The sequence below is a fragment of the Populus trichocarpa genome, chromosome 3, assembly GCF_000002775.5.
Source record: "Populus trichocarpa isolate Nisqually-1 chromosome 3, P.trichocarpa_v4.1, whole genome shotgun sequence".
In the NCBI taxonomy this organism is placed as follows: domain Eukaryota; kingdom Viridiplantae; phylum Streptophyta; class Magnoliopsida; order Malpighiales; family Salicaceae; genus Populus; species Populus trichocarpa.
Window position 1 is genome coordinate 9,632,301 of NC_037287.2, and position 142,420 is coordinate 9,774,720.

The 142,420-nt window shown below is 34.0% G+C and overlaps 9 protein-coding genes across 37 annotated transcripts; 1 reads left to right on the top strand and 8 right to left on the bottom strand.

The window, feature by feature from the left end:
* Positions 1–8,132: 8,132 nt before the first annotated feature.
* On the bottom strand, positions 8,133–44,922 carry LOC7483556 (peroxisomal (S)-2-hydroxyacid oxidase GLO4). 6 transcript variants are annotated; one of them, XM_052451149.1, is made up of 12 exons: positions 44,786–44,922; positions 14,369–14,516; positions 14,171–14,295; positions 14,043–14,089; positions 13,884–13,961; positions 13,504–13,628; positions 13,195–13,252; positions 12,986–13,048; positions 12,631–12,700; positions 12,336–12,436; positions 12,139–12,243; positions 8,133–8,586 (listed from the first exon to the last, which is right to left on the bottom strand). In XM_052451149.1, exons 2-12 carry the CDS (start codon positions 14,509–14,511, stop codon positions 8,407–8,409), a joined length of 1,095 nt encoding a protein of 364 aa, XP_052307109.1. In that variant the 5' UTR covers positions 14,512–14,516; positions 44,786–44,922; the 3' UTR covers positions 8,133–8,406. The 6 variants fall into 6 exon arrangements, with proteins under 6 accessions (XP_052307109.1, XP_052307110.1, XP_024453020.2 ...); XM_052451150.1 differs by lacking the exon at positions 44,786–44,922 and adding an exon at positions 31,993–32,143; XM_024597252.2 differs by lacking the exon at positions 44,786–44,922 and adding an exon at positions 15,131–15,272 and having other exon boundaries at positions 13,504–13,589.
* LOC7483557 (peroxisomal (S)-2-hydroxyacid oxidase GLO4) lies at positions 28,599–44,924 on the bottom strand. 4 transcript variants are annotated; one of them, XM_052451151.1, is made up of 12 exons: positions 44,786–44,924; positions 31,467–31,614; positions 31,269–31,393; positions 31,141–31,187; positions 30,982–31,059; positions 30,595–30,719; positions 30,299–30,356; positions 30,114–30,176; positions 29,762–29,831; positions 29,480–29,580; positions 29,287–29,391; positions 28,599–28,912 (listed from the first exon to the last, which is right to left on the bottom strand). In XM_052451151.1, the coding sequence occupies exons 2-12, from the start codon at positions 31,607–31,609 to the stop codon at positions 28,733–28,735; spliced, it is 1,095 nt and encodes a 364-aa protein (XP_052307111.1). In that variant the 5' UTR covers positions 31,610–31,614; positions 44,786–44,924; the 3' UTR covers positions 28,599–28,732. The 4 variants fall into 4 exon arrangements, with proteins under 4 accessions (XP_052307111.1, XP_002304231.2, XP_024453022.1 ...); XM_002304195.4 differs by lacking the exon at positions 44,786–44,924 and adding an exon at positions 31,993–32,142; XM_024597254.2 differs by lacking the exon at positions 44,786–44,924 and adding an exon at positions 31,993–32,131 and having other exon boundaries at positions 31,467–31,659.
* LOC7483558 (peroxisomal (S)-2-hydroxyacid oxidase GLO4) lies at positions 41,326–44,924 on the bottom strand. Its single transcript, XM_002304196.4, has 12 exons — positions 44,786–44,924; positions 44,239–44,386; positions 44,041–44,165; positions 43,913–43,959; positions 43,754–43,831; positions 43,365–43,489; positions 43,069–43,126; positions 42,835–42,897; positions 42,485–42,554; positions 42,206–42,306; positions 42,013–42,117; positions 41,326–41,639 (listed from the first exon to the last, which is right to left on the bottom strand). Exons 2-12 carry the CDS (start codon positions 44,379–44,381, stop codon positions 41,460–41,462), a joined length of 1,095 nt encoding a protein of 364 aa, XP_002304232.3. The 5' UTR covers positions 44,382–44,386; positions 44,786–44,924; the 3' UTR covers positions 41,326–41,459.
* Positions 44,925–57,380: 12,456 nt separating this feature from the next.
* On the bottom strand, positions 57,381–60,720 carry LOC7461943 (zinc finger CCCH domain-containing protein 62). Of its 2 annotated transcripts, none has more exons than XM_024597146.2 (9): positions 60,405–60,720; positions 60,203–60,312; positions 59,942–60,056; positions 59,798–59,859; positions 59,484–59,535; positions 59,246–59,357; positions 58,649–58,747; positions 58,416–58,543; positions 57,381–58,288 (listed from the first exon to the last, which is right to left on the bottom strand). In XM_024597146.2, the coding sequence occupies exons 1-9, from the start codon at positions 60,578–60,580 to the stop codon at positions 57,685–57,687; spliced, it is 1,458 nt and encodes a 485-aa protein (XP_024452914.2). In that variant the 5' UTR covers positions 60,581–60,720; the 3' UTR covers positions 57,381–57,684. The 2 variants fall into 2 exon arrangements, with proteins under 2 accessions (XP_024452914.2, XP_024452913.2); XM_024597145.2 differs by having other exon boundaries at positions 59,942–60,104.
* Positions 60,721–64,462: 3,742 nt separating this feature from the next.
* On the bottom strand, positions 64,463–68,603 carry LOC7461944 (25.3 kDa vesicle transport protein). 2 transcript variants are annotated; one of them, XM_002304198.4, is made up of 6 exons: positions 68,383–68,603; positions 67,650–67,947; positions 66,782–66,942; positions 66,503–66,649; positions 65,665–65,741; positions 64,463–64,959 (listed from the first exon to the last, which is right to left on the bottom strand). In XM_002304198.4, exons 2-6 carry the CDS (start codon positions 67,835–67,837, stop codon positions 64,876–64,878), a joined length of 657 nt encoding a protein of 218 aa, XP_002304234.1. In that variant the 5' UTR covers positions 67,838–67,947; positions 68,383–68,603; the 3' UTR covers positions 64,463–64,875. The 2 variants fall into 2 exon arrangements, with proteins under 2 accessions (XP_002304234.1, XP_024452141.1); XM_024596373.2 differs by having other exon boundaries at positions 67,650–67,876; positions 68,383–68,601.
* Positions 68,604–73,005: 4,402 nt separating this feature from the next.
* On the top strand, positions 73,006–82,008 carry LOC7461945 (uncharacterized). 7 transcript variants are annotated; one of them, XM_052451582.1, is made up of 6 exons: positions 73,006–73,268; positions 73,299–73,387; positions 73,767–74,166; positions 80,186–80,598; positions 80,962–81,306; positions 81,483–82,008. In XM_052451582.1, exons 1-6 carry the CDS (start codon positions 73,199–73,201, stop codon positions 81,756–81,758), a joined length of 1,593 nt encoding a protein of 530 aa, XP_052307542.1. In that variant the 5' UTR covers positions 73,006–73,198; the 3' UTR covers positions 81,759–82,008. The 7 variants fall into 7 exon arrangements, with proteins under 7 accessions (XP_052307542.1, XP_052307543.1, XP_052307546.1 ...); XM_052451583.1 differs by having other exon boundaries at positions 73,007–73,220; positions 73,269–73,387; XM_052451586.1 differs by lacking the exon at positions 73,767–74,166 and having other exon boundaries at positions 73,010–73,268; positions 79,891–80,598.
* Positions 82,009–83,190: 1,182 nt separating this feature from the next.
* LOC7483562 (uncharacterized) lies at positions 83,191–86,795 on the bottom strand. Its single transcript, XM_002304200.4, has 5 exons — positions 86,553–86,795; positions 85,152–85,864; positions 84,515–84,751; positions 84,148–84,239; positions 83,191–84,051 (listed from the first exon to the last, which is right to left on the bottom strand). The coding sequence occupies exons 2-5, from the start codon at positions 85,794–85,796 to the stop codon at positions 83,424–83,426; spliced, it is 1,602 nt and encodes a 533-aa protein (XP_002304236.4). The 5' UTR covers positions 85,797–85,864; positions 86,553–86,795; the 3' UTR covers positions 83,191–83,423.
* A 7,555-nt stretch (positions 86,796–94,350) lies between these two features.
* LOC7483564 (COP1-interacting protein 7) lies at positions 94,351–107,837 on the bottom strand. 9 transcript variants are annotated; one of them, XR_008058762.1, is made up of 12 exons: positions 107,445–107,837; positions 106,717–106,914; positions 106,441–106,623; positions 106,255–106,354; positions 106,135–106,180; positions 103,163–103,205; positions 102,298–102,450; positions 98,027–100,208; positions 96,501–97,908; positions 96,221–96,292; positions 95,606–95,689; positions 94,667–94,719 (listed from the first exon to the last, which is right to left on the bottom strand). XR_008058762.1 is itself a non-coding variant. In XM_024597475.2 (11 exons), the coding sequence occupies exons 2-11, from the start codon at positions 106,773–106,775 to the stop codon at positions 94,655–94,657; spliced, it is 4,323 nt and encodes a 1,440-aa protein (XP_024453243.1). In that variant the 5' UTR covers positions 106,776–106,914; positions 107,445–107,837; the 3' UTR covers positions 94,351–94,654. The 9 variants fall into 9 exon arrangements, 7 of the variants coding, with proteins under 7 accessions (XP_024453243.1, XP_052307375.1, XP_024453240.1 ...); XR_002980935.2 differs by having other exon boundaries at positions 94,668–94,719; positions 96,480–97,908; XM_024597475.2 differs by lacking the exon at positions 96,221–96,292 and having other exon boundaries at positions 94,351–94,719.
* Positions 107,838–135,460: 27,623 nt separating this feature from the next.
* Positions 135,461–137,749, bottom strand: LOC7483567 (dormancy-associated protein homolog 4). 5 transcript variants are annotated; one of them, XM_024597137.2, is made up of 3 exons: positions 136,968–137,742; positions 136,020–136,097; positions 135,461–135,909 (listed from the first exon to the last, which is right to left on the bottom strand). In XM_024597137.2, exons 1-3 carry the CDS (start codon positions 137,239–137,241, stop codon positions 135,905–135,907), a joined length of 357 nt encoding a protein of 118 aa, XP_024452905.1. In that variant the 5' UTR covers positions 137,242–137,742; the 3' UTR covers positions 135,461–135,904. The 5 variants fall into 5 exon arrangements, with proteins under 5 accessions (XP_024452905.1, XP_024452903.1, XP_024452904.1 ...); XM_024597135.2 differs by having other exon boundaries at positions 136,001–136,097; XM_024597136.2 differs by having other exon boundaries at positions 136,020–136,109.
* Between the last annotated feature and the right edge of the window lie 4,671 nt (positions 137,750–142,420).

Here is a 142,420-nt window from a genome sequence, read left to right on the forward strand (position 1 = left end):
GTACAGAATCAAGAATATAGCGATGCTTTCGCTCGGCTCTACCATTCTGCTGTGAGGTATGAGGATAAGAACATTGAACCACAGTACCTTGCTTATTCAAGAACTGAAGTAAGGAAGAATCTCTATATTCCATGGCATTGTCTGTTCTAAGAATTTTTATGGAACAAGAAAACTAAGTTTTAACCATATTAGCAAAAGTAATGTATATTTGTGGTAGCTCAGAACGATGTTTCAGAAAATATATCCAGGTAAAACGAGAGTGATCATCAATAAATAACACAAAATACCGAAAACCATTAACAAAAGGAACAGGAGAAGGACCCCAAATGTCAGAATGTATTAAGCTAAAAGGACTATTTGAAATAGAGACATTATTGGAAAAAGACAAGGCAGGTTGTTTTGCAAGCTGACAATGTAAACAATTGAATGACTCAAACTTAGTAGATCCTAATAATCCACGAGAAATTAAAGGTTGAATTTTGCTAGCTGAGGCATGTCCAAGTTGAAGATGCCATTGGTGAATGGAAGAATTTGTGGTTGTAGCAGCAGACACAAATTTCTGAGGTAAGTGAAGTGATGCAAGCTCAAATAATCGACCCACTTTGCGACCCGTTCCAAGAATCTGTCCCGTTTGTGAATCCTGTACCTGAACACCAGAGGAAGAGAAGATAACTGTTAGTTCTTTCTCACACAACTGACCAACTGAGATAAGATTGAGTTCTCACACAACTGACCAACTGAGATAAGATTGAGTGTCAAATTAGGAATATGATACGTTTCAGGAAGACTAAGATTGGGGGTAGTTACATGATCAATATGAGTAATGGTCATTTGAGTACCATGGCAAGGAAGAAATAGGTGTTTTAGAGGACAAAAGATTAATATCAGTGGTCATATGGTTACAACACGCAGAGTCAAAAAACCAAGGAGAGTTACCCGGAGTAGCATACATGGCAGTAGAGGAATTGGAAGAGATAACCTGTTTAACCATTGCCTCAAGATCACTCATAGTGACGAAAGTAGAACCTTCAGTAGTAGCAGCAACAGTGACAGAGGAAGAGCTAGGCTTTGACATAATTTTAAATTTAGAAAACCCACCTTTTGGTCTTAGAGGACGTGTGGGATAATGTTCAAGAATATGGCCAAAAGCATGACAATATCTGCATTCTACAGTAGGGCAAGTAGCAAAAGCATGACCCATTTGATGACAATTCTTACATGTTTGATTGCCAAATTTCTGATGTGAGGACCAAGTAGTTGCAAGAGCTATGTAAAATTGAGGAGATTTATCCAGATTGAGACGAGTCTCTTCAAAAATAATCTCTTGAATAATAGTGTTTAATGAAGGGAGTAGATCCCGATGATGTTGGCCCACTATTATCAGAAGAGAGGCTCGAACAGATTCATATTCAGGTCATAGAGCCATGAGTACCTGAATGAGATGCAAGTGATCCTCACTAATGTTGGCCTGAGATATTTGATTCCAAATTGGTTGGACTTGAGCAAGAAAATCATTAACAGATTGACTTGATCCTTGTTTGAGACTATGAAGTGTAGTCCACAACTGATAATAGTGGGCAAGTCCAGTGGTTTGATACCGATTAGCCAAGAAATCCCAGATTTCTTTGGCAGAGTCATAATCTGCAAACTGTATGTGAATGGCTGGTACTGAGGTGTTACGAAACCATGTAATAATATGATGATTTTTACTATCCCAGTCCTCCAAGCAATCTGCAAACTTTGTATCAGATTCATCTTTCTCTTTGGTTGGTTTAAGTGATATCTCCAGTAACAATACACCACAAGCTTACGACCAATTAAGAAGCTTTTCATTCCTTGAATCCAAAGATTATAGTTTGAACCAGACAAAACAGTTGTAATGGGTTGTGAAATATCAGGTTTTTCCATGATGATGACAGGGAGCAAGGCACACGACAGTTGTAGACTCCAATAATACTGTCAGAGAGGTGTTTGTATGAATGCCAAAGAGAAGCAGGAACAGATTTATTACAAAGACATAGAGACCATGGAAGCATATGAGAAATTTTGGATCTAGAGTCTAGGCTCTGATACCATGATAACAGAGACCAAAGAACAATAACAAAGAAGGGTTGCTGAGAATTGTGTATGTATTATTGAATGTGTCTCTGTACTGAGATATAATAACTATATATATACACAAGAATATGAGTTAGTTTAGGAATGAAATATGACAGATACGTAATGAAATATGACACAGATACGTTTGATATGGTTGCTAATATTGTGCAAGACAAATCTCCTATAATCAAGGAAATCCTATGTAGATGTCCAGTAATCACGCTAACACACGATATCAAATAATCTATTAGAGTGTTTATTAGATCTATTTTAAGACCTAAAATAAAGTAAGTAAAAATAAATTTAATGGACTAAGTCAAGAGGCTTGGATTAAAAATATTCAAATCTATCAGTCTAGACCTTTGTCTACCCTTTGAGTTATATCTGAAGCTACAAAAGGATTTTGGATGCGGTTCAAATTGGGTTGGAAACTAGACATATGTACATTTCTAACAATATATGGTAGCCTTGCTAATTCATCCAGAAAAGAGAGAAAAACAAGTTTAAAATTGGACCTAGAATTCGCCAGTAAAGTATGAAAACATAAAATACCTTGTTTTCTTAAAAGTTATGGATTCCATTTGCTACAAAGAGTCCTTAATGCTATTGAAAACTTATGTGGCAGCCTTTGGCCTGCTTATTTTACAATGATTCCATGTCAAATAAGGAGACATTTATGGTAGCAACTATCATTTATAGTTTGTTGATTGAACTTGCAAACTCTTCGAATGATTGATCAACTTTGTTGTGATTTATACTTCTTGTTTGTGTCTTGATATAGATGTAGGATGAGGGTGATACACAGTTTATGGATTGAACTTGCAAACTCTTTAAAGGATTGATTAACTTTGTTGTGATTTATACTTCTTGTTCATGTCTCAATTTAGGTTTAGGGTGAGGGTGATCAATTGAATATAACTTTGGTTCTTTAAAGAAAGGTTCTTGTTGGGTCAAGTTTAAAAATTTTCTTCAAACTTCAAATTACAAAATCTAAGGTATAATTCCGTATTAGTTTGATATTAGAGTTAGGCTCCAAAATCAAGTCATATCCTTTTGAAAATTTCATTTTCTTTGTGTTCCATAAGTTTAGTTGTGTTTTTCTAGTCTTCTTATTCTCTTTGTGTTTTTGGCGTCTTAGTACAAAAAAAAATTGTTGTTTCATTTTGTTACTATCTCTAAACATATCAGTAACAAAAAAGTAAAAGAAGAAGGAAGAATAAATGTTATTCAAACTAGTTTCAATTCTGCCGCGAAAACACAAACAACAGAGAAACTGAATCAAACCATCTTGAAATAACTTTAAAATTTATATATTGGTTATTTGAGGTGAAATCACACTATATATAAAATTTTATATCTTTTTATATCGTTTGATTGGGGTTTTGATTATGAGTTAAATTATGCCGCAAATTGATCATACACGGGTTTTCGATACCTAGGCATAAGAGAATGATCTATAAAATGAGATATGTTGTTTATTGGGTACAAAGGGACTACATACCAAATTTGAGGTTGCTCTAATATTGTTTGGTATGAGATTCAATTTTGGTGCTTAAAATTGCATAACGTGTCAAATTCACGTCAAGTTATAAAAACATGTTTATTACAATTTGTTTCAACCTAAATAGTTTATTTATGTTATATTTAGGTTATTTAAGAGTCAAATAAGTGTTTTCATTAATTATTTCTTTTTTTTTTTTAATTTCAAGTCTTTATATTGTCCATATTTTGTGCGAATTTGCGTTGCTGCTCGCGAAATCATAATCGTAGTTTCACTTTGTTTTTTTTTTTTTCAGTATCTTATTAATTCTTGAGTCACTTTATATATATTTGGACTGCATCGTGATAACCATTGACTTTGGTTCATTGATTTTCAGTTCTGAAAGAATCACAAGAAGGTGATCCGAGAGGTAAAAGGCATAGTGAGAACAACTAAGTGAAAATACTTGAATTGTGTGAAACACAAGAGTTGTGATGATATATTTTTCTTTCTTGTAATAAATTTTTGTAGATTCAAAGATGTCTGAAAATCACGAGTTCACAACACCAAAAGTGGATAACACCTTTTAGATGCAAGCTTTCGTCCAACAACCTGAGCTTCCGACTAGGGTGACGAAGGATCTGAAAGATGAGATGGCTTTAGCAAGACTTAAAATAGTGGGACAGATGGATTGAGAATAAGGGCTGATCGGAGAGGAAACACTATTTGAAAGGCCGTACAAAATGTTAAAACTAACTTTGTTGATTTTTTTGGATGAAAACACAAATGTAGATTGTAACATCCCTAACTTTTTGGTACAAATCCTCTATAATAAATACATAAAAAATACATTTTTTTAATTGATCAACAATATGGTTGACCGGTTTATACCAGGACCTTACTCTTAAGACTTGATCAATTTCTATCTTTTGGTATCACAACAATTTAACATTATTTCTACCGAAATCTCACCAGAGTTTTCTTTGTATTTTAGATGGCCTAGGTGTATAATCAAGAAAAATCAATAACACTTCTAAACCAAGTGTTCATGCAAAACCCATCCTCTATTTCTGATCTAATTATCCTGGATCTCAATCTCATTATTTATCATTCCTTCCCTTATATCTCATCAATCCACAATATCATTAAGAACTATTAATATTCACATTATCAATAATTGTTAATATAACACATGATGATTATAATATAATAAAGTCTACATTAATGGTATATAAAATAAACTAGTTATATTGTCTCTACACAAAATGTAGTATCATGCATAATATACATTTACAACTTTCATTTTACAAATTTCAGAAAACTAATTACATAACAAAATAAAATATCTATAATTACAACCCAAAAAGATAGATTATACATTATTTGAATCCATGTTTCCTAAATCTAATCCAAAATAACAACTATCATCTCTTCATAAGCTTGTAAATCTCTAGAAATGTAACAAAAATTAATAACATTATTTAAGTCTCAAGTTCTAGATTATTAGAACATTAATAATTTTCATCTAAATGATACTTTAATCTACTCTTATAATCATATAATTTTCTCATTTTATTTACTCACTCATTTCCCAAACAATCTCTTGAGGTTCATTACAAAATTAGTCATTTTGGTATCCACATATAGAAACCAACATTTCAATATTCTTTCCTAATCACCAATTACTTCGGCAACCCATCTTAGATATCCATCAATTTGGTCAATCCATCTTGGTTACCAAATCTGACATTTCCATTCAGAAGCCAATAATCCGGTAAACCCATTTTGGTTGCTAATCAATCCGGTATTCCTTAACAAATACCAATCAATCCTAACATCATGTATATCTTTCTTTCTTTGTCTACAAATCATGTCATTATCCATGCTTTTATAAATCAACTAATTTGCACAATAAAAGTAATGAAGCTCTTAAAGAAGAGTTTCTACATGGTACTGAGTACCTACCTGCAGCTTGAGTATGAGCAGCTCCACTAACAAGTTGAATCACCCTAATAGTTTATCCTGCATCGACAAGTTTTTCCATTAATTATCATAACATAACAACATACTCTTTATTCATCGTAACATTCATTATAGTTCTATTCAGGTTTTTCATCCAAATTTTCAAATCGTTTACTACAAAAAAATCAACTTAATTACAAATAATTTCACGATACTTTTAACTTTTATCAACTTTACATAATTCCATGAAATTTACAATTCTTGAAAATTTTGCAATGTCACTTTTTTAGGCCCCAACTATTTAATTACTCAATATTTTATCATTTCAAATGAAAGAACTGGTGAAAGGGAGGAGTATAAAATTGAAAGAACCGAACAACATTGTAGCTGGAAGCAACCTCTTCTACCATGCAAGTAGACATACAAGATAAAATCTATAATGAAAAATAACTTAGCATTTTCACCCACAAAGCAAGCAAATGAACATCAATTTGTTATTCAAGTACCATAATCATGTTAGATACAACTGCAGCTCTGGTTGTGGTGACCTCACTTGAAAAAAACATAATCAAAACGTTTAGTAAAAATTGCTGAGTTATATAAATCACAACTGTTTTAGGATGTCTCAAACCTTCAGGGTGCGCTAACATATTTAAATTTAAAGTTTATAACTATGATAAATATATTTTCAACACAAATATAATAATAGAATTCTAACATATGCATGTATCAAAACTTACAATTGATATTAATTCAAAGTCCGAGCATGCATGTTAATAATAAAAAATATCTATACTTAAATTAAAACAAAGAAATGTACTTACTTGTTAAAGCACTCTAAAATAATAAATCTTTTATTGTTGTCAATGATGAATCTTGTATCCTTAAAACTTTATTGTTCCTCATTCATAAAGTTAGAATATTTGCAATACGCTTTTCAAAGTTCTAACATCACTGCCTTGGTTGAGATTCACTTTTAAACTAAGATCTTTGAAATAAAGTAAAAGAACTCAATTATCTTTTGATAAAAAGAACCTAAGCTCTAGATTTTTTTGGGGGAAATCAATGCATAAAAAAGAAGAAGAAAAACACTAAAAATTATGTGAGGAAGAGTGTGTAGAAATCTGAAGAAAAAAAATAATCTTAAACTCTTCATTCACTCTTTTTTTATAGTGAATTTTGGAAGCTAAAAGGTTAAAGAATTAATTCTCACCGTTCAACCTTTGATTAGCTACCATAAAACAAAAATTAAATCTAAACATAGTGGCTATAAATTTGAATTTTTTCAACAAAAAAAAACTTTTTAGATCTGCTGAAATGCTTTTGAAGAGACTATTAAAATTCATAGGCTGGACTGGACAAACCATAGGCTGGAAGAAATATTTTATCATGAATCAGGCCCAAGTCTAACTTTCAGATGGTAAAAAAAATAATTTCTTGCAATAAAAAATATTATTTTGCAACAGGTCCAAAATTGTGTGTGAGTTTAAGTTCAAAGTCTATTTTGCATAGGACCTCTCTCCTCTAAAAACTTAGATGCTTTTTAAGCCTAATTTTAACTTTTCAACTACCTTTTTTATAAACACTAGAAAAGTTTTTTGTTTTTTTTTTTACACGGAATAAAATTCTTTAATGTGTTTTGGGTTTTATCAAAACATACCAACTAAAAATTATTTAAAATTAATTTTTCATTCACCTACAATTTATTTAAATCACGTTAATTTTCTATCTTAAAGAGCATATATTAAAAATTAAATTCTAATAAAATCTTAATTCTAAAAATAAATACACATCAGTTTTAATTTAGTCTCAAATATTCTCATGTTATTTAAAAAAATCACCACCAGCATATGCATAGCAGTCGGAACAATCATTATTGGTGCTGAGATTCTGTACCCCAATATAGCAGTTGACTTGTCAATTGTTCTCCCATCTTCAAGAATTCATGGCCGGAACCTGGGAAGGGATGGAAAGAATTCATGACCGGAACTTGTCAATTGTTCTCCCATCTTCAAGAAGTCATAGACAGCTGTTTGTTGCCTCCAGCCATTTGTGGGCTCCATACATAACGTGATCCTGCGAAATGCTTCCACGTCATCCTTCAAACTATGCTAGTCCTCAGCTCCTCCAGCATAAAAGTCATAATACATTTTTGGAAGGACTCGCCTGGCCAATTCCTAAAACTCTTTCACAATCACGTTGGTAATTGGTTTGGTGTTGGAAGGTTTATTTAAATTTTTTTTTATTTAAAAATATTTAAAATTATTTTTAATACCAATATATCAAAATTATAAAAATATATTAAAAATTATATTAACATAATAGTTTTTCAAACCAAACATAATTTTAAAATATAATTAAATATTTTTAAATGAAAAAATAAATAGAATGCGAATCCTTTAAAATAGTCCAAGATAGATTAACATCAATTAATAATAACTAGCTAGGAGGAATTTCCTGCAATATTGCACACAATTTCTTAAACGCTCTATGGCAAATTAGTTTGAAAAATCCCTTGGATTTATCAATAAACAGCCTCAAATAATGCTGACACTAGAAATGGAGTTCCCAAGCAAGTAATTTGTCACAATTAGGAAGTAATAAGCATATACTGGAAAGATTTATTAGGACGGCCTAGTTTTCAGCACATCTGAGCCTAAAACTTGGTGTTTTTACGGTCAAATGGGCACCCATGTTTCTGATCTCAAGTTCCGACAAATCAACAGTACCCCTTGTTTAAGAGTACTAATTCATTTGATTTGATACATATTTAAGGATTAGAGTTATCCATCTCCAGTTCCTGAGAAAGATGGGAGTCACCCATACATCTAGGACATTAATTAGCTAGTGATTCTAAGACAATTTTAGAGCATTGATTGGAGCCTGTCGCGGTCAGTCCTTACATGGCTCCTGCTAATGTCTTCCACACTAGGGCAGCCTGCGAGGGCCATGGTGAGCTCAAGCTCGTCCTTCAGCATTTGCATCACCTTTCTCACCCCTGCTTCTCCCTTTGCTGCTAGCCCATAAATAACTGGCCTCCCAACCTGCATTAACACACACACACACACATTAGTTGCAGTACAAAGCAGTAGCAAAATTAAGTACATTTCGATTTCAATGCATTTATCATTATTTTGCAACCAGTAATAGAAGAACAGCAGCTGTTTAGTTCTGCAATGATAAATGTTCGTTCACTTCAAATATGAGCAGTTAATACTTTGCTTAAGGTTGCTGCAATGTTGGATGAGTAGGAAAATATTGAACTAGAAGTGGAAGAGCACCAGGTTACTTCTTTTGTTATATGTTCGTATAGTACTGTTGGAAAAAGATAATGAAGAGGGAGAAAACAAAGATAAACCATGTATCATATAACTTATACCACTAGTTTAAATATTGTATTTTATTGTATTTTAAAATCATACTTTTTATCATGTTTTATTTTCAAAAACTTGTATCATTAGTCCAAGCATAATCACATTAAATTAAATAATAAAGTATCATGTTTTTTTTTTTGAGTCTCTTCTCTATTATGTTCAATGTTCTTTTCTTTTTAATATTTTTTTTCTTACTTGTTTGTTTAATAGACATATTAATATCTTAATTACGAGATGTAACTCTTCATTCTTTTCCTTTATTTTACTTTATTAATATAAATAATATTAATATAGATTGGGCTGACCCATCATGGGTGACCCAAATCCCTTCTTCTTTTTTTGCCTCATCTCCCACTTACACATGATGGGATTAACTCTCTCATTAATTTTACAAAACTCATACTTAACAAATATATCATGCGATCAGATATACTTTGAGAGCTTAGTTGCTATATATATGTTAGGAATATATAGCTTCTCTAATAACAGGACATAAAGTAGATGTAATATGCAGTACCCGAGATCATTTATCATTTTTTTTTTATCTCTCATGATCTCATTTATTAAACTTTTTATTTTTATAATTATATCTTATCACATAGACATATATAATTGATCTACCAATAAATACAAGTCAATGTGATAATACCAAAATGATCTTTCTCTTTTATCAACTCTCTCAATTTCCACTTAACTCTTTTTTCTAGTAATGTCCATGTAGATCGAATCATTCATAATCTTTTGGCAATATACTAAGTTAGTGAATATCAAATCTAAGTCTTGAGAAACAGACGAGAGTCATAAGAGAACAAGTGGATATTATTAATAATCTTTAGGGTCTTATACAATATCAAATTAAGATCTTAGTTTGTATTACTCTTATTTGTCATATTACGCATATGTGTTATGAAACACATGCTATAATATCATCTCTTTTCTCTTGGAGTGTATGTTTTTATACATAAAACCATATAGATGACAGTTTAGACATACCTGATATCTAACTTTGACTTCATTTTTTTACTCATTCACTTTTGATTCATTAGAACCCACATCTGGCAATAAAACAGATATAGTGATAATTTTAAATAATTACTTAAGGTCAAAGCTATAACACATATTCCAATTACCTCTCTCTATATTTTCTATTGAAGAGAAACCTCATATATTAAGCTTGAGTGTTATCTTATTACTCAGATTAAAAGCTCAAAATCTTCTCATCTCTATTCATCACAAAAATAAAAGACGTAATTATCTATGTGATAGAGCCAATCTTTTATCTATCCGACATACTTCTCATAATTTATTTTTAAATAGTAAACACAAACATGTATATATGTCCTTCAACTTATGTAATTAGGCATCAATAGCATTATTAAACTGAATAGATCATTGTCTTGAAGACTGTTTTAGACCATAAATTGACTTTAAAAGTCTACACACTTTGTGTTCTTGGTCTATCTTGATGAAACCTATAGGTTTTTCCATATAGATTTCTTGTTCTAATTCTTCTTTAAGAAAAACAGTATTTACATCCATTTAATATAATTCAAGATCAAGGTTAACTATTATAGGTAGAATCAATCTTATTAAGGCAAACCTCATAACATGTAAAAGTTTATAGTTAATTCTTTCATGTTTCGTGTATCGTTTAGCCACTAACCAGGCCTTATATTTTTTGATACTACCATTAGCTTTTTAATTTGTTTTACAAACCCGCTTGTTCCCAATGGTTTTGTGTCCTTTTAGAAATATAGATGAGATTGATTCATTGATAAATCAATAGAAATGTTACTCCTACTCAGACCATCAATCAAAGATGGATTCATCATATGTAGTAATTGGGTTTCGGTTGAAACTAATTCATCTCCCTCCAAATTGCTCCAACTTAAAAGTGAGCCCGTATGTATTTGTATGCGGAAGCATTCTGTTCTTGAGTTTTATAAAGAGATAGGTCTTGACCTCCTTTTCTCTATCTAGATAAATTATTATCTAAAAATATGATATCTTGTAATTCAAATTCAGTTATATCTCCACTTTCTTGCTTACTTATGAACACATGTCTTTTTGAGTGTTCAAAATATCTTATAAAAATACATTTCTTCGATTTTGAACCTGGTTTTTCATATTTATAAGAAAAATCTTAAGCATAAATAACACAACCTTAAAGTTTTAAAATACTCAAGTTAGGTTTATGTTTTGTTCATAATTCATATATTGTGTGGTTGTAACATACTTGGAGGACATGATTAAGTACATACATGACTTAAAGTTTCTATAAAAGTGATGAAATAGATACCCGTATATTGTTCTCATATTCATCCGACCACAAATGTTAAGATGAATTAATTGCAATAGAAATTCGGCTATAATACCATTTGGAAATTGTTTTCTTCCTTTTTTTTTTCTTTTTCTAGCTATCAAATTTCACAAGTAGACAAATCTATTTTTCCAATAGTCCACGATTAATGCTTAAAACATACATGCATATCCTTAACATCAATTAATTATGTCAACAATGATTTCACATTAAGTTTAAAATGGAAAGATCACTATGTTTATAATCATTATCTAAGATCCTAATGTATAATTATTAATATCATAATTAATTATGTAAGGATCATATACTTAAAATAAAATATGTTATAAGAATTCCAAAAAATTATAATCCCACATTAAACATTGTTATAAAAAAATAGAATTACATTACTGGAATTACCGAGTAATCAATGCATTAGTGTTATTAACACTAATTTCAATGAGATAATAGATCAACTTTACAAATATCATTATTATAGAATTACACATTATTTATTTATGTATTAACAGACATCAACTGATACACGAAATTAATGCATAAATGGGAATCAATGCACATATCATTATTATAGAATTGCACATGAAAATAAATGCACAACAATTAATGCCATATTATTAATATAGATCATTATATTTTAGTAGTCATACAAAACCATCTTTAAAGATAATTGTATAAAATGTTATGTTTGGTATTGAGGTTGAACTGTTTTTTCATTATTTTTTGAATTTTTTTTTAAATTAATATTTTTTATGTTTTTTAATTATTTGAAGCAATGATGTTAAATAACTTTTTTAAAAATAAAATAAAAATTATTATTTTAATATATATATATTTTTTAAAAAAGCTTATCAATGGTAAAAGAGATAATTAGTGGAAGATCATATTTATTTGTTTTAACTTACAAGAACTGCTTGTGCACCAAGGGCCAGCGCCTTGAAAACATCTGTTCCTCGCCGTACTCCTCCATCAAGGAGAACAGGAACTCTCCTTCCTACGGCTTGAACCACCTGCAAAAAAATTACATTTCCATGTCAATTGAATTGTCTGAATTAATAAGGAGTATAATTTAGACTGTCTGCATTCTTTAAAATGAGTCTACCTCTTCCAGAACTGAGATTGTGGCTGGAGTATAATCAAGCTGACGAGCTCCATGATTGGAGACGATAATTCCAGCAGCACCTACTTCCATGGCCTTAATGGCTGCAAAATAATCTCCAGTGTGTAAAAGATCTATAGCTTACATATTCCAGATTCCGTTATGATTGGCTGAGCAATGACTGATAATTTCGAAGAGAGTAGAAGAGTGTTATGTATTCAAGTGTTTTGTTCAAGGCCAAGAAGAAAGATAGAAAACAGAGTGACGCAAACATCATCAGATGAGACTTTGATCTTACCATCCTCGCGAGTGAGTATTCCCTTGATCAGAATAGGCAAGCTTGTAATGGATTTTAGCCATGCTATATCCTGCGGTGTAACGAAGCAATGGTTAAATATAGGAATTTTTGTAATGGTTTATGTTATGTATGAATGCTGCTTGCTTAGCCAGGGTTATAATCAATAAGGCTGCAAAATAAAGTCCATGAATCAGCCAACTAAACCGCATTGCTTTCAGAATTGGTTATGACAACTGGTTCTATACTCAACTCTTCTATTGAGTGGGCATCTCATGCAGGTGAAAAGTACAGCCTGAAAATAAGGGTATGATAAATAAATTGAAAGGTAATTAAATGAGAGTTTTCTGGTTTTTACCCTCCAACACAAAGAAGGATCGAAGATTTCATTGGTGTTAGGTTTTATGTTCGAACCTTTATCCTGCAAGAGTTCATATATATCTGTAAGTCGAGGAAAAAAAATTGGACACAACCGCTTCACATCGATAGGCCAAAAATTAAAAGCTATGTGAATCAATGCTGGAGAAATGAACACAAGCTTAATGCCCATTTCAATAATTTACTCACAGAGAATACTTCAATTGACATTAGACCTTCCAAATTCTTCAGCTGGGGCAAAATCATCCTGCAGAAGTGTGGCAGATGATTTCATTTTGGGATGCAAATGCATATATCTTTAAATACATGCATTTTTGTTTTGAGTGGAAACGAAGACAGAATAGTGGTTACAATCAACATTAAAGTCACATTCCACCAACAAATGAAGTGGTTTAGAACAGGTTTTTTTTTTTTAAGAAGTGGTTCAAAACAAGCTTTAATAACTCTTAAATCCCCTATATGTGCATATATAATGAGAGAGGAAAAAATGATATCTACTTATTCTTTATGTCTGCCTCCTTTCGACCACGTCTTGGACGATCAGCTGTTAGGACGATAGCCTTATATCCACTCTTTTCAGCTCTCTGCACAAGGTTAACAGCTATATCTCGTCTTTTGCATACCTAATCACATGCAGAAGTGTAAATGCTTACAGTTTAGTTCCCAAATTCATATGCATGTTGGTACCACAGCAGAGTTGCCTCAATTGAATTCTAATGGCACTTATAAGTGTCATAGAAAATGTGAAAATGCTAAAAGTTGTTTCTGTTGCACTACAAAAGAGAGTTGAGCGAAGAATATTGTCACTTAAAAAATTAAAAGAGACTAAATTTCTTTTTAGAAAAAAAAAAAAAGAGAGCTCATGGAGTTCTAATTACGTATAATTGAAAGAATCGAACAGCATCGCAGCTGGCAGCAACCTCCTCCACGCTGCAGGAAGCTGTGAAGGATAACATCTGGAAAGAAATAAATCCCATTATCCAAGCATGTAAAGCAAAATGGAAAAAATATCAAGGCTGAATGTTCCTCATATGTACCATTATAGTATTACATGCAGCTGCTGCTCTGGCAGTGGCAAGCTCTCCTGGGATAGACGGAAAAGCTGGTAAAAGCAGGATGAAGAATGAATGTACAAACTAATAACTCTTCAGTCAGAGGATAAGACCTTCAGGATGTGCTAGCTTATGCATAGAAGTTGGGGCTATCATAATCGGCGCCGAGATAGTGTAGCCCAATATATTAGTAGACAAAGCTATGCTGCTCACATCCACAAGAACTCTAGGCAGCAATCTGAATAAAAGTGGTATGTTAAATTTCATGCCCTTTACTATACACGCATCAGGAAATAGTTTCAAGGCATTACATGATTCTCTGAAATTCTTGCACATTCTTCTTTAATGTGTGCTCATCCTCTGCTCCTCCAGCATAGAAGTCATAGTACATTTTTGGAAGGGCTTGCCTAGCCAATACTTGGAACTCGTTCACATTAACTATTTCATCTGCCATTGAACCTGGAAACTTGGATTACAGTCAAATGTCTTGCTTTACAGCACTTTTAGAAGCCTAAGCTCCAGTAAAAATCATAAAAAGACTAGGGAACACATTAATTATCAAAATTTGCAATGAAAGGTGATGCTCTAATTTTGCGCGTCGAAATTTTTTATGTCTTGTAATCGACAATCAATGAACATTATTTTGGCCACAGCAAACCCTAAACTAGCCTCCGAATTAGATAGGTTGTGCAAAGCAGAAGGTATATATATGTGCAAGTTCGAGTGAACTATCTGAATTCTTAACACAGGGTATAAACTGTAAATTTAGCACTTGTAGTTACAACTTTGTACTATCTGAAACGCTAAAACATGCGAGACCGACACGAAATAACAAATTGTTTCCATTCAAGATCACAGGGTAATCAAGAAGCTTAACTGCAAGAAAAACAGGTTGTGCTGATTCCCCAGCTAAAAAGACAAAGAAAACTGCAAGAAAAATATACCTACGGTAGTAGAAAGCTCCAGGGAAAAAGAGAAGGATTGAAACAGGTATTGCCAATCAAGGTATCAAGGTATCAAGAAGAGTGAAAAAGAAGAAGAGAAACAGAGTGTGAATTAGAGATGGAACGTACATAAATGAAATGTTAGGCAGCAAATAGAGACTGAAGTTGGCATCATGTCATTGGCTGCCTGCAAATGGTTTGTCATTTTTTGTCTTCTTTCATCGTGTCATTGTCTGCCGGCAACTGGTTTGTCATTTCTATTCATTATGGTATTAGACGAGTGATACTGGAACGGTGCCCATGCTTTGTAAACTTCCTTTTTTTCATGTAAAAAAATAATATTAGGAGCAGCAAGTATATTCTTTTTTAAAAAATATATATGTATTTCGAGTTATACACGAATGAATTGAATAAGTTGATTTTATTTTAATTAAATTAAAAAATAATAGATTAATCAATTAAAAAAAATAATAACAATCAGATTAACCTTGAAAGTTTTTTTTTAATAAATCAAATGATATATCTCAATTCATAGCTCATTAAACACAAAAAAATAAAATGAGATTAAAAAAATTAAAAAATATAGCTCTGGTTAACCCTAGTTATAATGACAAACATATAAGTTTAGTAATCAGGTAAGAGTCAACAGTGAAATTCCATCAAACTTGCTGTCTAAATCATAAGATCAAAATAACACTATAGGAAAAAAAAAGAATTATAAAACCTGTTTTTTTCTATAAAAAAGTTAAGTTGTGTTAACTTTTAAACTTGTGACTCATGTTATTAGAAATAGAAACAGAAACACATATAAAACTAAGTGAATAAAATAAAAGAAAAAAAATATTATGCAAAGCTGAACATATTATAAATATTTTTTTTATAAAATAAATCTTATATATAAATATATAAAAAGCATTCAAAAATTAAACACAAAACAAAGCATTGTTTTTTTTTATAAAAAAACTCTATTAAAAAAAAGTCTTGAAAGTCTTGTTGTCTAGGCCATGAGACTGTGATAAACTGATAGAAAAAAAAATTAAAGATAACCACAAAACCAATATTTGTTTAAAAATTAATGCAAATTAATGAAATCGTAAAAGAAAATGAGAAAAAAAAGGAATCCCTAACTGTATCAACTTTTAAAACTCATGACTTGTGTCATTAAATCAGATACACGATAATGAAAAAACCACAAAGCTGAATCCCCAACAAATCAAATGCCGAAGGATGAAAGTGGAGAAAAATCTATAACACAAAAAATTGTAATTAAAGGAATGAGGTTGAGAATCAATTTTTTTAAAAAAAAATCTAAAAATCATAATAAAAACTAACATTAGAGTGTTAAATTGAAAATTTAACAAAAGAGCCAGGGAAATAAATCAAAAATCAAAAGAATAAGAACCAAATTAAAAATAATAATACTTGACAAATTGTAATCCAAGGATGAAATTGAAAACATCAATTTTTTTTTCTAAAGGGCCAAGGACTAAAATAAACAATAAGAAACATAAGAACTAAAATCAAGAAACAAAACGAAAAGAGGTTTGATGTGCACTTTTGCTAGGAGAGAGAGAGAAGTAGGAAGAAAAACAAAGAAATAACCACCGACGATAAATCATCCACCAAGTATCACCACGCGCTACACCATGAGGAAGAAGGCAAGACGACGCTTTTGATCAGATAACGGAACAACATATTTGACCACGAGGATACACTGCACGTGTCATCCATAGGATGTTGACGTACCCCACGCGCCAATGTTTGAGCATCACGTGTCATCTGCTCTTTGATTTAAAAATCAATTAATAAGAGCAAAAATATCCAAAACACCCCTCGTTATCCCCACATTTAACAAAGAAACCCATATGAAAAGATGAAAACACCTTTGGACTCTTTCCTTTATTTTTTTTATTGTAAGGGCAGAAAGGTCTTTTCATAATCTTGAAAAAAATGCAAAGACATAAATACCCTTTACGAGCTGTTCAATGTTATGTTTTTAGCTTAGGGGAAAATAAGTAGTTATACTATTTTTTTTTAAATGAAAAGATGTTAGTAAACCCTAGCAATCCTTTAATGACAAATTTGTAAATTTGGAAAAGACAAAATTACACAGAACCGCATCAACGAAAATTCTCTTTGAAGGATAAAATCGATATTATACTGTTATAATCCACAGTGTAATATCTCTATATCTACATTGAAAAGCCCAGTAAAGCAACAACATGTTTTATATTTTTGTTAATGTGTGTTTGTATGTGTGCGCATATATATATATATATATATATATATATATATATATATATATATATATATATATATTTCCCAAGTCAACAATGTTAAATAATATTTATGTAGTCTTATTTATTAAGGGTAGAATAGTACTTTTAGTTTAACCTATATATACGTTATTTGTATTTAGGTTAAGACTAAGCATTCATAATATACAGATTATTCAGAATTCTAGCCTTCTTTTTGTATTTGATCTCAATTATTTTAACATGGTATCAGAGCTGGTTTTATGGAACGAGGCTTAATCCCGAACACAACTTCGCGGATCCAACTTCTGCAAAAACTTTTGGAGTGAGATTTTGTCTTCCGCTTCTACAAAATTTGGTATTTCGTCAGTTTTTGCAATTATTTTGGTATTTCGTCTTCCTTTCAGCTACTGCAATTTGGTATTTGCGTTCAGTTTTTGCAAATTTGTTTTGTGTTTTGGAGTAATCGCATAATTTTGAGAAGATTTTTGTTTAGTTTCTGCAATCTCTGTTCAGTTTCTGCAATTTGGTATTTTGTTTTCCGCTGCTTTTGCATTCTGGTTCTCTGTGATTGTTGATTATGGCTACTGAAAGAGATGATTCGCTTCAGTCTGTGAGTGTGAGGTTGGATGGGAAGAACTATTCGTATTGGAGCTATGTAATGTGAAATTTTCTTAAGGGTAAGAAGATGTGGGGGTATGTTAGTGGAACTTATATGATACCTAAGAATATTGAGGAGGGGGATGTTGTTTTGATAGATACATGGGAAGCAAATAATGCAAAGATCATTACTTGGATCAACAATTCTGTTGAGCATTCGATAGGTACGCAGTTGGCGAAGTATGAGACAGCAAAAGAGGTTTGGGATCATTTGCAAAGGTTATTCACGCAATCAAATTTTGCAAAACAGTATCTATTAGAGAATGACATACGAGCTCTTCATCAAAAGAATATGAGTATTCAAGAATTTTATTCTGCTATGACAAATATTTGGGATCAATTGGCTCTTACAGAATCGACAGAATTAAAGGCATGTGGTGCCTATATTGAACATAGGAAGCAACAACGATTGGTACAATTTTTAACAGCACTTTGCAGTGACTTCGAATGACTTAGAGGTTCAATTCTGCTTCGTTCTCCACTGCTTTCTATTGACTCTGTTGTCAGTGAGTTATTGGCTGAAGAAATACGTCTTCAGTCTTATTCTGAAAAAGGGAATTCTTTCTGCTTCAAATCCTTCTGTACCAGCAGTACCTTCTAAGCCATTCTCTAATCATCAGAACAAGCCTTACACAAGGGTTGGCTTTGTTGAGTGCAATTTCTGTAAGCAGAAAGGTCATTGGAAGGATCAGTGTCCTAAGTTGAGATAGCAGAATCAAGTTTGAAAGTTTGGTAGTCAGTCACAATCTAATGCTCATCGACCACCTCAGGGTTATAAACCACCACACCACAATACTGTAGCAGTAGCTTCCCTAGGCTCTATTACCGATGCTAATACTTTGGCTGAGCAATTTCAGAAGTTTCTCTCCTTACAGCCACAAACAATGTCCGCTTCTTCCATAGGTCAGTTGCCTCATAGTTCCTTAGGTATGTCACACTCTGAATGGGTCTTGGATTCTGGTGCTTCCCATCATATGTCTCCAGATTCCTCGTCTTTTACCTCCGTGTCCCCTTTGTCCTCCATTCCTGTTATGACTGCTGATGGCACTCCTATGCCCTTAGCAAATGTTGGTTCTGTTGTCACACCTCACTTGTCTCTCCCTAATGTTTATCTTATTCCAAAACTCAAATTAAATCTTGCGTCTGTTGGTCAAATATGTGATTCTAGTGATTATTTAATCATGTTTTCTGGTTCTTTTTGTTATGTACAGGATCTGCAGTCTCAGAAGCTAATTGGGACAGGCCGTAGGGAGAATGGACTATATATTTTGGATGAGTTAAAAGTGCCAGCTGCTGCTGCTGCTGCTACTACTACTACTGTTGATTTGTCTTCCTTTCGTTTGAGTCTTTCATCTTCTAGTTTTTATTTATGGCATTCCCGTCTAAGTCATGTTTCGTCTTCTCGTTTGAGATTTTTGGCATCCACATGAGCTTTAGGAAACTTGAAAATTTGTGACATTTCAGATTGTAGTGGATGTAAACTAGCAAAATTTTTTGTTTTACCTTTTAATCGAAGTATTTCCGTTTCATCTTCACCATTTGATTTGATTCATTCTGATGTATGGGGACCTTCTCCTGTTGCCACAAAAGGAGGGTCTCGATATTATGTCTCTTTTATTGATGATCATACTCGTTATTGTTGGGTTTATTTAATGAAATATCGTTCTGAATTCTTTGAGATATATGCATTTTTTCGAGCTCTTATCAAAACTCAATATTCTGCTATGATCAAATGCTTTAGGTGTGATTTGGGTGGGAAATACACCTCTAATAAATTTTGTCAAATGCTTGCCTTAGATGGAACCGTCCACTAAACTTCATGTACAGATACTCCTAAGCAAAATGGTCTTGCTGAAAGAAAACATAGGCACATTGTCAAAACTGCTCGTTCTCTCTTGTTGTCTGCTTTTGTTCCTAGTGAGTTTTGGGGAGAAGCTGTTCTTACTGCTGTAAGTTTGATTAATACAATTCCATCTTCTCATAGTTCGAGTCTATCTCCTTTTGAAAAGTTACATGGGTATGTCCCTGATTATTCCTCATTTAGAGTTTTTGGTTGTACTTGTTTCGTTCTTCGTCCTCATTTAGAACGCAGTAAGCTATCCTCTTGATCCGCTATTTGTGTCTTTCTGGGTTATGGTGAAGGTAAAAAGGGGTATCGTTGTTTTGATCCAATAACTCAAAAACTTTATGTGTCTCGTCATGTTGTCTTCCTTGAGCATATACCCTTTTTTTCTATTCCATCCACTACTCATAGCCTGACAAAATCTGATCTTATTCGTATAGATCCTTTTTCTGAGGATTCTGGTAATGATACATCTCCCTATGTTCGATCAATTTGTACTCATAACTCTACAAGTACTGGTACTTTACTCTCTGGCACACCTGAAGCTCCATTCTCATCTACAGCCCCTCAAGCTTCATCTGAGATTGTGGATCCACCTCCACGCCAGTCCATCCGCATTCGTAAGTCCACAAAACTACCAGATTTTGCTTATTCTTGTTATTCTTCATCATTTACTTCCTTTTTTGCTTCTATTCATTGTCTATTTGAGCCCTCTTCCTATAAATAGGCAATTCTTGATCCGCTTTGGCAGCAAGCTATGGATAAGGAACTTTCTGCTTTGTATAAGGCAGATACTTGGGATCTGGTTCCTCTACCTCCTGGTAAGAGTGTTGTTGGTTGTCGTTGGGTGTATAAGATCAAGACTAATTTTGATGGGTCTATTAAGCGATACAAATCTAGGCTGGTTGCAAAAGGATACTCTCAACAGTATGGTATGAACTATGAGGAGACATTTGCCCCAGTTGTAAAAATGACTATTATTCGTACTCTTATTGATGTAGCTTCGATTCGTCAGTGGCATATTTCTCAGCTTGATGTTAAAAATGCCTTCTTGAATGGAGATCTTTAAGAAGAAGTTTATATGGCACCCCCTCCTAGTATTTCACATGACTCTGGATATGTTTGTAAGCTTAAGAAAGCATTATATGGTCTCAAACAAGCACCCCGTGCTTGGTTTGAGAAATTCTCTATTGTGATCTTGTCTCTTGGCTTTGTTTCTAGCAGTCATGATTCTGCTCTTTTTATTAAGTGCACTGATGCATGTCGTATCATTCTGTCTTTATATGTTGATGACATGATTATTATTGGTGATGATATTGATGGTATTTCAGCTTTAAAGACATAGTTGGCTAGACGATTTGAAATGAAGGATTTGGGTTATCTTTTATATTTCCTGGGTATTGAGGTAGCATACTCACCTAGAGGTTACCTTATTTCTCAGTCAAAATATGTTGCAGATATTCTTGAGCGGGCTAGACTTACTGATAACAAGACTGTAGATACTCCTATTGAGGTTAACGCAAGGTACTCTTCTTCTGATGGTTTACCTTTGATAGATCCTACTTTATACCGCACTATTGTTGGGAGTTTGGTATATCTCACCATTACTCGTCCAGATATTGCATATGTTGTTCATGTTGTTAGTCAGTTTGTTGCTTCTCCTACTATTGTTCACTAGGCAGCTGTTCTTTGTATTTTGCGATATCTTCGGGGTACAGTTTTTTAGAGTCTTTTACTTTCATCCACCTCTTCCTTGGAGTTGCGTGCATACTCTGATGCTGATCATGGTAGTGATCCCACGGATCGCAAGTCTGTTACCGGGTTCTGTATCTTTTTAGGTGATTCTCTTATTTCTTGGAAGAGCAAGAAACAATCTATTGTTTCTCAATCATCCATCGAAGCAGAATATCATGCCATAACATCTACTACCAAAGAGATTGTTTGGTTACGTTGGTTACTTGCTGATATGAGAATTTCCTTTTCTCATCCTACTCCTATGTATTGTGACAACCAGAGTTCTATTCAGATTGCTCATAACTCGGTTTTTCATAAGCGCACTAAGCACATTGAGATCGATTGTCATCTTACTCGTCATCATCTTAAACATGGCACCATTGCTTTGCCTTTTGTTCTTTCTTCCTTACAGATTGCAGATTTCTTTACCAAGGCGCATTCCATCTCTCGTTTTTGTTTTCTGGTTGGTAAACTCTCGATGCTTGTAGCTACCGCATCGTGAGTTTAAGGGGAGATGTTAAATAATATTTATGTAGTCTTATTTATTAAGGGTAGAATAATACTTTCAGTTTAACCTATATATACGTTATTTGTATTTAGGTTAAGACTAAGCATTCATAATATATAGATTATTCAGAATTCTAGCTCCCTTTTTGTATTTGATCTGAATTATTTTAACAAACAAAAGATAAAAAAGAAAGCAAGTTTGTAACTCCTGGGTAAATTCATGTATTTTGATTTACAAAAAAAAAAAGAGGAGGGGGGGGGGAAATATATATAGAAGTTAAATGAGTGGAAATTATTATCTAATAATATAAATGTGGGACAAGGATTTAAATTGAATAGGTCAAACTTTTGGACCAAATGGTTTTAAAACAAAACAAGGAAGGACTTAAATGAAAAAGGGGGGAAAACTTGTAAATATATAAACAAGTGGGGAGTGGATTTTAAGAGGGGAGTGGCCGGCCATGTTAGGGCTTGAGAGGGAGAAGAATTGAGTGAAATTTATCAAAGTTCATCCAAAATAAATTCACAAAAATAAAAAATAAAAAAGGAAGGAGATATAACTAGTGATTAAAGTTTATTAGGAAGGGTTTGAACAAGAAAATCTCAAAAGGGGAACAAAATATTTTTTTAAAGAGGGGAGGCATTGAGAGGAAAATAAGGGGGGAAGGAGGAAAGAGATTTGTGTGGTGATTTCAAGCTTTCCATCTCTTATTTCTTTGAATTAAAAGGTGACAAATCTTTTCCTCTCAATTAAATTGATATATTTAGTATGTTAAGATTTTATGCAATTGTATTAGTGAATAATTATAGTATGAGTTGTGAGGTTTAATGGGTTAATTTATGAAATTATGATGAATTAATGTTTTAATAAATGAAATAATAGTGGGTAATGTTTCAATTTGTGAAATTGAAGAAAAAATAATTATGGGTTCTTTTAAGGAGAGGTTTCGGCCAAGAGAAAGAAAATGAATGAAAATATTGGATCAATAATTAATTGTTGAGTTATGTGGTAATACTAATGATGAAGGAGTTATATTAGTGATGAGTTAATATTATTGAGTGATAATTAAATGAGTTATATGGTAATATTGATAATGAAGAAATTAAATTAGTGATGAGTTAATATTGTTGAGTGACAATTAAATGAGTTATATGGTAATATTGATGATGAAGAAATTAAATTAGTGATGAGTTAATATTGTTGAGTGATAATTAAATGAGTCATGTGGTAATATTAATGATAAAGAAATTATGTTAGTGATGAGTAGATATTGTTGTTGAAAAATTAAATGAATTATATGGTGATGTGTTGAAGAAGTAATTAAATTAACAATGAGTTGTTTTGCTGGTTTGATAAGTAAAGTGGTTTTGTGGTGATGTTGTTGATGAAACAATTAAATTGATGACAAGTTGATTTTGTTGAAATAAAATTTAATTGGTAATGAAATGAACCTGCAGGAGTGGACGAGGCTCCAGGAACCACTCAGCAGACAGGTTCAGCTAGTAGGACGCAAACACCAGGTAGGTGTTTAATATCTTGAATATTTTTTCTTTCTCTGAACTTTAGATATTTAAATTTTCCCTTGATCAATAAAATTTTATGTGGAATGCTGGTAGATTTTCCCATGATAATTTATTTTGAAAATAGAGAACTTGTGAGCCAGTTATCCTGTATGGAACTGGTGCCCTGTGAATGGGCAGCTTGTGAACCAACTATCCTGGTATGGTACTGGTGCCCTGTGAATGGGCTGTTAGTGGACCAGTTATCCTGGTATGGAACTGGTGCCCTGTGAATGGGCAGCTTGTGAACCAGCTATCTTGGTATGGTACTGGTGCCCTGTGAATGGGCTGCTGGTGGACCAGTTATCCTGGTCTGGTGCCCTGTGAATGGGCTGCTGTGTGGTATAGAACTAGTGCTGGTAGTCCAGCTGTGCTGGTATGGAACTATTGCTGGTTTGGAACTCAAGTTCTATGATGTGGACATATTTAAATTTTAGATTATTGATTTGTGAATAGTACTTGGAAGATGATAGTAAATGTGGAAATTTTGTGAATAACTAATGTATATATTTATATGTTAATGCAAATGTAAATGCTTTAATTGACCATAATTATATTTTAAATCATTATGCAGGTTCATCTCAATACCGCGCCTCCTAGTAGTTTTAGAGTTTACTTCCATTACCAGTAAATCTTTTGGATATGTAAATTGTTGATAATAACATTACTATCTGTATATTTTGAAGATTATAATGTTGGGTATGTATGAATTTAAATGGATCAGCTTATTTAACTTGTACTCTGTTATGTAAATATTATTTGGTTATAATGGTGATATATATATATATATATATATATATATGGATTTTGGCAAATCCAGATTGATCCCAAAGATAGATACAAAACTGCTTTTACAGTTTCTTTTGGCCAATACGAATGGAATGTAATGCCCTTTGGCTTAAAAAATGCACCTTCCGAATTTCAACGCATCATGAATAACATATTCAATGCACATTCAAAATTCTGCATTGTTTACATCGATGACGTGCTTATTTTTTTCACATTCCATAGAACAACATTTCAAGCATCTACATACCTTCTTCCATACTGCCACACAAAATGGTTTAGTTGTTTCTAAAACAAAAATTTTTAAACAGCTACAAGATAACAAAGAACAAATACTCCAGTATACATCTGCCCACCGGAATGACGGCCAGAAAAATTACTCTACTATAAAAAAGGAGATCCTTTCAATTGTTCTTTGTATTACAAAATTTCAAAGTGATTTATTAAATCAAAAATTTCTCTTATGTGTGGATTGCAAATCTGCAAAAGAAGTTCTCCAAAAAGATGTCCAAAATCTTGCTTCCAAACAGATTTTTGCCCGATGGCAAGCCATTTTAAGTATTTTTGATTTCGATATTGTTTACATTAAAGGAGAATCAAATTCCATCCCTGATTTCCTAACCTAAGAATTCCTTCAAAACAGGTCCTGATGCCTCCTAAAGCAAAAGCCAAAGACAAGGGAAAAGCCCCTCAAACACAGCCTACAAAACCAGAAAGCCCCAAGCCTTCTACAAAACTCATGTCTTCAGTCATCCTAGCCGCCAAGCCTATCAAATCTTGGTATGAGGCAGTTATTGAAGACGAAGAAGCTACAAAACCACTACAGGTACAAACAGACGTAGTTTAACATTGGGTTGACACTATATCCAAATCGCCAGAATTACTCCTGGCATTGCAAAAAGTGTTCCAACAAGCCTCCAATGACTCCGTATCTCAAACAGATAGTATTTCCAACTCACTTTTAAAACCCCAAGAAGGCATTTCATCTTCAAAACCCCTCCTTTCCTTACAACAAACTAGTTTTCCAAAAACCAAATCCAAATATATTTTCAAAACTGCTTTCCAAAATATTTTAACTATGGAAGAAGGATTTTACCATGAAAACCCTTCCATTGCTGCTTCAAAAATTTTCCCTCCAAAATGGTACTACAAACCTTGGAATCTAGCTCAACCACAGTCCTATTATGCAACCATTCTTGAAATTACCGATTCTGTAAAATTCAAACACTTCAAACTACATTTTGATTACACTGAACCGGTATACTCTACATGCATTATTCACAAAGTCATCCACCCTAAAGATTGAGGGCAACCCTTGCATCAACCTCTCTCCTTCCACATGCACTACCGAACAAGCCCCCAAGACTTCAATACTACCTACACATATTGGGATTACCAACAGGCATGGTTTAATGCCTTCCTCATCCAAAATCAAAATCATAGCCATTATTGGCTTTTCTACTTCCACAATACCATGAATACTACAAATCTCCCCCTTTGGTTCCTTCAATGGAGGGACTTTTATGGTTGTCATGTTGACTACCTTAAAGAACATCTTTTAGTTGAAAATGGTTATCTACATTTCAAAAGTAATTTCCAACCAAGTCCTTATGAAAGAAAATTTTCTTCCCTCCTTATCTTCTGTACAAAATTTTTTGTTCCGTGGGTATGTTCATGGTTCTATGATTATAATATATATATATATATATATATATATATATATATATATAAGTATGTAGTTAATATCATTTGTGATAAACTGTACTTAAAAGATTATATATGATTGAAAGAAGTATATTAAATCTATAATCTATGGTTTGTGTATCATGGTTAAGATAATTCTTTCTTCATTTTAGCAAAATAATTATTCGTTGAGTTGATATGTTAGAGAAAGTGAAATATTGTTGATTAAGATATGTTGGAGTATAATAAGAATATTGAATTGTGGAAATGGTTGATTAGGGACTGATGTTGATTTTGTCGATAACTTGGGATAGGCTAAATTAGGGGAAACTCTGCTGAAATTTTTGAAAAAAAGAACAACATGAATTTTCAAAATATATTGCTAGAAAATTACGGGGTTGTTACAAAGTTGGTCATTGTCAAAAGTATAACTATAATGTGACAACAACAACTAATGGATAAATATATTTTATACACAACTCACTTGCTTGAAAAACCATTAATATAAGGGTCAAAGATAGGGTGATGACACAACACCCTTGGACTTAGCCACGTACTAAACTCAAACGTATGTGGGTCTGGAAAAATATCAGACCCAAATACCCTTGGGCTCAGCTACGTGCTGAGTTTAAATGCTTGTGGGTCTAGCAATATACTAGACTCAACTCTCTTAGACTTGTAATGCGCTGAACCCAAGCAGTTGTGGGTTTGGGAAGATGCTAGACCCAATACCTCTGAGCTCAACTACGTGCTAAACCTAAATGCTTATGGTTTTAGTAAGATGTCAGACTCAACTCTCTTGACCTCGGCTACATGTTAAGACCAAGCACTTGTGCGTTTGACAAGATGTCAGACCTAACCCCCTTGGGCTTGGCTTCATGCTGAGCCCAATCGTCTGTGAGACTGGAAAGATGTTAGACATAACTTTCTTGAACTTAACTATATGTTAAGCCTAAGCATATTTGGGTCTGGAAAGATGTCGAGCCTAACATCCTTGGGTTTCAAATCATTCCAGATCTAAACATATAGTTGGTGGTCTTTATGAGCCTCATGTTGGGTCGCACGACAATCCCTAAAACCCTTAACTCGGGATACTAAGAGCTTAGGGTAGTCATTTCCCTACATCTCTAGGTGTATAAAAGTTCTAAAAGTGCTAGTTATATTTGGATCAACATTTATGCTACGAAAAGATTATTCTCATTAACATTAATATCGTGTATGAAATAAAGTATAAAAGTCTTTTATAACTCTACTATTAGTCAATTAACACTAATAATGTGAAAAATATCATTCCCATCAACATCGATGATGTGTAAGAAGATATTTTCATCAATATTAATGTTGATGTAAGAGATTTTTTATTTACTAATATATTCAAAAGAAAAAGACTTTCGGCTCCTTAAACAAAAACAAAAAGTTTCATAATACAAATGCTATAAATGCCCTCCGAACCACGTAGATAATATGGATTCACAAACTTTATTCTCTTATTATATATTCTAAAAGCATTTATCACACATAAAACCAAGGGTATACATTCTTGTTTTTAGAGTTTAATACTTATTTCTTCATTTATTATATAAAGTTATTGACTTAATAATTGGAAAGTTTCAAAATCTCATAAAAGAATACTATTTTGTAGGAACTAAGACTTCAACCACCAATCCTCTGCTCTTCAGGTTCCTAAGAATAGAATATTGACGTAAATATGTGATCATCCACTATCCAAATATTCAAATACTATTCTTGAACATATTGAATTTTTGAACTTTATCAACAACCAAAAAAGAATAAAAAAAACCCAAAAATGTAAAAGTGTAAGTGTAATTGTAAAATAACCAATGTACAACATTGAATTTGTAAATAGGATCATAGTGCTCGGCGCTACAAGTGCTAGTTTATGACTTACGAAGTTTGAAGTGATGACAACCTTGAGAGGTGTAGCTTAATTAGTCAGGTCTTGATTTTGCTCTTTAGAAGTCACCAGTTCGAGTGCCACAAATCTTAGGACCATTAGAAGCTTACTTGGTCGTTAACTTTAGGGTCTCATAGGATTAGTCGAGGTGCACGTAAACTGACTCGAATACACACGCTTATAAAAAAAAAAAAAAAAACAAGAAGTTTGAAGTGATGACAAGAAGTTGTTCTCTTGTGTGTAAAATAGCATGTCCTGTTTGGTTTGTATGGCATGGAACGTAACATCATCAGTTATTGGCTTAAAAATTATAATAGTACAGCAACATAAAAAATAATGATAAAGATCTAAAAATAAGGAGATTTTAATACAAAAAAAAAAACCAAAATAAATAAATCAAGCATTATCTTTGTCATTTTACATAAAAGTAATGGTCTTAATATTATAGTGTCATGTATGGAAATTAGGTATTTATTATATTAACTTGGAAAATCTCAGAGATGCCCATGCAACAATATGAATATGGAACAGTATGGTATCGACATGACAGGTACAACTCGACCAGTATTTGGTTAGAAAAAACCTGAGATTGATCAAGGATTTAAATTGAGATGATGCTGACTCTACTTTATTTTGTTCTTAGAGATGTACAAGTTGAGTAATTAAGAGTACTAATTCATTTTATTTGATAAATATCTTAGTTAGAAATACGGATTACAAAAATCCATCAAGTTCCTGAGAAAGATGGGAATCACCCATACATATTTGCTTGTGATTTTAAGACAATTTTAGAGCATTGATTGGAGTCTGTCGCGGTCAGTCCTTACATGGCTCCTGCTAATGTCTTTCACACTAGGGCAGCCTGCGAGGGCCATGGTGAGCTCAAGCTCGTCCTTCAGCATGTGCATCACCTTTCTCACCCCTGCTTCTCCCTTTGCTGCTAGCCCATAAATAACAGGCCTCCCAACCTGCATTGATATATACATGTATCAACTGCGGTCTGAAGCAGTAGCAAAGACATTTATCATTTTGCAGCCAATAATAGAAGATCAGTAGCAGTTTAGTTCTGCAATGACCAATGCTCGTTCACTTCAAATATGTGCACTAAATACTTTGCTTAAGGTTGCAATGTTGGATGAGTAAATAAATTGAAGGAAAATATTGAACTAGAAGGGGCAGAGCACCAGGTTACTTCTTTTGTTATATGTTCGTATAGAACAGACTGCAGCTCGTTGAAAGGCATTTATTTGGAATAAACATGGCTATGAGATTTAGGCAGCACTGCTCATCAATGGTCAAAGAGATAATTAGTGGAAGATCATATTTATTTGTTTTAACTTACAAGAACTGCTTGTGCACCAAGGGCCAGCGCCTTGAAAACATCTGTTCCTCGCCGTACTCCTCCATCAAGGAGAACAGGAACTCTCCTTCCTACAGCTTGAACCACCTGCAAAAAAAGTACATTTCCGTGTCAATTGAATTGTCTAGATAAGGAGTATAATTTAGACTGTCTGCATTCGGTGAAATGATTCTACCTCTTCCAGAACTGAGATTGTGGCTGGAGTATAATCAAGCTGACGAGCTCCATGATTGGAGACGATAATCCCAGCAGCACCTACTTCCATGGCCTTAATGGCTGCAAAAAAACCTCCAGTGTGTAAAGGATCTAGCTTACATATTCCAGATACCATTATGTTGGCTGAGCAATGACTGATAATTTCAAAGAGAGTATAAGAGTGTTCAAATGTTTTGTTCAAGACCCAGAAGAAAGATAGAAAACGGAATGATACAAGCATCATATAAGACTTTGATCTTACCATCCTCTCGAGTGAGTATTCCCTTGATCAGAATAGGCAAGTTTGTAGTGGATTTCAGCCATGCTATATCCTGCCGGTGTAACGAAGCACTGGTTAAATATAGGAATTTTTGTAATGGTTTATGTTATGTATGAATGGTGCTTAGCCAGGGTTATAATCAATAAGGCTGCAAAATAAAGTCCATGAATCAGCCAACTAAACCGCATTGCTTTCAGAATTGGTTATGACAACTGGCTCTATACTCAACTCTTCTATTGAGTGGGCATCTCATGCAGGTGTAAAGAACAGCCTGAAAATAAGGGTATGATAAATGAATCGCAAGGTAATTAAATAGGAGTTTACTGGTTTTTACCCTCCAACACAAAGAAGAATCAATAGTTTCATTGGCGTAAGCTTCGAAGTTCGAACCCTTAACCTGCAAGAGTTCACATCTGTAAGTCCAAAAATTAAAAGCTATGTGCATCAATGCTTGGGTTTCATATGAAAGATTCCTTTAAATGAACACAAGCTTGATGCCCATTTCAATAATTTACTCACAGAGACAACTTCAGTTGACATTAGACCTTCCAAATTCTTCAGCTGGGGCACAATCATTCTGCAGAAGTACGAGAGATGAATTCATTTTGGGATGCAAATGCATATATCTTTGAATACATGCATTTTTGTTTTGTGTGGAAACTAAGACAGAATAGTGGTTACAATCAACATTAAACTAAATTAATGTCACATTCCACCAACAAATGAAGTTGTTTAGAACATTTAAAACAAGCTGTAATAGCTCTTAAATCCCTATAATGTTCATACAGATTGAGAGAGGAAGAAATGATATCTACTTATTCTTTATGTCTGCCTCCCTTCGACCAAGTCTTGGAACGTCAGCTGTTAGGACGATAGCCTTATATCCACTCTTTTCAGCTCTCTGCACAAGGTTAACAGCTATATCTCGTCTTTTGTATACCTAATCACATGCAGAAGAGTACATGCTTACAGTTTAGTTCCCATATTCCTATTCATGTTAGCACCACAGCAGAGTTGCCTCAGTTGAAGAAATTGAAATAAACCCTTTCTAATGGCACTTATAAGTGTCATAGAAAATGTGAAAGAATCCTGCTAAAATTTGTTTCTGTTGCAGTACAAAAGAGAGTTGAAAGAAGACTTTTGTCACTGTTAAAATTAAAAAGAGACTATTAAAAAAAAGGATCTTATGGAGGTCTAATTACATATAACTGAAAGAATCGAACGGCATCGCAGCTGGCAGCAACCTCCTCCACGCTGCAGGAAGCTCCGAAGGATAAAGTCTGGAAAGAAATAAATCTCATTATCCAAGCATGTAAAGCAAAATGGAAAAAATATCAAGGCTGAATGTTCCTCATATGTACCATTATAGTATTACATGCAGCTGCTGCTCTGGCAGTGGCAAGCTCTCCTGGGATAGACGGAAAAGCTGGTAAAAGCAGGATGAAGAATGAATGTACAAACTAATAACTCTTCAGTCAGAGGATAAGACCTTCAGGATGTGCTAGCTTATGCATAGAAGTTGGGGCTATCATAATCGGCGCCGAGATAGTGTAGCCCAATATATTAGTAGACAAAGCTATTTTGCTCACATCCACAAGAACTCTAGGCAGCAATCTGAATAAAAGTGGTATGTTAAATTTCATGCCCTTTACTATACACGCATCAGGAAATAGTTTCAAGGCATTACATGATTCTCTGAAATTCTTGCACATTCTTCTTTAATGTGTGCTCATCATCTGCTCCTCCAGCATAGAAGTCATAGTACATTTTTGGAAGGGCTTGCCTAGCCAATACTTGGAACTCATTCACATTAACTATTTCATCTGCCATTTAACCTGGAAACTTGGATAACAGTCAAATGTTCTAGCTTTTCCTTTCACCTTTGAATTCATTGTGTATATCATCAGTAACTAATCCCTATATGTGCACAACCCAAATGACTCCCCAACCATGTAAATGAGTTTAGATGTGAAAGATCGAGTCAACTATCTCAAAGCAATTCTATTTTTCCTAACACAGGGTATATATAAACTGTAAATTTAGCTCTTGTAGTTACAACGTTGTACTATACAAAATTACAAATACTATACACGAAAATAACAAATTGTTTCCATTCAAGATCACAGGATAATCAAGAAGCTTAACTGCAAGAAGAACAGGTTGTGCTGATGCCCCGCCTAAAAAAAACAAAGAAAACTATAGGAAAAACATACCTACGGTAGTAGAAAGCTCCGGGGAAAAAGAGAAGGATTGAAACAGGTATTGCCAATCAAGGTATCAAGAAGAGTGAAAAAAAGAAAGAGAAACAGAGTGTGAATTAGAGATGGGACGTACATAAATGAAATGTTAGGCAGCAAATAGAGACTGAAGTTGGCATCATGTCAAAATTGTCTGCCAGAAAATGGTTTGTCATTTTTTGTCTTCTTTCACCGTGTCATTGTCTGCCGGCAACTGGTTTGTCATTTCTATTCATTAAGGTATTACACGTGTGATACTGTAACGGTGCGCATGCTTTGTAAACTTTCTTCTTTTTTTTTTTTATGTAAAAAATAATATTAGGTGCAGCAAACATTTTTTTAAAATAATATATATATGTATTTTGAGTTATACATTTTTGGAACTCATAATACATTTTTGAAAGGACTTGCGTAGCCAATTTCTGAAACTCATCCACGTTCACCGGGTCACTTTCCATCTATCCTCTAAAATAGTCCTTATCAGTGGCAGACATTATGGAGTGGCAGACATTATGGACCCGAATCATAGAAATTATGGCTGTAATTATGAGATTTATTTACCATAATTAACGTATTAAATTTTATATATATTTTTACTTATATTAGAATATCAACAATTGATGTATTAGCTGTTTATATTTTCTTATCAAAAATAGATTGGACAACAACTCTTATTTAATAGAAAGGAGCCTCATGAAGAGGATATTAAGTAATTTACTCAAATTTGTTATGGTATCAGAGCAAGGTTCTCTAACTTTCTAATCTATCTTTTGTTTTGTGTTGATTTTTTATGAACAACTTCGTTTTACTTTTGGCTGACAATCTTGCTTTAAGATTTCTAGTTTTGATTTTTTGAGAATGTGTACAGAAACTTTGAGTATCAAATTTACAGGCAAGAACTATGCGGCATGAGAATTTCAGTTCAGGATGTTTTTGAAAGGAAAGGAGCTTTGAAGGCATATTGACAGCACTTCTCCTGCTCCTGCAAATGATGCAGAATTTAGTCAATGGGAGACAAAGGATGCTCAAATTATTTCTTGGATTTTAGCATCTATTGAAGGTTATATGGTGAACAATTTATGTTCCTTTGGTACAGCTAGAGAGATGTGGGATTACCTAAAGCGTATATATCATCAAGATAATACTGCAAGACGCTTTCACCTTGAATTCAACATCAGTAATTTCAGTCAAGGTAATCTCTCGATTGAGCAATATTATTCTGGTTTTGTTAATCTATGGAGCGAATATTCTGGTATTATCTATTCTAAGGTGTCTAAAGAGGCCTTACCCAGTTTTCAAGCAGTTTATGAAGTTAGTAAGCGAGATTAGTTTTTGATGAAACTAAGACCAGAATTTGAGATTGCCCGGGCTGGATTGTTGAATAGAGATCCAGTTCCTTCTTTGGATGTCTGTCTAGGTGAATTATTGCGTGAAGAACAAAGAATGGCTACACAATCTGTAATAAGTGAATCCAAGGAGACATCTGAGGTTGTTAATGTTGCTTATGTTGCTCAAGGAAAGAATCGAGACAAAGGAACTATACAGTGCTACAGCTATAAGGAGTATGGGCATATTGCCCATAATTGTGGCAAGAAATTTTGCAGTTACTGTAAGCGAAATGGACACATTATTAAGAATGCCCTAAACGTCTAGAAAATCAAAGATCACAAGCTTTTAAAGTTGCTTTTGTAAACCATCAAATTGCTGGCTCTACTTCCACGACCACTGTCACTCCAGAAATGGTACAACAAATGATGATCACTGCATTCTCTATGCTTGGACTTCAAGGTCAAGGTAATATTGTCTCTTCTTCTTGGATTGTTGATTCTGGAGCATCAATCATATGACTGGCTCATCTGATTTGTTATGTAATCTCCGGGAGTATAGTGGCACACAAAATATTCGGATTGCTAATAGTAGTAATCTCCTGATTATAGCTATTGGTGATATTGGACCTTCTTGTCCTTATATATTTGTTTCTCCTGGGCTATCTGCTAATTTAATTTATGTTGGACAAATGGTGGATAATAACTGGGATATGCATCCTGACTACCATAATTTACATACATTTGGTTGTGTTTGCTTTGTTCACTTGCCTTCTCATGAACGTCACAAGCTTACAGCTCAGTCAGCAAGGTGTGCTTTATGGGTTATAGCGCTGGTCAAAAAGGTTTTTTATGTTATGATGTTGTTACTAATCATCTGAGTATGTTCAGAAATGTGATTTTCTTTGAACATGAGTACTATTTTCAGCAACACATATATTGCTCCAATGGTGTTATGCTTCCTACCTTTGATGATATCTCACCACCACTTATGCGGTATCAACTCGGTTTTGTTTATTCACGAAGATAGCCCCCGACATCACAAATCCTTCTCGACACTGATCCAAATCCTACCTTAGTTGCTCTTCAGCGATCTTTCCGTATTTTTCATCCTCCTGATCGATATAGTTACTTTGCTATTTTAAATGATACTACAGTTCCTACCTCTTATTCTCAGGCAACTAAACATGCATGTTGGAAAAAAGCTATGCAAGAAGAACTTCAGGCTCATGAGGAGAATCATACTTGGGATATTGTTCCATGTCCTACTGGTGTCAAGTCTATTGGTTGTAAATGGGTATATTCCATTAAGTTACGGTCTGATGGCTCACTTGACAGATATAAAGCAAGGTTAGTGTCACTCGGTAACCGTCAAGAGTATGGTATAAACTATGAGAAAACCTTTGCACCTGTGGCAAAAATGACAACTGTGCGACTTATTATAGCCATTGCTGCTTCTAAGGGTTGGTCATTGCGACAGATGGATGTTAAGAATGCTTTTTTATATGGAGATCTTCAGGAAGAGATATATGACTCCACCACCAGGGTTCTTTTCTACAGCATCTGCTGATGTTTACATGCTAAAACGATCTCTCTATGGTTTGAAACAAGCCCCACGTGCTTGGTTTGATAAGTTCCGCTCCACGCTTCTTGGCTTCTCCTTTGTCCAGAGTCAGTATGATTCCTTTTTGTTCCTTTGCAAGACTACTAAAGGAATCGTCCTGCTCTTGGTGTATGTTGATGATCATTATTACAAGGACTGACACTGCATTGATTCTTCAGCTTCAAGAACGTCTTTAGTCTTATTTTTCATATGAAAGACTTAGGTCATCTACAATATTTTTTAGGCCTTGAGGTGCATTCTACTACTATTGGTATTTTTCTACATCAGCATAAATACATCCAAGAGTTAATTGCTTTGGCTGGTCTTCAAGAAGGTCGTTCAGTTGATACTCCCTTGGAAGTGAATGTTAAATATCATCGTGATGAGGGTGATTTTCTATCTAATCCCTCTTTATATAGGCAACTGGTAGGGATTCTAAACTATCTCACTGTCACTCGGCTTTATATTTCCTTTTTTGTTCAACAAGTTAGCCAATTTATGCAAGCACCTACACACCTTCATCTGGTTGTTGTTCGTCGCATTGTTCGCTACTTGCATGGCACTTCTTCTCGAGGACTTTTCTTCCCTGTGGATTCTCCTATTTGTTTGGTTGCATATAGTGATGCTGATTGGGCTGATTGTTTTGACACTTGACGTTCAATTACTAGGTGGTGCATGTTTCTAGGTAACTCTCTTGTTTCTTTGAAAAGTAAGAAGCAAGATCGGGTGTCTAAGTCCTCCACTGAGTCTGAATATCGTGCTATGTCCTTTGCTTGTTCTGAAATTATTTGGCTTCAAGGACTTTTAGGTGAGCTTGGATTTCCTCAAGTTGAGCCTACTCCACTTCATGCAGATAATACTAGTGCCATTCAGATTGTTGCTAACCCAGTATTTCATAAGCGTACTAAGCATATTGAAGTGGATTGTCATTCTATTTGTGAAGCATATGATGCCCGTGTTATCTCTCTCCCACATATCTCCACTACTCTCCAGACTGCTGATGTGTTCACTAAGGCTCTCTCCAAGCACCGGCATAACTTTCTTGTTGACAAATTGATGCTTCTTAATCATCCAGCATCAATTTGAGGGGGGATATCAATGGCAGACATTATGGACCAGAATCACAGAAATTATGGCTGCAATTATGAGATTTATTCTACCATAATTAGCGTATTAAGTTGTATATTTATTCTTGTTTATATTAGAACATCAGCAATTGGTGTGTTAGTTATTTTTATTTTCTTACCAAAATAGATTGTACAGCAACTCTTATTTAATAGAAAGGAGCCTCATGAAGAGGATATTCAGTCATTTACTCAAATTTGTTAGTCCTAAGGAGGAATTTCCTGCAATATTGAACACCATTGATTGAAGTCACAATAAACAATAAATAAGCATTTATCGGGAAAATTTTGAAGTAGACAAGAGACAATCTTTTGCTCAGGAGAATTGTTACATCTAGGGATTCTCCAGGGTAATTTTCGAAATGGTTGAGAAGCAAAGTATCTGACTAGTACCATCAAAGCACACCAACAAAAATAAACAAAAAAAATTAAGAACAAAACTAAACACCATATATATATAAGTATGACTCGTGCTTTACTGTTGGCCGTAACATTTTCTTAAGAACAAAACTTGGTTAGACGGGTTATTTCAATACACTTTTTTACATAAAAAATTAAGAGTATAAATCGAAAAGTTTATCAAAGCATCTAATGAAATAAATCAATAATCATCAATGGAAATAAACAAAAAAAATTTGTTAACAATAATTAAAAGAGTAACAAGAAAAAATAAGAGATAAATGTAAAGTAAGATATTTAATCTTGCAAAATGAGACATTTCTCGTTTGTTCCTACCAAATCTGTTTATTAAAATCATTAAAAGATAATAAAAATAAAAACACATATAAAACTCAGTGAATAAAATAAAAGAAAACAATATTATGCAAGACTGGACATATTATAAATATTTTTTCAAAATAAATATTTTTTTATAAAATAAATCTTATATGTATTAAAAAAAAGCATTCAAAAATTAAACACAAAACAAAACATTAATTTTTTTTTAAAAAAACTCTATTAAACAGAGGGCCTGTAAATCTTGTTGTTTAAACCATGAGACCAGGATAAAATGATGGAAAGAAAATTAAAGATAACCATAAAACCAATATTTGTTTAAAAAATATTGCAGAATAATGAAATCGTAAAAGAAAATGAGAAAAAAATGAATCCCTAAGTATATCAACTCTTAAAAATCATGACCCATGTCATTAGATCGGATACACGACAAATGAAAAAACCATAAAATTCAATCCCCAACAAATCAAACGTCGAAGGATAAAAGTGTGGAAAAATCTATAACACAAAAAATTGTAATCAAAAGAATAAGGTTGAGAATAAAAAAAAACAAAAAAAAAACTAGAGGGCATTAAAAAAACTAACATTAAAGTGTTAAATTGAAAATAAAAAACTTTAACAAAAGGAAAAATAATTCAATAGAATGAGGGTTAAATTGAAAAAAACAAAATAACATAAATTTTGATTTAAAGATGAAATTGAAAACGACAAAACTTTAACAAAGGAGCCAGAGAAATAAATTTAAAAAAATAAGGATCAAATTGAAAACAATAATACTTGACAAATTGTAATCCAAGGATGAAATTGAAAACATCAAAAACTTTTTTCAAAAGGGTTAAAGACTAAAATAAAAAATAAAAAACATGCGGACTAAAATCGAGAAACAAAATGAAAAGAGGTTGGATGAACACTTTTGCTAGGAGAGAGAGAGAAGGAGGAAGAAAAACAAAGAAGTGACCACCAACGACAAACCGTCCACCAAATACAACCATGCGTTGCACCATGAAGAAGAGGGCAAGACGATGTTTCAAATGACATAACGAAACAACATATTTGGCCACGGAGATACACCGCACGCGATGCCCAAAGGACGCTGACAGACCCCACGCTCCAACATTTGAGCATCACGTGCCATCTGCTCTTTGATTTAAAAATTAATTAATCAAAGCAAAATATCCAAAACACCCCTTGTTGTCCTCACATTTAACAAAGAAACCCACATGAAAAGATGAAAACACCCCTGGACTCTTTCCTTATTTTTTTTCTAATTATAAAAGCAAAAAGTTCATTCATAATCTTTAAAAAATACGAAGACATAAATATCCTTTGTGAGCAATTCAATTTTTTTTAGCTCGGGGGAAAATAAGTAATTACACTATTTAAAAAAAAAAGATGATAGTTACTCCCAACAATCCTTTAATGACAAATTGATGGGTTTGGAAAAGACAAAATTATGCTCGGAACTACAACAACTAAAATTCTCTTAAAAGAACAAAATCGATGTTATACTATTATAATTCACAGTGTAATGTCTTTATATCTACATTGAAAGGCACAGTAAAACGACAACGCATTTTATATTTTTGTTAATACATACATACATACATGTGTGTGTGTTTATTAAAATTTTCAAGTCAATAAAAGATAGAAAAGAAAGCAAGTTGGTCATTGCCATAAAGTATAATAATAATGTGACAACAACAACTAATGGATAAATATATTTTATACATAACTCACATACTTGAAAAGCCCATTAATAAAAGGGTCAAAGGTGGGGTAAGGACACAACACCCTTGGACCCAGTTACGTATTAAACTCACACGTCTGTGGGTCTAACAAAATGCCAGACCTAATACTCGTAGGCTCAGTTAAACGCTGAGCCTAAACGCTTATGGGTTTGACAATCTTTCTAGACCCAACACCCGTAGCTGAGCCCAAATGCTTGTAGGTCTTGCAATATACCAGATCTGACTCCCTTGGACTAGGCTATGCGCTGAACCCAAGTAGTTATGAGTCTAGCAAGATGCTAAACCCAACCCCTTAGGCTCAACTACGTGATAAGCCCAAATGCTTGTGGTTCTAGTAAGATCTCATGCTCAACTCTCTTGAGCCCGGTTACGTGCTGAGCCCAAGTTCTTATGGGTCTGGCAAAATATCAGACCCAACCTCCTTGGGCTTAGTTACACACTAAGCCCAAGCACTTATAGGTATGGAGAAATACCAGACCCAACTCTCTTGGGTTCAACTATGCGTTAAGCATAGGAGCTTGTGGGTCTGGCAAGATGACAAACCTAACACCCTTAGACTTAGATATATGCTAAGCACAAACACATGTAGGTCTAGCAAGATGTCAGACCTAACCCCTTTGGGTTTGGCTTCACGCTAAGCCCAAGCGCCTATGAGCTTAGCAAAATATCAAACTCAACTTCCTTAGACTCTACTGTATGCTGAGCTTAAGCATATTTGGGCCTGGAAAGATGTCGAACCCAACATCCTTGGGTTTAGAATCATTCTAGATCTAAACATATAGTTGATGGTCTTTATAAACCTTATGTTAGGTCGCAAGGCTATCCCTAAGACTCTTAACCTAGGATACTAAGAGCTTAGGGTAGTCATTTCTCTTCACCTCTAGGTGTATGAAAGTTTTTTAAGAGCCGGTTATATTTGAATCGACATTAATACTACAAAAAGGTTATTTCTATTAACATTAATGTTGTGTACAAAATAAGGTATTGTCCATCAACACTAATGATGTGAAAAAGGTCATTCCCATCAACATTAATGATGTGTAAGAAAATATTTTCATTAATATTAATATTGATGTAAGGGATTTCTTCCTTACTAAGATATTCAAAAGGAAAAGATTTTCGGCCCCTTGAGCAAAAACAATAAGTTTCATAGTACATTATAAATACCCTTCGAACCGCTTAGGTAATAGATTCACAAACTTTATTCTTTTATCATATATTCTAAAAACATTTATAATACAACGTTGAATTTGTAAATAGAATCATAGTGCTCGGTGCTCCAAGCGCTAGTTTATGACATACAAAGTTTGAAGTGATGACAAGTAATTGTCCTCTTGTGTGTTAAAGAGCGTGTCCTGTTTGGTTTGTATGGCATGGAACTCATCGGTCATTGGTTTAAAAATTACAATAGTACAACAACATAAAGAAAATGATCAAGATCTAAAAATAAGGAGATTTTAATTAAAAAAAACCAAAATAAATAAATCAAGCATTATCTTTGTCATTTTACATAAAAGTAATGGCCCTTGCGGGCTTGATTTATTTTACATAGTTCGGATCGATAGGATAGCTTACTGCGTTCTACATGAGGACGAAGAACAAAACAAGTACAACCAAAAACTCTAAATGAGGAATAATCAAGGACATACCCATATAACTTTTAAAAAGAAGATAGACCCGAACTATGAGAAGATGAAATTGTATTAATCAAACTTACAGCAGTAAGACAACTTCTCTCCAAAACTCACTAGGAACAAAAGCTGACAATAAGAGAGAACAAGCAGTTTCAACAATGTGACTATGTTTTCTTTCGGCATCATTTTGCTCAAGAGTATCTGTACATGAAGTTTGGTAGATGATTTCATCTAAGGCAAGCAATTGACAAAATTTATTAGAGGTGTATTCCCCACCCAAATCATACTTAAAAGCATTTGATCACAGCAGAATGTTGAGTTTTGACAAGAGCTCGAAAAGCTGCATATATCTCAAAGAATTCAGAACAATGTTTCATTAAATAAACCCAATTATAACGAGTATGATCATCAATAAAAGAGACATAATATCGATACCCTCCTTTTGTGGCAACAGGAGAAGGTACCCATACATTAGAATGAATCAAGTCAATGATGAAGAAGAAACAGAAATACTTCGATTAAAAGGTAAAGCGAAAAATTTTACCAGTTTACATCCACTACAATCAGAAATGTCACAAGTTTTCAAATTTTCTAAAGCTCCTGTGGATACCAAAAATCTCAAACAAGTAGTTGAATCTGTGAAAGCTGTGTTTAAGATTAAGCCTCGTTTCATAAAACCAGCTCTGATACAATGTTAAAATAACTAAGATCAAACACAAAAGGAGGCTAGAATTCTCAATAATCTGAATATTATAAATGCTTAGAGTTAACCTAAATACAAATTAATTATATATAGGTTAAACTGAAAATACTATTCTACCCTTAATAAATAAACTAAATAAATATTATTTAACAATTTTAATACAAAAAAAAAACCAAAATAAATAAATCAAGCATTATCTTTGTCATTTTACATAAAAGTAATGGTCTTAATATTAATGTATGGAAATTAGGTATTTATTATATTAACTTGGAAAATCTCAGAGATGCCCATGCAACAATATGAATATGGAACAGTATGGTATCGACATGACAGGTACAACTCGACCAGTATTTGGTTAGAAAAAACCTGAGATTGATCAAGGATTTAAATTGAGATGATGCTGACTCTACTTTATTTTGTTCTTAGAGATGTACAAGTTGAGTAATTAAGAGTACTAATTCATTTTATTTGATAAATATCTTAGTTAGAAATACGGATTACAAAAATCCATCAAGTTCCTGAGAAAGATGGGAATCACCCATACATATTTGCTTGTGATTTTAAGACAATTTTAGAGCATTGATTGGAGTCTGTCGCGGTCAGTCCTTACATGGCTCCTGCTAATGTCTTTCACACTAGGGCAGCCTGCGAGGGCCATGGTGAGCTCAAGCTCGTCCTTCAGCATGTGCATCACCTTTCTCACCCCTGCTTCTCCCTTTGCTGCTAGCCCATAAATAACTGGCCTCCCAACCTGCATTGATATATACATGTATCAATTGCGGTCCGAAGCAGTAGCAAAGACATTTATCATTTTGCAGCCAGTAATAGAAGATCAGTAGCTGTTTACTTCTGCAATGACCAATGCTCGTTCACTTCAAATATGAGCACTTAATACTTTGCTTAAGGTTGGAATGTTGGATGAGTAAATAAATTGAAGGAAAATATTGAACTAGAAGTGGTAGAGCACCAGGTTACTTCTTTTGTTATATGTTCGTATAGAACAGTTGCAGCTCGTTGAAAGGCATTTATTTGGAATAAAAATGGATATGAGATTTAGGCAGCACTGCTCATCAATGGTAAAAGAGATAATTAGTGGAAGATCATATTTATTTGTTTTAACTTACAAGAACTGCTTGTGCACCAAGGGCCAGCGCCTTGAAAACATCTGTTCCTCGCCGTACTCCTCCATCAAGGAGAACAGGAACTCTCCTTCCTACAGCTTGAACCACCTGCAAAAAAAGTACATTTCCGTGTCAATTGAATTGTCTAGATAAGGAGTATAATTTATACTGTCTGCATTCGGTGAAATGATTCTACCTCTTCCAGAACTGAGATTGTGGCTGGAGTATAATCAAGCTGACGAGCTCCATGATTGGAGACGATAATCCCAGCAGCACCTACTTCCATGGCCTCAATGGCTGCAAAAAAACCTCCAGTGTGTAAAGGATCTAGCTTTCCAGATACCATTATGTTGGCTGATCAATGACTGATAATCTCAAAGAGAGTACAAGAGTGTTCAAATGTTTTGTTCAAGACCAAGAAGAAAGATAGAAAACGGAGTGATGGAAACATCATCAGATAAGACTTTGATCTTACCATCCTCACGAGTGAGTATTCCCTTGATCAGAATAGGCAAGTTTGTAATGGATTTTAGCCATGCTATATCCTGCCGGTGTAACGAAGCACTTGTTAATATAGGAATTTTTGTAATGGTTTATGTTATGTATTAATGCTGCTTAGCCAGGGTTATAATCAATAAGGCTGCAAAATAAAGTCATGAATCAGCGAACTAAACTGCATTGCTTTCAGAATTGGTTATGACAACTGGCTCTATACTCAAATCTTGTATTGAGTGGGCATCTCATGCAGGTGTAAAGAACAGCCTGAAAATAAGGGTATGATAAATAAATCGCAAGGTAATTGAATAGGAGTTTACTGGTTTTTACCCTCCAACACAAAGATGGATCCATGGTTTCATTGGCGTAAGCTTCCAAGTTCGAACCCGTATCCTGCAAGAGTTCAGATCTGTGAGTCTTAAAAGGAAGAAGAAAAAAACGGAGACAACCACTCCACATCGAAAGGCCAAAAATTAAAAGCTATGTGAATCAATGCTTGGGTTTCATATGAAAGATTCCTTTAAATGAACACAAGCTTGATGCCCATTTCAATAATTTACTCACAGAAACAACTTCAATTGACATTAGACCTTCCAAATTCTTCAGCTGGGGCACAATCAATCTGCAGAAGTACGACAGATGAATTCATTTTGGGATGCAAATGCATATATCTTTAAATACATGCATTTTTGTTTTGTGTGGAAACTAAGACAGAATAGTGGTTACAATCAACATTAAACTAAATTAATGTCACATTCCACCAACAAATGAAGTTGTTTAGAACATTTAAAACAAGCTGTAATAGCTCTTAAATCCCTATAATGTTCATACAGATTGAGAGAGGAAGAAATGATATCTACTTATTCTTTATGTCTGCCTCCCTTCGACCAAGTCTTGGAGTGTCAGCTGTTAGGACGATAGCCTTATATCCACTCTTTTCAGCTCTCTGCACAAGGTTAACAGCTATATCTCGTCTTTTGTATACCTAATCACATGCAGAAGAGTACATGCTTACAGTTTAGTTACCATATTCCTATTCATGTTAGCACCACAGCAGAGTTGCCTCAATTGAAGAAATTGAAATAAACCCTTTCTAATGGCACTTATAAGTGTCATAGAAAATGTGAAAGAATCCTGCTAAAAGTTGTTTCTGTTGCACTACAAAAGAGAGTTGAGAGAAGACTTTTGTCACTTTTAAAATTAAAAAAGAGACTACTAAAAAAAAAGGAGCTTATGGAGGTCTAATTACATATAATTGAAAGAATCGAACAGCATCGCAGCTGGCAGCAACCTCCTCCACGCTGCACGAAGCTGAGAAGGATAAAGTCTGGAAAGAAATAAATCTCATTATCCAAGCATGTAAAGCAAAATGGAAAAAATATCAAGGCTGAATGTTCCTCATATGTACCATTATAGTATTACATGCAGCTGCTGCTCTGGCAGTGGCAAGCTCTCCTGGGATAGACGGAAAAGCTGGTAAAAGCAGGATGAAGAATGAATGTACTAACCAATAACTCTTCAGTCAGAGGATAAGACCTTCAGGATGTGCTAGCTTATGCAGAGCAGTCGGGGCTATCATAATCGGCGCCGAGATAGTGTAGCCCAATATATTACTAGACAAAGCTATGCTGCTCACATCCACAAGAACTCTAGGCAGCAATCTGAGTAAAAGTGGTATGTTAAATTTCATGCCCTTTACTATACACGTATCGGGAAATAGTTTCAAGGCATTACATGATTCTCTGAAATTCTTGTACATTCTTCTTTAATGTGTGCTCATCCTCTGCTCCTCCAGCATAGAAGTCATAGTACATTTTTGGAAGGGCTTGCCTAGCCAATACTTGGAACTCATTCACGTTAACTATTTCATCTGCCATTTAACCTGGAAACTTGGATCACAGTCAAATGTTCTAGCTTTTCCTTTCTCCTTTGAATTCATTGTGTATATCATCATTAACTAATCCCTATATGTGCACAACCCAAATGACTCCCCAACCATGTAAATGAGTTTAGATGTGAAAGATCGAGTGAACTATCTCAAAGCAATTATATTTTTCCTAGCACAGGGTAAAAACTGTAAATTTAGCTCTTGTAGTTACAAGGTTGTACTAAACAAAATTACAAATACTATTTGAAACACTGAGACGTGCGAGACTGACACGAAAATAACAAATTGTTTCCGTTCAAGATCACAGGATAATCAACAAGCTTAACTGCAAGAAAAACAGGTTGTGCTGATGCCCCAGCTAAAAGGACAAAGAAAACTGCAAGAAAAACATACCTACGGTAGTAGAAAGCTCCAGGGAAAAAGAGAAGGATTGAAACAGGTATTGCCAATCAAGGTATCAAGAAGAGTGAAAAAAGAGAGAGTGTGAATTAGAGATGGGACGTACATAAATGAAATGTTAGGCAGCAAATAGAGACTGAAGTTGGCATCATGCCATTGGCTGCCTGCAAATGGTTTGTCATTTTTTGTCTTCTTTCATCGTGTCATTGTCTGCCAGCAACTGGTTTGTCATTTCTATTCATTAAGGTATTACACGAGTGATACTGGAACGGTGCCCGTGCTTTGTAAACTTTCTTTCTTTTTATGTAAAAAGTAAAATTAGGTGCAGCAAGTATACATTTTTTTTAAAATATATATATATATATATGTGTGTGTGTGTGTGTGTGTGTGTGTGTGAGTTATACATGAATGAATTGAATAAGTTAATTTTATTTTATTAGATTAAAAAAATAATAGATTGATCAAATTAAAAAAAAAAATAACAACGATCACAATAACATTAAAATGGTTTATTTTTAAATAGATCAAATGATGTAACTTAATTCATAACCTATTAAACACAAAATGATAAAATAAGATAAAAATACCTTTAAAAAATAGCTCTTCTCAATTCTAATCATCATAACAAACATATAAGCTTAGTAATTAACGGAAAGTCAATCGGAAAATCCCATCAAACTTAAAATTCAAATCATAAGATTGAATAATATTATAGAAAAAACAAAATTATAAAACTTATTTTTTTTATAAAAAAATTAACTTGTATTAACTTTTAAACTTGTAACTCGGATCATTAGATTCAAAATATTTCATTTCTAAAAACTATAAAATTCAATTTTAATCAATTAAATATTAAAAAATAAATTTTAATTATACAAAAAATTAAAAAAAATAACAACTAAAAAAGTAAAATCAAAATTGAAATATAGAATAAATTTTATATATGATTTTTAGGGTAAAATTATAAAGAAAAATAATTTAGCAATAGACAAAAACAAAAATTATTGAAACTCATAATACATTTTTGGAAGGACTCGCGTAGCCAATTTCTGAAACTCATTCACGTTCACCGGGTCGCTTTCCATCTATTCTTTAAATAGTCATAGGAGGAATTTCCTGCAACATTGAACACCATTTACTGAAGTCACAATAAACAATAAATAAGCATATACCGGTGAAGAAGACAAGAGACAATCTTTTGCTCAGGAGAACTGTTACATCTAGGGATTCTCCATATTAATTTTCTAAATGGTTAAGAAGCAAAGTATCTCACTTGGTACCATTATATATATATATATATATAAAATTATTAACAATAAGTAAAAGAGTAACAAGAAATTAAAAAGTGAGAGATAAATATAGAGTAAGATATTTATTCTCGCAAAATGAGATATTTCTCATTTGTTTTAACCAAAAATATTTATTAAAATCATTAAAAGATAATATAAATAGAAATAGAAATAGAAACACATATAAAATTAAGTGAATAAAATAAAATAAAATAAATATTATGCAAAGCTGAACATATTATAAATATTTTTTTATAAAAATATTATGCAAGGATTGACATATTATAAATATTTTTTTATAAAATAAATCTTATATGTATAAAAAAAAAAGCATTCAAAAATTAAACACAAAACAAAACATTATTTTTTTATAAAAAAAACTCTATTAAAAAAAAGGCTTGGAAATCTTGTCGTCTAGACCATGAGACCAAGATAAACTGATAGAAAAGAAATTGAAAATAACCACAAAACCAATATTTGTTTACAAAAAATGTAGAATAATGAAACCGTAAAAGAAAATGAGAAAAAAAGGAATCCTTAACAGTATCAACTCTTAAAATTTATGATCCGTGTCATTAGGTCGGATGTACGACAAATAAAAAAACCACGAAACTTAATCCCCAACAAAACAAACATCGAAGGACGAAAGTTGAGAAATAAATATTGAGTTATGTTGTTTAGCGTGTTTCACTTCTGATTCTCTATTTCTCATTAGGTCTCCTCTCTGCAAACAAACTCTTCTGCAAGTAAAACTTTTGTAAAGATAAATCTCTTGTAATAAACTTTAGGTATATATATGGCTGAGAAAACACAGGTTCGCTTAAGCAATTCCAGACGTATTTCAATTCTTTCATGGTATTAGAGCTGACCAAAGTTAACGCTTCTAATGATCCTATGGCTGTTGTTGCAGATTCTTCATTGTCTTCCCCAGCATTCCATCTTCCAGCTCAAGTTATTTCCATCAAACTCGATGGAACTAACTTTCTTGCCTGGAGCGCTCAATTGCTTCCTCTGTTTCGGAGTTATGGACTTATAGGAATTGTTAATGGTTTTGATTTTTGTCCTCCTCATTTTTCCAGCGAAGAACACAAGGTCCAAGGTATTCTTAATTCTACTTATATGGCTTGGCAGTATAAGGACTAAACAATACTTGGCTGGATTATCTCTTCATTGTCTCTTATGGTTGTCTCCACTGTTTATGGCTTTGAGACTTCTCGTCTTGCTTGGCAAGTCTTTGGTGCACGTTTTGTTATGCCATCCATTTCTCATATTTCTCTTATCAAGCAAATGTTACAGTCTTTACAGCAAGGCGGAGTCTTGTCAGAAATTTTTGGATGATTCTGATTTAATCTTATCTGTTCTCAATGGTCTCAACTCTTCATTTCATTCCTTTGTAACTACATATATGCTCTTTTCTAAAGAGAAATCTATGCCATTTTTGAATTTTCATGTAGAATTGTTGAACTATGACTTTGTGCAGCAATTTCATAGTCAGTCCCTTCACTCTGAGGCAGGTTTCTATGCTCTCTACTCACATAAACCTGGCTCAAAAACAAGTTCTTGCCACAACAATAATAAATCTCGCTTCTCAAGGGTATCTAAAGGCTCAGGTAGTGCTTCCTCTCAGTTTAGGCAGCCACTACCTCACCTACCGTGCACATCTTCAATTGCTCCTTCTGACTCTCGCTCCCGATCCCCTTGTCAAATTTGTAAACAAAAGGGACATCAGGCCTTGGACTGCTTTAATCACATGAATTACTCCTTTTAAGGATGTCATCCTCCTACTGACGTGGTTGTCATGGTTGTAGAGGCTAATACGACTTACTTAAATCAATATCAATGGTTTGCGAATAATGGTGCTAATCTTCATGTTACCTCAAATATTGCGAATCTTGCAACCTCTCAACCTTATAAAGGTGATAATTTCATGAGCGTAGGTAACATGACAGGTTTGACCATATCTCATACTAGTAATGCTTCTATTAAAACTGTTTCTTCTACCATTGCCTTAAATAGTGTTGTTTATTGTCCTCAAACCTCTGTTCATCTCCTCTCTATCAATAAATTTTGTAAAGATAATAATGTCCTTTTTGAACTCACTAGTTCTGCTTTTTCTATGAAAGACATCCTAACAGGGGATACCCTCCTGACGGGACCAAGTGACAATGAATTGTATCCGATCAACCTTTGTCAATTATCTTCATCATCATATCATGCTCTCACAATGACTGTTAGCGTCAAAGCTCCTACTTTCACCTGGCATTGTTGTCTGGGACACACTTCCTCAGATATTCTTCATCATGTCATTTCTAATTTTTCTCTTCCAGTTAGTGATTCAATAAATAAAGGCAATTTATGTACCTTGTCAACTAGGCAAGTCTAAACAATTGTCATTCTCTTATTCTTCAAGAGAATCCACTGCTCCTTTTGAAATAATTCACTCTGATGTCTGGTCCACTTCCACTCTTTCTTTGAGTGGTTGTTGTTATTATGTTATTTTTATTGATGAATTTACTTATTTTTGTTGGTTGTTTCCTATTTCAAATAAATTCAATGTTTATTCTATATTTGTTAAATTCAAGCTTTTAGTGCAAAAATAATTTAAATCCCCCATTCGAAAATTTCAAAGTGATAATGGTGGTGAATATTGTTATGCCATCTTTAAACAATTTTTGAGTGACAATGGAATTTTTCATCAACTATCATGTCCTCATACTTCTCAACAAAATAGCCTCGCTGAGAGGAAACATCTTCATATTATGGACATGGGGTTTACTTTTCTTGCTCAATCGGGCTTATCTAAGAGATTTTGGGTTGATGCTTTCCTAACCGTTATCTTCATAATTAATCGACTCCCTACCAAAGTTCTTGATTATATTTCACCCTATGAACTTCTTTTTCATCCTCCTCCGGACTTCATATATTTTTGAGCTTTTGGTTGTTAATGTTTTCCATGTCTTCGTCCTTACACAAATGATAAATTATCATATCGTAGCACACCTTATATTTTTATTGGTTATAGTTCTAATCATAAAGGCTTTCGGTGTTTAGACCCTCCCTCTAAGCGTGTCTACATATCTCGAAACGTGATTTTTGATAAAGAGAAATTTCCTGCACAATCCATTCTCACAGATCCTGCCAACTGCGTCCCTTCCTCGGGGAAGTCTCCCGGTCTGTTCTTCACTCATCCCTCACACATTTTCACCCCTTCCTCTAGTTTATCTCCTACCCTTGCAAGTTCCTCACTAGAATCTGCTCTTGCCCGTGGCTCACCCGACACCCATGTTACTCTTAACTTTGCCTCACCTGAAATTTATAGTGTTCTAGTCGTTATCTCACCCGAATCACATCTCCACCCCTCTCTCTCATCTCTCAATTCTGGCCAACCCAAGATCTTTGTATCTTTTCCCTTATCACCTGCACCAATTCTAAGCCATTCCTCTGATCACCAAGACAGTGCAACCCTTAACCTCCAAAATGATATCATACTTACTTATATGCCTTCCACTAAAATAATCACCAGATCACAAACCGGTCATCTTAAGCCCTGTAGGTCCCCTGATTTTCATTCATATTCTAATTGTCACCCCCTTCAAGCATTGCATGCAGGTCTGGTTTATTCTGAGCCTTGCTCCTACGCTCAAGCGGCATTAATACCCGAGTGGTGTACGGTAATGGACAATGAATTCCAGTCCTTATTAAGAATGAAACTTGGTCACTTTGTTCTCGTCCTCCTGGTAAGAATGTGGTTCCATGTAAATGGGTTTTTAAACTCAAACGGCGACCTGGCGACAATGTTGAACGTCACAAAGCTATATTAGTAGCTGTGGATTATCTACATAGAAGTGGTGTTAATTTCTTAACACATTCATCCCAGTCATAAAACCTTATATTGTCCATATTATTCTTGCCCTCGTCATTTCTTTCAACTAGGATATTCGTTAACTTGATGTCTCTAACGTTTTTCTTTATGGCATGTTAGAAGAGAAAGTTATATGACACAACCGAAAGGATTTGCGGATTCGATACACCTCAAATTTGTTTGTAAGCTTCATAAATCTCTCTACGGGTTAAAACAGCTCCTCGAGCTTGGTTTAATTGCCTATCCACTGCTCTTTTGGCTCTTGGTTTTCAAAGTTCCCAAGTTGATCCCTCATTATTTATTTGTCACCTTGTGAACGTCCATGCATTCTTATTAGTATACATGGATGATATTCTTGTTACCTGGAATGATCAGAATTTTATGACCTCTCTTATTTCTAAATTATAACTTAAGTTTGCTATGAAGGATCTTAGCCGGTTGACATATTTTATGGGCATTGAGGCCATACGCAATTCCTCTAGATTACATCTTCGACAAACAAGGTATATTATTGATCTTTTGGATAATGTACAACTAATTGGTATCCGCTTGTATCGTGCTCCTTATGTCTCAGGCTCTAAGATGTCCAAATTCGATGGAGAAATTATTCCAAACCCATCTAAATATAGGCACATGATGGGGGCTTTACAATATATCACACTCATACACCCCGACACTGTATACTCAGTGAATCAACTCTGTCAACACATACAAGCACCTACCTTTGCTCATTGGACAACAGCCAAATGCATGCTACGATGTTTAAAACATACACTTGATTATGGTCTTTTCTACAAACCTGGTTCCTTTGCTATTAATGCCTATTATGACTCTGATTGGGCCGTTGATCCTGATGACAGACGATCAACTTGTGGTTATAGTGTTTTGTTGGACCCAATCTAATATCTTGGTCGGCTAAGAAATAACATGTGGTGTCCAAATTCAGCACTGAAGCTGAATGTTGGTGTTTGGCTCTAGTTGCAGCTGAGGTGTATTGGTTAAGAATGTTGTTGCGTGAGCTAGAGGTCTCTATTGCTTTTGCTCCAATCGCATGGTGTGATAACTGTTAGCGTGAGCCATTAAAAGTTACAAGGAAATAAAACACCAGTTGTATCAACTTCCTAGTTGCAGTTGTATATATCGACTCCCTAGTTTTCAGGCTTCAATCTAGGAGAGGCTGTTATGTAAAAGTAGATTAGTTAAAACACATCTCTAAACTCCTTCCCCTGTATCTCTATATATATACCGTGAGTCAATTAATAAAGCAAGTTAGTCTGCTTCTCCAGAAAATCTAACATGGTATCAGAGCATAGTCTAGGGATTTCTATAACCTAAACAGAGAATTAACCCAACGACTTCGACTTCATGGCTGAATATTCCACTGAATTGATTCAGCCACAAAATCCCATAACAGACTTCATGCTTGACAACTTCACGACCAAGATGACGGAGGCTTTGACAAAAGCCCAGGCTACCTCACAACCAATTATCAATGACTCTTCTGCAGCACCAACCAGCATTAAGTTGGATGGATCAACTATGCTTTATGGTCCCAGGTGGTAGAGATGAACATCTCAGCCAAAGACAAACTAGGGTATATTAACGGAGACTTACCTCAACCCTCAGAAACAGACCCAACATTCCGTAAATGGCGCACTGAAAACTCCGTGGTGAAAGGGTGGTTGATTAATTCAATGGACCAATCACTTGTTGCAAACTTCATCTGCTTCCTAACAGCAAAACAGGTGTGGGACGCCATTGCAACTACATATTTTGATGGAACTGACACATCACAAGTTTATGAACTTCGACGCAGGGTAACTCGGATGCGACAGAGAGGAGGATCAATCGAAAAATATTACAATGATTTACAAGGAATATGGCAGGAGATAGACTTTCGACGCCCCAATCTTATGGAATGTGCAACAGACATTCAAAAATATAACTCTCTGATACAGGAGGAAAGAGTTTATATTTTTTTGGACGGACTGGATGATCGACTTGACAACATTCGTAGTGACATTCTCCAACTGAAACCGTTTCCTACAATTGAGCAGGCCTATGCTCACGTTTCCTATGCTCACGTCAGAAGAGAGGATACTCGACAGGCAGTGATGACAGCAGGGGCAGAGACCACAACCAGTGGTGCTGTTATGGTCATTAAAGGCTCAAGGTTTGGCCAACCACCAACGCTGGTAATGGGAAAGCATCACCTATCCTCTAAACCGAAGGGTCCTTTTGATGGAGGGAAATGTACACACTGTGGAAACACCAAACACACTCGTGAGACATGCTTCAAGTTGCATAGGTACCCTGAATGGTGGCATGAACTACAAGCTAGGAGGAAAAAAGGTAACACTTTACCTGATGAAGGCATAGGTAGAGCCGCAACAGTCACGGCAGAACCTCAACTCTCACTCATCCCTATGGCAGACTCCTCCACTTCTAAAGCAACAGGTAACTGTGGACAAAGTTTCTATAGTTCTAGCCATCAAAATGAAAGTGAGTGGATTATTGACTCTAGGGCTACGGACCATATAACATTTGATCATGCGGACTTCTCACACACAACTCAACCACAAAGGACTTGTATTGCAAATGCAAATGGAGTCGCGTACCCAGTCACGGGAGCTGGAACCGTGTCGCTATCATCCTCACTCACTTTGTCCCACACTCTTCTTGTTCCTTCATTATCAAACAAATTAATGTCTGTGAGCCAAGTAACCGAAGAACTCAATTGTGTGGTATTGATATACTCTAATGTTTGTTTTCTTCAGGATGTTCTCAGCAGGAGATTATTGGGCGTGGTACTAAGAGAGGGGGGTTATACTACCTAGATGATTTCAACCATGGGAAAGCAAATCACGTACACCATCAACTCAGTAGCAAGGAACGAGAAATATGGTTATGGCATCGTCGTCTTAGACACCCATCATTCGGATATCTAAGACATCTATTTCCGAACTTATTTTTACAATCAAAGGATGTTGATTTTAATTGTAAGACTTGTATTCTGGCTAAGAGCCACAGAAACTCTTACCATGCAAGTTTGAATAAAAGCAGTATTTCGTTTGCTCTTATACACTCTGATGTCTGGGGACCTTCCCCACGAACGACTGTAACTGGTTATCGTTGGTTTGTTATATTTGTCGATGACTCCACCCGAATGACTTGGCTTTACCTGATGAAGACAAAGGAGGAGGTGTTCCCAATATTCCAAGCATTTCACACCATGATTTAGAATCAATTTTCAGCCAAAATACAAGTGCTTCGGTCAGATAATGGAGGGGAGTTTGTCAACCAACGATTCAAAGCATTCTTCCAGCAACAAGGTCTCCTCCATGAAACCTCGTGTGCCCAGACTCCTCAACAGAACGGTGTTGCTGAACGAAAGAATCGCCACATCTTGGAAACAGCTCGTGCTCTTCTTCTCGGCACAAATGTCCCAACTCACCACTGGGATGATGCAATAAGTGCTGCAGAATACTTACTCAACAAAATGCCCTCTAAGGTCCTGCAATTCAAAACTCCCCTGCAAATGCTCTCCTCTCATGTTGCACTACCCACAGTGTTGCTGCTCCCACCACGTGTGTTCGGCTGTGTGGTTTTTGTTCATCTCCATAAGAACCAACGCTCCAAACTTGATCCGTGTGCTGTAAAATGTCTGTTTCTGGGTTATGGACCAACTAAGAAGGGCTATAAATGTTTTGATCCCATTAACAAGAGACTTTATATCACCATGGATGCTACCTTTATTGAGTCTGGACATTTCTATTCTCCTACGGTCCCCAATTTAGCTCTTCAGGGGGAGTGCAAAAGGGAAGAACTGAATGAATTGAATTGGTACTTAACAGCTCCAGCCACTGTTAGCACCACTGATAATTCAACAAACCCTGCAGCTACATCCATTGGTGACAGTCCAGCACAAGCTGGAGAAAGAGAACTTGAGGAGGCTGAAAATGATGTTAAAGGAATACATGAAAACCAACTTAAGGAGACTGAAAATGATGTTGAAGGAATACATGAAAACCGACTTAATGGAGAGCTTGTGAATCAAGAAAGCCAACCAACCCCTCTCTCTGCAGTACCTGAATCTCCTACTGAGAACAACCTTGAGGTAAGCTCTTCCACTGTTCCCCCATATACTTCTGACTTGAATACTCCCGTAGAGTATGTGTTACCTTTCAGACACAACAGAGGAAAGCCACCAAACAGGTACTCCCCTGATACAGAAGAAAGGCGATCCAAATTCCCCATCGCTAATTATGTAAGCACACAACACCTACCTGATCCAATTCAGAGTTTCACAGAGGTATTATCCTCTTGTCATACTCCAGATAATATAGCAGATGCCTTGGCCGACCCTAAATGGGCACAAGCCATACAAGAAGAGATGGAAGCCCTACAGCAAAATAATACATGGAAGCTGATACCGCAACCTGAAGGGAAAAAAACGGTAGGGTGCAAATGGGTGTTCTCAATTAAATACAAGGCAGATGGATCGATTGACCGGTACAAAGCAAGGCTAGTAGCGAAAGGATTCACACAGACATACGGTATAGATTATGTTGAGACTTTCTCACCAGTTGCTAAATTAAATACTGTTAGAGTTTTACTATCCCTTGCAGCAAATCTAGACTGGCCGTTACTCCAACTTGATGTAAAGAATGCCTTCCTCCATGGTGACCTTGAAGAAGAAGTTTATATGGATATCCCACCGGGCTTTACATCATCTTCAGGAACTGGAGTTGTATGCAAGTTGGAGCGAGCTCTATATGGATTAAAACAATCTCCTCGAGCATGGTTTAGGAGATTTAGCTCAGCCATGAGAAGGTATGGGTTTGTTCAAAGCAATGCAGACCACACCCTCTTTCTGAAGCATCGACAAAAGAGGTTGACAGCCTTAATCGTCTATGTAGATGATATGATTATCACCGGGGATGACACTGAAGAAATGTAAAAATTACAAGAGCAATTGTCAGCCGAATTTGAGATGAAGAATCTGGGTGGACTTAAATATTTCTTGGGAATAGAGGTGGCAAGGTCACAGAAGGGTATATTCTTGTCCCAAAGAAAGTATGTGCTAGATCTACTGTCTGAGGTGGGGTTATTAGAGTGCAAACCAGTAGATACTCCCATCATTTAAAATCACGGACTCACTGAACACACAGACCAAGTACCAACGGATAAAGGACGATACCAAAGGCTGGTGGGAAAACTTATTTACTTGTCACACACTCGCCCTGATATTGCTTATGCCGTAAGTGTTGTGAGCCAATTTATGCATAATCCAAGCGAAGAACATATGAACGCGGTGATTCGAATACTTCGTTACTTGAAATCCTCACCAGGAAAGGGTCTAATGTTCTCTAAAAACAACCGCTTGGATGTTGAAGGATACACAGACGCGGATTGGGCAGGGAGTATTCTAGATAGAAAATCCACGTCAGGGTACTTTACATTTGTGGGAGGAAACTTAGTTACATGGAGAAGTAAAAAGCAAAAGGTGGTGGCTCGGTCAAGTGCTGAAGCCGAATTTAGGGGGATGGCAAAAGGGCTTTGTGAATTACTATGGCTTAGAAGGTTACTAATGGAAATAAGCTACGGTCCTAACATAGAGATGAACTTGTTTTGTGACAATAAAGTTGCAATCGATATCTCACAAAATCCTATTCAGCATGATCGAACAAAACACGTTGAGATAGACAGACATTTTATTAAGCAAAACCTTGAAGAAAAGATCATCCAGTTCGTTTTTGTCAAATCAGAAAATCAACTGGCAGATATATTGACAAAGGCAGTTTCCAGTAGAATTTTTCATGACTCACTTGACAAGTTGGGCATCAAAGATATTTATGCACCAACTTGAGGGGGAGTGTTAGCGTGAGCCATTAGAAGTTACAAGGAAATAAAACACCAGTTGTATCAACTTTCTAGTTGCAGTTGTATATATCGACTCCCTAGTTTTCAGGCTTCAATCTAGGAGAGGCTGTTATGTAAAAGTAGATTAGTTAAAACACATCTCTAAACTCCTTCCCCTGTATCTCTATATATATACCGTGAGTCAATTAATAAAGCAAGTTAGTCTGCTTCTCCAGAAAATCTGACAATAACATAAGTGCCTTAGCTCTTGCCTCAAATCCCATTTTTCATACATGATCAAAACACATTGAAGTGGATTACCATTTTGTCCGAGAAAAGGTGGCCAACAAAGATATAATTCTTCAACACGTCCCACCTCTGTATAACATATAGATATATTTACTAAGGGACACACGACTAATCAGTTTTGCTACCTCCGGGATAAACTTTCTGTGACAGATCTCCCTGCCAGTTTACAGGGGAATGATAAGGATAAAGCTCATAATATTGAGATTGCTGAAAAAACATTGAGGTCTGTTGTTTAATGTGTTTGACTTCTTATTCTCTATATCTCCTTAGGTCTCCTCTCTGCAAACAAACTCTTCTGCAAGTAAAACTCTTGTAAAGATAAATCTTTTGTGACAGACTTTGGGTATATCTATGGCTAAGGAAATACAGGTTCGCTCAAGCAATTCTAGACGTATTTCAATTCTTTCAATTGATTGGTGCTTTCTTTTTTACTTACATAAATGGAGTGAAAGTAAATGTTTCATGCAAAGGTAACCCCCCCCCCGGAGCAATTCAAGGGATGTAAAGCTAAAAGGAGGGCTAATGGAGATGTGGATTGGGTTGCAGAAACCATAAGGAATAGCCTTCTTTGTTAATCTACCCGAATACACCAATATGAAAGCTTCGTTTTTAAAATCTTTAGAAAAGAATATGATGAAAAACTTCATATTAGATTTTAGTTTTTCTAAATTATGTCATGATCTAAAATATCTGGGCTAACCGAGGTATTTATACATCTCAATTATGTAAAATTACTTTGTGTATTATAAAGTTTGAGCAAGAGTAATCATGAAAAATAATTGCTTTGCTTCACATGTAAGCTGAAAATTATAGGTGATTAACATGAAAGGTTGGAGTTGTACGTTGCTTAACTCCTACTAATAAGTCACATGTCCATAATTTATGCCAAGTGCTTAGGCAGCGTGAGAGCGCAGAATTAGAGAGTTGAATGGTTGTGAGCATGCATCGCAAAGTTTTTTTTATCTTTCTCTTTTCTTTCCTTTCTTTTTCCTTTTGCATTGCATTCGATCGACCAAGTAAATTTAAGGATTGAATGGTAAAGCTGTAAAGGAATCAAGGACTTAAATAAAGAAAAGAAGGGAAAAAATTGTTTGCGCATATAATACACATGTCAGCATGTGGACAAGCCACCACAGCGACCTTGGTGTCAGCGAATTTGTTTTGATAAGACTTTTCAATAATACCTATGTCTTAGGCATCTCATCATTTCTTTCTTTCTTTTTCTTTATTTTTTCTCTTCTTACCATAAAGTTCAAAGATAACTATAAAAAAAAATTAAATTTTATTGTTGAAATTCTAAAATCATCAAATCACCAAACTAAGCCCATGTTCCATGAAGAATAGACTTGTATTTAGTAATGTAAGAATTTGATCCAACTATTGTACCATGAAGAAAATTTTAGCATGTCATTGATGAATTCTCGAGAGCTATTTATCAACCGAACCCACTATTCAAAATAAACCAAGTTCCACAGAAACCTGTCCTAATGAGAGAAAACATCCTGACAAAGCTCGATCTTTTGAGCCACAGAAGTGGAAAATATTGAACCCTTCCACAGTAGTGGAAAGTTTCAGAACAAGTATGGTCTTCGTTCCAGCCTTCTTGGGTTGGTAGGCCACTCCTCTCTCCTTGGGCTACAAGGCCCACCACTCTCCTCTCTCCTCTGCTCACGTCCCTCCCTTGATTCATGCACAAATTTGCAATCGTGACCGTAATAACATCTTCCTTGAGCAAAGTATCTGCATAGTTGTCCCTCCCTTGATTCATGCACAAATTTGCAATTGTGACCGTAATGACATCTTCCTTGAGCAAAGTATCTGCATAGCTGTATCTGTTGGTCGCCGCCTTGTCTATGTGGTGATCTAATTGGACTAGAGTTATGAATGATTGCCAGTGGCTTTCTACAGAAGTTGGGAGACCTTGAACAAAAATCATCCTGGATGTCACTGTACTCGACTGAGTTTCCAGGAACTTGACCGCGGTAATCATTTTCCCCTCGGTTTGCATGAAGTTTAGGTTGTTCGCAGCCTTGTCTGTGTGGTGATCCCATTGGACGATAGCTGTCAGCACATTTCAAGGGTTGTCTCTGATCCATCCTTGACAACCCATTGGTTAAACTTGTGCGGGGATTTAAATGAGAGCGACTCTTGTTTGTCTCTTCCTTTTTCAAGGCCCTAAAGTACAGAAAACTTTAGCATGTTAACATAGCTGAACAAGTCTACCAGATAACAGGTAAGTTTTGATTCACTGGATTGCCTATCATTTTCAACAATATTCCAACATGACAATAAATCAGAGTACCTTTCCACCCTGAGCATTTTCCTCCCTTCCTTCTCCTGGATCCTGGTTTCTCTGCTAGACCTGGCGAGAGAACCTCTTAAGTGCTTTTCGAGAAGAATCTTGCGCCTTTCTCCTTCATCTTCCCATCTCTGCAATGATAAAAATCAATTTGCCTTTGAGGGGAGATTTTTTTTTCTTTTCAAATAAATGAACATTACTTGTCTTAAGAAAAATCATATCTACACGGCATAAACCTGTCTTAAGGTCTTCATTCGATACAGGTTCCGACCCTTTATCAGGAGGGGATGAAGTGGAGGGAGTGGATTCTCCCCTTTGCTCCAAAGGACTTCTATCTGGTCACATAAATATCAAAACCATTTTATTTGCTATCTGATATTGATCCTCTCATTTTGTTAGATAACTAGAGTTATATTTTATTGAAATTGGATGTGCAATTCAAAGGTGATGCATCGAATGTACAGTATACACAGACTCACAATTTCAATCTACTACGCTAGCCACTCACTTCCTTCAATAAACAGAACAATTCTAGAAACTGAAATGGAGCTTTTATCAAAATTCTACTTCACAGAAGACTTACTCCTCCATTGCACAAGAAAATCAACATACAAGTATTCATCTTCTAAAAATTATAAAGGTACAGATAAGACAGAAAAAATACAGGTTAAAATAACTTCAATTTCTTCTCTAATTTTGGCTCTTCAATCACTTACAAAAAGGTTGAACGCATTGTCAAGACATATTAGTGCAAGATTCAGAGTTTGGCATGCGTATGTCCATCGTCTTACATTTAATCCGATAAACCAAATCACATGTGGCTTTTAACTCACTGTAAATGTATGCTGTTGCTTGGCAGCACCATAGCTTTCCTGCACAATTTTACCTGCAACCATCCTTGTTCCGATAGGAGGACCCATGGCACTTCGTGATGCTATATTATACCTGATCAGAAACAGATATAAATCAAGCAAAAACAATACAAGATTAGAGAAATTTCACTAGACTAATCGCAACATATGTATCCTTTGCATCGTCTTGTAGATCAAAGATATTATTCCAAAGACATACTTATCGTAAACATTCTGGTCAAACATGACAATGTCACCTCTGCATGCATCCCCTGCATAAAAGCAATAACATGTCTCAGATATAAACTTGAAGGAAAGTGAAGAAAACTAAGCTAGAACAGTGCAAGCTGATGACACCTGAAAGAACAAAATGACCAAAAATAATTTATGAATGGTTTTATGCATCATGGAAATTGATCGATAGAGCATCCATCACCCATTCTACAAAAAGCTATCCCTTATTCTTGTCTTATAGGCTGGTTATGCATTCAAGCATTAAAATCAATCAATCAATAATAAGTTAATGTGGTTTACCTTTACAGTCCAAAACAAAGCTAGATATGGGGTACTTTTTCTCCCCTCCGCCACTCAAAATCCTACATCAAGATAAACAAAAAATCAAAACGACAGACAAAAAGAAAAAAAGAATCAGTAGCTTCAAAGAAGATGCAAAATTACTCTTGATGCTCCTTTATGCGCTGGATGAGTGTGTCCTTTTTGCCAGTCAGTCTCAATTTATTCTTCCTCAAATAGACCTTACATTGCTCCACTTTGAGCCCCTCTAACTTCCCAGCTTCCATCACGTCACAAAGCAAGAAATCAAAACCCAATCTCAAAGAATCTAAACCCATGTAAGTTATCACTATCTTGCCCTCCATGCTCTAATATAAAACTAGTGTTTACTTGCGTGTATATGAGATTATTGACTGTATTACTAACCTTGTATGATCTTTTGAACTTCCTCATAACTTTTCTCATCTACTTCTGCCAATTTCGTCTCTTTTTCTCCTGGGTCTTTATCAAAGCTCAGGTCCAGATCCTTTGCAACGCTACACCAAAATATTCAACCAGTCAACTACATTACAATGTTATTTTCTTAACAGCAAACAGTTCAGGATTTTCGAGATTTAATTACACTAACCGTGACTTTGATTTCTTCTTGATAGACAATCTTGAGAGATTGCTTCGAGTCTCTTCAATAATGCTGTAACTTGGATCAGTATCAGAATCATAATCCGGGTCGGACCCTCCACTTTCAGTACTATAAACTTCTTCTTCTTGTTCATCTTGGGGTTTTTTTTGTTTATAGGTTACCATTGTTAAGTGCGCTGACTGCTTTGATTTGGGTTTTTGTTCTTTAAAATCAAAAGGGTTTATATAAGGTAAGCGTTGATGGAAACAAAAATAATGATATTTTTCAAAAATAATGTTTCCGTTGCTGCTAAGCGGGAATTAGGGTTGATATAAGGATTTTTAAATTACAATGTTAAGCTATCGAGAATATATTTGACTTCCACTCTACTTTTATTTTTGGATGTATTTTAAAAATGTTTTTGATTTAAAAAATATTAAATTAATATTTCTTTTTTTAATGTTTTCTAAAATTTTGAAATGTTGATTTTAAAAATATTATATTTTAATATATTTTTTAAAAAAAAAAACAACAAATACTATTTTAAAAAACATATGGCATAGCAGCTTTCTTAACAATATATTAGAAACGGCAAGCGTCTACATTCGTCGCTCTTGTTTGGCTTCTTTCTGTGTCAACTCTTTGCTTTATCAATGTGGCTGCTACTTCAATGACCTCTCCTTTATGTGTCTTCCCGCCTCTTTATATGTCTCTGGCTTGTGAGAAAGATCAGCCTCTAAGGTTTCCTATGTCTGAATATCCAAAAACAATGAGCAGAAGGAACAGACCAGGGAAGCTGGTGTCCAAATGCAGCATCGATATTGGTGGTGCTGACAAGCGTTCATGTAACTCAGTTTCATCATTCTATGGTTCTGGCATCCAAATATCAATGAGTTCTTTCCAATCTTTTGAGCCCTCTGAGGAGTTCCACAGTGTAAAGAGGTTGTCTTTGTCTCCAGCCATCTTGGGCGACCATGTTTTCTCACTTATTTGATAAAAAGCAGCACCAATGAATCAAAAGCAAAGGCGTAAGAATCTAGTACTTCGGTTAAAATTGAAAGCCTGTAGAGGTTAATAAAATTTCTTAGAAAGTATTGATTCTGCCATGCTTTTAGGATTCATTATTGCTATGGCTGTTCAAACTCATGAAAGCGATCTGATCATGAAGAGAAGAAGGCCTACTAAAGAGCAACGGCGTGTTGTTGTTACTGGAATGGGTGCTGTAACCTCAATTGATCATGATGTAGATGTATTCTACACCAATCTTCCCGACGGTGTTAGCGGGATAAGTAGAATTGAGTGCTTTCACTGTGCAGAATTTCCAACTGTATGTTTTCTTTGGCTCAAAAACCACTGCAAAAAATGGTTGTATCAACTTTATGACTCCCAGTCTCAGTATTAGTTGTAACAGAAAATTGCTGGAAAAATCAAGTCTTTCTCACCATTTGGATGGGTCTCGCCGAAGGTTTCGAAGAGGGCAGATAAGTTTATGCTTTATATGCTTCATTTGGAGGTCTGAAGGTAAGTGAAGTTGCATCATCTTATAAATTCAAGACTTTTAGAAGGTTCAAAACAGCAAGCAGAGAGTAAAATGCATGGATTTGGTTAGCTTAAAAACAATCGGATGAACTAGTGCCCTAGTGTAAAATTAATTGCTGATGCAACATTCCAGAAATTTACATTTGGCCAGTTTCAGGGATGGATGGGCCCTAACTACTCAGTATCCTCCTCTTGTTCATTTAGCAACGTTTGTATACTTAATTCTGCAAATCATATCATCAGAGGTGAAACTGTAAGCCTCTCACTTGTCCCATTGAAATAGTATTTACAATGCTGCTGCTAGATCCACTCTTGTTTCAGGAATGCATCTAATCTTTCTTTATTAAACATAATTTCTTGGTAGAAGTGCTCATGGTTATGTAAAACAATATTTAGTCATTATTTTTCTCCGACAGTCATCCTCATCTTGGGATATTTGCAGGACTTGAAGCTTTGTGGCGGCTCCGAAGCACCCATTATTCCAAATTTGGTAAACATGTGTGTAAACTGCATTTTCAGTCAAAAGGTTCATTTGTTCTCAGTCAGAGTCTTAAGCCAAGTTGCGAGTTCTGTAATTGAGCAGGGTCGCGATGGACTTGTTCTGGTATAAGGAGCTGGTGTTTTGCTGCTAGAAGAACTGGGGCATGCTAAGGAACACTTGCAGCAGATCACCCCTTATGCAGTCTGTTTGGATTTTCCCTTTTATATGTACAAGGTTTTCTCCATTTAAATTCCATTTTCGTATGACAGAAAAGAGGAGCAAAATATCTATGCGGAGTTCCTTGGTGGAAGCTGCACTTGTGATGCTTATCGCATAACTGAACCTCATCCTGATGGTGAGAAACAAGTCTATTGAAAAACAAAATACTAATTTGACATTTTACAAAAACATTAAAATAAAAATAATAATAATAATTATGTTCCTTCTCCTTTGTTCTCCACGTTCTCTTCTAAAATTCGAATAGCAAAAAGTTTCGAGGGGATGAACTGTAAGTGTGTGTTTCTTTCATTCTGATGAAGAGAAGATATTCAAGCACCTCAGAGGCAAAGTTTCAGTTACCTATATGAGGATATGAATTAATGCTCCTATTTTTATTTCTGAAATCAGGAAAGGGTATTTCTCTCTGCATAGAACAGGCCTTAGATCGATCTGGTGTAGATAGAGAAGATGTAAATTACATAAGCGCTCATGCAACATCTACGCCAACTGGCGATCTAGCTGAATATCAAGCTCTAGTTCGTTGTTTCGGCAAAAATGCTGAGATAAAATAATTCATTTTGTATTAAATCTTCATAATCCATCTTCAACATGATTAGTTTTACTCCAAATTATCAGTTAAGAGTGAACTCTACCAAATCCACGATTGGTAACCTGCAAGGAGCTGCAGGTGCTGTAGAAGCTCCGGCAACAATTAAGGTAAGCAGCTCTACTTCTTCCACGCATATAGGTGATGTCAGTCCGAATAAACTTTACATGAAAAAGGAGTTTCATGTTTTATTGTTGATTCTGAATTATTTCGTTTTCTCTTCTTATTTTTTTAAAAAAAAACAATTTGAAAACACTTCAAAAATTTAATTAGAAGTAAAAAAAATCAAAACATTTTTAAAACGTAAAATTAAACAGCAGATACGGAATGACTTTGTGTTCCAACCAAGGCATTGAAGAATTTGCCAGGGTAAAAAGGAGAAGGGAAGATGACAAGAAAGGGAGGGATGGAAGAGATTACGTATCATAGCCGCAAAAGAAAATCCCTTGGAATTTCAGACTTTTCAGTTCTGGCAAGCTGGACAGATTGAGAAGCACAAGTCGAATGGACTTTCTCTCATGCTACATCTACTTCATGGCTCTTATTTATTTCATCTTTTGTTTGCTATTCCCGGTTCCCCTACTCACTGGCCAAACAACGGCAAGGTTAGACTACTTTCCATCGTTAGCATTCACGCAATTCATCCTTTACTTCAATTTCTTTTCCACTCCTCAAATAAATACTCTGTTCTGTGATACAGAAATAGAGAAAGTTGGTTTCTTGGTGCCAATCCCATCTGCCCGAAGATTCCTTTTAATCATATCCCTATGGCTGGAGGCTATTGCGTGGCGCCACTAATCGGTGCAAAAGGATTAGACGAACAGAAACCAGGGTTTATATAAATTAACAGGGCAACTACAAGAAATGTCACATTCTTTCCCCGGAGAAAGTCATGGGCTGCAAGTGAATCTCACAGATTTACCTCTTTGTATCATGGGCTGCAGCACACGGAAATTTAAAGTTTACTCAGATACTCAATCATCAACAAGCCATAGAATCATCAAGCGCTGTCCAAGCTGTCAAAAATATTAGCAAAATTCACCAAGTGGACTACGGCGTATCATGGCATATGGCACCTGAAAACTTCCAGCAAACTGTATGGTTATAATGCTTTACCAAAAATTTTGTGGTAAATAAACGAGAGGTGTGCACACATGAATCACGAAGGTGAATTATGAATTGCAGGCTGTATATCAATGTAATCTAGAGCATTATTGGACATTGATGAATTATAGATATTTATATAAGGCCTATATAGAGTGTTGAGAATTCGGAAAATCCTCATACTGTACCAATATATATTTGATCCTTGCCTAACTGTAACATCAGGGGTTTCTCTTTCACATTTCCATATGTAGTTTGGACGTACATAAAGAACCAGTCCTTTTAACTAATGCCTGCCATGAACAAAAACTAGAGTCCACTTTGAAACATGATGAAGCCTTCATGTGTTAACTAATGCCTGCCATGAACAAAAACTAGAGTCCACTTTGAAACATGATGAAGCCTTCATGTGTGTCCAGTCTCCAATCTGAAGTTTGAACTTATATCACGAACACAGGCAAACAACTACAATGCAAGAGAAACCCAGGAAAACATGCAACATTTCTCAGAAACCACAAAAGGCCATTGGATCACCAGAGCTTTGTTTTAATCCAAAAGAGGAGGAAGACAACTCCTAGCACAATGGCAACAGGGGCCCACTTTCGAATTAAGGCCTGCACTCAAATAGTGTAGAGCAGATCATAAGTAAATTTCAAGTGTATTTACTACATAGGCTTATGGTTTCAGCATTTGTCAAGAACTTTAGCAATAGCCAATGCCAACATTTATCATAAAACATATATATAAATAAAGAAAATTATCTTAAAACAAGCATGGAGAAAATTTTAAAATTCCAGCTAGAACTATGGTTAAAGCCAGCAGGAAACAATCCTGAAATCCATATTCTCTCTGAAAGAATTTGCCAAAAAAAATTATATCTTAAGAAAGGAAACTACAAGCAGTGGTAAGCACAGTTCATAGTCTCATAGCAATTGTGGAGCACCCAATTAAATTTTAAGCATGTGAGCCACATCAACTTATTCTTCTTTTTTCTTTTCAGTCACAATCCTGTAGTTTACCATGGGTAATGGCAAATGAAAAATATCAAGGGGGCTAGTCTAGCGAAACAAATATAAAACACTTGAATGCACAATAGATATTCCTCTGAAAGGACATAAGAATGATTCTTTGTTTAACAATAATATACCACACAGATCTCATGTCCAGAGGCCTTCAACAAGACTTAGCCCTAAAAACCTCCACAGGAACAAAGCCAGCAGGGAAAGTGCACATTGGATAAAAAGCATATAAATAGAGAGCAAGTTGCTAAAGTGTCGGTTGGATTAAAACTGTATGTTAAACTATCAAATGGCACTAACCTGTCGATTCAAATCTCTTGCCTTGTCAGCATATACGCGGGATTCTGATGTTAACCGGCTTGACATTTGACTGACCTCTGCATTGTCACCAGATATGCAAGAGAGAATTTTGTGAACATATGTAGAGGGAGAAGAAAGGTAAGAATGCAGCATCTTTTATCCAAGAAGAAGAAAGGAGTGATTAAAAACAAATGATGAAGCAAAAAATAGATGTGTAGTATGTCACTTGCATGCAAAAAACAAGGAACATGGGTAATTTGACCAAAATCAAGTAATATGCAAGAAACATGATTTAGTTCAGCTTAATTTATTAGTAGGAAAAAAAAACCCCTCTTTGAAAGGGATGAATATGATTCCCCATCGGAGTTCATAAATTTGGTGTTATATACTTGCAGAATAATGGCAGCCCTGGAAAATATGGTTAGTGTACCATTTCTATGTGGAGATACATGACCAAGGAGAATAGGTGACGGGGACTGCCCTAAATCAATAAGTTACTAGTGCTTGTCAGCTTCATAATAATCAAAAGACCAACTTCATTGACCAAGGAAAAAGCATACATCTCTCCTAGCATATATAACTCATGCTTGCTAAAAGCAACAATGACTTGTTAGCATATCCGAGTTGATCATACTTAAATAACAATCACTTAATCTAATCAATACTACAACATCTAAACATATATTAAAACCTATATTTCAAGTACAGACATGGATCACGTTTAACTTGCACCATAATCATAAAAAAAATCATCATTCTTTGTAAACTCTTGCAATAAAAGAAAATAAACATGATAGAGAACATAAGTATTTGTTAGAACTAAAATTGGATATCTTACGGTCCAGCTTTTCACCAACACCCAGAACTTCCTGCACATTGCGAGTCATTATTTGGTGGACTTCATACAGCTCATCATTCAACTTAGCAATATTCCGTTGGGTGCGGGTGTCCTGGTACAATTTTTTTGTTTTCTGTATAAAAGTATCTTAAGAACATAAACAGGAAAAACAAAATCAAGCCTAGAAGAAGTTCCAAAGAGAATGTAAGAGAACATCAAGTATCTATAAGAACAATTCTAATTCATTCAGGATAAAATAAATTAAAAAAAAAAACCTACCAAATTTAATGAAGGCATATGGTCTAGCAGCAGTTTCAATTTGAGGCCCATTGACACGCTCAAATTCATTCTTAAGGTCTTCTAGGTATTGAAAGGCAAGCTTCTTAGGATAAGAACGGTCGCACATAGTGAGGTAACAAATACGTCCTTCAATAATATAACTACAATCTCAAGTAAAGGAAAACATCCAATATGGTTGACTTTAAGAGAGAATAATAAGACAACAGAAATTATAGAATGAATTTTACAAAATACAATAAATAAATAAATGTCACAGTTTGAAATTCAAAAAGAGGAATTGACAACGTGAATTGATATTACCAAGTAGCATCACATGAGCATAAATTAGGTAATTAGGGAAACATAAATAAAATGCACAAGCAAGCTCATCGCACGTATTAAAGTTAATTTTCACTTTAATTAAAACAGATGGGCCAAATGACCCCATAAAGTTCAATGAAAACCACCAACAAACAGGAAAACAGATACAGTTATGCAGGTGCAGCTGCTTTCACAACCAGAAAAATACACTTACGCGGATGTACAATCAGTAAGAAAAACACCTTTTTCTAAGAGTTCTCTGCAGTGCCATTAAACTGTTAACAAATATCCAGCAACATATAAAACTTTTGAGAATAACTAATAAGGTTTGCTTGATTCTGAATCTGCAGTAGGTGCAGGATCTTTAAAGTGTTGGAGGGAGATCATCTAAAAATAGAAATGTTAAAGACACGTGTAGACATGCTAAGCAAGTCTAACTAAAAGTTTAAGGAGCAGTGTACATGAGTGTCAGGCTATCAAGAACAAACTTCCAAAGGTTATGAAATGATCAGATCCAGAAAAAAAAAAAAAAAAAAAAGCAGGATACTGGAAAATATAAGGGCCAGTTTCAATTGACATCCTCGAAGCATCATTGTGGCCAGATGCAAGGTTCTTGAAAAGTGCCTTGACCTGCTGTTTGTACATTTCAGCATCTTTCACATCACGACCATCATCCAGTCCCTCTGCTAGCGGAAGACCATCCGTAACACGAGCAATCATTGTCAGCTTCACCATCTTTACTTACTTTTTTACTTCCTCAGATATGCAAAGTAACTGCATTACGTTAAGAATAGAAAACCCAGATCCATGAGAGGCCAAAGCAGCGAATTTGTTCAAAATTCAGTCTACAAAACCAATGTTTAATTAAAAAAATCGAAAAAAAAAAACATTCCTCAAGTTAAATTTGGCATCAAAGCATCAGGATGTAATTTATCAGAAATCTAAGAATGGAATCGTACCCACTAAAATATGTTAAACAAAAAACAAAACCCATCATTCAGTTTCTGTAATTGTCTACTGATTAACAAAATAAAAACAATTGAAAAGCCATTATTAGAAAAGAAATCATAACAGAAACAAAACCTCCAGTCTTTCTTTTATAATTCATCAACATAAAGTAAACAAGATCCCTGCGATCCATCGTCACGAATCAAACAAGAAATCCAATTAAGACCCCATTAAACAATGCAATCACAAGATTATAGAACCAATAAAAAAAAACCATCATTCAATAATCAACTAAACATGCAAAAAAAAAAAAAAAAAAAAGAAAGAATTACCTGATTATATAGCAAGTGACTATTTGGTTTTGGACTAAGGGATTTGAGGAAGAAGAGATACGATGGTAGTAAAAATCTATGTGTAATAAAATTGAAAGAAAAAAAAACCGCACACCAAAATAACGGAGATCTTAAGGTAAGCTGCGCAATTCCTATCTATTTGTGTGTCTGCCTGTCTGTCTGCAACAAGTAATTTCAAAAATAAGATATGCTCTTTTTACTTTTAGACTTGACCCACTCTAATGTTATTGGGCTTATGTTTTATTCTCCCATTTGAGTTTGGTTAGTGTATCAACATGAAAATCACATACATACATATATATATATACATACATACATATATATATATATATATATATTAAAAATAAAAACATATTTATAGGTTGTTTGGAATTAATTTTTTTTATAATTGAATTTAATCATAATATTTAATTGAAATTCAACTTATTTATTTAAAAAAGATAAAATTTAATTTATTTTGTTTTTTATATTATCACTGTCACATTTACTTTAAAAAAATTTCAAAAAAAATAAGTAAATAGATATTTTAAAAATTTTAATTTTAACATTAATATATTTTTTTGGTGTAGTAAATTAGAGATTTTGACCATATAAATTTACTTTTATATATTTATAGAGATTGAATTATATTTTAAATTCAATTCTTAACATTTAATTTTTTTCCGAACATTAGATTTTATTAAAATCTTTTAATTGAATTCAATTTAAAAAGTTTCTTATTAAAAAAAGATAAATATATAAAATAAATATATTTTTAAAATAAATTTAAAATAAATTTTTATACTTTCAAAATAAAAAATAAATATACAAGATATATATTCCAAGACATTACCTTATATATATACACTAAGTTATTTTTCGGAGTAGTTTTAAACAACCCATCAAACATCATAATTAAGATTTATTTATATATTCATAATTAATTAAATTAGATTTTTTAATGTCTCCATATGATTTTATCATATATTTATATATCAGTTAAATATTTTTTAATGGGAAGAGATTTTTTCTTTGCCCTACGTCGAAAGTTTATGCCTCACCACCCTAAGAAAAACTTGTGTTTGCCACGTGGGATAAAATTGATATAATGATTTTTTTCCAAACTATCATATTCATTTTCCTAAATTTGGAAATATCATTCATTTTTTTTTCCGTCCTCAAGAAGCGTAGCGTGATGGTAAAGGGTTTGAGATCTACACAGCAGGTCTCGAGTTCGAGTCAGAGCGTGCACATCTTGTAAGAGCCTGAGACAGCCGGGGTTTACTCGCTCACCTGGATCCATAAAGTGCGCTTTCCAAGGAGTGGGGTATCCTTGAATTCAAAAAAAAATATTATGTTTTTCATATATTATATTTATGAAACCAAATGAATAAATATGATAGAATATTTATTTTTATAAATAAAATAAAATAATTTGTGATGAAGATAAAATGTCATTCCCTCTCTTAATGTCAGGTAATTGTGCAAGAAGAAAATCTTAAGAAAAGGTATTGGCTTTGGTTGAGCTTTGTATGGGATAGGCAACTCCCATGACTGAATCCTTCTTTGTAATGTTTTATCTTTAAGTGCTTACTCGGAGTGTTTTCTTTTTCTTTTTTTTTAAACAAAGTAAAAGAAAAAAAATGGACAATTACCAAGATTCCTAAAAATATATATTTTAAAAATCCATCAAATTTTTTTTATATCTATAAAACCTACCTCTAAAAAAATCTTCATATCAAAACCCCACATGCCTAATTATTAGCTAACATTATTAACCTAATTTTTTATTTTGTAATGAAAAACATTTATTTTAAGGGTTTTTATGATGGAAACAAGAGCTTAAACATTTCACAAATATTTTGAGAACGTTCAACATCTATTAATATAATAAAACAAATAACTATATAAAATAGATTTCCAAAAAATATCAACAAAGCAGAAAAATAACTCATATTTTAACAAACTTAATTACGTGGTAACAAACTAAAGACCAAGTCAAAACAAGCAGATACCTCCTAAATAATAAGGATTTATTGAAACAAGGAGTAACAAACTACTTATAATTTTAACAACAACCCAACAATTCTTCCCTTAAACTGATTGCAGCTTACAATCAGTTTATACATGGTTTTAGACAAACACCCAGAAGACTTCATAGTTTCAAGAATGCATCCAGCTTGAGAGGTTTTGTCATAACATCTACAACTTGATTTTGATTGTTGCAATGCACCATCTCCACGGTTCGTGCCTTTGTAAGCTCACAAAGAAAATAAAAACGAACGCTTATATGTTTTTTGCATCCAGACATTACTAGATTTTTCGCAAGTTTAATGGCTGAGCTCTTATCATAGTGAGAAATTATAGGTATATTTTGCTTTTTACCAAGCATCTTCAGAATCCTTTTCAACCATACTACCTGACATGCATAAGAGGCTGTAACAATGAAGTCTGCCTCTGTAATAGATATAGTTACAATCAGCTGCTTCTTTAATGACCATGATATAGCCTCTGAACTTAATAAGAAAACATAACCTGAAATGCTTTTTTTTGTCATCTTGGTCTCTTGTATAATCATTGTTCATGTAAACCAATAGGTCTCTATTTCCTCTCATTTTGTAGAACACTTCAAAATTGATTGTTCCTCTTAAATATCTTAGGACTCTCTTTACTGTCTGTATATGAAGCTCAGTAGGACTACTCATATACCTGCTAATAAGATTTACCATAAACATCAAGTATGGTCGAGTAGTAGTCAAATACATGAGACGTCCTACAACTTTTTCATACAAAGTGTTATCCACTTTGACTCCGTCTTCATTTCTTAAAAGTTTGCAACCCGAGACAATGAGATTAAGAACCAAATTGCTTTTACTCATTCCATATCTCTCCAAGACATCCAAAGTATATTTTCTTTGGCTAATGAATATCCCATAAGAAAATGTTGAATGTGATGGGTTTTTTTAGGGGTGTTCAAAAAAACCGACCAACCGATTAAACCGAAAAACCCGAGAAAAAATTAACCGAAAAAACCGAATAAACCGAATAAAAAATAAAAAAACCCACCCGGTCCGGTTCGGTTCCGGTTTTAAAAAGCTTAAACCGATTGAACCGGACCAAACCGAACCGATTTAAAAAAAAGATATAAAAAGCATCATCCCTAACCCTAAACCACTTTTCCCTTTAATTTCCAGCCGCCAACCCCCCCTCTCCCTTCAATCTTCCCCTTTTTCACTTTCCCTTCCCAGAACCCTAAATTACGTTTTCCTTTTCCAGCCTCCACTCCCCCTCAAGCCTTCCCTTCCCTTTCCCCTTCCCCTTTCCATTTCCAGAACCCTAAATTACTTTTTCCCTTTCCAGCCGCCACTCCCCCTCAAGCCTTCCCTTCCCTTTTCCCCTTCCCCTTCCCCTTCCCCATCCCAGAACCCTAAAACACTTTTCCCCTTTCAGCCGCCACCCCCCACAAGCCTTCCCTTCCCTTTTTCCCTTCCCAGCCTTCCCCTTCCAGTTTCACAATCCAGATGCAAGGGAACCATTATTCAAGAAATCATGCCTTTGATAGTTATACAGTATAACTTATACTAGTTCCATCCTTGTGCTGGGCGGAGGCAAGTTTTGAGATTCTCTACATACCTCAAAAGAGCCAAAGATCCAAGAAAATTTATGGTCAATCAGCTCTCTTCGGGATCTCCCTTTCCCTTTCCCCCCTTCTCAGCCTTCCCTTTCCCTTTGCCCTTCCCCTTCCCCTTCCCCTTCCCAGCTCCTATGTGGAAGACTTTGATTGTTGATTGTTTTTTTTTGTTGTTTTTCTTGAATTTGTAAGTGGTTGCTGTGATTAATAACTTAGATTGATATTTGATGTCAAATTTTTCCTTTGATTTAGTTTAGTGATGAAGAAGTTCAGTGATGAAGATTGGTCCGGTTTTTTATGGTTTTTATGCTAAAAAGCCGACCCGAACTGAACAAAACCGGTTCGGTTTGAACCGGTTCTCGGTTCGGTTCGGGTTATATTCATAAGGAATACTATTTTCCGGTTCGGTTGAATTTTTGTGTTAAAACCGGACCGAACCGGACCGTGAACACCCCTAGTTTTTTTTATGATAAAGTTGTAATATATAATATAAGGATTCTTTAACTATTATATAAAAAATAATGTCAGATATTTTTTATTGATTTTTTTTAGAATGTTAAGTTTTATTGCATGAATAAAATTATAGATGTAAACTATAATTTTTTAAAATAAAAAAAGATAATATAAAAAAAATAATCAAATTATAAAATTAAGTGTAATTTTCTCCAATAATAAATAAAAATAAAAATAAGAAGAAGAAAGGTATTCTCTTATTCTCCTATTCAATTATCATTTGTAAATTTAACACATTATTTCAACACAATAAGAGAATATTTTGTTTAGAAATTTATTGAAATAATATTTTTTATTTTTAATATTTATATATTAAAATAATTTAAAAATATAAAAAAATTAAATTAAAAAGAAATTAAATTTTATAAAATTACTTTTCAACCGAAAGAAAAACTGCTATTAAAGTAAAGCGTAGAAATCGACAAGACAGAAGTATTCGTAGTGATTTCATCATCAATAAAACCTTAAAAACGGTGTACCAAAAGAAAGACTCATAACTGCAGACTCTTTGACTTCCTTCCCTTTCTTTTTCTATCTATTTATTTATATATTCCTGTCACCTGCTTTGTAAGTAAGCTAACGGTCTCTGCAAATTACAACATCGATCCCTCCAATCACTGATTTATTATCATAAAGAAGCTCGATTTATTTCCCGCCAAACTTAATCCAACCATGAATCGTGATCCTGGTCGAGGTCGAGGACGAGGACGAGATCTAGGTGGAGGTCGAGGACGAGATCGAGGTCGAGGTCGAGGACGAGATCGAGGTCGAGGTCGAGGTCAATGGCGCAGTCCCGGAGGAGGCGAGCATTGGGTTCCCAATGGGAGATCTTCGGATCCTTCTTCCCACAGTAACTACTCTGTAACTTCATCGTCCCTCTTCTTTTATTTCATTCCTGGTGTTTTTCTTTTATTGATTGATGGATGTTGGAATCTTCAAGTTTTGTGATTCGAGGGCTTTTTATATTATAGCAATATTTTTCTTGTTTGGTGTAAATTGATTGTGATAATCATCATGGATAAATTAATTTAAACTTATTTTATCTATTTTTTTGCATGCATATTATTTAATTTGTTTTTTAGGACCCATTTTGGTGGGTTTATTTCTTTCCTCTTTTTTTTTTTGATAATTAATCCTGATAGTTATTGCATATTTTGTTTATTTTATTAATAAATGGGTATGAGGAGGTTAGCATTGATGGGAAAGTTTGCTAATGTCATGTAATTTGGAAACGGCGTAGGTTGGAGCAGATGAGTCTTCTTCTGATGAGAAACCTTTTAGCAACAGAGGAAGAAACTCGCAGCGGAATTCACGAGGGTGGTTTCCAAGTTATCCCAACAGCACGGGTAACATTTTTTGGTCTTCTTCTGATGAGAAACCTTTTAGCAACAGAGGAAGAAACTCGCAGCCGAATTCACGAGGGTGGTTTCCAAGTTATCCCAACAGTGCGGGTAACATTTTTTGCCAGAGGGAACCATTAGAAAATAAGTCATTAGAAGATAGCATGTCCAGTACGGGAAGGATCCTGCACGACCGAAGTGCTCCCAGTTGCAGCAGTATTGGGTCAAATCAGTCAGATTGTTCTGTGGCTTCAAATTCAGTTAACAAGGGCGATTCTGCATTGATGCCAGCTATTTCAGGTTCTAGGGATATGAAGTCTGATATTGTTAGCGCTCCCTTGGAAAAGGGAGCAAAGGATGGTGCAATGCACCTTGATTTCTCTCTCAAACTGAATAGTACTGTCCCATTGCAAAATCAGAATGACTCTCACCTGACAATGCATAAGAGGCTGTAACAATGGAGTTTGCCTCTGTGGTAGGTATAGTTACAATCAGCTGCTTCTTTAATGACCATGATAGACTTAGTAAGAAACCATAACCTGAAATGCTTTTTTATCATCCTGGTATCCTGTATAATTATTATTGTTCGTGTAAACCAATAAGTCTCTATTTCCTTTCATTTTGTAGAACATCCCAAAATTAATTGTTTTCTTTAGATATCTTAAGACTTTGCTGCCTGTATATGAAGCTCAGTAGAACTACTCATATACCTGCTAATAAGACTTACCATAAACATAAAGTATGGTCGAGTAGACATGAGACTTCCTACAACCTGTTTGTACAAAGTGTTGTCTATTTTGACTCCGTCTTCATCTCTTAACAGTTTGCAACCCGAGATAATTGATTAAGAACCAAATTGCTTTTACTCATTCCAAATCTCACCAGGACATCCAAAGTATATTTTCTTTGGCTAATGAATATCCCATAAGATCTTTTCGTAATTTTTATACCAAGAAAATATCTCATCTTTCCAATATCAGTCATGTCAAACTCAAACATCATTTAACTCTTAAATTTAGCAAACATAGATTCATCAATTTCTAGTAAAAATGAGATCATCAACATACAGGCTCACAATTAAAATTTTACCTTCATTTACTGTTTTTATGAACAAGGTGTGTTCATAAAGATATTTTTCAAAGCCTTCCTTCATGAAATAAGCGTCTATACAACTATACCAAGCTTGTGGAGCTTGTTTAAATTCGTATAAAAACTTTTTAAGCCTATTAACCTATTATTCCTTAATCTTATGCACATAAACTTGAGGCTACTTGTAAGACCCATGTTTTGGCCCAACAGACCCAGCTAAAAGTTCAACCCAAAACCCGACCTAACTAACCTAAGTATTTAAAGAAAGGTTACTAGGGAATTGTTTTTTTTTTTTTTTATCTTTTCTTCTCTCCACTGTAACTTTCTCCTATATATACCAAGGATTTCAGTTTTAGCTCAAGTTTTAAGTAAAAAGGTTAAAGAAATAAATAAGTGATTCCCCCTCTTATTATTTTCGATTATAAAATTGATTATGAAAAGACTTAAGAAGTGTTTAGGATTTTGCTTTGGATTGATGATTGGATTATTTAAGGAATTTAATTGAAGCATTAGGGTGTTAGTTTGCATAAAATGATCTGATTTGATGATTGAAATCATGGGTTGTTGAATGATTGGAATCATGGGTTGTTGAAGATTATATTGTGGTTTTGTGTAATTTGCAGTTTGGAAGACTAGTAGATCACGATTCTAGAAATTCCGATCAACTAGTCGACCAGTTGGTTGAACCGGCCGACTGGTTATTTGTTTGCTGTCAATCGACCAGTTATTTTAAATCAACCGACCGGTTGGTTATTTATTGTCGATCAATCATAGTCTAAACTGACCAACCGATTGGTCATTATGGTCGACCGGTTGACCCAACAATAGAGTTTTATCGGGTTTGTTATATTTGATCAATTTAGGTTATGTTTAGGATCAACCGGGTAAAACAGTTCAACCTTATATTTATATTTTGGTCTCTAAGTTTAGAGTTTTTAATCTTTTTATGATACTTTGCTTTGAATTGTTTTTGAGTGTTTTCTGTATCTGTTATAGGTTCTGCTGATATTCCTCCTAACGATCTTCAGCAACCTCTGGTTCTACATCCGTTTGTTTTTCTGCTTTCATTTTCCGAGTGAGTGAGATAATCTTTAATATGCATGTAATATAAATAATATTTATATGTTGATTATATGATGAGTACAACTAGTTAATTTCTTGAATATTTATATATGTTGCTTTATTTTTCGAGTACTCATCCATTCTTGAATTTGCACCTGTATTTTGTTGAACTAAATTTTATTTGATATGATATACATTGCTTTGATAATTATGTGAATATCTATTATGTCTTGATATCGATATACTTGTCATTAACTCCTTGCTAACGGAGAGTTATTAGTTTATATGCACATAGTATTTTGTATACCTAGCTAGTGAGAAAGATGTCGACCTGTGGTGACTGGTCCTCTCACAGTGGTCACTTTCGAGTGTCATCTAATATTTGACATGTATTCCACTACCTTATGTTAATATGCTTATTATGTATATTTATATTAAGATATATCGACTTACAAACTATTAATATCTAAGATGTATGTTAAATGTTATTCTCTCACTAAGTTGATTGAACTCACCCCTAATTTTTAATATTATTTTAGGTTTTTAGTTTTTGTTAGCATATGAACTTTATTGAGTGTTCCAACTTTTTCAGTTTTGGTCGATATATTTTGCTTGCTCTACGAGGCTTTTCTTTAAGTTTTGTTTTATTCTGATGATGAAATATTTTGAAAGTTTACGATACATTATGGATTTTATATAATTTATTTTATGATATGTATATTCAGAAGTATAGCGTAGGTAGGGTGTCTTTATGACACTGCTCAACAAACACTTCTTCATTTAACTCCTCTTGCAGAAATGTTAATTTCACGTCCATTTGATAAATTGTCTATTGATTTTTAGCTGCAAGTGCTATTATTAGACTGATCGAATCCAACTATGCCATAAGTGCAAATACCTTTATAAAATCTAACCTATGATATTGAGAATAGCCTTTGGCGAAGAGGCTTGTCTTTTACTTGTCTACTTTTTTATTTTCATTAAGTTTTGTTTTATATAGCTATATACTATCAAGGTCTATGCATGAGCCAATACTAGGTATTTATGAATGGAATTTCTTGTATATTTATACTCATTTTCATATATTATCATCAATTTTGAATATCTCTTAATTAAATACTATTTATTATTCAATATCAAATAAAATTGCTTATAACATCTGATTTTTCTTTTCACTTTATCTCCATGTTTTAAAAAATCACAATTTATATCATATAATTTCTTAAAATTAATGAAAAGACCAAACTACCCTCACTCTATTCTCTCTCTTTCCCATTCTCTAATCTCTCATCCGTCTACCACCATTAAAAAAGCCTCCACATATCCAACCATCCTCACTAATGAGAGGCAAATAAATTTGACAGAGATTTTTTTAATTGTAAATAAAGATGATAACAAGAAGCAATTAGCATTATAGAGTTCTCAAACAAAGACAAGAACAAAAAAATGGATGGCAGAAGAAGGGGGATAAGGATGTCAACTCTTTATGCAGCTAGGATTTTTCAACTAACGAGAGAACTAGGGCATAAATTTGATGGAGAAATAATTTAGTGGTTGTTGCAACAAGCATAACTATCGATTATTATTGCAACTGGTAAAGGGACTATTCCTGCCCTATGGTACTGGGATTGCATGAAAGAATGGTAGGGTTAGGACCCGATGTTATAGGGTCCAAAGATAGAACTATCTGGACCATGATGAATGTTAAGAGCTGTTTATTTTTGTGTTTCAAAGTGTTTTGTTAAAAATTAAAATTTTTTTATTTTTTTCTTTACTTTAAATTAATGTTTTTGTGTTTTCAGATTTTTTTGATATGCTGATGTCAAAAAAAAATTTAAATAAAAAAATATTATTTTAATGCATTTCTGAGAAAAAATACACTTTAAAAAGCAACTGATATCACACTTTTAAACGCCCATAATTCAAGAAGAAAAGGCTTGTTTAGGAATGTGATTGTGGTTGCTTTTCAAAGTGTTTTTCGTGCCGAAATGCATCAAAATGATGTTTTTTTATTTTTAAAAAATTATTTTTGAGATCAACATAAAACGATCCAAAACACATAAAAAAAATTGATTTTTAGTAAAAAAAATAATTTTTTAATGAACGTGATTTGCACCGCGTTTCCAAACAATATCTAATATGGCAAGTGGGATTTGGCCCTCTGTTGGCAGAATTGGATCAAAGTTTGTTCCTAATTTTGGTCGGTCAACATTAAATTTTGGAAACGAGAACTCTAATATTCTATCAAATTATGGGTTCCATGGGAATAAGTTTCCCAATATTTACATGGGCTCAATGAGTTTTTACTCCATGTTTAGTGGCACTAACCATCAATTTCCAAGCTTGGAACTTGGACTATCTAGCAGATAGTGCAAGGTCATGGTGTCTTAAATCTGATGAATCAAGGTTGTTGACAGAGAGGTGTTTAAGATTGAGAAGAAAGCGTGGCAGTTGCTTTGAGGCTCCATTGTGAATTACTGTGGAAATCTAACTAATGGGTATTTGTTTTTTGTTTTTTTTTTTTGGAATATTGGGTTGAATTCAATTGGTTGAATCTCCATAAAATAATTTTGGAGTTGGGTTCAAGATTTAGAAAAGGGAGGAGAAAATGTTGAATGTGATGGTTTTTTTTTTAAATGATAAGGTTGTAATATTTAATATAAGGATTCTTTAACTATCATATAAAAAATAATGTCAGATATTTTTTATTAATTTTTTTTAGAATGTTAAGTTTTATTGCATGAATAAAATTTAAGATGTAAATTATAATTTTTTAAAATAAAAAAATAATCAAACTATAAGATTAAGTGTAATTTTCTCCAATAATAAATAAAAATAAGAAGAAGAAAGGTATTCTCTTATTCTCCTATTCAATTATCATTTGTAAATTTAACACATTATTTAAACACAATAAGAGCATGTTTTATTTAGAAATTTATTGAAATAATTTTTTTTATTTTTAATATTTATATATTAAAATGATTTTAAAATATAAAAAAATTAATTTAAAAAGAAATTAAATTTTATAAAATTACTTTTCAACCGAAAGAGAAACTGCTATGAAAGTAAAGCGTAGAAATCGACAAGACAGAAGTATTCGTAGTGATTTCATCATCAATAAAACCTTAAAAACAGTGTACCAAAAGAAAGACTCATAATTGCAGACTCTTTGACTTCCTTCCCTTTCTTTTTCTATCTATTTATTTATATATTCCTGTCACCTGCTTTGTAAGTAAGCTAACGGTCTCTGCAAATTACAACATCGATCCCTCCGATCACTGATTTATTATCATAAAGAAGCTCGATTTATTACCCGCTAAACTTAATCCAACCATGAATCGTGATCCTGGTCGAGGTCGAGGACGAGATCTAGGTCGAGGTCGAGGACGAGATCGAGGTCGAGGTCAATGGCGCAGTCCCGGAGGAGGCGAGCATTGGGTTGCCAAGGGGAGATCTTCGGATCCTTCTTTCCACAATACCTACTCTGTAACTTCATCGTCCCTCTTCTTTTATTTCATTCCTGGTGTTTTTCTTTTATTGATTGATGGATGTTGGAATCTTCAAGTTTTGTGATTCGTGGGCTTTTTATATTATAGCAATAGTTTTCTTGTTTGGTGTAAATTGATTGTGATAATCATCATGGATACATCATTTTAAATTAATTTAAACTTATTTTATCTATTTTTTTGCATGCATATTATTTAATTTGTTTTTTAGGACCCATTTTTGTGGGTTTATTTCTTTCCTTCTTTTTTTTTATAATTAATCCTGATAGTTATTGCATATTTTGTTTATTTTATTAATAAATGGGTATGAGGAGGTTAGCGTTGATGGGAAAGTTTGCTAATGTCATGTAATTTGAAAACGGCGTAGGTTGGAGCAGATGAGTCTTCTTCTGATGAGAAACCTTTTAGCAACAGAGGAACAAACTCGCAGCGGAATTCACGAGGGCGGTTTCCAAGTAATCACAACAGTGCGGGTAACAATTTTTGCCAGAAGGAACCATTAGAAAATAAGTCATTAGAAGATAGCATGTCCAGTACGGGAACGATCCTGCACGACCAAAGTGCTCCCAGTTGCAGCAGTATTGGGTCAAATCAGTCAGATTGTTCTGTGGCTTCAAATTCAGTTAACAAGGGCGATTCTGCATTGATGCCAGCTAGTTCAGGTTCTGGGGATATGAAGTCTGATATTGTTAGCGCTCCCTTGGAAAAGGGAGCAAAGGATGGTGCAATGCACCCTGATTTCTGTCTCAAATTGAATAGTACTGTCCCATTGCAAAATCAGAATGAGTCTCACCTGTCATTTCAAGCTGGTGCTAATGACCAGCTTTCACAAGAAAAGGATCCCAATATTGTGGTATCTGCTGGGGATTCGGGGTATTCAGAGCAACAGGCAGTGGTTGAGCCTTTTGATATTTGCCTGCCCAAGACTGGAACTACTCTTAAGCTAAAACCTTCTTTGCTTGTGAAGAATAGAGAAAAGAGGAATGATGTTAGACGAGCTGCAGATGGGGTGAATGGACGGATACTAAGATCGGGGATGGTTTTACTAAAGAATTACTTATCCCTGCATGATCAGGTGCTGCTTGCTTTATGCTCATTCTTTTCCCTTATCGAGTTAATTCGTCTTTGCCTCTTTAAAAGTTACATGTGCTACCCTTGGCTTTCATTCATTGATGCAGAATGTTATTGAGTTCATATTACATACAGTGAGCTCGACCTAAATCTACAGGACTATGAAATATAGTAAGACAATTGGTAATTAATAAACCTTACTAAAAAAATGGCTTCTGGTGTCTTAACAACTAGTCTATTGATGACTTGTATTATGAGTCTGAGAGAAATTAACGGTGCAGTCTGTGAACTTCCATTTTCATTGATTTATTATTTACCTTATGATTTAACAGGTATTAATTTATTGTTTGCTTTGACTTGATACTAGATAAAAATAATAAAGCTATGCCGAGATATTGGTCTGGGTCCTGGAGGTTTCTACCAACCAGTTTACCGTGATGGTGGAAGAATGCATTTGAAAATGATGTCCCTTGGTAGAAGTTGGGACCCTGATAGAGGTAAGTATTTAGAACATCGGCCAGTTGATGGTGCCAAGGCACCCATTTTTCCTAGTGACTTCCATCCGCTGGTTGAGAGAGCAATCAAAGATTCCCATGCTCTTATAGAAATAAATTGTAAATCTACAGCTGCTGAAGACATTCTACCACCATTGTCACCTAACATCTGTGTCGTAAACTTTTACTCAGAAAGTGGGCGGCTTGGTCTTCATCAGGTTTGCAGTGTCAACTTTCTTGTACTAGTTGCAGTTTTCTCGTACACCTTTTATGTTGCCTTGTGCATTGTTCTGTATTAAAAAAATGATTTTGCATTTTATGAGGTTTAATAAAGATCTCTTTGGCTTTTCCTGACCGCCTCTTAGCACGCTTAGAGTACGTTGTCTCCGTGCAGGATAAAGATGAAAGTCCAGAGAGTCTGCGCACAGGATTACCTGTGGTTTCCTTTTCCATAGGAGATATAGGAGAATTCCTATATGGTGATCAGAGGGATGTTGAGAAGGCAGAAAAGGTTAAGTTGGAATCCGGGGATGTACTGATCTTTGGCGGGATGTCTCGACATATTTTTCATGGTGTAAGTTCTGTTCAACCAAAGACTGCCCCGGCGGCCCTGCTTGATGAAACAAATCTCCGTCCAGGTCGTCTAAATCTCACTTTCCGTGAGTATTGAAGACCATAAATATACTATGAGTTGTTTCTAGTGATTGTACACATGACAGTTCTGTTGTGTCCCCCCGCTTAGTTTTGTTGCGAAGCCATCAATACTCGTGGATACAATCTAAAAAACTACCTTTTTTAATCTGCTGACTAGGGCATACGAAAGCATCCCATACGTGTGGAGATATAGTTGGGCTGTTTGTAAGCTCTTAACTACAATGTTATTTAAAATTTAATACACTATTGGTTTTTGTTTAGTTTTATTTGATATCTTACGAGGCCACGATTTTTCAGCTTATTTTGTGAATTTTGGGGATTATTATGCAGAACCAGGTGCTCCTTTAAAATACTGATGATTTGTTCTGAGAAAGCACTTAAATTTTTATTCTGCTATGAAAAATAATCCATACAAGAAAATGATGGGTAGATTGATATGGTCTCCATTAATCCAAATTCTTAAAAACGTGACAGTAACATCCAATAATAGGTTGCCCATTCTAAAAATAAGATAGGGACGAACTCACACACAGAAGCATAGGCACGCAAGGAGGATGAGCTTGCTAGGATGATTATCCTTCGAAGCCTTTTAGGCAAGAGGGTTCACGTATAGATTAATTAGATCTCCTACTAGGCGATGGTGGGTGGGCTGCCTTGCCATGGGGAAGGCCACTTTCAGTTGACAACTGGTAGACCTTCATATTTCCTGACATGGCTAGTGCTCTTGTGATTCGCCACTTCAAATGGGCTACCTCTTTTGGCAGCCAAACTTCCAACAGTCGCTCGATTGTTTGGTTAAGAATGCCTTTGAGATTTGCTTAAATATAAATGCTTATGTAACAAGGAAAGCCACAGGATCAACTACCTTCTCACCAACATATTGTCAAGCTCATTAATTTGTTGGATCTAAGTAAGCTTTTTTGCTTCCAACAGCTTCCATGATGGCCACTCAAATTGCAATTTACCATGTATATAATCCCATGTAATTTCTATCATGTATAACCCATTATTTACAATGTTCCCATTTACAAACCTTGCTTCCAGAGTTTATTAATCCCAATCTGCTAGTTCATATCATCCTAATTGTGAAGCATTTAGCCGTGTTTGATCAGAAAGTTGACCTCTTGGAATCGGAACATCGGGAGAGCTGGAGAGGGTGAGCCATGCTGGAGAAGCAGGGCACATGCTAAATCTATCAGCTTGAAAGTCTGATAGTTTTGCATGTGCTCTATCTCTCCAGCTTGGACCCTCCCTCTTATGACTACAAGGGTTCAGAAAGTAGAGCAGGATTTAGCTCTGTCATAAAGGTAAAAATCCTAACTAATTTTCGGGGAACTTACTTGACCATCAACATCACCTGCATTACGTGTTTCTTGCCTCGTCATTGCATCGTATCTTTGTCAATAGAGGTAGAGAATTAATCAAGAAAGCTTAAGTATATTTCAGTCTCATATCAAAGTTTACCTTCATCGGTCTTATTATTTATAAAGATTATTACATCATATATAACTTGCATAATAAATACATCAGGTCAAATTCATATAACATGGTTTGGCACAAATGATCTTTGCTTGATAATCAGCATTACCTAGATATATAAGTTATTTGTTTACAAGAGAGGAGATGTAAAATTCTAAATCCAACAATCCCCCCCCCCCCCCCCCCACCTTTTTTTTCTGAATCAACCACGATTAGATCGATTCTCTAGAGCTGATGCAGCTGAATCCACATGAGCAAGCAGACAAGCATAAATCTTTTGCTTCAACCGATCAACAGTCTCAACTAATTCATTATTGTCTTCAGAGCTCAATTTGCTTCTTAGTATATCTAACCACTCATTAGCATGCTTAAGCTGTGACAATGCAACAGCAATATGGTTGTTCTCCGGTTCCATTCGTTGTGTGGCGAAGTCCTTACCTTTCTTCTCCTGGGCTGCAACATGAAACCCAGCATCCAATGCTCCCTCCAAGAATCTCAAAAACCAAGCCCTTGTTTCATTCAAAAGAGTCTGTTGGAGTTCTTTAATCTCTTTTTTACCGTCTCCTTTAGCCCACTCCTGCTTCTCAGTTGCACTTAACTCCATTGAAGGCTTTGGAGACTTCAATGTAGCTTTGGCCTTACTTAGACTAGTCTTTTTGCTTGTTTTTTGGGTCTCTGGAGAAGAAAAGTGAGTAAATGACTGAAGCGATTTATCCTTCAATGGGGCTGTTACATTTGGTTGGTCGATGAGTTGTTGGAGTGTAAAGAACTTGGTGAGAGTGAGGTGGGGGTTCTCTGGTGAGGCAGAGGCGCAGAGCTCAGCAAACATACTGAATGAAAAAGGATGAAAGTTAGAGGGATATAGAGAAACGGCTTGTATTATCTTGAATCAAACTATGTTTTGGCCTTGTTATTTATGTACTTACTTGAGGCACTTGATTAGAGATGCAGCAGTGGATGCCTCCTTTTGAGCCTCAGCTGCAACCAAGGTAGCTAAATATCTCCTTCGAAGCATTCCCTTAGAACACAATAAACAATGAGAAAAGAGAGCTGCATTATGATGCTGAGATTGATGAAAGAGTTTTCATAGTTTTCTTGTATATCTGGTGCTTCAATTAGTGGGTTAAAGACTCGTTCTTGAAGGCAATGTCATTTATTTGGATCAATAAGATAAAAAATCTTCCATGTGGTTAGCATAATGCACAAGAATGAAAAGTTTTTCTCGAGACCTGCCATCCTAAAGCTTCCTCAACTTAAAAAAGGGTGAAAGTGAGGAAAACAGGAAAAACTTACCTTTCCAGGCTTCATGAGGTTTGAAGGCAAAGAGGTCCATGATGTTGCCTCAGGAAAAGGGATTTTATTGTTATTACTTGACAAAGAATTGAAGTTTGTATCGTCTTGTTTATTTGATAACCGTTTTGCAGAAGTTCTCTTGGAAGACGCTGGAAATTCTTTGTTGCTGGATACGGCGACGTCTGGCTTTGATGAAAGCGCATCAGGTTGATTTTGATAAGGAGTGGCCGGGCGTGCCTGCAATGCTTACACAAATAACTGTTACATAATGTACACTGTACATTTCATGCAGCAGAGTGCATGCACCAAACGAAACATGTCATTGTGAGGATTAAGGAACCTTATTTTCTTAATTGTATCAATCAAAATAGGACACTGGATATCTTGGAAATGTTCATAAAGTAATTTCTCTACCATTTTTTTATGCTGGACAAGAAAATTGATGCATCACAGACAGTTCATTGGAAGAACATCATGTGCTTCTAGTGCATTTTTATAATTTCCACCTTATAGTCTTTCCGCCTGTAATTTACTTGAAACCTAAACCAGTAAAGGAAAAAGGAGGCAGAATTTAAAGAAAAGCAACTATTAGAACAAGTTATTTATGTCTCTGCAGAACCAAAATGGAAAATCGTACCTGACCTTTATTTTCTTGCTGCTTGCCATTCATTAATCCAACCTTCTTACCTGGTCCACTATTATCACTCTCATTGCTCTTCCCAATTCCACTTGAATCCACTTCACCAACTTTAAGACTTCCTGTCAAAACACCCTGCATATACCTAGATGCAACTCCAGCCTTTTCCTCTTTGATAACAATTTTCTGCCTTGCATTCTCCCCTTTCACTTCTGATAACTCCCTCGGTTTTGAACTATTAACTCCATCATTAACTGGCACTGGACCCTCAGATGGAACCAACATTTGCATCAGATCTTTCGGATTCCCAATGAAAGGATTTCTCCCTGCCACTGGTCTAACACCACTTAAAGTCGGAACTGGGGTCCCAGCTTCCACTCTATCAACATAGAAAAACTGCCCAAGTTGTAACTTGTTATTCAAAATTAGCTCATTGTCTTCCTTCGACAATGAGACATAGGTAGAATGTGAGGAATCGGATACTTTTATGAAGAAACCCTGATTAGGCCATAGTTCTGAGCCTGACAGGGCTGGCACAATGCTGATAACTTGCAGGAGAACAGACCGATATTCTCCTCGAACCCTTACATTCGAGTTTATACTCCGAAGAAGCTTAAGCAGTACTCCTGGTGTAAGAGATGCCATACCTTTTCCTTCTCTATTTGAAACTATGGACCTCTACCAATTACTTTTCTTCATCCAAATTTGTAAAGCTGAATAATGCGCCAAATTTTGGTGTCAGATCAACAGTACTACTAAGTACTAACAGTGTTTTATGCTGAAGAACTAAAGCATAATTTTCAGGTACCATATATGGTTTTAAGAATCTATCCGTTCTCCCTTTTTTTTGTTGTTCTGTAAGCCCTTTCAGTTTCAGGTAACCTACGGATATGTGAATAAGCCCATGCCCTGATGCCTTTACACCAGGTAAACTCAGGTTTCTTCGGCTAGCATTTAATTCAAACCTGTGACATGCGCCTTTAGCCAGCGTGCATCACAGGCTGAAATCTTTTCACTAGCCTAAACCCGTAGGCTAATTCAACCCTTTTTGTTTGCAATATTTTTCAACTCCTAGCAGTATATATGTAGCTATTTATCTCTAACCAATTATATCTTATGCAATACTACAACATGAACATCCTGGAACCATTTAGACTCCATGAAAATGAATTTACTGGAATAAGCTACAGAAGTTTCTTCAAATTTCTAATAGATAATAGCAAAATGAATCCAAAAGTATGGCTTGTGAGTAACTGACATAGAACAAAAGTTTCTGGAAAAAAATTAGAAAAAAAAGGAGCTAAATCATAGATGACATCAATGAATCCAAACCGATCTGAAGCATATCCATAGGTAAATATATCATTTCACACAAGATTGATAGAAACAAAAGGATAATACCTGAGATGATCAAGTGGGTTCTACTTTAAAGAGATGGAGGTTTTTTGCATATAGAAATGATCACAAGACGCCTGCAATCCAAGGAAACCAATTTGTTTTGATAGTAGAAACCATTGGCAAACCTCAAAACCTCCATAGCTTTGCATGCAAGACAAGTAACTATCAATCTCTCTTGGCTTGGAAGCCAAGTGACGTGTTCATAACTGATGAGAAGTTAGTGCCCCTATTTTGATACGAAATGACAATTTGTAACCTCATATGAGAGTACTGTGCTGCGAGCATTGTTGATGCATTTAGTGGGTATTTTGGTCCATAGGTTGTTTGTCTGAAATGTGGTAGCATTTCCCTTTTGAGATTAGAGGGTATGGAGTTTTTAAGGAAGGTGGGAATATCTTGATGTTCTATCCTTGCATGCCATAAATCACTCTATTTTTGACCAAAACCACTCTCTCTTTCGATAACCATACGAGTGCTGTCAGCTGTGATGATTAAGTAAATTTTACTCTATTTTTTTCATCATTTTCAGTCCACTGAATCCTCAATTATTACTTCCAGTGTAAGAATTCTTCTTTATGATTTGATTTACTTGACAAAGGCCCAAAAGTCTAGGAGTTGGGTTTGCCTCAAAACCTGGTGTGGCTAGAAAAAAAAAATTCTGAGAAACTGTGGGATTCCAATCTCAACACTTGTCTAAAATTTGCAAGTGAAGTAGTGATATATAATAAATTATTTAACAACATTGAGTACTAACAAATAATTTTATAATTTGAAAGAAATAATCATTTAAGCATTCATATATTGCGATCCCACTAAAGATTGTCAGTACACCTTTACAGATGATTTGTTGATAAAGATAATGATGTAATCTCTATATAATATACAGGCATATATGTTAATCAATTTTTTATTGTCGAAGATTTCTTTCTCCTTTCCTTTCCTTCTTCTCCCTCGTCTCTCCCGGCCTGCTTTTATCTTCTCCCTTTACATCTAGGGATTATTTTTCAGAAAGATGAAGTTCTGGGATGATCAAATCGTACATGCCTCGAATGTTACGTGTTTGCAAGAAGTCACTTAAACCTTTTTGGATGCTACGATAACAGTGCTACAGTAAGATATATTTCATCATCTTTTAGGTTTTTGGATGCTAGCTTCAGACTTGAATCCAAGTAAACCGGAAAAAAACATATTTTCTTAGTTATTAGCCACCATGATCCCTGTTGGAAAAGAGGGTTCGAGCTAGAGGCAAGCATTCATGGGTATCGACTCATAATTAACCTTTGTATCAGTCATAAAACCTTTGACCTTTAAGCAAAAACCCCTCCACACATTAATCTCAGGGCTAACGGGGTATGCAAAAGTTATCATCTTGAGCTCAATTTCTAATAGGTTTTTTCTTCGATATATATATGTTATATTTATTAATGTGAAAATACTGACAAAATAAAATAAGTAAAAATTTTTTTATGTATTTTTGCATCAGAAAATTATTATTGATAAATTATAAATCACTGATGAGAATTTTTTTTGAAAGATAATTTCCCTTCATGAACTAATCATCGGAAAAATGTATACTGATAAATTGTAAGTATATATACCAATAGCTAGAAAAATTCTTCAATAAATCTAAAATTTTTGAAAGTGATTGTTGATCTGCCACCTCCACTATAACCAACCAATACAAGAGTCTTTGCAAATGAAATAACTAACTAGGTTGAGCAAAAGTAACGCAACTCATCATGATTGAAAGATTGGACACTTTCAAACTCAATCTATTGAATTTTTATTTGGGTTTATTTTTAGATTTAATTTACATTATTTTGTTAGAAAATTTTTATTTAGTGAACTATGAGTTTAATTGTTAGTTTTTATTGGGGTTTTACTATGTATATATGTAATTTTTTAAATATCATAAAGAGTTTTGATTGATTAAACAAAGTTCTCTTCCTATAATTTTCCTCTATTTTTCAAGAGCTTTTCTCGTCTCGCATAAGCGTTTGGAAACGTTAACCCGTGTTTCCAAAAAAATTAAATTTTTTTTGTTAAAAACTAATTTTTTTTATGTTTTGGATTGTTTTGATATACTAATCTCAAAATAATTTTTAAAAAATAAAAAAAATCATTTTTATGCATTTCAGCATGAAAAGTACTTTGAAAAATAATCGTAACCATACTTCCGAACATGCCCATAGCATTACAGCTTCAAATTTTAGTTGTTTCTGTAACTAAACGATTAAAAAAAATCCTTAAAGAGGTGGTAGCAATTTCTTCCACAATTCCAGCCCCTTTCAATATTTCCACAATAATCCCAAATTCCTATACTATTAACAAAGCAAAAGGAGACTAAATTAAAAAAAAATTCTTAAAATCTGACAATCTTTAATGAAGATAACAAAAAAAAAAAAAAAAAAAGAGACTAAGCAACTCATCAAGAAATTAGACAATCCTCAACCATGATGAAAATACAAACATTGTTTATAATCAACCATTGATTGACCCACCCATTTTAGGAGGGAGTAAAAAAACTGAAAAATCAATTAAACCGAGAAAACCGGAAAAAAAATAACTGAAAAAACTGAACTGTGAAAAAAATCCTATTAAATCGATTATAATTTTTAAAAAATCAACCGGTTCAATTCAGTTTTAGTTTTATAAGCCTGAAACCGAAAAAACCAAACCGAACTGAGCTCAAACAAAAAATAAATTGAGCCAAACCGGAAAAGAATACCCTAAATCAAACCGAAAAACCCGAGTCAAACCGAAATAACCAAGTCAAACCGAAATAACCAGTTTTTGTTCTAAAATAACCGAACTAAATCGAAACTGGTCGGTTCGAACCGGTTTCGGTTCTGTTTTGGTTTAAAAAAACCGGTTTAGTTATTTGTTTTTGATAAAAACCGAACCAGACCAAAAATATCACCCCTAGGACCCATCCATACAATTGATAATTACCAGCAGGACAAGATCCCTCTTCCCTTCTCATCACTTAACTCGGATTCATCCCTACCAGACATTAGAGAAAGCCACATAACCACCAACCACAACACCTACACATAGCCCATCCACCACAGCCCCTCTTCACACTGAATTTGAGAAACCCGCCACCCACAGCCGGCGCACAATCCAATAACCTTCTTCATTAAGACATTCGGTACTAGCAACCACCTCCATCATTACTGAACAATCCGACCACCACAACTAGTTCCTCATAGTAGCAACCAACAAACAAAAGAAAAGTCTAAAACAAGCAAATATTTTGTTAGTTCGAGTCCATGTTGTAAAGCCTAAAGCCTATGCAGATTATTAGTGATAAGTACAATACTTTTTAATTTCAAGAGCTATGTTTTAAAATAAATAGTATAAAAAGTATAAAAAAAATGACAACAACAAAATAAAAGTTTGTTGACACAACATCATATCAGAACTACTATGTCAATAAAACTTGTATAATACAAGAGATATATTAGCCTCGTTAAGTATCTTGGTTGGCAAATCACTCAATCTTTTAATTTATTTTTTTAGATATTATATTTGTTGTTCTAAGTTATCGTTGATAGTATTTTGTGCTTAAAGGATCTCATCTTATTTCTTATCCATTATATTTTTATTTATCAACCAACTTTATCATTTATATTTGGCATCTAATCCTCTTTATTAATTATAAAGCTTGCCTAAACTTGTGAAAAGTTATAACTTTTATCTAATTAACCATTTAAAATTAAAGGTATAGCATTCCATGCATATAATTTTCTTGGTGTGTTCTAGTATTACTTAATCTCCACGTAGAAATAACTTTATTCGTGTATAGTGTTTTTACTTGCAAAAATTATTGTGATATCAATTATATCTCTAAGTTAATGTTACATATATTTGTGTAATGGTCATTTAGTGTCCAACCTAGAGTCTAAATCTACCATGGACCTAACCATTAACAATACCCTTACAGCCATTCAAGAGCAATTATAGCTCATGCAAGCCTAGATGACCAACATGTCTAAGAGGATTGAACCCCTAGAGATTTTCTAAACAAGGCACCTAGGACTGGTAAAACATATAATAATAATAATAATCATTATAGATATGTTTACTATGGACATCATTAATATAACTATAACATGGATTATCCCAATCATGATAACCCTGATGAGTGAGTCATGAGAAGTAACAAAGTAGAGGCCTCTATTTTTTATGGTTGTCATGAACCTTGAATTTTTAATAGGTGGATTCATAACATAGATCAATTCTTTAATTGGTTCAAATTATATGAAAATAGAAAAAGTTAGATTTGTTAAGATTAAATTTAGAGATACGTACCGCCTAACTTTATTGAAAAAGTGTTATGGGTTATTTGGAGAGTAGAGGTAAACTTTCTATCACTAATTGGAATGATATGAAATAAAAGTTATAGGAAAAGTACCTACCTAAATCTTATAAAACTAAACTTTTAGACAAATAGAAAATCTTATATGAGAAAACAAGTATGTTAGCGAAAATGTAGAACAATTAATGAGTATAAGATGAAATATTCTATTAGATATTGGCACAACCCAGTTTTGGGTTTTCCCCAAATTTGCTTTCTTCTTTCAAAATATATATAAAAAATCAAAAACAACAAAAAACAACAAAAAAAGCAAAAATGAAAAAAGGCTTGTAACTTGGCAAAAAAAAAAAAAAAAAAAAACAGGCTGAGAATGGTTTTAAGCATATAGAGAAACCAAACTGAGATTTTAGACAAAATTGAGAGCTCAATTGTACTCAAGATTGAAAGACAATACAGATTAAGAGTTAAATTAAATGATTTTTAGGTGAATTTGGATAAAAAAAAATAAGTCTGAAGACTTAATTAGACTTTTAATATGTCAATTTGATTTAATCAAAGGCCCACCAATTAAAGTTTTATTTAAGTTTATGAATTAATTTGGGTCAAATTAAAAAGAATTAATTAAGTGCAAGAACTTAATTAGACTTTTAATGGGTCAAATTAATTTTATTAGGGCTTAATTGGTGAAAAATTAAGTTTGAAAGTCTAATTTGGGCTTAATTAAGATGATTGAAATTTTAAATGATCAAATTTAATTTTAACAAACTCAATCGGATGAAATTATAGATAAAATTGTAGGAAAATCAAAATTTGATGGTCGATTAAGGGTCAAATTAAAGAAATTCAAAACTAATGATTTTTTTTGCAATAGGCATGTGAATATGAGGATCTAATTCAATTAAAAATAAGATGAAATTGAAGAAATTAGAAGTTTGAATGTCAATTTAGGTTAAAATTAAAAAATATCCAAGACTAAAGACCAAGATAACAATACACTAAAATCAAGGGATCATTTTAAAACTTGACAGAAGTGAAATTGAATTGATTCTGAAAATTAAAATTCAATTAAGAATCCAATTAAACAAATTAAAAGATTAAGGGCTAAAATTAAAAGAGAAATTTAAAAACTTAAGTTAAACCTCACCGACATGTTGTCTAGTAGGGGCGAGCAAAAAAACCGACAAACTGATTAAACCGAAAAAACCAAAAAAATTAAACCATGAAAAAAAAATTGATTAAACCGATTAGAATATTTAAAAAATATTTCGGTTGGGTTTGGTTTCGATTTCATAAACCTAGAATCAAAAAACCGAACCGAACCGGAAAAAACTCATTAGAAAATCCAAAAAAAGCCCAAAAACAATATAATTTTCAATTTTTAATATAAACTAACCAAATCGAATTGAAACCAAACTAAATCAAACCGAATCGAAACTAGTCGGTTGGGTTTTGGTTTTTAATTTAAAATAACAGAACTGAACCGAAACCGTCGATTGGAACCGGTTTTGATTTTTTTATATATATTTTAAAAAAAAATTAATTTAGATTTTTTATAGATAAAAACTAAATCAAACTGAAAATAATCACCCATGTTCTTTATCTTTTTTCTCTAAACCCAAAAAAAACCACCCGTAAAGCCACTTTTCAAAACCTACACCACCCACCTCAAATAAAATGTCAAAAACACCTTAATAAATCTCAACCCTACACGTCAGCCATCTTCCCGCCGGTTTTCCACCCAAAAATTAGTGTTAGTCTGCAACAACTCTTTCTGTTCCTCAACATCCTCGCTGTCATAAGCAATCACACTAAGCTCATCTTGATTAGCTAAAGGACTGGCATTTCCACGAGCTCCTCCCTCAATAGCCCCTGAGCTTGGGCTTGAAACACCATGATGGGATTTACTGGAAGCAACAGCGTAGTTTTGTAGCTCAAGCCTACCAGCAGGTACAGCACTATAGCTAGATTGGTCAAAATATGGATTTGTAAAGCTTCTAAACCCACCATGTGTACGTGAAATTAGTCATTCGCTGAGCTTTAAAAAAATTTACTGTTTGATGGTGAGCTAGCTGCCCATAGCCTAAGAGCTGCTCCCAAGCTTTTGCCATGACGTATCAATAACCATGGCAAAAGGAGTTGGGGGAGGAGTTTGGCACAGACTATTTGGAGTCCATGTAAAGCCGAATTGTGTAAATGAACGTGAATCACACTGTGATGTGAATTAACAGGATTGCTGGGGTGAACGCGTTGCGCACGCTGCTGATGGTAGTTTCGTGAGTGGCCGGAATGATAGTAATCGATTTCGAAGGAAGAACAAGATTTACAAGCGATGGCATTCGAAATGTGAGCAAAGTGTTAAGAGAAAGAAGGTTAGAATTCGGAGAAGAGAGGCAAACAGGCCATTGAAGAAAACAAGGTTCTTAAACAAACTTTGTGTTTAGGCTGGTTGATAATAACGAGCTGGTTGAGTAAATAAACTTTGATCATGCCGCCTTTTTTTTTTGGTACTATAATCAAAATACTTAATGGAATCAATCAAAGTCATAAAAAAATGGATTCACGTCCTCAGTTTTGTTGTTTTCTAGTCCTCTCTGGTCACTATATTGCCTGCTAGCAGTAATAATAGCATATTAGTTTCCTAGTTCTCTTTGCCTCCTTGTAGTTTTGAGTAGGCTCAGATTAATTTTAAAGTTTAATTTGACCAAGTTTTCTTGCTCGAACTGATGGCATAAGCTATATCAAATATGTGAAAGCAGAATAGGCACATGAGAAGAACTGCGGCTAATGCAACAAATGGATGGCTCGATGTTCCTCACCAAAAGGATGGCAGGCGGCCAGCATCCAAGATCAGTAAAGCTGGCCATTTGGATATTCCACGAAGTGTCGCGCAGATAACCCCAGTGAGATAATATTAAGGGATATCCAGTGTGACGACGATTCAATCATAAATCCTCTCGAGATTGTCTTCATATTTCTCCTCTATGATCCTTTTCTTGACCAAGGACAGCCTAAATTAAGAAATATGCAGACAACAAATTGTCCATGCGTAATAACAAGCTGTCCATATGAAAGTTCACAACATTAACCATAAGAGTATTCCATTTGTCACCATAAAATGTAACGAGCAATTGTTTTGCTGATCACATAAATACATAGTACTGTGTTACTGTATTTGGATTTGATATAACTTCGACCAATCTATTTTGAGTTGACAATATTAAGAGGGATGCAAATCCTTTAGCCTATCGGCCTGCAGAGACGAGACATAAAACTGAGTTGGTTTCTGCAATCTGTCTTGAAGAATATCCACTACCTTCCTATGAGCCTAAGGGCCAACATTAATGGAACACAGCTTTCCTTGATGTCACCAACGAGTGCAAAAGAAGCCTATTGTCCGTAACAGTATTGACTTCTTTAACAAGTACAGACATTTTCAACTAAAAACAAAACGCATGAAATGAATGGAGTGGAGAAGAAAGGTAAAATAATGTAGTCATTGTATACAAGCTATTGCTCTGCATAATCACATCTCTCCTTGAGCTGTCAAAAACTAGGATTCTAGCAAGAGTTCTATTTCTCATATATACATCACACAAGGCTGGAGAATGAGGAAGAAGAAAAAATGCTCCTAGACTACCAAAATCCCAAGAATGCCAATAGGCAATTTTTGTTCAATACAATTTATAACATATTCAAGAAGCGTTCATATTCTATATATAATCCCTTTACACTGTCACTTGAATGATGATTCCAAGAGTAGCTCCAAGCTTTTCTCTTGAAGTGATTATCTAAGCTTTGAGTCACTACCCTTGCTTCTGAACGATGTCAGTGAGAAGAATGACCGTGGTGCTGTAAAATTTAAGGTTGTAAGCAAATCATCAAAATAATCAAATTTCAAACAGAAACTTTAAGGCCTTCCTCCATGCCTTGTGTAGGCGACTCTTTACTTAAAAGGTTGTTAGTCACTGGACGAAAAATGTACTTAAAACACATTGTAAATATTCCATCATGAACAATCAAGTTTTTTTTTTTTTTTTGAATTAGCACCAGGTGTCCAGGCCAAGGCCTGACTAATCCTGGGGGTGCTCAGGCCCTCGGCAAGGAGTTTCCTGCAAGTGCACAATGGTTAATTCATGGGCTTTGCCCAAGTCTGATGGCCCCATGGAATTTTTTGCACCTGGCAAGAGTCGAACTAATCAAGTGTTCTTTATTTCTTGTTTTCTGTCAGGTAGCTAGATTGAACAAAAGCTGTCTTGAACACACGTTAACAATGGGTCTGTGGAGGACTTGAACCACTCATGTGCCCTTAGACAGACTCATACAATCTTGTAAATGATTCTTATTTTTTTGGCACAACATTACAAACATATACACTCACACAAACTACGACTCTTATGTTGATTTCTAGGCAGAGCACAGGTCATGGATCACATGCAGGCTTTAACATGAGCATACATGCACTGGACCTAGAGACCATGCTCATAAACAAACCTACCACTCAAAACACCTTCAAAAGGGCACGCACTCAATTCTGTATGAAGATTTTGAACAAAGCATTATCAAGAGTGGAAGTTTCATGTTCCTGAATCCTACATCAACAAGAAAACATGGTGTGCGGATGCCTCCCCTAAACATGACTTAACAGAATATTCCAACAGCCTAACATGTCAATCAATTTGTTGTGAAGAAATTTAAGAATTGAGAGCGTAGAATATTAACAGAAAAAAAAAATTACCTTTAATTGAGCTTCCGGACATGAGATCATCCCTCAATTTGAAGTTTTCTGGAGGTGCTGGTATGGAGCTATTTAAAGTGTGAACTGCATGAAATGAGAAGGGTCAAGACAACTATCATAACCCAATCAAGAAAACCAAAAGGAAAAGTTCTGCTGTTTGGAGTAATCTGTGCAATTTTTAAAAACACCTGCCAAATCTCTGCTCATCTGAAGGTGTTGCATAAAGGACAATTTATTCATAAATATACAAGTTTCAGATGAAAAGATCTAGAGCAGAACCATGCGCCCTTAATAGATAAGTATGTCCAAATCATGTCAGTTTAACTACTTCTGGCACATGATGTCTAAATAAAAAATTCACACAGGCCATGAGCAAATTTTCAACATATAAGCACAGAAAATATTGGCAATCCATGCATCAAAGATCAGGCAGTTCTTTTTTACGCAAAACACTCCAGGCGATGGTAGAGGTCTTGACAGTCATTGAAACTCTCGAACAAACAGTGCAGGGAGAATATCAAAAGTAGAGGTTACTCTAAACTACAAGCAACATTTAGCTGCTGAAATTCCTTGACATTCAAATAGATTCGAGATTCAGATCTATCTATAAATCACCTCATGAATCCAACAGTTAAGGGAGCAAGCCAGCCATTATTGCCAATCCATAAAGCTATGGTCACCAGAACACTGAAGTAAATTTGAAAACCTTGCTATCAAGAGAAATTTTCATTTAAAAGAAATAGTTGCAAACAACTCAGGATAAGCAATCATACTATGTCTAATTTATCATATGAGCATTAAGCAGGTACATAGTAGATTGATATTCTAATCAAAAAGAATAATTAACCAATCAGGATAAGCAATTATATCTTACCCTGCTCATTGAACAACTCACTTTCGTTTAAGCCATCATCTGAAGGATGACCATGTGAGAATCCCATTCTTGATTTCCTCAAATCTTCTGATGACCGATTAGCAGGATCTCGCCCATCTTCTGTATCATCATCTCCTTCAGAAGTTGTAGCAGAAATCCAGTCAACCAAACTCTCTGCCCCACGACTTTTCCTTCCAAACTTTAACAACCGTTTGAACCCTTTTGTTACATCCTTACGAGACTGATTATTGAATGAATTGGCAACAAGAATAGGTTTCTGAGCACTTCCCCACTTCTTCCTCATCCGAGCTGCATCAGTCTCTCTTTGGATCAGGGAGTGAGAATTCCACGATGCAGGACTCCCAATTGGAGAGTCCACATAAGCATCGATATCTGAGGTCTCATGTGGATATGAAAATGGATGATGCATGCGCGAGTTCCATGACACAGGGCTTTCCCCAGGCGAGTCCTGTAGAGACCCTAAAGCATGGAATGTTGAAGGCACGGATGCAGCCAATTCAGAAACTGAAGAAGGATCGATTTGAGAAATAGATCTCAGAGAATCACCATTCTCAGATCCAGACATACCTATCTTGTCTGAATCCTGGCTTAGTCTTAGTTTACCATTGTCCATATTAGCACAACCTTCAACCTCTGTTGTTTCAAGCTCCTCGTCTTCTTCCTCCTTTGCCTCATCGACTGATTCTTCTGCCTCAAAGGGTGATTCTTCAAATTCTTCAGTTTTCAAAGACTCAGGTGCCACCATACCTTTCAGTGTAGCAACAGTGGCTCCAGAACCAGGACCTATTCCATTACACTTCCTGAGGAAAGGCTTTGTCTCCACATTCTTTGAGAACTTGTCATATGGCATCGGCTCAGGCTGATCAAATTTCAACGGTGCTAACACAACACCATCTGAGTTCAATGGGGGAAAATCATTAAACTCAATAGGACCAGCAGAGCTTTTCCGCAAGGACTGAGACCGCCGGTTCTTTTCTTCATTGACAAGAGGTATCTCTTCACTGGAACTCTTGCTGCAGGCATAGGTTCTCACCTGCGAGCGATTTGCTGCTTTGCTAACTCCAGAAAAGGGTTTTGTATTCTCTTTTCTGAAATCAGAGAAGTTCGGAACAGACTGTGCAAGAGGATTTTCTGATTGTACTCTACGCCTCCCAGAACTTGGATTGGAAATTTTGGACACTGACCGTGGAACTGGTGCTGATGTGGTGTGAGGGCTGGGAGAAGACAAATATCTGTTTGGGAAGAATTTGTTTTGAGATCTTCTAGAAGCAATGTCCCCATAAGACACCTCACTGAATGACCTGTCTTCTCCATAATAATTCTGTTCTGGAAATTCAGAAAGATCCTCGTCCGCCTCACTCTGAATGGAATCTACTGGCTGTAGTAAAAAGAGAACCTTACAAGGATGCTATGAAATTCCAATAAGGGAAAGAGAAAAAAAATAACAAAATCTAACAAAAAAATCAAATGCTGAAACTCATTAGCTTCAGCATTTATTTTCCATAGACAGTTGAAAGATGGAATACCTGTTCTCTCTTCACACTTGAATGAAAATTGAATGATCTGAGCTTTTCTGCACGTCGGCGAGTACTAGACAATGAATTTTGTCTGTCCACAGAGCTAGAAAATCTTGCCTTCATCTCAGCTCTACTCTGTTCAAGGCTTTCCTGCATGGCCTTCAACTTGGCTTCCTTCTCCACTCTTTCTGTACCCGACTCCTCCCTCAGTTTTGCATCTCTTTTCTGCATGTACCTCTCATAGAATTTTCCTCTAGAATTGTCTGAAAAACTAAGCTCAGAGAAACTCTGCCTGGGAGAACTGCCATGGTCCTGATGATCTACTATCTTCCTTGGTGGAGTGCTAAACTTTCCAAGATCACTAGAACTCCCAGCTGGTTCAAGCACTGTCTTCTTTTCCTGAAACTCAACAGGAGATATCTCTACTGCCACTGGTTTTCGGTACTGCGAACTTTCTGCCTGTTCAGCTTGCACCTCAGCAGGCTTGCTTCTCCGAACAGAACTGGATTGATCACCAGGAACCCGAAGTTTGTGTTCAGCAAAAAGCTTTTCAAGCTCATTTGCCTTCATCTTCAGCTCATCATTCAGCTCTTGATTCCCCTTGGACTTCCGTACCCTCTGAGCCTGACCTGCTGATGGTACTTGCAGAGTTACAACGCTCTCTTGACTCTTAGAAAACTTATTACCAGGAAAACTCAGCTTGTTAATTCCATGAATATAACCACTCTCATCCCTACTCTCATCCCTCCTACCCTGAAGCTTCTTAAATTGTTCTGTACCAGAAGAAGGTTGTTTGTGGACCTTCATTCTTGAAACTTCAAGATCTTCCTCTTTTATCTGTTCAGTATTCTCCTTCCTTGCATGATCAACTTCGCCCTTAAACAATTTCCACGGTGTCTGAGAAGCTGACAGATCAAAGTCAGTCCCTTTAGTTGGCAATTCCTTACCCTTTACTCCAAAACCACCTTCAAACTGTCCTGAAAGAGATAGAGTATGTGTCTGAGAAATCCTAGACCTTGACTGACTTAGTGGCGGATCCCTTACTTCAATGTCATCAATTCTGTTCCCAAATTTCACATCCCCAACCCTGCCTGCAAAATTTCCAATCTGGGTCTGCAGACTAGCCTGGTTTTTCTCTGCAACAGTCTTCACCGTATTTGGAAAACCTCTCGACTTCTCCTGAAAACTCAGTTGAGCTTCAACTCCACCAGTCTTCTCTTCCCTGTCCGAAGTACCCGTCAACTTATCCTCCCTAACCACCTGATCACCCACCCCAGTCTCCTCTCCTCTACCTGCAGATGACCTTAACTCAGCCAGAGACACTACTTGATCTTTCAAATTCCCCTTCAAATTCACCTCCTCATCCTTCCCCACAATTCCACCACCATGAGTTTGCAACTCACCCTGATCTTTCAACCTAGAAACACTCCTAGTTTCCAACTTTACTAGATTTGCTGCACTTGCTGTATCATTAAAACCCTTCTGGTCCTTATCATCATCTGATGAGACAGGAAACACATTACTTTTGGTTCCAGATACAAAGGATGAAGAGGGTGTACACAAGGGGCTGTCTATATTGCCATCGTCCTTCTTATCATTGCCCAAGTCAATGCTCATATCACTTGCACCACTCCATCTCTTCAATACAGCCTTTTCAATTGCAGATGCTGACGACACGTCAGATGATAGTCTCCTCAGCTCTGCAGATTTCCCCACAGCTACAGGTTTTTCACCTGAGCTCTCCTTCTGCTTATTCTCAAATAGGTTGATTCTGTCCTGAACACTGAGTCTCCTAGAAGGGTGGCTTGGTTGACTTGTTGATGACTCATTCCCAGCCTCCTCTTTCTTCTTTTCTTCTTCCTTTTTCTCGTTTTGAAAAGTTTGTTGCTGTGCAGCCCGAGAGGAATCGGGCTGTTGACAAGTGGTGGGCTTGGATTGATCAGGGTGTTGGGTTTGTGTCTTATCTAGCTGTTGTATTTCTTTTCCAGCTTGCTGCTGTTGGTGTTTATTTTGGAATGGGTTTTGGTGGGGCCTGTTCATGTAGGACCCACTTTCATCTTCAGTGGGGTCATCAATTGACATGTCAGATCCCCACGAGGATCGGACCACTTGATCCTCCACACTTGGCTTCCATGGATTGATCAGGTCTGGTCTTCTGAGGCACAGTAGCATAAATTTGGTACAAGCCTCACTGCACAAAATATTTATGAACTCAGTTAAATTGTCATAACAGTAAAAATTTAACTAAAGTTTGTGGGGAAAATGTAACTAAGACTTAAGAGAAAAGGTGGGAAGTACAAGGAAGAGGGAACTTTTAAAACAGAAAACAACCCTGCAACAGCTAAACCTGCCATGTTGTGACAGGTAAGGTTAAGAAGGTTGGAACATTTGTCCTTTTTTAATACATAATAAATTAATTGAGATCTGAAATCAACTTTCTCTGTTTTGATAATAAGATCCCAAATGCTGAGAAGTTTAAAATATTTTCCTAGCTAATTTTGCTGTAGAATGCCACCTGCTTTGTCCTAAATGATGGGACCAGCAGGGCATAAAAAACAAATGTATGTTCCAAGACCAAATTTCAGCAGCATGTGGATATCTCAAGTTGAAACATTTTAAACATTTCCCAATAGAAATTATTCATAATGACCGGCCCTAGGGTTCACCAAGGACAACACTTAACACAATCATGAACAATCTATTTCCTCAAGTGTCCTTGATACTTCAAACCAGTAACCTATGTGGTCCACTTGAAGGAATCCCAATGTTCCAACACAAAGCACTAAGATTAGAAAATAATCTGAAGTCAGTCCCAAGGAATTCTAATGCCTATGGAGAAAAATACTCCCCAATTCTGGTATGCACTCAATAAATAAATTTGTAAAACTCGCAATTTGAGCTTAAGAGAAAAAATCATGCAACTATACACCTTCATAATCCCAATGAATCATCAGAAGACCTACTTGAATAAGACATCATGCAGGCAATACATCAATCCACTCAGTGATGAACCATGTTACATGAAGTGATAGGGAAGAGAAACACTAGCATTTGCAACCATCCAGAAACTTGTCGCTCCTTTTCATTCACCAATATATGATCACTTGCATGCAATGACTGTCATTCATCAATAAAAACTATAATGCAGCACCAACTGTATCTAGACACAACATGGAATTGCCTGAAGCTTCCCCATTTTCCCAGTCAAAATCTTAATTGCCAGACAATAGATCCCTCTTCTTTGTCTTGCCAATGCTTCTAAATTTTAAATTAAACCTTACATGTTCTTAATGTCCATGGTGATGCTTCATTTTCTAAATAGCTAAGCACAGATGATGCACCATATTGCAATACTTCAGGCACAATTGTGGAGTGGACCCTAGCTGCACTGTATCAGCATTGCTACAGCTAAAACAGCTTTGATAAGTCAAATCAGTTTCTTAGGCAGAGGAGCCTCAACAAGAGCAACTAAGAACCACATAGAAATGACATCTTTCAATTTCAAGATCTCACAGCAATAAATTTCATTCAAAGCAGAACATGGTTCTAGTGCACAACTAATTGACATTATGATTTCGAGATTTCTTTTTTTATTTAAAAAAAAAAAGTTGATATAGGCACTGCCGATGCCCTAAAAAGTGATCAAGGATAAAGAACCATTTTTGAGATTTTGAATCACCTATCAACACAACTATAGAAAGATGACTATTAATTTAAACTCTTGGTTCAGAACCTCAATATGCCTTTTTGGTTTTAAAAAATTCGAAAGATTCTGGTGTCGCACCACAGTAAATAGTGCATTTCATGAGATTCACACAGCATGTAGAACTGGGTTGGAAAAGGAATAGAAGATCAAAAGCTTAAGAATCTTTATATAGAACCCAGGTTGAGCGAGAAGTGTTCAAAATTGGTAGAAAGCTTGAAACGGTGCTTCCATGTTATCATCGCTTGTAGGCTGCCCCATTCCAAACTTAAACTATTCCCATAGACAAGCCATAATACAAAAAAAAAAAAACTTCCTGTTAAGCCTAAATTGAAATTGCATTCTCCAGTTTTGTCAGATTTTCCTCTTCCTATTCATTCTTAATCCCTCATAGTTTGCCTCCTAACCAAACTGAAGAATCAATTATTCCACACACACCCTCCCCAAAAAAAAAGCAGCAGCAGCACTAAGCAATCACAAAAGCAGGGTTTGAAGGCACACAAAACAGACAAACAAAAGCAGAGGGAGGGGAAGTCAACAGAGCTACTATGCATAGTGGAGTTCCGAGACTGCTTACTTCAAGCGACGAGCACCAAAGCGATCTGCAAAGTGCTGGAGGTCTCGAACAGTGTCAAGGTTGAATCCAGTAGCTGATGCACGAGCATAGGCTGTGGCTAAATCCTCCCTAACAGCAGCTAGCCTCACATCAATCGCTCTTAAAAGCTCCTTCCTGCATAATACAACAATTAACAAAATTAAAAAGCAAAATTTATAGAGATTAAGCATGCAAGCACCCATTTAAGTGCAATATCTGGTTGTAACTTGCAGCGAATGCATGTCCAATTTTTTAAAAACTTTAATGTTACCATGCACAGGTTAACCTTTTTAACAACATTGCATTGCAACTGCTGCTTCAATAGGCAGCTGAAGATGTTCTAGCTTATGCTCATGCTCATGCCTTAGGCAGCAAGACATCATAGTTATAGGATCCTGAGATTTTTTGCTATTTTATATGGCCTTGACAACATGGCTGAGTGGCAAGGCAGGACTGCAGGTCTTTTTCCTAAAGTAACCTAGAACATTACTAGGATATTGCATGTCCAATGTAATTCAATTATGATATTGCATGTTCAATGTCTCATTCCTCACAATAATTAGGATGGTACAATCATAGTAGAGATCCCTCTTCAATTATGTCCCCTTAGAGCAGTAAATGACTGGAAATCACATGAAAACTCTGCAGACTCTAAATTCAAAATTTTGAACAGAAGATGAAATTAACAGCTTGAACAGGCACAAAGTTTGAAAACCACTTGAGTATTAATCAAACATGATCAAAAGCAGAGACAGAGCCCCTTGCCGCCGCCCCCCCCCAAAAAAAATATATATATATATAATAATAATAATAATAATAAATAGAATATCGAACCAAAGGTCTTTACTTTGTTGCATCAGCTCCTGCTGTGGTTCCTGTTCCATCCCCACCTGGAGAACATTGCCCACCCAATAAGTCAACATAAGAACAATAAATATGTTACTCAACATCGAGGTTAAGTAAGAAAATTAATCTAATTTAGAATATTGTATGAAATTTCATATGTTCATTAATAAAGGAGAAGTTTAAAATCTTCAGAGACGAAGAACAGATAGTTTCAGAATTTTTTTCCCCACATGTCAAATAGAGCTGCAATACCATACAGTTAGCACAGTAGTAATTAAAACCAGCATAATCAACATTTTCACAAAGCTTGTCCTCAAGAAATCAGTTCTTTCTCACATCACCTAACAACTTGGTGATACAACACTTTCCCCATCTGTACCTTTTGACATTTTTTACAACTTTAGTTCTGTTGACGAAACTAAAAAATATTAAGAGCAGAAAGAACAATCCACATGATGATTTTCTACACACTGATTGTGTTTCAAATAAGGCCACCAATGAAGTGCTTGCTCCAAAAGGTTCAATTGTGTGCTTGTTGTGAACTAGCCAATTTAAATATTTGTCATTAACTCCAACCTTTTGAACCAATGCAGGATATATATGCCAAGTTAACTTCTTTAAATTGTTGGCCAAACTTCTTCTTGACTTAAGCAGGAGATGACACAGCAGATCCATCATTTAGGTAACCAGCATACATATTTCAATATTCACTGGCAATTAATATACCAAGAACCACAATGTTCTTAGACCATGCTCAAACCCACATTGATTAAGTCTAGAATCAATCCAGTGAATGTTCAAAGGCCAAGACAGAACCATCCCTATCCTACAACCAACCCCTTCAGTGTAATATCAGTACCACAGGAACCACTCCAGGAAACAGATCCAGGAACCTTGGCACTTCTAATTGAAACCTTATGTTTCCATCTCTTCAGATTCCACAAGGCATTCCACTATTATCCTCTATTGCTTGACTACAGCTTTTCATCTATTAAATGAAAGCAATCTTGAACCTTAATTTATCATGAGAAAAGTTCTCATACTTCGTGAACTCACTGAGCATGCAATCACTCAGCAATATTATTCAAAGTTATCATCAATAAATAGGGTATCACCTGTTAATCCCAATAGAAGATGAAACTGCATTTCATCCCATTTGAGAAAGCAGCTTTTGCTTTTAGGCTACTATCTTGAGCAAATTCAACCTTTACAGAATCTTTAACATCTTCTAACTGCCAACTTGTTCTCTACTATGCTACTCCACTAACATCTAAATGCTCAATCAACAAGTAGAAGTTCTGTTCTTTGACATTGACTGTAATACAACTCTATCAAGCCTTTGCATGGCTTTGTAAATTAAATTAGCACACAACTAGCACTGCTCAGTATCTATTTCAAATTGTACCTGAAAAATACTTAGCTAATTCCATTATACACCAGCAATACATATCAGAATGACTGATCAAGATTAATATCAGTCATCCTTATTCCTTGTGTCAATTCAAGGCCATTAGTCAAGAAAGTCCCTGAAAGAGTGGTAGCAGATGATATTACAATTGTCAAACGGAAAAGCATGAGATGAAGTTTGATTTGCAATAGAAAGCATAACATGTTGATATGACTGTCTATAGTGTGTCATGGCCTTAATTACTACAATAAAAACTAGATCTTTGTGAAAGAATTCTAAGTGGAAGGCACTCGCCTCATGAACAATTTCTGAACTTCCAGTTGTTCATGTTATCATTTCCGGTTATTTCCACTTTTGCATAATTTATGGCATGTCAGGTGTCATATTCCAATAATAATAATGGTAGAGCTTAAGGAAACTCTTAAGGAATCAAGATCTAAACAAATCTTTTCATGACTGCTTGTAAATGGAGTTCCTGGAAACATGTTTGTCGCATGTAAGCATGTGTTAATTACCAGGACTTTAGACATCAATGCACAATACATCTAACAACATATAGAGGTAATTGACACAACATCAATGGACCAAAAGTGACAGAGTCACTGCTGATTCTGATTAATGATAAGGGTAACTGGAGGAAGAGACCGAGGAAGATGTGCATAACTATGTTATTATCATACTAAATTATTTTGACTGTAGCTGGTATTGGTTTCCTACTGATAAATAACCACTTCATTAAAGAATCTTATTTGAGTTACCTCTGACCAGTAATTTGATTGTATGCTATAAATGTTTAATTTCCATTAGACAATATCTACTCTGATCTTAAATTTATGTGTGCCGCCAAACAAGGGAAACAAAGCCATCTATTATTTAGTTTCCCACCAGAGTGGGATCCGTGTTGTTATCTACTTTTGGGGTTGAGCCTTCATGATTCCAATATGGTGGTATACTTGCCGCTGGTTCCCTTGTGATCTTTGGAAGCAACAAGAAATACAAGATTTCATGGAGATTGATTTTATGGAGATATGTTCTGAGAGAGGGCATTTGAAATATTTTGATGGAGAATAATGTGAAAATTTTTGAGGACCATTTCTCATCAAGCCAACTGTTTTCAACAGAATTGATTTCATACATCCTTGTGGTGCAATGCTGGATGCTTTTAAAGGTACTTTCCTGGTTGATATTCAGCGGCATTGGAGTGCTCTACTGTTTAGATTTTTGTTCCGCCCATACTTTGTTAACATGAGGATACATTTGTCTCCTGATTTATCCTCTAATTCAATTTCTTCACAATAAAATTCTTATTTTATCTTAAAAAACAGTAATGAGAATGCGTTTTCTTTTCAAGAGAATTAGTTCATGAAACAACAATTCAAAATTCATGAACTAAGAGGATAATAAGAATGTGTGCGAACTAGGATTCTAGGTATAATTTATAGTTCCCCATGTTGATGGAAAATAAAATCAGTTAACTAGCAAGTTGTATTTTGATGGAAGATACTATCTTTTTAGCAGTGTTGTATTCATAAGAAATTGCAAAAATGAGAGAGAAACATACACACCTAAAGCACCGGAAAGTTGATCTCTAGAACCCTGAGTCAAAGGATCCTACAAGTCAATGAGAACTGCTTTCCCAATAATCATTATAAATATTCTCTACTTGATAAAATGGCAATCATTACCTGAGAATATATTTTCCGTGCTGCTTCTAACTGAGACATCTCTGCATCAAATGTATTGACCATCTCTAAAACCTCAGGTGCACTGACAAAATGCACAAACCTGAAAACAAGAAGTACTATCATGTCAAAAGATGAACCAACATTCTTTCTACAGCAACAAATTGTTCAGTCGGCACTGTATGCAACCTCTCAAGTGTTCCTTTCGTGAACCAAGTCTCAGCATTTCTACATCCGTCAAACTCTAGTTTAATTGACTGAACTGCCTGTGAAGCTTGTTCTTCTGCAAACTTCAAATGAGATAAAAATGGCTTTACTGACCCGGACGCTAGCTTCTCTGTGTTTCCATTGCTCGAAACAAACAGATCACATCTGGCAATAAGGAAAAATGAACTAATGTATCAAAATAAATACACACGCACGCACACAACTAGCACATAAAACTTTATGGATCAATAAACTCACCGCGTCAGATTTGGTGACAGTTCAAATACAGCATAGTCGAGAAGTGTATTGGATTTCATTTTCTCGCCAATATATTTAAAATAGTTCTCTATGCTCCAACTTCCTCATATAACTGAATGTTGTCAAGCCTTGATTAATTTAGTCTCAGCAAAAGCAGAACTTCAGTCCAAAAAAATACGCCAACCCACAACGCAAATTCTAAAAGTATAAACAAAACCAATAAATGGATTGCCAATTTTGACAGTTCAAGCTGATTAAGAACCAAGTTAAAACTCCACATATCCATATCAAACAAGGAAACCGGTAATTTGATATCCACATTGCAAATCCAAATGGAACAAAACATAAAGTAACTATCCAGTGGTTAAAACTTAAAATTATTAATTGCTAAGCCAAAAAATGAACCACGAAAAAAAAACCTACCTACAATTAGCCATAACTCAAAAACAGAAACCATCACTTCACATAGAACAATCAAACAAAACCCAGATCTGATTCTATAAAAACCCAACCCCAAATGCCTCACCCAAAACTTAACCAAATTCAAATGCCAAACAAAACAATCTCATTAACAAAAATACTCATCTAACACAAAAATGCACCAACTTTGCATGTAAAGAATCCAACCTTTTAAACCTCCCCCCACCCCCCCCCCCCCCAAAAAAAAAAAAAAAAACAGAGAGAGAGAGAGAGAAGGAAGATTGAGAGAAATGTGGGTCAAACCATACCTGAAAGACCAATCAGTGAGATCTTAAATGGGTAAATCGGATCCTATATTTCAAATTGGGTACCTGCATTTGGATGCTAACTCTTTTTTATTTGTGTTATTTTCTTTAAAGAGATTAGCTCTTTCAGGGTTTCTGGGTTTCTTTCATTTATATTTATATATATTATATATAGATTTATATATGTTCAATATTTTTCAGTTCTAAGAAAACCCTAACAATGACAAGAGGTTTTTGCCTTCCTCATTTCTCAAATGCCAATCTTTTCTTTTGGCTCTGCTTGCTTTCTCTCTGTACACACTCTCTCTGTAGTCTGTACAGGAAGAGAGAGAGGGAGGGAGCTAGTGCTAGTCTATGTGTGTGTCCTTTGTTATGTTTTCAGACGTAGACTTTTTGTTTGTTAGTTGGAAAGAACATTTTAACTACAAGTATTTTGAAAGACGAAGACTCACTGTGTCAGTGTTTGAATTTACAGAAATAGACTTGAGAGAAGTGGAAGTTGAATTACTATACTGTCCACAAAAAGGGTTCATAATACTTATTATTAAGAATTACTCTAAAAGGAATAGATTTTTCATTGTATGTCCATTATTCTTCCTTTATTAGGATGAACTATATAAAATTTTATATTTTTTTAATTTGATTTTTAAATTTTTTTATTCTAGTGATTTAGTTCTAATTAAAGACCAATTGATTTTGATTTCTTATGGAAAGGTGGGATTGAAATAAAAAAGACCAAAATGAAAAAAGCATCAAACATGGATAACATGTCATAAGTCTCGCAATTCATACAAATTATATAATTTCAATACCTCAATATTTTTCAATTCAATTTTGGTACAAAAATTTATTTTTTTATTTTTTAGTCCCTGGTTAAGAGAGGAGAGAGAGAAGTTTTCGAATTCTGATAGTAGAGAGAGAAAAGTGTCATTGACACAGATTTAGGCCACCAAAATGAACGATATTTATGTCAAATTGTTTAATTTGATGAGGAGAGTTCATATTATGTGTTTTTTACCTTTGAAGTTCGTGAAAAAACATATCTAAACTCGGGTTGAATTTTGGATTTGGATTGATTTCGGGTTTTGGGGTGGTTTTTTGTGTTTTTGGAGGCTATAAATAAGTTCATGGTTCCTACGATGTTTTATAGGTTTTTTGGGTAAAAAATGGGTTAAAAAACAGATTTTTGGGTAAAAATATCAAACTCTGATTTTCCAACCACTATAGTTGCAACAAAAAAAAAATAAAGTCATAATCACACGAGCCTGGCAGAGCAGCCCGCTCGTGGGCCCTAACAAAATGGGTCAAACGAGCTAGCCTGGCTTGTCAATCCCAGCAGCGCCTGGCCTTTGCCTTTTTTTTCTAAATTACTTTTTATAATTCTTTTTAAAATTAATGATTCTTTTTTATGGTTTTTCTCTAATTTTTTTTAATTTATATTTAAATTAGTACCCCTTTTCTTTTTTATTTTGTTTGGAGAGCCTCTTTTAAATGATGATTATTTTTTTAGTTATACAATAAGATTTGAAGAGTTTTTCTGATTCATCTATAATTCATTTTTTTATCTTTTGTATGGATGAATTTTATTTTTGAAAATAAAAAAAAAATATTTTCATATAATATTTCTAATATGTGCAGCCTTACATGATTTTTCCCCCTTTTATTTTATTTATTTTTATTATTGTTTGCTTATATAAAAAATTATTTTAATAAACAAATTTAGCAAACACAATTGGGTGAATATCCTGTCTTTTGAGATTAAATATCTTAATATACACCTGTCTCTTGATTTTTCAAGTTTTATTTTTAGGTGTCATTAATGAGTTTTTTATTTAATTATTCGTACACATAGTTCTTGATTTATTTGATTATATGTATACATAAAAAAAATTATTTGAACTTAGATTTTTTAAACTACAGAAATGCTTTTGAAAAAACCTGCATATATAATTTTTTTATAGGAAACAAAAATATCTAACCCACAGCGGAGCGTGGGTCTAGAGAAAAGCTAAAACATGCAGCAAAAACCCTGCTTATGCGATTATAGATTGGAACAGTCCCTTAAGTGTTCTTTCTTTTAAGCGCAAGATTTCTTCAATTTCATACGGCTGGGTCAGTTGTTATAGCCTTAGGTTTTGTTTTATCATCATGGGATGTTGCATGATTGGCTTGATTTAGGCTTTAGTATAGCTTGATTTAGGTTTTAATTGTAGGGTGTGGCTGGGTTGGCGCAATATTTCTTCTATTTTGCACATCTAGGTGGGTTGCTTCAGTGTTGGCTTTCATTTTATGATTATGGAATGTGGCTTGATTGGTATAATTTGGGTTTTAAATGGAATGTCACTTGGTTAACTTCCTTTGGTTTCTTATTATGGGATATGGTTGGGTTTTCATGCGACTATGGAATTGAACGGTCCTTTAAGCATTCTTTCTTTTCAACACAGGATTTCTTCTACCTTGCATGGCTAGGTGGGTTAATTAAGCATTAAGACTTGTTTTCTTCATCATAGGGTGTTGCATGATTTTGTTCTTCATCATGGGACATGGCTGGGTTTGTTCTTTCATAAGCTTCTTCATCGATTTTCTTTAATTTGTATGTCTAGATTGTGTTTTATTGAATTTTAGATTGTTTTTTCCTTTAAGACTTCAATTGGTTCAATTCTTTATCATTTGGTGTTGTTTGGTTTGTTTTTTTTTTTATCATAAGATATGCCTTTTTTATGTTATGGTGATTTGCACCTTTTGTTGGGTCAATTAACCATTGTTGTTTCCTGACCTTATTGGAGATTGGCTTAGCTTCTCTGATGGTGTTTATGTCATGTGCAGGGGTTGGCTTGACTAGCCTTTGTGGTCTTTCTTCAGTTGTTTCTTGCAGTTTATTGAGGCATGGGAAGAGCTACTCTTTATTTGTGACTCGACTTCTTTTGTAGATGGAAAATCATTATGCATTAAATGAATATGATAGTAACATCATTATGAACACTCGTTTACCATCATCTTAGGTCTCTCTCTAGCATTGGAAGAGCTGTTATCATTTGTTTGGGGAATAACATCTACTTTGTTTAAGATAAAGAGTTGCACTTTTGACATTTCTTATTATTCTACATCAGGATTTGTTCTTATTTTAGTGTAACCATAAATCTTTTTTTCCTTTTCTTTTTAATTTTGTTTGGTTTGGAAAAAGTCTTTTTTTCTTACTTTGTTTGTCACTTCATCATGCATGTTATGGGCCTTTGCAAGAGGTGTTTTCAGTATTTTCTATCTTTGGTTTCTTACGTGGTCACATATTAGTTTTTGAGGGCCTTTGTAACATGCTTTTTTCTGGGTTTGAGTTATGAGGTTTCTTTTTTGTTTTTCTCTTTCTGTTATTTTTCACGGGTTTTCCTTGCTCTTAAGCCATCTGTTGTTGTACCTTCAGTTTAGTGTTTTTTTTTTTACGTGTTCTTGCCTCTTTTGTCATCTTTTTTAATTGTTATTCTCTTAAAGCTTCATTTTTTTTTCTTTGCTTTCTTTAGGTCCTCTCAGCTTTGGGTGTTCTACATATGCTATTGGCCTTTATTGTTTTTATCTTGTTGCTTTTGCTGAGGTTTGCGAAGCTTGCTTCCGATCTTTTGCTTGGTTGTTAGAAGCATCACCATCATTAGGCATTTAATGCATATCCCCTATACTTATATTAGTTCTTTCTTCAAGATTGGGAAGGGGATATAGTTTTTTGTTGGGATTTTCACCTTTTGCTTTGAAGACTAACAACCTGCCCAGTTCATTTACATCTCTTACTTAACTTTTGTTTTTATCTTAATATAAACCGGGTTTGACTCTTTTCCTGTCTTTTTTCTTTGCAACTCTTTTTCCTGGATTAACAATAGGGGATTATGTACTTCTATTGTCATTTTATGATGCCTTTTGTGGTGTTTTTTATTCATTTTTTCACATCATTTTGGGGGGTATGTAATGCTTTTTTTACGAGGGGGTTTGTTTTCAAGTTATTTTCACGCGGTGCTATTTTCTTTCCTAACGTTTTATCCTGGCTTGGGCTCCTTATGTTGCCCTTATAGTTTTTATTTCTAGGTATGTGTTCTTTGTTTTTCGTTCATTGTATTTTGACCATGATTTGTATTGTGCATCTTTTTTTATATAGCTTTGTCGCGCCCTACTAAGTTTCTCATCCTTTGGATAGTTACTTTTTTATATAGCTTGGGTTTGCAGGTGAGCTATCTTTCTTTATTGTTTTGTGTAAGTTGCTTTTGGTTGGAAACTTTCTTGATGGCTTTGCATTGTTTACTTAGCTGTTTTTGTGGTCTATAATTTCTTTTTTTTTTAATGATCATTAGAAGTTTTAGTTTTTTCAACTCTTGCTTTCTTATATTCTACTCTTTGCCTCTCTTTTTAGCTTTTTTTTTCACTTCGAGCGCACGAACAATGACATTGCCCACTAACTGTTTGCCTTTTAATTTTGTCTTTTTTTATTTTTTTTTCCTCTTAATTCCCATCAGCATTGTGGTTTTAATTTCCTTTTTTTTTCATGGTTAATTTATTTTGCAGTATGCAAGAGTACTTTGTCTCATTAAAAAAAATCTTTGCCTAACAAACTAGACATAGATTAAAAATATTAGTTTAATTTGGAGTTTTTCTTTAAATAATTAATTAGTCAAATTAAACATGTTGTGTTAGTTTTGCTTATGAAGTCAGGTTATTCAACTTAAAACTTAATTATATTTTTTATTGGCTTTCATTTGAACTTTTTTTTTTGTTAACAACATGAAGCCTTTAACCAAACGTGAAAGTTAAAGTTATTGATGGCGTTGCTTAGTTGGCTAAGTCCAAACAACTTTAATTTTCTTTTGAAAAAAAAAATGTTGGTTGTATTTCTATCCAAGTAAACAGATATTGCATTTTCAAAAAAATTATATACTCTTCAATCTACTATTATTCCAGCCTAACCTGTTAACACATTGTCTACTTCACAGTTGATACATGTCTCTCTGAGCCAAGTAACAAACTTTCACTTTGTGACAATAATATCAAAGAATAACATTTATAAACCTCGACAACTAAGTGATGGTTGTATTCGGTATCCACTACCTCGAGTATTGTCATCTTAATTGTCACCTTAATTCTATAGATGGGAAACCTTTTAAGGACACAAGTCTTTATCAAAGTATTGTCGACAATATATAATATCTTGCATTTACAAGGCCTGATTTAGCATTTGCTATACATAAAGTTAGAAAATTCATGCATGGGCCTCTTGATTCCTATTGGTTTGTAATCAAACAAATATTGTGCTATCTTAAACATTTAGTTTCTACAAATTTACTAATCACTAAAGCTATGGATTTCATATTGCAGGCATATTCTAACTCAAATTGAGCAACTGATAGGGATAATCGACGATCATTGAATGTTTTTTTGCATACATATGATATCCAACTTGTCTTCTGAAGTTGCAAATAGTAGTCTATGGTGGCTCAAAGTAGTATTGAGGCTGAATATAAGACTCTAACAAACACAACTAATAAAATTACATAGATAAAATAAGTTTTATCTGAGTTTGGTTTTTCTCTAAAACAAGTTTTAATCCTATAATGTGACAATATTGGAGCAATTATATCACCTCTAATCTTGTGTTTCATGCAAGAACAAAACAAATCAAAATTAATTTTGATTTGACTTTGTTAGAGATCAAGTTTTCAACAAATAATTGGTGGTTCAATTCATTTCCAGAAGAGATTAATTGGCTGATACTCTTACCAAACCATTACCACCAATAAAATTCAAACTAGCACAAAACAATCTAAATGTTCATGATTTATTCTCTAGATTGAGTGGGCGTGTAAAGGATCAAGTAATTGTAGCTAAAATAAAGGTTGAAGATCAGGAAAATAAAGATCAATAGTTATTGAAAAATATACAAGCCACATGAGTGTCGAGGTTGTAGCAATAAATCAGAAAGATAACAATATGAAGATACAACCATAAGTAACTGAAATTGTATAGTTGTAAGAGTTTAAATTATTCAAAATAAGTTATAATTACATTAATATAAATTGCTACGTATGCTACACGAAAAATTGTACAAAAAACATAAATATTTTCAAAATACTTTGCCCATCAATTCTCTCACACAAAGTGATAAATTTTGGATTATATAATTAGTTTTAAAAAGTCTTCTCACTTATATTAAAATAAAATAATATATAATACCCTTATTAGTTGATTGAGGAAACCATTCAAATTATTCATTCAAGTCATATTATATTGTTGATTCAAGTGATATCATAATGTGTATATAACTCTACTAGAGGTGTTTTGAGTTTTAATATCAATGTATATGCTACATGAATTTTTTCAAATACATATGAATGTAAAGGTGTGATGCTTTCAAATACATATAACTATAATCATATATATATTTTTTAAAAAAATAAGTTTGATGAATTTTTTTTTTATTTGCTTTCTAGTTTGTATTAAAAAAAACTCCATGCCCCTTTTTTTTTTCTTTCTAAAACAACATCAATTATGTTAGCTTTATAAAAATAATATTTAGGATGAACTATGAGTCCTATTTTGTTAATTATTGTACTATAAGTGCCTAGACTTCAATCCTATTCTGTAACCTTTGATTAAAAGTTTCAATTAAAAAAAGGAGTAAAGAACCGTTTTTAGGTGAAACGAAAACCTTAAACTCCATGCCTCTTTATTTTTCTTTCTTCCTTTCACCTTGTTTCATCAACTTCCAGCTTTATCGTGATGAAAGAAGGGTATAGTGGTCCAATGATCCCATGCCACTCATCTTCTTTTTTTTTTTTTAGTTTAACGTGGGTGTCCGGGCCAGCTTGCGCGCACCTCGACTAATCCCACGGGCCCTGAAGTTAACGACCATGTAAGCCTCCAATGACCATCATATGAGTAACCATATGGTTCGAACCTGAGACCGCAGAGGGAGCAAACCTCTTGGTCCCAAGCTCTTACCACTGGACCACCACCTAGATGGTTTCATGCCATTCATCTTGATTGACTGGCCTTGGTGTGGATCAGGGTCATTTTAGCACTCTCAACGCACAATCAAGGTGAGGTCAATTACTTAACGGTTCTTTTAAAAAAGAAAGTTTGAAAGTGAAATGGAGGTATGTCGTGCAATTCAAGTTTTGAGCTTTTTTTTTTTCTCTTTTAAAAAATCGTTGTTATGAATTTCACCATAATCCGTTAACGGTGATTGGCAGCAGTGTTTTTTAAAAAAACTTAATTGTTTTTTGTTTTAAATTAATTTTTTAATAATTTTAAATTATTTTAATATATTATATCAAAAATAAATTTTAAAAAATAAAAAAATATTATTTTAAATAAAAAAATATTTTAAAAAACAACTTTTATCATTTCACCTTCTCAAACACATTTTCAGTGAGCGTTTGGAAACACGGTTGTACCCGCGTTTCCAAAAAAAATTAAATTTGTTTTTGCTAAAAATTAACTTTTGTGTGTGTTTTGGATCGTTTTGATACGCTGATCTCAAAAATAAAAATAAAAATATTATTTTAAGGCATTTCAATACAAAAAACATTTTAAAAAACAACCACGATCACACTCTCAATCATCAATCATACCCTTAATCACCTAGTACAAAATCCACCAAATATTGTCTTATCTTCTGCTCCTTAAATTCAATGGACACCTGTTATACCCATTTTAGTCGGCACACTTGAAAATTGGGTCTTTGTCGTACCAATAATTCTTATCTTAATATGTTCTATCCCATTGAAATTTATCATATAGAAAAGAAATCCATGTGAATTCTTTTTATTATGTTATCATTTCCTTTTTTCTAATTATTTATATGTCGAGAAATACGTAAATAGTAAACTAGATATAACGATATTTAAAGATTGGTAGTCTTATATTTAACAACTCTCTGAAATACGTGGTCTTTTTCACGGTAACAATTGATACAATTTACTACTGAAATTATTTATTTACTTTTTAGTGGGAAAAAATTAGGCCTTGAGGCTGAGGTTTTTTTAACAACTCTCTAAATTACATGGTGTTTTCACTGTAACAATTTACTAGTGAAATTACTTATTTATTTTTTAATGGGAAGAAAATAGGCTTTGAGGCTGAGGTTTTTTTTATCTTTTTTATTGGTCCATTGATTATTAAAAGATTATTTGAGGATATATATATATATTTTTTTATTAAACAATAAAATTATTATTTTACCCCAAAATTAACAAAATTTAAAACTATTAATCAAGGGCTTTCTTGATTTTTTACAAATTTCTTAACAATAAAAATACATCTTTACTCCAAGGAACAAAAAATTGTTAGGCTACCAAACAATAGTGTTTTCGGGTTTTTAATTGTCCATGTACAAGTATGAAATTGACCTTGAATTAGACAAAAAAAAAAAGACTTTGCATTTGAGAGTATTTTTATATTTTCACACGAGTATTTTGTGTAATTAATACGGTTATGAAGGACGTTTTGGTATTTTCATATTTACTTTTAAATATTTAAATAAAAAAATTATTGGTGCGTGTTGATCACGCGTCGGCAAAGGGGGTGGCGTATACACCATTCATACAGCGCTTGTGACACCACTCAATGATCAAATCCTATCTTTTATCGTCTCCCTAGATGCGCAACCATACCCTCTTCCACACGGGAAAGGCGCGTGTCGGCTTATGGTGGTCGGATTGTAACCAACGGTCGTTTGTTTTTTCAGCCTTTTTTTCTCTCTCCTAACAAATAAAGTATACATTTATTCTCTTTGTTTTTTGTTTTTCAATTTCAGTCCTCATTATTTTAATTTTTTATTTTGTTCTTATTCTTTTTATAGATGTTTTTTTGTTTTGCAATTTAGTCCTTCAATTACACTTTTTCGTATGTTTTTATTTCAATCTTCATTCTTTTTAATTTCTGATTTTGTTCTTATTCCTTTATAGTTTCAATCCTCATTCTTTTAATTTCTTATTTCAATCCTATTTCTTTTAAAGAAGTATTTTTTTTTTCAATCTAGTCCTTCAATTACAATTTATCATTTTATTTTGTTTTTAATTTCAGTCCTTATTTTTTTAATTTTATTCTTGTTCCTTTTATAGAAGTTTTTTTATTTTCAATTTAGGTCATCAATTACAATTTCTCATATGTTTTGTTCATTTTGGTCCTTATTTTGTAAATTTTTAATGTTTTTCCTTTGGCCATTTTCTTGAAGTTTTTTTGCTTTTAATTTCATCATTCAATTAAAGTTTTTTTTTTTCAATTTAACTTCATTCCTTTTATTTTCTTTCTTTTGTTAAAACTATTTTTCAATTCAATTTAACTCTCAAATTGAAAATTTTTATTTGCCCTCTAATTAATGTTTTTTCTCACTCCTAAATTTTTTATATCCTTATGTGTAATTTATTTTTTTCTTGATTTCATATTTCAACATTTGTTTTGTCAGGGATTCGGCTCCTTGCAATTTTATTATTCTGCATTAGTTTTTTTTTTATAAAAAATATATGTTTTGTGATTATTTTTAATTTTTTTTCTCAGTAGGTTTATCACAGTCTCATAACCCAGATCACGAGTTTTGCATGCCATTTTTCAATATAAGATTTCTGAGAATTGTTTTGTTTGTTGTTTGATTTTTCAAGATATTATTTTTAAAATAAAAAATATTTATTTTTCAATAATATTGTTGATGTGTTGGGCCTTGCATAATATTTGTTTAAGGGCGTGATTTATTTAATCAGTCTCATTTGTAATTATCTTTTAGGTCATGAGTTTTTTAAAGTGTAGATTTATCTTTTATTGATTTAAATAAATGAGTTCAGTAAACATAATCGGGTGAATATCTCATTTTATTTGATTGAATATCTTAATCTATATATATTCATCTCTCTCTTTTTTCAATTCTCTTTTAGTTATTGTTAACTATTTTTTTAGTATATTTATATAAATGATTGTCGATTTATTTAATTAGATATTTATATAAAAAATTTTATTTACACTTTAATTTTTTTATATAAAAAAATATAACAAATCAACATGCATATCTAGTAAATTGTTTTTAAGAGTTTGGGACCAAGAGGTTTGCTCCCTCTGTGGTCTTAGGTTCGAGCCCTGTGGTTGCTCATATAATGACCACTGGAGGCTTACATGGTTGTTAACTTTAGGACCCGTGAGATTAATCAAGGTACACGCAAGCTAGCCCAGACACCCACATTAAACTAAAATATATATATATATATATATATATATATATATATATATATATATATATAACCCAAGACGAAACGCAGGATAAATAGATAGTTCCTATGATGGAGTTATACATGACACATGTCGCTTCACATATTCTGCAATGCTCTGAGTCTTGTCCCTCCACTAATTGTTAACAGGTAGATATTATCCTTCTAAAGGAGTAAATAAATAAAGGGATGATCGAGGAGTAATTACTTTTATTTTATTATTTTTTAATTGATTAATTGTATTAATTTTTTTTATTTAAATATCTATATTTATAAAATTTGATCAATAAGATATCTCTCTATGTTAAATAACTATGTAACTATTAGACAAAGGTTTTTTTTTCTCCTTTAGTAATTTTAAAATTTTGAATATTATTTTTAAAAAAGTTATACGCGTCAACGCGTTACGATTCTCGTTCTTTTTAGGTGGTGCAAGCAGGACCTAGTTATCAAAATCAATTATCCACAATGGCAATTGAAGCACCACATCATTCTCTTCATGTTGGTAGGGCTCCTATATACAACAAAGATGTGGTTAGGCTCGGGTGATATTTTTTTTCTTTTCCTCTCTCCTAGCATAGATATTCAAGCCAACTTTTCCAAAAATTGATTGAATCATCCAGTTTTTATTTTTATCGATTTTGGTCCTCATTCTTTTGATTCTTATTTTTTTTGCTTTTAATGTTTTTTGAAGTTTTGTTTTACAATTTCATGCATGTGCATTTTATTTTATTTTATTAATCTAATTTAGTTCTCATTTTGCTGATAGTTTTTTTTTGTATGTGTTTTACCCTTTGAATTTTATCCCTTATCATTTTACTTCATTTAATTTCTTTTATCCAATTTTAGTCCTTATTCTTTTGATTTCTATTTTCTTATCATTTTCTTGATTTATTTTTTATTTTGTCCCTCAACATTTTATTTCATTTACTTTTTTTAATCCAATTTTAGTTCTTATTCTTTGATTGTTATTTTCTCATCATGTTCTTGATTTTTTTTTATTTTTTTATTTTGTCTCTCAAAATTTTATTACATATATTTTTTTAATCTAATTTTAGTCCTTATTCTTTTGATTGCTATTTTCTTACCCTTTTCTTGATTATTTTTTTAATTTTGTCCATCAAAATTTTATTTCATTTATTTTTTATCTAATTTTGATCCTGATTCTTTTGATTCCTATTTTCTTATCTTTTTCTTGATTTATTTATTTTATTTAGTCCCTAATTATTTTCTTTAATTTATTTTTTATACTAGATTTGATCTTCATTATTTTAATTGTTATTTGTTTTGTTTTTTAATTTTTTTTATGATTGGAAACCTTACATCTTATTTCTTCATATCTTCTTTTTACCAAGTGATCATGGTCTCATGAGCCAGATAACTGGTTTAACATATTAGCCCGATTTAAGTTCAGTTTTTTTTTGTCTTTTATTATTTTGTTTTCAATTTCATAATTCGACATTTGATTATTAGACCTTAAGTTTCGTTATTTTTTTCACTTGTCTTTTTTTTATGAGTTTATTTTGATCTCATATCATGGGTGGTGGGTTAGTTAGGTTAGCTCGTGTTTACTTGGGTTTTTTTCTTCGACTTTACTTTTTTTTAAAAATGATTTTTTTTTCTAGTTTCATGCTTTGACGTTAGGTTTTTGGGCCTTGAACTTTGTAATTTTTTTTGCTTTTTTTTTCTACAAAGTTATCTCGATCTTATCTTCCAGATCGAGTATTAGTCAAGTTAATAAAACTAATTAGCATAACTTGTCTTGAGTTATCATAGCCTGAACATATTTGTTTTACATTACAAAAAATTTAAACTGGCTCGCGGCATAAAGCAGACCACCTATATAGTTAGACCATATTTCTAATATGAAGAATTTGAAATAAAAAACAAAATAAGGCTAATAAAACTTATTCTTTAATTGATTGATTAGGTTGGTTTATATTTACGTTATCCATCAGGTTTTTAAAGCTTTCATCTTTATCTAAAATTAAACCCTAATTAATTAGTAAGATAAAATAACCCACCTTATTAATTAGTTGTAGTAGTTTTTCATCTTAAGTTATTTTATTTTTCTTTTTAAATTTCTTAATGAGGAAATAAAAATGCTAAAAAAGGTAGAATCATGATTATTTCTATGTTTCGACATATAGTCCACTTGCCATGAATGGAACCTTGCATTGGTTGATGTGTAATAAAGCTAATGGAAGCACTTGATTGATAAATTTTTTATAATACAAGTGCTATAATAGAAAAACAATTTAATATCGCACTCAAATAGAGAAAATCATGAAATATAGGTACTTCATAATGCCAATTATTTCTTTTAACTTATGATATATGGGCTCACATCAATATGTTTATAATGAAAACTAAAATAATTCTTGATTGATCAAATTTTATAAATACAACTACTTAGATGAAAAAAAAATAAAAAATACAAGCACTTCAAATATCATTATCCCAATAAATAAACTCTTTTATTATACTTTCTCCCCCCACCCCTCTTTCTCAAGTCATCATTTTATTGGAGTAAATGACCCAACTAATCCATATATGATTGATTGGATAAGTTTTTAACATGTCATTATGTTTTTATACAATATTTGATTCTTCAACATGTCGTTTTGTCAAGTTTTTCATCTAATTAATTTTTTTCATTCCAAAAATGCTATTGAGCTATACAAGAATATAAGTTCAATTTTTGAAAGAAAAAAATATTTCTGAAAAATCTTAATGGTTGGGTAATTTTACAATTTATCAACATAAACTAGGGGAATTGACTATTTTCCTCCTCACATATTACTATTCATTTTATTGGAACAATATTTTTTTTTTAATTAATTTATTTTAATTTTAATTTAATCTTTCAACATTAGATTTACTAGAAATTGAACTTTATAATTTATTTCAATTTATCTTTTATGGGGTTATCTGATTTTTATGACCCAGGTCAAGGGTTTTATATGTTAATCCGATCGACTCGGGTTTTTTTAGTTTTCTTTTAATTGAATATTTTTTTAGTTTCATCCTTCAACATTTGGTTAATTGGAATTTAGTTTTATATTTATTTTATTTTTTAATGAAATTATCTCAATCTTATGACATGAGTTTGGAAGGTTAACCAAAGTTATTTTTTTTCTATTTTTAATTGATTATTTTTTAATTTTATCCTTTAACATTTGATTGATTAGGAATTGAGATTCATAATTTTTTTTTAACTTGCTTTTTATAGGGTTATCACGATCTCATGACCTGGATCGCAGGTTAGTTCGATTGACTCATTTTTTTAAAAAAAAAGTGACTTTTTTTCGATTATATCCTTCAATATTAGATTGATTGAGAATTGATTTTTCTTCTATTATTTGTTTTGATTTGCTTTTTTATATATTTATCCTAATTTCATAACCCAGACTTGACAGATTAAACTGAGTTGACTTGTGTTAATTTTTTTTTGTAATTTTATTTTCAATTTCATCTTTCAACTATGAGTTGATTAAGACTTAGACTTTATTTTTTTTATATGCTTCTATAGGGTTATCACAGTCTTATGATCTAAGACATGAACTTGACAAGTTAACTCAGGTTGATCCAAATCAATTCAATATGTTGTCTTTTTAATATTTACAAAAAAATATCATCTTAAATTGTTTTTAGTTAAACTTTTTTTTTACCAGATTAGATCATATAGGATCAATCCCCACACAGTTAATTTTTTTTTCTCTTAGAAAATACATTAACAATGTGGATATTTTTTTTTTACCTTTCAAATGTGACACAATGTCATGTCTTCAATAAAAAAAAAAAAATTCATCAAATCAAATGGAAAAATTTAATAGAAGAATATATTGAAAAATAAGATAATATACAAGGAAACAATAATCACGATAAAAAATATTGTAACACCAATTAACATGTTTTGTTTTTCCTATTCCTGAAATACTATGTTCGTTTTGAAATTAATTATGATAATAAAGGAATTGGAGGGAGAGACATCCAGGCAAGAAAGTCCTTCCCATCTAAATCACGATGAGGAGGCATGAAATTTCCAAGTGGATCTCCACCATTCGATTCTTTGCACCCACCGGTAGTTGATGATAAAATGACCGGAATTCTATGACCACAAAACTCTTTTTTTGACAACGTAAAAAAGAAGTACGCCCTCATGCATGACAAGAACACATTTCTCACTTACTTCACATGGTAGGACCATCATGGAGCTTATGTTCTTGACATTTTTCTTGATGTGCATCCATTCCTGCAAAATTTGATGTTTATGGTCAATGGAACAGTTTGCACTTGCACCGGCCACACACTTATTAGCCAAACATGAGATTTATCCATGGCATTAATGCTTCCATCTAACAATCATAATATGCTCTCTTCCTCTAACCAAATATATATATATATATATATATATATATATATATATATATATATATATATATATATTTCTGCTGTAAATGTAATTTACTCGAGATGGGTTGGCCTTTTAGTTCTTGCTGGGTTAATTTTCTCATAATTGGAAATTGTCGCTAACAAGTGGCATTGCTCTGTATTCACCATTTTGGATCCTTGCAAATGACTTTTAGACATAAACTCGAAAGAGAAAGACGACGAAGACCTCATGTATATTCTTGACTAGTCTATTTACTGACAAATCGTCACTGGCTAATCAATTTTTTTTAAATGTAAAAAACAAAGGTTAAAGTCGTGGGAATTTTTTGATGGTGTAAGTAAATCCTACCAAACAATTTAATTTTAAAACTTTTTAATCTAATTTTTTTACTAGCTCAAGTTTTAAATTAAACCATGTTAGAGTTATTTCGATATAAATTAATTAACTTCACGGGCTCAAAGATAATCCAGACGATCGGTGAAAACACGATTTAACTTTTAATTTTTTTTCAAGATGAAAACTTATTTTTTAAAATATTGGGACGATGAAATTGACCTCGGTCACTCAACGACCCAACTCATGGACTCTACTGGGTTTCATAGCTTTTTTTTAACTACTTTTTTTATTTAATTATATGACAAAAAAATAGATGCTTCCAAAATCAAACATTAACCCAATGCTAGAATTTTGTTTGAAACCATGATAACCCTATAAAAAACAGTTCAAAATAAATCATGAAGCATATTTTCCACTGAACCCGAAAAAAAAAACAGATTAAAAAAAGAAAGGACAAAAAAAGAAGAAGACAAAGGCACATAAGGTTTGGTTGGTAAACCCGCGAACTGGATAATGGACTTCTCTGTTATCAATAACTTGGTTTTTCCCCAAAACTATTCTTTATTTTACTATATGATCACAAAAATAAACGATTACAAAATCGAGTACCGACCCAATATTAGGATGTTTGTCAGAGATCGTGATAACCATATAGAAAGTTAACTAAAAAATTATGAAGCACAACTTTCAATCAACCTAATGTTGAAGGATATTATTGAAAAAAAAACTAGAAAAAAGAAAAGAAAAGTTAAATAATCCAAATCCACGAACAAGTCAACTTGCCAAACTTGCAAACCGATTAATGTATTCCATAAAGTTTAATAATATGGTTTTTTCTAAAACCATTTTCTTAACTACTTCATAAAAAAAATAGACGATCACAAAATCGAGTTCAAGAAAAAAAAAGTTACCCCACAATATCCATAAACCGAGGCAACTTGGGTTACCTTGCCAAACTGGCAAACTGGGTCATGGACTCCACAAAGTTTAATAATTTGGTTTTTTCTTAAACTACTTTTTTTTTATCTAACTACATGTTAAAAATATAAACGATCACAAAATTGAGCATTAACTCAATGTCGGAATATTTTTTTGACACCGTGTTAACCTTATAGAAATCAAAACGAAACAAATTATGAAATACAATTTTTAATAAACCCATATTAAAAGATGAAATAAAAAAAGTCAATTAAAAAATTTTAAGATTGAATCAAAGAGGTCTTAAAAATTGAGGGACTAAATTTAAAGGAAAAAAAGAAAAGTACTTGGTGCATGAATATCATGTACCAGGGCGTGAGGAAGGATTGTAGACTTGGGTGGCGTGTGAGCCATCCTTCAAGCTTTAATCGATGTCATGTTTGATGCCTTTGGAACCCTCGCAACCTTTTTTTTTTCATAAGGTGACATGAGTTTCATAAGGAGGCTCAATGTGGCCCCTCCAATCCATTTTTCTTTCCTTCATTCTTCTCCTTTTTTTTCCTTTCTCATTGCCTTGATTTTCATGATTGACTTATGATATTCTTCTTTCTAGGTTTCAATTTCAATGTTTTTTCATTCTTGAATTTTAGTCCCTCTACCCTTAATCCTTAGAAAAATGAAGGATCTGAACAATATCTCGCAAAATCGATGACCAACTCGATGCCGATGGAAAAATAGCTTAATAGACGATAAAATATTTCATCAATGAAAATCAATTTCGTAGTCATGTATATCAAAGACTTATTTTGTAATCAATTCAAACAAAACTCCATAATAAATTGACAAAAAGTAAACCCAAACACACACTAAGAACCTAGAACTTGGGGCCTAAAGCCCATGACCTTGGGCTGGGAGCTCAAGCCCAAACCTAAGTTGAGCTAGTGTGTGTAGTTTTTTTTGTTGGAAAATAGTTTCTAATAAAGTTTTGAACGGAAAAAATAAAAGGAATTTATTTTTAATTTGTTATTAATTGTGCCTGTTATTATTGGGTCGAGTATGCTCTCAACTTTGCAGGAGTTGTTGCTAGTGCGATCTTTTCTTAGATAATATTTAGTTTTATCTCGAGATAGAAATGCAATTGAAGAAAATAATGGATATAAAGAGGATATATATTTTTTATTTTTTGTTTTGAAAGTATAAAATAATTATTTCAAAGCTGTTATAAAAAGATTTATTTTATGTTTTTTTTGTCTCTCTAATTAAACTTGTTTTTATTATTTTATTATTATTATTATTTTTTTATCACGAGACACTAATCGAACATAACCTAAATATTCGTTTTGTTTATTTCTTATTCATCAAATAATAATAATAATTTTCCATTCCAAATGAAAACCATACTAACATAGTTCTTAACTAGGATGGAATATCAAATAATTTCTGCTAATTACACTATCAATGAAATTATTTTCTTGGATCTCACAGTTATTACCTACAAATATGTATATATTAGCAGGATTACTCATCTTAGTTTTTTTTAAAAAAATTTAAAGTTAGTAGATGAGGTTCAAAAAATAGTTTTATATTATTCTTTAAAACATGCTTTTAAGTGAAATGTTTTTTAGTTTGAAACTTGTATAAAATCATCGCTACTTTATATTTAATTTTTATTAATTTAATAAAAGAAAATGAGGATGATGAAATTCTAACTTTTAATTGGTTAATCATTAAGGCCTCATTTGTTTCATGAAAAATGGTTTATTGGAAACTATTTTTTCAAACATTCTTATATTTGTTTACCATTAGAAAAAATTATCAATGGGAAATACTATCTACTCAAAGAAAAATTTGGCTTGATTTCTAAGAAAATATTTTCTTTTTATTTTATATGGAAAACACTTTCTAGAAGTTGTGAAAAAAAATTAGAAATGCATGGTTATTTGTTGATTATATCAAATTTAATCATCAATCTTTTTAATACTTTATATTTTGTTTTGAATCCTTTTCTTTTCAATTTCACCTCTTAGAATTTGATTTTTATATCAACTTTGGTCATCATTCTTTTGATTGTTATTTCATTTTCTCTCTTATCATTTTCTTAATTGAATTTTTTTTATTTATCAGATTTGGATCCCATTCTTTTGATTACTATTTATTTTATTTAAAATAATTTATGAAATTGTATTTTTTTTAATTTCATCATTTTTTAACTTTTTTATCTATTAGATTTGGTCTTCATTTTTTATTGTTATTTATTTTATTTAAAATAGATTATGAAATTATAATTGTTTTCAATTTCATCCTCTAATTTTTTTTATTTGTAAGATTTGGTCCTTATTCTTTTAATAAACTTGAAAAAAAAATTAAAAAATTATTTTTTATGACATAGCCAAACACTAAAAAGTATTTTAGAATTCATTTTACATGACACTACTACACATAAAAAATAATTTATTTTTCTGGAATCCACTTTACATGGAAACCATTTTCTATAAAAAAAAAAACTATTTACATCAAACAAACAACTCCTAAGGCTTTGGTATTGTGAAAAATAACTATATCAATTCAAAAACTTAATTAATTGATAATTGAAGTACAATGATGATTTTATATTACTTTCCAAATCATCTTGCTAAATATTTTCTCTAAACCATACAATCAATGTTTATAAAACATAAAATTCATAATCAATATTAACCAAAATTTAAAAATTCCTAGCATTTCTACCGTTTACCTTTTGAGGATACTGTTAATTACACAAGTATGGATTGTTAGAGATTATGTGGATACATGAAGAAATCATAGGAAAATCAAACATTTATAATGAACAATTGCAAGCCGAAGCATTTTGTTTTTATGTAATAAGAAATTAATAAAATCAAAAGGTTTTAATCGGGGAAGTCGCTTAGTTCTTATATATTATCTATTTAAAGCAAAGTAAATAAAAAAAACAAGTTAATAACAAATAACAACATGCAATAAATAAGTGTGCTTAATTTAGCAATTGTATATTCGAAAACTTCTTTAAATGAAGCAAGATTTAGGTATTCTCAATAATTGTTTTTTAATGTATTTTTTTATTTTAAAATATATTAAAATAATGTTTTTTAAGAAAATTTATTTATGACTCAAAATAATGTCAAAACACAAAAAATAATTTAAAACAAAAACATTAAAATTTTAACAATGACTGCAATGTTTTTTATTTTTAATAATAATGCAAGGTGAATGAAGTAAGGCGTGGGTCTCAATAATCACAATTTTGTCAAATACAATAATATAGTGGGCACTGCCACAAAATTGATAATACAAATGGAAATATTGATGGAAATTTTCGACAGATTTTACCGATGGTAATATTCTCTCGGTATATACTAAGGGAATTACAGTGGGAAACAAAATAATTAAAACAAAGCAAAAAAAAACGATGACGTGATGATTTTACCAACGGAATTACCGACGGAATTTATTTCATCGGTAAAATCTGTCGGTAAAATCGTTTGGTAACCTGTGAACATTGTTCATTATGTCAATTACAAAGAGAATCACCAACGGAAAATTCTGTCGGTATTTTTCAGAGAGTTCTGGAACTGTTCACTTTCCAGTTGCACTGTTAATTACTGTTCTTTATAGATAAAATCACCAACGAATTGAAAAGTCGTTGGTGTTATTTGACGGTTTTCTAAAAAATTTTGATTAAATTAAAATTTTAAATTAAATATTACAGATGGAATCACCGACGGATTGAAAAGTCGTCGGTGATATTTGACGATTTCTGAAAATTTTTGATTAAATTGAAAATTTAAATTAAATATTACAGATGAAATCACCGACGAAATGATTAAAAATATTAATATTTAATTATTAATATTTCACAACAAACGGGGCTCATTTGTTCTTCTTCTTCCCCATATGTAAAAAACATAAATATCCATTTCTTTCTCTTCTCTTCTCTTCTCTTCTCAACTCCTTCACTTCTCCTTTATGCTCAGGTATGTATTCTTCTCCTTTCTTCTTAGTTTTTTTTTTAATTAATATACTTTACAAATTTGTTTTTTTTCTCTTCTTAGCTCACTACAAGATTTCACAGTTTTACCGATGGACAAATTTCGTCGGTGTGTGATTAGAAGTTCGTCAGTGATTTTTTTACCGACGTCATCACCGACGGAATACGTCCGTCGGCTTTCCTTCCGTCGGTGATTCCCCCTTCCGTCGCTATATCTGTCGGAAAAACAAAAAAACCATTTGCCGATGGTTTTACAGACGGAATTTAGACGCAAAAAAAAAGATTCCCGCTTGAAATATACCGACGGATTTTTATTCCGTCGGTGATATTGTGATTGACTGACGGAAACTAACCGTCGGTACATCTGTCGGTGAGTGTATGAAATACCAACCGAATATATCCGTCTGTAAATTCGTCGGTACTAGTGGCAACTACTGTTAAATGCTGACGAATTAATTCCTTTGGTAAGTCTGTCGGTGAGTGTTTAAAATACCGACCGAATTAATCCGTCGGTAAAATCCTTGGTAATATTTTTTTTTTGAATTTGTTTTTAAAAAATTATTTAGGATATATAATATAAAACTATATAAATTAATTTTAATACAAACCAATTATGCAAATAAAATTTATATTAAACATAAAAAAAAACAAAATTAAATAATATTCATTACAAACTAAATATGTTTCAAGAAAAATATTAAATGAAGTTTTAAAGGTAAATAATGTTTATTACAAATTAATATAAAGGTGGAGCTGGAGGAGGAGGAGGAGATCCTGGAGGAGGCTGGTGGTTATACGGCCAAAAAAGATTAGGCGCACATGTTCCACTATTTGCCATGTTCATAATCATTTCACGAAACTGTTCATAAGCCGCTTTTTGTTGTTCATAAGCCACTTCATACTCCGCTTTTTGTTGTGCTTGAGACGCTTTGATTTGCTCAGACTCCGCTCTTTGTTCCGCTCTTTGTTGTGCATGAGACGCTTTGAGTTGTGCGTACTCCGCTGATAGGTTATCGTATTTCTCGGTGAGTTGAGCCGTGTGTTGCTGCAAGGCCACGAACTCCTTAGATTGTGAGCTCGATATTGATTGGGAGCTCCCAACGGTTGAAATACTACGGGTCGACCGCAAGTTGTCGGCCGTAGTGTTGGAGAGCCCGTAAACCCGATTTTTATCGGGTCCACCTGACGAGCCAACCTCCATCCACAAATCCGGATCGAATTCCGGATGGGTCAAAATATCGTCCCCGTATCTCTCCATCAACCGATTATTATAGGTCTCCTGAAAATAATAAAAAAATAATGATCATATTCAATACAATAAACATAATAACTTACATAATAACTTACAAAATAAAATGGTTGAACAAACATAACACGAAATGTTGAGCACGGTTATCAACGAACTGTTGTGCCCCCTTCTGGCGGTCTTGACTCCGCACGTGCGTCTCCACAAACAGCTTCATCGGGCTCGGCTCACGTCCAAGAGACGCAACTTATAATGAAAAAAGATATATTAACAACAACTGAATTTAACGATATATTTCATTTAAATTAATCTTACCATCCGTTTCGCATGTGCAGCAAACGAAACGGAGCAGCCAGTGTGCGTTGTCACCCCGCCATGAATTGGCCGATTCCGGTTGCCAGCACTGGACTGTGAGCGTCGTGTGAACCGCTCAGACGTCACGTGCTCAAGATAGTGCGGCCATATATCTTCCGGGATGTATATCGGTTTGAAATCCCTCCAAACTGCAACATCGTTCCAGCCTTGGAAACCCCTATCCCTCGCGGTTTTTTTTGCCTTTTTTTGTGTTTCATACCAAAAATCACGCAACCTACTTCACACAACCAAAAATTACATTTCAAAACATAAATTTTTGTCTAAAAAAAATCTTGTATTGTTTTCGATCTTACCTAGTTGCCGCGTGATTTTCCCACACCCTCCTTACAACAGTGTTATGCTCACTGTCCCAGCAGAATTTGTGCTGTGTATAAATAAACAAGTTTAAATAAAAATAATAATTTATTTACAATTATATTAATAAGCTGAAAATTATAAATTAATACCAACCTCAAACCTGTTAAACCATGCATTGATTTGAGGCATTCATTCAGGATGCTTGGATATCTGACTCCATTGAAATAATGGAATCTCCATCGACGATTTAAACGCCGATGATATTACTCGGGCGGCTTCAATGTTTGTGAACCTGAAAATAAATGAAATAAATTCAATAGTGATTACTTCATAAATTATGTTGTAATTTTTTTTTAAAAAACTAAAACCTTAACAAACTTACATTGAAAGGTCGTCCTTCCACTGTGCCTCGTACTTGCGGGTAAATTGATTCCGCTGCGAAGGCATGCCGCCTCTGCGCTGTGAAGTACCGCTGGAAGAGGCAGCATCGGTTGACGGCGTAGGTGGTGTAGGTGCCTCTTCTTGAGAGGCACCTAAGAAAATATCATCCTCGCCGCTAGACGAACCAGCTGCGACCATACTTGATCGAACAGCTCTAGTTTTCGTTCTAAGCATCTACACAATTTTATACAAATAATTATATAATTAAATTCAAATGTAAAAAAAAAATTCGACAGCACCTCCCCTATACCGGATACTACCCAAATCCACAAACCTGCACATATTAACAATAGCCACAACCAATTTACCCAATCTATACTAATTATTCCAACATATTCAATTACTAATCCTAAGGTAAATTCAACATTAAAAATTACAATTCAACAAATTATTCAATAATTATGCCAATACAACAAAACAATAAATTAAAAAAAACTATAGAATAACAATCAAAATAAATGGAAAAAATTAAACACAAAGCATGCAATAATAGAGTAAAATTAATATTCCAACATATTCAATTACTAATGCTACGGTAAATTCAACATTAACAATAAATATTCAACAAATTAACTAATAATAATTATGCCAATACAACAATAAAAAATATTCAATAAATTAAAAAAAAAACTATAGACTTTAGCAATGAATTATGCAAAAAAAACTATAGACTTTATCTACATTACAAAAAATACACCAAAACAAAAAACATAACAAAAAAAAAAGCAAAAAAAACCCTTAAAGTAAAATGAAATAGAAGAAACACATACCTTTTAAACTGATGAAGATGATAAAGATTCACAAAATTGAAATTGAAGTCTCAGTTTTGAAGAACGGAGAGGAAAAGAATCGAAATTTAAGTTGAAAAACTGAGGAGAAGAAAAAATGAGCTGAAGGGGCGGTCGCTGGAACTTATATGGCAGTTTTACCGACGGATTCACCGAAGGATATAAAATTAATTATTATTTTAATTTATTCCGTCGGTGATGTGTTAAAAATCCGTCGGTAAATTTTGAATTTCGCACCAAATTCAAAATGACCCTTCATATTTTTCGTGGTCCGTCTGTAAATCCGTCGGCAATATGACGCGGTCAGAGATGCATTTAATGCACAACCATTTGAAATTCGCGCGGTCCGTCGGGAATTTTGTCGGTAAAATTGACTCGCCAACAACGTACCGACTGATATAAATGTGTCGGTGTAGCTGTCGGTGATGTGGTGGCATTTCAAGTAATTATTTTCGAACTCTCAGTGAAATGCCGACGGACTTAAGGCCGTCGGTGATGTGGTGGCATTTCAAGTAATTATTTTCAAACTCTCTGTGAAATGCCGACGGACTTAAGGCCGTCGGTGTGTCCGTCGGTGATGTGGTGGCATTTCAAGTAATTGTTTTCGAACTCTCTGTGAAATGCCGACGGATTTAAGGCCGTCGGTGTGTCCGTCGGTGATGTGGTGGCATTTCAAGTAATTATTTTATTTTCCAAAATATATCATCCATGATCAATAATTATTTCAAGTAATTATTTCGTAATTGTGGCATTTCAACTAATTATTTTGTGTTTCAAAATATATCATCTATAATCTAAATTACATGAAAAAAAGGGTTTTACATAGGGCTTCATTTTGGTAGTTAGTTAGAATTTTCTTCTTCTTCGTCATCAATTGAATTGTCATCACCTTCATCGCAATCTTCAATATGAATATCATCTTCTTCATCGATATTTGCTTGTCCGCTAGAGCTCAAAACAAAATTCAACTCCTCTGCGTCAACATCAACAAGACTATCATCGAAAACACGAAAATTTGAATTTTCTTCCAATTCAATCGAAGGAGCAACTCGATATGGTTCAACCACCTCACTAACTTGAAAGACTTCATCTCGCACACTTGTGTCTTCGTTCTCATCCTGAACAACTTCAACACAACCCCGAGGTTTCGTTTTTAAAACGGACAACCAATCCACTCTTGATCGATCCTTTCTAAATGAAGGGGTGTATGTGTAATAAACTTGTTGACATTGCTTTGCGAAATCAAAGACATCGTGTATGTTGCGGAGTCTAGCTTTTGAGTTGATTTCGACCAGACCATAGTGTGGATCAACTCTGATTCCTCTGTCAGTCGTGTCATACCGATATGTTCGATGCATGTCCATCCGGAAAATGCAGACTTTTAAGCCATTTGTAGACTAGCAGTTGTGCCTTTTTCTCTAACACGAAGCTTGCTCTTGGTTTTGCGACCCGTGACTCACCATAAACCAACTCCATATTTTTACGGTTACAGTATAAAGCTATATCCAATCTAGCCTTGATGTTGTCCTTTGTCTTCCCCTTCACATCCAAGACGGTGTTGAAAATGTTCTCAAACATGTTCTTTTCAATGTGCATGACGTCAAGGTTATGGCGGAACAGATTGTTCTTCCAATAAGGAAGCTCCAAAAAGATACTTCGCTTTACCCAATTATGAGTCAAACCAAAACCAGGAAACTTTTGCTTACCTGATTGAAGGCCAAACACAATGTCACCGTACTCTGAGACAACATCATGTAATTCTTCACCAGAAAGACGTGGGGATGCAACATCTTTTTCAACTCTGCCAACAAAGAAATCTTTTCTGTTTTTTCTGTACCTGTGATTAAGTGGCAAGAAGCGACGGTGACAGTCAAAAAAAGAAGCTTTACCTCTATTTGCTAGCGTGAATGCCTTGTTGTTTTCCATGCAGTATGGACATGCGAGTTGCCCATACGTGCTCCAACCAGAAAGCATTCCATAAGCTCGAAAATCATTGATAGTCCACATCAAAGCCGCCCTCATAAGGAAATTTTATTTCCTCGATATATCATAAGTCAGAGCTCCAGAGGACCACAACTGCGCCAACTCATCAATCAACGGTCGAAGACAAACATCTATATTCCGCCCCGGGCTTTTTGGACCGGGTATGACAATAGATAAAAACATGAACTCCGGCCTCATACACATTCCCGGTGGCAAGTTATAAACTGTGAGTATGACCGGCCAACAAGAATAAGGAGCAGCAAATGACACAAATGGGTTGAATCCGTCTGTACACAACCCAAGACGCACATTCCTTGATTCAGCTGAAAAGTGAGGATGAACACTGTTAAAGCGTTTCCACGCTTCGCCGTTAGAAGGATGAACCATCACTCCATCAACTGCATGGTGTGCTTGGTGCCATGTCATGTGCTCAACAGTCCTTGGTGACATGAATAACCTCTGCAGTCTAGGTGTGATGGGGAAGTATCTAAGTTTTTTATATGCCACTAGAGTCTTTCCCCTGCCAGTTCTAGGTTTGTAACGGGAATGCCCGCATGTCATGCACTCGGTCATCTCAGCATTTTCAAGGTAGTATAACATGCAGAAGTTAGGGCACATGTCAATTTTTTGGTATCCTAAATCGAGGGGTTTCATCATGGACTTCGCAGTATAGAAGTTCTCTTTCAGCCTGTTCCCTTCAGGTAAAATGCTTCTTGCCCATTCAATAATCTTGTCATACCCGGCCCCACTCAACCCGTGATCTGACTTGATGGTGAACACCTGTGCTACGGCCGATAATTTACTGTGGTTCGTGCAGCCATCCCATAATGGTTCGTCAGAATCTTTCAACAAATCAAAAAACCTAGCTGCATCTCCATTAGTTTCTTCTTCTACGATTGGACATTGACTGACATTACCTTGATTCATTCTCATTGCATCCATAACCATATTTCTGTAAGGATTAGTGTTGTCATTTGCCGCTTCATGCACGTTGCTAGCACTAGAAGTAGACCCAACCACCGTTTCTTCCATTCTCCTCTCACTCTCGCTAACAAATACTTCTCCATCTGCATACCAACACTGGTAATTCTCCATAAACCCTTTGTGTAGAAGATGCATCATTACAACATCTTGATGCAGATACTTTTTGTTTTGACACTTCCTGCATGGACACCTAATACCGCCTCCAGTAAAATTTCTAGGAATAGATGTTGCGAAATTAATAAAACCCTGAACCCCGTTACAATAATCCATCCTCCGCAATCCTTGGGGTGAATCTCGATACATCCATGAACGATTATCCATGATTTATATTGAACCTCTATAAAATTATGATGACATAATGTATTAATTAACTAAGTTAGGTAAATAAACTTGCAAAAATATTACTTTACCTCGAGATTATCCAACAAACCAATCACAACTTCTCATAAATATTAAATATTCATTATCATTTATCAACGTCTATACAAATTAAAATATATAAATTTACAGAAATTACCACTCCGCAATACCATTGACAAAACTTTAAACGGACCCATTAAGTAAGCTATTAATTATTTCAAAACAGCACATATACTTCGGTAGTTCCATAAAGTTTTAACAGTTTACAAACAAATACAATCTTACAAAATCTAAAACAAACCATAACAGGTATAGAATTATACATTCATATACTACAAGTTTGTTTGAGAAATAACAATAAAACATGTACATTTACTAACAAAATACATATATTAAAAAAACGATAAAATTGATATTTAATTAAATGTTAAAATTTTAAAAGAAAGAATTACTTACAAAAATTGATAAAATCCTTCGGTAAATCAGAACACGGATGCTGTGACCACAAAACTTCAAGAAATATAACTTGTTGTGCTGATATGAGGGAGATTTTTGTTTGGGGGGGAGGGGGGGCTGGTTGTTTGCAGATGGGGAGAGTTGGGATTAGGAAGAAGAAGGAGAAATAGGGGAGGAAAGGGTCGGTGGACATATATTAACTTTTACCGACGGTTTCACCGACGAAATATCTGTCGGTGAAACTGTCGATGATTCTGACGGAACAATCGACACGTCACTGCACGGATCTGCCATTTCAAATCCGTCGGTGATTCCGTTGGCAATATAAACGGCGGTCGTTGTACGGGCTGTCTTTTTGAATCCGTCGGTGATTCCGTCTGAAAAAATAACCCGCCAAAACCTCCACGTCAGCGACCAGTTTTTTTTTTTACGACGGAAACGTTTCCGTCCGTAATTCAGTCGGTAATCACCGACGGAAATTGTCCGTCGGTAGTTACCGACTGAATTACGGACGGAATGTTGTCCGTCGGTAATTTCGACCTCAAATTACCGACAGAAATATTCCGTCGGTAAATCCGTTGCTATTTAGCGAATTTCTGGTAGTGGCTTCACTTGCAACCACATTAAGGTAAAAATTTTTTTTTTTCCTTTTTCGTGTTTTTTTTTTCACTATATTTGTTTTTTTATTTTATTTTTACTTGTTTTTGCTCTTAATAATTGTATGAATATTGTTGTAGGATTTTTTTTCATAAGAGATCAATTTTTAGTTGATTTATTTATAGGATTTATTTAATTATTTTATAGTTTTGTAAAATGGATTTTTTTAAAATATTTTTAAATAATTACCGACGGAATTACATACGGTATTTTTTCGAGGGAAATACCGACGGAATGAAGCGGGTAATTGTTTTTTGCACGCTTTTTCTGTCAGTAAATCCATCGATAATAATATTTTATTATTATCAACGGACTTACCGACGGATAAAAAATTATCGACGCAAGATTCACCGACGGAGCATTTCCGTCAGTGATTTTGTTGGTAAATTAATTACCAACGGAATAATAATACAAATACCGACAGAAAATTTCTACAATAAATATAAAAATTGCGGTAGTGGGGAAAGGATTACTGCATTGTATCACGCAGTCCAAAACTTGTTAGATGTTGAAATAAAAAACATCAGTACACCACATACAGTTTGAGTTAAGGAATGAAACGGCACATATTTTCTGAAATTATTTGTGATCAGTGCTTCAATAAGTTTCGGTTTTGTATCAGAGGCCAATATACAGAATTCAAATATACAAAGGACAAAACCAGATTACAAAACCATGGAAGAAAAGGGAAAACTAATGAACATTCTGACATGAGCAAGGTTGTGGTGAAACCAGGTCTTAAATCATCAGATATCCTGTTTTCCGACTCCATCCTCTCCAGGAAACTCCAAGATCGAAGCAGTGGTGGTTCCTTCTCTGGTTATTGAGAACCTTCTTATTTACAATAATTAATTTCTTTCCAGATTGGGTTATACACACACATATATGGCCATGAAGGTTTCTTTACGCACAAAGGTTTAATATTGGTGCCGATTGACCTGGAGAAATTAAAATGGTCACTTCCTCTCTCAACGATCCAAAGCATTTATCACTATCCTGCAAAACAAACATATTGAGAAGCATGAGGGACCATCCATAAACAAGGAAAATAAATGTGATTATAGCAAAAATAAAACAGAGAGAGAACCAATCATAAATAGTCAGACTTCTAGGCTCGCCGCTTTCTAATGCTTCATCTGACGATTTTCTCGCCTTTATTCTCCTGAAATCCCCGCGTGGTGTCCCTGTGATCCCAGCTGCATGCATGCATCATAACCGAAGGTCGACATTAACATACATAAACGCCAACTAAAGCTTTAAACTGAAAGAAGGAAAGAAGAAACTTGAAATCCTACACGCAATACACCAAACTAGTGTAAAGATTTCAAGTCTTGGTCTTCTCTGGAATAATTCATGCATGGTTGTGATGAAACAGACATGAAAGAAATTGATGAAAAGTTGAAATTCCGTGCCCTTTCACTATATTTATTACTATTAAATTCATGACTCAAGATATCTCTTTTTTCTTTTCTTTCCCTAGTATTTCTTAGCTCCCTCCTATTATTCCTATTATTCTGTTAAATCATATCTTAAAATTTCATTTAATTATTTAAATTTTTCAATTGAAATGATTTTTTTGACATAATATCATAGCCTTGATAATTAAGTGATTACGAGTTTGAATCTCACAATCCTTTATTTATTTGATAAAAATCAAGCACAAAATAATATGAGTATGTGCAAATTTTAAATTCAAAAAGCTTTTACTTAAAGGGATGTGTTAAAAAATAATATAAATTATATTTTAAAACCTCACATAACAACTTAAATTTTTAGATTGAGATGATTCTTTCACGTATCCATAATTAATTCTATAAATTCTTAATTTCAAGATTTATTTGAAATGAAACCAACTTCCAGGTTCTAATTTTGATTTCTTTTCTAACCTCATCTCAGCAACCGAATTTGAGAACATCACAGTAGAAAGTACCACAGTAGAGATAAACAAAGAGAGCAAAAGGAAAAGAAAAACAATCATTCACAATAATTTATTGGTTGACATATCCTAAATGTTAATTTCACTCATGCAAAACCACACATAATAGTAAGCTTACGTGTCAGAGGTGTCGTAGGAGTGCTAGGGGTAGCAGGCGACACAGGAGATGAACAAGGATCAACGGAAATGTTCCTCAAATATTTGGAACTGTTTGTCCTAACAATAGTAATGCTCCGAGTTATGTTCATGTCCTCAATGCTATTAGCTGCAGCGGCATCAACAGGAGGTGATGATCGTACAGAGAATGAATCATACTTTCGAAGTTTGCCAAGCCCACTGTCCGGCATGGGGCCAGCAAGCGTTTCGTCCCATAGCTTATGGAGAAATCCCATTATATATGACAAAAATCAGATTTTATCTTGTGTAACAACCGAGAGAGGCCTAAAATCAAAACAATTTTCTTCTTGGCTCTTTCGTTCTGCTAGACCTGAAAACGTATGACTGTTACTAAGAGAGGGAAAGGGGAGCGAAACGCAGAGAGAAGATAAGAGGAAGGGTTTTTTTTCTTAGTTTTTTGGGGTTTTTTTTCCTGTGAAGAAATGGTGGTTTAGGCCGGTTCTTTACAGAGGAAAGTTGAGAGAAAAGAGAGAGAGGATAGGGGGTGGATATTGATGGTTATACTGATGCAACGGCAAATATGGCTTTGTTAGCAGCCATCAAATTTATTTGGTAAATATTTTAGATCATCTAATTGCCATACCTAGCTAGCCATTCATAAGCCTGATAAATATAGACTCATCTATGCATAAAAACTAAAACAGGAAAGTAAATTGAATTTTTTTTATAGCCAAAGAAAAACAAATGGTGGGAGTATACTATGATGAGCACGAATAGGATAGAAAAAAACAGAGTTTATATAACAATAAGCCAATGTCCAGCACGACAAACACAAATAACATGTAAGAGAGTTTGATAATAATTATTTTTTAAATTATTTTTAGTTTAAAAATATATTAAAATAATATTTTTTATTTATTTTTGATATTAGTATATTAAAATGATTTTAAAAAATAAAAATAAAAATATATATTTTTAATTTTTTTTTTAAATATTTTTAAAATATAAAACCAAATCCGTCGAGAATCTTCTTAGAATTGATGACAAGGTGAAGTAATGGGCTAGACATGCATGTGTCCATCCTTACACGTCAACTGGATAAGGTTGTGGGTAAATCTAGATCTACCAGAACTGGATGTTGAAAGTGTTGTTGAACTCAATGAAGCTTCGAACAAGAGACACGTGTGCTCTCATAGTTGGCTTAAAGTCTTCTATTGGATTACGACATTTACCCATAAAAGTCGTTACGGTCCCCTCCAGCTTCGCATGATCAAGAAATGCTCTTACCAGGTCATGGGCTTGTACAAGGGACTCTGGCCTTACACTTGATCGCTGTTTCTAACAGATTTTTCAATTTGGTTATTAGGTCATGATAGTGAAAGATTAATTAATACATTTAATTTAATAGTTTGTTTCTGCTTCTCATTAATTTGTTTCTTATTTCCCCCAAATAACCACTTCTCTCACCGGGATGATCTTTCACCATCTTGTTCAAACTGGAATGTCATTTGTCTTAATGCCATGGATTGACTTCTTCTTCTTCTTTTCCCTCTTTTTCTTGGGGGGCGAAGTTACAAGAGGGGGTTAATACTGGACCTTGCTACATTTCCTCCATGTCACCCACTCTTGTGACCAAAGTAGTAAAATGGTAAACTTAAGGGGTAGTTTAACTAGTCATATCTTGGATTTATTCTTTAATGGTTATGAGTTCGAGTCCCCTCAGAGCCACTAGAGACTTACATGATCGTTAACTTCAGGGCCCGTGGGATTAGTCGAGGTAGAGACAAGCTAGCCCGGACACCCACGTTAATAAAAAAAAAGTTAGTAAAATGACAACCCTGATAGGTATAGCTCAACTGGTCAGACCTTGAGTTTGCTCCCTAGAGGTCACCAGTTCAAGTGTTGCAAACCTTAGGATTACTAGAGGCTTACATGGTTATTAACTTCAGGGTCTTGAGAGATTAGTCGAGATGCGCGTAAACTGGTCTGAATACTCATGGTTACAAAAACAAATAGTAAAATGATATATATATATATATATATATATATATATATATATATATATATATATATAACTCATTTTTACAAGATTTCAGCCTGCAGTTCAAGAACAGAAAAAAAGAAAACAAGAAGAAAAAGAAAAGGAAAGGAAAGGCCTTTTATTGGGGAACACATATTTAAGCTTTTGTGGTTTGATCGTGATAGTGCACAAATTGTTTTTTTTTATTTTAATATTTTTTTTTTTGTTGTTTGGACACTTAGACATCCTTGCCATTTAGGCCAAACCCAACCACTAGACGTGATGGTCATCCAGGTGAGCCCCAAACAACAAGACATTTCAGCCTTGAATGGCCAGACACTCCTCAATATATTTTTTAATTTCCTGAAAAGTTAGAACGGTGCCACAAACATATCTATGCACACAAATTTTCTATATAGAGCTGAACTACCAACATCTCCATTAATGCATTATGATTAACACAAATCAATGACAAACATCAATCTCTCAACTAAAGGTATTTATTTTCTCCACTTATCACAAGTTGCTTTCCATCATTACTCTACTTACTACGAATCATTCATAATTTTACTCCTCACGAGACATATGTAACTCCACCTATCACAAAATATATGCAAAATTACTCTTCATAATTAATATGACAAAGATCTATAAATATCTCTGATCATTGTATTCAAACAATTCAATTCAAGCTCATTCAAGGGCTTTACACACGTTCATTCAACAAACACACTTCTTTGTTTTTCTCTGTGCATTATTTTCTCCTCCTACATTTACTAATTTAAACATCAGAGAGTCTTCTATTTCAACATGAAACTTGTTTTTCCAGGAACAATTAAACTTAGAGATAAAGCCTACATTCAAACTCATATATTTCAGCCCAAAATACAGTTATAGAAAGCGCAACCTAATCCTAAAGTTTTCAAGACTTTATTTTTGGAGTGTGTTTGGAAACTGATAGGTTCCATTGTTTTCGTAAAGAATGTGTGAATATATAAGCAGACTTAGTCAACGGTTAATTTACTGCTTATGATATCAAAATATTTTATAGTTATTATGAGAATTATTTAATTCTTTTGTTGCATATTATAATTATAATAAACACTAATTGGGAAGGGAAAGTCATTGTCCCCTTCTCACAAATTATTATTTACTATAATAGTGATTTGTTTCTTTTCTTTTTTTTCCTTTGTTTTTTTTTTAATTTAGTTTTTTTTCTTCAATTTCATTATATAATATTGAGTTTATTGTTCATTGAGTTTCATAATTTATTTTAATTTTTTTTTCTATGAGATTATTCCAATATCATAACATGGTTCACGTGTTTGGTAGGTTAATTTGTTTAACTTGAATTTTCTTTAATTTTTTTTTCTAGTTTCATACTTCAACGTTGAATTGGTTAAGAATTACAATTCATAATTTATTTTAGATTTTATAAGGTTATCTCGAGCTCATAACCTATGTTATGGGTTTGATGGGTTAACTCGGTTGACTTGGGTAATTGTTTTGTTCTTATTTCAATTATTATTTTTCAATTTCATCCTACATTATTGGATTGATTGGGAATTAGACTTCATAATTTATTTTAGTTTTCTTTCTATGAGATTATTATGGTGTCATGACTTGGTTTACATGTTTGAGAGGTTAACCTAAGTTTACTCAAGACAATTTTTTTTATGTTTTTTTAATTAATATTTTTTTAAATTTCATCCTCCATTATTAAATTGAATGGAAATTGGGATTCATAATTTGTTTTAATTTATTTTTATGAGGTTATCACAGTCATGACCTGGTTTATGAATTTAGCAGGTTGATCCAACATGTTGTCATCTCAATATTTTTTTTTAAAAAAATATCACCTTGAAGAACACCCCTAAATTGGTTTAAAAAACATAAAATCTAACCTCATAAGAAAATTCTTCCTTAGGCCTAATTTATTTTTTCAACGATATGAAATTTCAAAAATACCTCAAAGACTTCTCTTGTTAAGAGGAACCCATCAGCACCAAAATCAATCTTTTTTTTATTGCTTGAATGTAACCAATCGGCCATTTTTCTCTCCTTCCTAATTTATAACGACTTCCTCTCTCCTTTCAAATTTCATTGACTCAAATGTAAAATAAATAAAGTTTGTGTATAGTTTCAAATAATACAAATAATACATTTGCAAATATAAAAGTCACCCATTTCAAAAAAAAAAAAAAACACTTGACTAGGTTGTTTATATAAATCTCAAGATAAGGAGTTATTTACCATTTCAAGAAAAATAGGAACAAACTTCCCTGGGTATTGAAGCCATTAAATGTGAATTAGTAAACCAAACCTCATGTGTGTATTAAACCAGTGAACAATGATGTTTAGTTTATCATAATAAAGTATGTTTAACATAAGAAAGTTTTCAAGAAAAGCCTAGAGTTTATACAAATTTAAATCTATAAGCATGCAAAAGCATAACTAATGAAAAACATGTTTTCAACATAAAAATAATAATAGAATACTAGCATGAATACTAAGCATATATTCAAATATGCAATTGATATAAAATAAAAAAAAACCTATTAATGCATACTAATAATAAAATTAACTATGCTTAAATTAAAACAAGAATGATATTTACTTGTTGAAACACTTTAAAATAATGAATCTTTTGTTGTTGTAAAGGATAAATCATTTATCTTTAAGACTTTATTGCTCTGCACTTGTGCAACTAGGATATTTGCAATATGCCTCCCGAGATTCCAACACTACCACCTTGATTTAGATGTTTTTCTAAACAAGGTATTTGAATAAAAGATTATGTAACTTAAATATCTCTAAAAAAAAATAAACCTAAGCTTTAGATTTGGGAGGAAAATCAAAGCATAAAAAAAAACACTATAAAAGAGATGAAGAAGAGTGTAAAATTTGAAAAAATTTAGGTTTGAAACTCTTCCTTTTTTTATTTTTATAGTGAATTTTAAAAACTAAAGGCTAAGAATTAATAAGAATTAATTCTCATTATTATTAATTAACCTTTAATTAGCCACTATAAATAATGAATTAAATACAAAATAACCAAACTAATGATTATTTAAGATTAATTTTTTATTTACTCATAATTTATTTAATTAAAATAAATTAACAAGTCAACTAATCTTGGCTTTGCCAATTCGAGAAATTTGCTCCCGAAATTCATTCAGCATTTGGTCTTTGTTTTACTGCTCAGTCCTCAGGTATTATCCCCACCTCCTTGCGAGCAAGTTCTACAGTCTATATCTAAATGCAAATTAACCCATGTTTCATACTTCATTTCAATCTCACCAATTTTGCAGCAGTGCTTTGAAGCTCAATAACTCGGACACCAAAAATGCTAACGACAATACCTGCTAGCTTGCATATTAGAATTTGCAATAACCACGGGAAAAAATCATGCAAGTAGAGCCCAAGTTGGTCCT

Bases quoted from the DNA above. Each gene is read 5' to 3' on its own strand.
- LOC7483557 (XM_052451151.1), bottom strand. From the start codon at position 31,609: ATGGCAGATGAAATAGTTAATGTGAATGAGTTCCAAGTATTGGCTAGG. The intron at 31,188-31,268 runs GTCTTATCCTCT...CGTCTATCCCAG, and splicing joins TAAGCTAGCACATCCTGAAG to GAGAGCTTGCCACTGCCAGA. The intron at 29,581-29,761 runs GTAAGATCAAAG...GTTTTTTTGCAG, and splicing joins AATACTCACTCGAGAGGATG to CCATTAAGGCCATGGAAGTA.
- LOC7461945 (XM_052451582.1), top strand. From the start codon at position 73,199: ATGAATCGTGATCCTGGTCGAGGTCGAGGACGAGGACGAGATCTAGGT. The intron at 73,388-73,766 runs GTAACTTCATCG...GAAACGGCGTAG, and splicing joins CTTCCCACAGTAACTACTCT to GTTGGAGCAGATGAGTCTTC. The intron at 81,307-81,482 runs GTTTGCAGTGTC...GTCTCCGTGCAG, and splicing joins GGCGGCTTGGTCTTCATCAG to GATAAAGATGAAAGTCCAGA.
- LOC7483558 (XM_002304196.4), bottom strand. From the start codon at position 44,381: ATGGCAGATGAAATAGTTAACGTGAATGAGTTCCAAGTATTGGCTAGG. The intron at 42,555-42,834 runs GTAAAAACCAGT...TTACACCGGCAG, and splicing joins ATCCATCTTTGTGTTGGAGG to GATATAGCATGGCTAAAATC. The intron at 41,640-42,012 runs GTAAGTTAAAAC...ATATCAATGCAG, and splicing joins TTGGTGCACAAGCAGTTCTT to GTTGGGAGGCCAGTTATTTA.
- LOC7483564 (XM_024597472.2), bottom strand. From the start codon at position 106,775: ATGAAATCCAATACACTTCTCGACTATGCTGTATTTGAACTGTCACCA. The intron at 95,690-96,479 runs GTAAGATATAAT...CATTTCATGCAG, and splicing joins TGAGTTGTTCAATGAGCAGG to TTCACACTTTAAATAGCTCC. The intron at 94,720-95,605 runs GTAATTTTTTTT...TAAATTTTACAG, and splicing joins GTCCGGAAGCTCAATTAAAG to CACCACGGTCATTCTTCTCA.
- LOC7461943 (XM_024597145.2), bottom strand. From the start codon at position 60,580: ATGGTAACCTATAAACAAAAAAAACCCCAAGATGAACAAGAAGAAGAA. The intron at 59,860-59,941 runs GTAATTTTGCAT...ATCTTGATGTAG, and splicing joins CGCATAAAGGAGCATCAAGA to GATTTTGAGTGGCGGAGGGG. The intron at 58,289-58,415 runs GTACTCTGATTT...TCTGTACTTTAG, and splicing joins AAAATGCTCAGGGTGGAAAG to GGCCTTGAAAAAGGAAGAGA.
- LOC7483567 (XM_052451201.1), bottom strand. From the start codon at position 137,241: ATGGGATTTCTCCATAAGCTATGGGACGAAACGCTTGCTGGCCCCATG. The intron at 136,110-136,967 runs GTAAGCTTACTA...GCATGCATGCAG, and splicing joins TCCTACGACACCTCTGACAC to CTGGGATCACAGGGACACCA.
- LOC7483562 (XM_002304200.4), bottom strand. From the start codon at position 85,796: ATGGCATCTCTTACACCAGGAGTACTGCTTAAGCTTCTTCGGAGTATA. The intron at 84,240-84,514 runs GTAAGTTTTTCC...TTGTGTTCTAAG, and splicing joins ACCTCATGAAGCCTGGAAAG to GGAATGCTTCGAAGGAGATA. The intron at 84,052-84,147 runs GTAAGTACATAA...TTTTTCATTCAG, and splicing joins TCTCTAATCAAGTGCCTCAA to TATGTTTGCTGAGCTCTGCG.
- LOC7461944 (XM_002304198.4), bottom strand. From the start codon at position 67,837: ATGGTGAAGCTGACAATGATTGCTCGTGTTACGGATGGTCTTCCGCTA. The intron at 66,650-66,781 runs GTAGGTTTTTTT...TATGTTCTTAAG, and splicing joins ATATGCCTTCATTAAATTTG to ATACTTTTATACAGAAAACA. The intron at 64,960-65,664 runs GTTAGTGCCATT...ATTTGAGTGCAG, and splicing joins CAAGAGATTTGAATCGACAG to GCCTTAATTCGAAAGTGGGC.
- LOC7483556 (XM_024597251.2), bottom strand. From the start codon at position 15,206: ATGACAAACCATTTGCAGGCAGCCAATGACATGATGCCAACTTCAGTC. The intron at 13,962-14,042 runs GTACATATGAGG...ATTTCTTTCCAG, and splicing joins CTGCATGTAATACTATAATG to ATGTTATCCTTCACAGCTTC. The intron at 12,701-12,985 runs GTAAAAACCAGA...GTTACACCGCAG, and splicing joins ATCCTTCTTTGTGTTGGAGG to GATATAGCATGGCTAAAATC.